Raw genomic sequence first — 144,179 nt, 5'->3', positions numbered from 1 at the left:
GAATTGATAGTCTATAAGTTTCATTCGCAAACAACATGTTAGACTTCACGAATGACGAATATGCGGATATGCATTTAATTTACGACCGAGCGAATGGTAATGGATGGCTAGCACAAAGAATATACCAATAGCAATATCCAAATAGGCGTTGTCCACACCACAGCACATTTGCAAATATTAATAGACGGTTGCGGGAGACAGGATCCTTCAAAATAACGAGGCCAAATGCAGGGCTCGAACGCCTCAGTGGCGCAAAGTACCTTGTTTTCTTGCAGCACGTCCTTCCGTATTTACTGCAGGAAATACCGGCCATTGCACCCCAGAACATGTGGTTAATGCATGGTGGTACACCATCGCATTTTTTGAATTCTGTGCGTAACTAACTAGATGATACATATCCTGGGACATGGATTGGACGTCGCGAACCTGTTGATTGTCTTCCAAGTTCCTCGGACCTTAATCCTTTGGATTTCTTCTTTTGGGCCATATAAAATATCTTGTTTATCAGACACCTTTGGATACATTGAAAGATCTCGTAGCACGGATTGTCGTCGCTGCTGGAGAAATCACAAGCACACCTGCTATGTTTGAGTGCGTCTGGTGTTCCTTTAAACGTCGGTGTCGATTGTGTAATGACCTTCGCGGCCGTAACATTGAGCAATTTTTATAAAAGTTTCTCATCGTCTCCTTTCTTATGTTAAAATGTCTGTGCTGTAAATGTATGCTGCATCTGTATTCCAGCAAATAAATTTTCACCGCCGTTTGCGAGTTTATATTTCTTTGAAAATTCTTATTGCCTTGATGCCTACTATTACTCCTCAGAATTTTTCAATAGAATTTTGCAACACCTTCTGTAAATATTAGTGCCGATGTTGCAGCGATGTTTCCCGGCAAACATTTTAGTTTTTCTTGAATATCTTAAAACCTCCTCAGTTTTCACACTACAAACTTGTATCAAATTTAAGAGTATGAAATTCCTTATATTTTCAAGCTTTTATTTTTCTTAAAGTTTTAATATTTTTGCAGATAAGGGTTCTAAACTATTTTTTCGTTTTCAATAATTTACGACCCCCTGGTAATCGGCATGTTACTCACATGAAAAATTGCCTTTAAAAATGTGCTTTTACTTAAAAAAAATTCATAGTTGAAACACCTTTTGTTATTTTTTTATTAATTTTTTACAGTTTTCAGAAGTTCGCCGACTCCTTATATTTTTGCGATTTTCACCCCCTAAACGTCGTTTGGGATTCCATATTGTATGGTGATTCTTTATCCTCTTGATGCCTACTATCACCCCTCTGAATTTGTCGGTCGAATTCGGCAACACCCTGTGTGTATATATATATATATATATATATATATACTTATAATAAAGCTCAATGTGTGTGTGTGTGTGTGTGTGTGTGTGTGTGTGTGTGTGTGTGTGTGTGTGTGTGTGTGTGTGTGTGTGTGTGTGTGTGTGTGTGTGTGTGTGTGTGTGTGTGTGTGTGTTGGCGCTCTACAGGCCAGGTCATTTGACATACAGCTATCAAATTTGGTACATGTATACCTTAGAGGTCGGGAATGTGCACCTGGGGTCCCTTTTTTGAAATTTTAATTAAAATTTTAATTATTAATTAAAAGCTAACTTTCCCGCCAAAAAAATCTTCCATTTTCCCAACCGCCAACTTTTCCGCCAAAAAGATCTTTCATTTTCGTCACCGCCAAATGAGTAAGGCTTCCGGGTTTTTTTTCTCCCAACAGTAATGAGGCTAGGGTTAGTATTTTTCGGCGGATTATTTCAAACGATTCTGTTTATTTTCTTAATGTTTGATGCATTTAAAATTAAACATTGTTAATTAATCGATCCTTCAGATTCATTCTGAAGTACTTTTGAATTAAAATAAAACAGAATAAAGGAAATTAAAAATTTCTAATCCGCATAGCGTTACCCCAACTGGCGTAGAAAAAAAAATCACGTATTTGCGTTACGTAACTGGCGTTGAAAAGTCACGCATGCGCTTAGTGTTCTGAATTCCGCATTGTGTTGACAAATTATTATCAACGGATGCGGACTGGATTTAAAATTTTTTTAGGTTCGTTGCATGCTTTTGTTATTAAAATGTATTTATGTTAGTTATATATTTTTTGTATATGCTTATAGTTTTAAGTGCATCGTTTTTTAAGTAGTTTTTTTAAAACCTGTTTTAAACCGTCTATTTTAAACGATTGGTTTCATTTTCTTAGTGTTTGATGCATTTAAAAGTAAACATTGTTAATGAATCGATCTGCTCATGATGAATCTAAGAAAATTTTGTTGACAAATTCTTGAGATAATACGTAAATTGAAAAAGATATTCTTTAGTGCCCATAAAGTTTAAACGCTGAGTGACTCTATTTTCATTAATCAGATTATAAAAAATTCTTTGTTTCTGTAAAAAATATTATTATATTAATTGCAGATTCATTCTTTCCACTTTAATTTAAAGCATAAATTCTACGGGTGCTAACAGAAAATGAGAGAGATACATATTACGTTATGACTGAAGGCCTTTATAATATTATGAGTGAATTATATGCTTATCAAAATTTGAAGTTTTAAAATATTTTGATGAAGAAGCTATTAAAGTAGGAATTGCATAAAATATTTAAATATAAAAATTTTAACGAACATTAAGATTGGCGAACCGGCTGGTCGACAAATTCTTGAGATATTACATAAATTAAGAAAGATATTTTTTAGTTCCCATAAGGTTTAAATGCTCAGTGACTCTGTTTTCGTTAATCATGTTATTAAAAAAATTAACATTTATTGACGAACACGAACACGCTGATATTCACCGTTACTCTGATTATATGTTATAAAATCTGAATAGATAAACATAAACGTGTAAACAGCTGTGCGCCGGTTTCCATGGCAACACAGCTGGAAAGGGAGAAGAAGTTTCTAAGCAGAACATCTGCTTTACACAATTTTATAGAATAACTTTTCCCCTTTTTCGTTTCATTTTTTAAAAAAATTACTTACTTAATAAGAACACCTGCTTTACCCAATTTTTAGAATAGTTTTTTTCCCCTCTTCGCTTCCTTTAAAAAAAGATCTATACTTATATATAAAGTTCAATGTGTGTGTGTGTGTGTGTGTGTGTGTGTGTGTGTGTGTGTGTGTGTGTATGTGTGTGTGTGTGTGTGTGTGTGTGTGTGTGTGTGTGTGTGTTGGCGCTCCACAGAAAAGACCATTTGACCTACAGCTACCAAATTTGGTACATGTATACCTTAGAGGTCGGGAATGTGCACCTGGGGTCCCTTTTTTTGAATTTTTAATTAGAATTTTAATTATTAATTAAAAGCTAACTTTCTCGACAAAAAATTATTCATTTTCCCTACCACCAAATGAGTAAGAGTTCAGTTTTTTTTCCCCAACAGTAATGAGGCTAGGCTTAAGATTTTTCGGCTGATTATTTCAAAGGATTCTGTTTATTTTCGCAATGTTTGATGCATTTAAAATTAAACATTGTTAATTAATCGATCTTTCAGATTAATTCTGAAATACTTTTGAATTAAAATAAAATAAAGGAAATAAAAATAATACAGAATAAAGGAAATAAAAATGTCTAATCTGCATAGCGTTACCCAACTGGTTTAGAAAAACTCACGCATTTGCGTTACCGTAACTAGCGTTGTAAATTCACGCATGCGGATTGTGTTCTGATTGTTGACATGACAACCAATATCAACGGACGATTTAAATTATTTTTAGATTAGTTGCATGCTTTTGTAATTAAAGTGTATTTATGTTAGTTATATATTTTTTGTGTATGCTTATAGTTTTAAGACCATCGTCTTTTAAGTAGTTTTTTTTTAACCTGTTTTCAACCGATTATTTTAAACGATTCGTTTTATTTTTATTTTTTTAGTATTAGATGCATTTAAAATTAAACATTGTTAATTAATCAATCTGGTCATGATGAATCTGAGAAAATTTTGTTGACAAATTTTTGAAATATTACATAAATTAAGAAACATATTCTTTAGTGCACATAAAGTTTAAACACTCAGTGACTGTTTTCAATAATCATATTACAAAAAAAAAAAAAACTTTGTTTCAGTAAAAAATATTATTATATTAATTGCAGATTAATCCTTTCCACTTTAATTTAAAGTATAAATTCTATGGGAGCCAACAGAAAATGAGAGAGATACATATTGCGTTATGACTGAAGGCGTTTATAATATTATGAGTGAATTATATGCCTATCAAAATTTGAAGTTTTAAAATATTTTGATGAAGAAGCTATTAAAGTAGGAATTGCATAAAATATTTAATTATGAAAATTTTAACGAACATTAAGATTGGCGAACCGCCTGGTCGCCAAAGGCGGCTAGTATATATATATATATAGCTACAGAAAAAATCAGCATGCTGCAACATAGCAAAATGTTGTCAGAAAGCCAGTGAATGTGGTCTCCTCAAAATTTTTCTCGCATATTCTGCAATGCACTTATCATCCCAGAAGAGGTCTTAAATGATACTGGCATACATTAGGCATGAAATATTAATTGTTGGCTTGAATTTAGCATTTTTACGGAATCCATCGTGTCACCCTGGACGAGTTGTTTAAAAAACAAATTTATGTTTTAGACATGTTTTTCTCAACAGATTGAAAAATAATATTTGACACAAAACTGCACTTGTGGTTATAAATTCCTATACCAAATTGGATATATTTAAGTCTTGTTTTTCTATTATCGCGTTTTCTTATTTCTGAAAATACAGACCGATTGATAATCAAACTGTAGTTGGATTTGGCTTAAAATTTGAGAGTTGTATACACTTTAGATATTTAATTTGTGCAACAATTTTTATATATCTACTTTCTGTAATAATCTTGTTAACTTATATTCCAACAATCGAACAGACAGACCTCCTCTGAATAGATATTACTCAGAATTTGACAAAAATCTGCAAAGTTGGTGTAAAGACCGAATACAAAATTTCGAACTTATATTTCAAATCGATTATGAATTATCTTTGTCACAGACAGATAGACGGACGGATATTTTACATAAATGCGGTTTTCGAACATTGAGGTCTAAAATGTGGAGAATCGTCAAAATCTCGAGTTCGAATTTTTTGACGATTACTATGCTTTCTGTATACTACGTATACCATACAGTAAAAATTCGTTTTATTTCTGTAAATTTGTTTCACTTGAATATTCAATACGTCGAATGTATTTCAATGTAATATGTATTAATGGTGCAACATACAAATGATTAAAATTTAATGTATATAAATGGACGTATTAAACATGATTTGACTTGACGGAGCAATTTGGAATTCATTAAAAATGTATTTTTTGGTAAAATTAAATTTTACTCTTGGCGACCACACCTGTAATTACTTTCGTAGACGTAATATCTTTCTATATCTTTATTGGGACGTATGTGTAATTTTTCGACTGTAAAATTTTACACATGTATACCTTGGAGATCGGTAATGTGCACCTCTGCGTTATATTTTAAAAATTTTCATTAGAATGTTAATTAATAAAAAATTAAGCAAAATTTCGTGTCTTTTTCGCATTAACTTCTAAAAATATTATCCGATAAACAGGACTTTTACATCAAGCTCAAAAAATTATCTTTTTAATGATACCGATGTTTTATCCTATAAATTAAGTTTCTATTTTAAATGAAATTTTTGAAAAATATTTTAACTATATTTTTCAACAGTTTATATCGCATAAAATAAAAATTAAATTTTACCTGCACAAGAACGGTTTGCGTACAGGGGAAACATCTGCCTTTATCGTGTTGCCAACACACTGATAAAAGTTCAAATTAAAAAATGTTTACTGTTACTGGAAAATAAGGACTAGGAAAGCGTAATTTTCAGCAAGGATCTCTACGAAATGAAATAAATATGAAATATAATATTTTCTAAAAAATAAATGCAAGAAAAAGTTTTCGATGATTTTTTTACAATATCTATATTATTAAATCAATAAATCAGTTTTATTTAAGGCGAATGTGGTTTAATACATACTCTAGAATATTTACTCTAATCAGAGTCCTAATAGCTATTTTGTAAACCTTAAATAATGGATGTATATCTGCTAATAAATCTGTTTATAAATGAAGTAAATAATTATATTTTATGCAGCTTGAATCAATAAATGTTCTGATGAACTATGAATTCAAATTTTTGCATAGATCCTCTGCCATGTAAATCATATTTAACAAAGTATTTTGAGATACTAATATTTTAAATAAAAAGAATTGCACTCCAGTCAACTAAATCAATCACTAAAACTGATTGATTTATAAAAATTTGTATATCATTGTTCTATAAAAACGCAAAATTTCAGATCTTTTTATCCACTATCTTAAAGAAAATACGCCAATTAGCACCCGCAACTTCTCCAAGGTTGATGATTAGATGTATGTGTATTAGATGCATGTGTACATGTGTGTGCGTGTGTATTTGTTGGCGCTGCACATGCCAGACCGCATGACCAAGGGCTATTACACAAGGCCAATATATACTGTTACGAAATTTCCCGGGGTTCGTTTAGATAGTGGGAGTTATATGGTGTGGAGTACGCTCAATAAGCAGGCGGCAGTAGGAACGGAAACAACGACGTTTATTTACACGAAGACACACATGACAGCACAAAGACGACAACTATATACAGCACACAATTATCTTCAGACGAGACTTCCAGACAACAGCACACAACAGACTCTACTGCAGATAGTAGCGCACAGCTTAATTCAGCACTAGCTTGACTCCGTTGCTGCTCCGCTAATCCCTGGAAGACCAGTTCTTCACCGTCGAATCCGACTATTCTTCGACTCCACTGGTCCACGATTCCCCAGCAGCTGCGGCTGCTTTCTTTTATAGGTCTCAGGAGGCGGGGCTAGAAGCCTCTCAACTAATCAGGAACGCTCGAGGCGTATCTCGGTTCCTACTGGACGGATCGGGAAAATTCTCGATGTTTCGGAAATAATCTATTTTGGCGCCAAAGTCGCCAAATTCGTTGCCAAATGGTCGCCAAGCTCTGAGACCTCCCATGGAACCAACTATGCTGGGAAGCCGCATCACAGATTCGTAACAATACTTTGGAAAATGAAAATGTGCACTTCTTAGTAATGCGATTTTTTAAAAATTTTAATTAGAATTTTATTTAATTAAAAATGAAGAAGTATATCAAATATAAATAAATAAAATGATATCTAATATTATAATATAAAATTATCTAAATTAAACAAATAATTGTATTGAATGCAGTTTTGAATTAATAAATGTTCAGATGAATTGTGAATTTTAATTTTTTATACAGATCCTCCGTTCTGTGAGTCATATTGAATAAAATTTTCTTGGGATACTAATATTTTAAAGGAGGATAATTCAATTATTTTGCAATTAAAACTTTTTGTATTATGAAAATGTGTGTTTTAGAAATATCTCTAATTGTATAAAAATTATTCAATAAATTAGTACTACACGCAATTATATCAATTGAGTGAAACTAAAATTGTATGAAAAGAAAATGCGTAAATGAATATTAAATATCTTTGAAACTGAACAGATTTTATTCAACGTGACGTTTGCAGTAATAAATTTCCAAATTCATTATTACATTTTGGAAAATATTATATTGTTTATAATTCTGGTGAGAAAATCGCATTACTTATTAAATAGAATGTATATAAAGGTTTCGCATTTTTGATTGTTATCGTTTGGCAATAACTGATCGTTAAAATCATATCGCACACAATGCAGGTGCAGTAACTGACGAACATTAATTCAGTCAACATTTCATTCTGTGGTAATGAAAAATTCTTTGAAGCCAACAGTTTTATTGACTGCAGTCAGCGCACTAATCATTAACACAGGTAAAATATCGGGTAATATCTTTCTTTATTATGAACAAGAGCAAAATCAATTCAAACAAGACAAAAAAATTTAGTTCATAAAATTTCATTTTTTTTTACATTAATTATATATTTCTGCATTTTTTTCTTGTGTATTTATTATACTTCTTTACAAATATTATGAAAAATATTTCTTTTAAATGCGCTCTTTATATTTAAAATTTAATAGTGTAACGTTTATAAAAAATATTTTACTTTTTTTTAAGGAAGTGTTCTCTTCAAATACTAAAAGTGAATAAAATTTTATTATAATTTTTCTTGTGTTAAAATGTAGTTACTGGATTATCTAAACTTTTTTTAATAGAAAATTAAAAACTTATAATAACATTCCATACAAATCATAAATGACAAAATCAGGATAAGATATTTATATAGAAATATTCTTTAAAATATATCTGCAAATAAATGATAGCATCTGTGTATTGTGATTTGGACGCAGTGATATCTTTACATTGATATCACTGTACGCAACATATATTTGTATAGTATAACAGTATACAAATGTTCCTTGGAATAAAAAGTTATGAAAAGTTTCTAGAAGTTTTAGATTTAATTTTTTTCAAAAAAAATAATTTTTCTTTATTTGCTTTATTTGTTTTTATTTTTGTGAGAGAGCTTTTATAATATGCAGTATTCCAGAAAAAAGACTAGATAAAATAACAATAGAACAAACAATTTGCATTTGTTTCCCTTAAACATTAGAGTCTATGCATATGACGTTTTTGCTGTTATTTTGTATTTAATTTATTTTTCTATTTTTATACTACATAAATTGAATTACTATACTATATTTTGTTACAGCTAGAGAATTCAGTTTTGCATAAATATTTTCTTTGATTGAGTTAATATTCTTTTTAAATAGATGTTTCTTGATAAAAAAAAAGAGAGAGAGAGAGAGAGAGAGAGATTTTTAGGGGGGTGGGGTTAAGTATTTGATACGAACGGGAAAATAATATTATTTATACTTTTGTTTAGTATAAGTATGTAGCAAGTAGTATATAACAAGTACAGTAATATATATATATATATATATATATATATATATATATATATATATATATATATATATATATATATATATATATATATATATATAATGATATTTTAATATCTAATTTAATCCAAATTAATTTCCTAAATTTTTGCCTTGTCGGGGTCATTCTAACGTGTTCTCTTGTTTTCTGATCCCATTCCACTGTTGAAGCTTTGTAAAAATGATGCGCCATCAGTTCCAGGTGTCTGGTGAAAATTATCCCTCCATTGCCCTTGTCAAAGGTCAAAACGTGTATTCAATCGACACGTGGCGAAAATCCCATGTTATATAAGACTAGTGATTATTTATTTCGTCCCCTTTCTTACTTTTGCTTTTGTTGCGCGCTGTTGTGGATGTGCTCTGTCCGCGCCTGCTTATAAATGAATTGCCTTCCCGGGATGGATTAAAATGAAGTTTGAAATGTAAAATGTCTTCTGTGTCTTCGAACCTGCATTCTGCTTCAACCAAAATAAGCTTCTATATATATATATATATATATATATATATATATATATATATATATATATATATATATATATATATATATATATATAAATAAATAATATATATATACAAAAGTATTAGAAACAAATTAATAGGAAAAACAAAAAATCAAATAAAAATTAAACCAAAAAAATTATTAAAAATATAAAAAAAGAATCCGGCCTGAAAAAAAGGGTCACCCTCAGGCAGGGATTCAAAGAAAGGGATTTTTTCTGTGAGGAAATACAGACATTGTCTAATAATGATTCCTCGTGACCCGAAAATCCCCTGAAATTATGCTCAATAGATATATCATTTTAACAGAAAGGAAATATAAAACAATAAATAAGAAGAAATTAACCACAACAAAGTAAAAAAACAATAACAAAAATAACAATAAAAACAAAAAAATAGCACTAAAATTAAAAATTAAAAACGAAAAGGCCAGTACATACCATCAACAGTCAAGGAAACTTTAAACTATTGATTGTGATTCCCTGTTTTTAAAAAACTAGCGGTAAATTATGTAAACAGATGTAGGCTAGTTTTTTAAAAACAGGGAATCACACACACACACACACACACATATATATAAATATATATATATATATATATATATATATATATATATATATATATATATATATATATATATATATATATATATATATATATATATATATATATATATATATATATATATATATATATATATATATATATATATATATATATATATATATATATATATATATTTATATATATATACATATATATATATATATATATATATATAAAGTAGAATAGTATAAAACAAGCCTATGGAACTAAAATCAATTACAATTTTTTTATTTATTCACTTAAGAAGCTAGACCTTTTTAGAGTCCATATACTTGTTCCAAATTTCTTGTTTTTCAAATAAGAAAGTGAATAAATTTGCAAATACTTTTGAATGTCAGTATGTACGGCTCTCTTGAAACCTTTATTAACAATAATTGCTTCAAAAATAATTTCATGGATATGGTCAGGGCCATCCAAAACATTATTCATCTTTTGCTCAATAATTATCAATTGTTCCTTTTTGTAACTGTGTTAATTGAAGTTCCAATAATTCTTAAATCTTGTGAATGTCACTATATTAGACATTATTGAAATCATAATTAACTTTACAATAATTACTTCAAGAATGATTTTGTGGACATGACAAGGGCAAAACATCAACAGTTTAATTTTTTGCTCAATAAAGAGACGTGCTCCTTTTCATAACCTTGTATTAATTGAAATTGTTTCAAAACTTAAAAACTTTTATTTATTCAATAATTTGCCAGGATTCTACAATTAAGCAGTACGTAGTTATTGATTCTCCTGTTCCTGATGGATTTTTTAGTATTGAAAGTGATTAGACTATGCCTCTTCCTGATACAACGATTGTTAGATGATCAACACTTTTACTATCTACGATGTCTCCTAAAGTTTATTGTCAAAGCATGTCTTCTTAAGTAAAGTATGCATTCTAAAGTAAAGTATATATTCTAAAGATGTCTTCTAAAGTTTATCTAAAGTGCATAATCAAAAGGAGATTAATTGAGAATTTTTTTTTTTTTTTTTAATCTTCAGCCCAATTCATTTTTCTGATTTTCAATCTCCGATGCCGTATAAGCGATTTGTTCACATTGTATACCAACCAATCACATCCTACCCATTTAAATATAGTTGTCAAAACAATGGTTGTTTTTTATCACATATCTTTGCTGTAGACGGGCATTATTGTTCAGAATATTGTTTCACTTTTTTTCTTGCGGGATTGATTATATGATGAGCTTTGAAATTCTTTATTCGAACAACAATTATCACTTTCATACGAGAGTTACTGTTCTTTTCATATTCATATGAAATTATTGGTATCTGTTCAAATGCCGATTTCTTATTTTCTTCTTCATATTTTTTTTCTTTCATTTTATCAAAATGAATTCTTTTTTTCAATAAACTTTATTTCCTCCTTAAAAATTCTTTATCTACATTTCCTATTTCAATAGCCATTCTTTTTATGTTTGAAGAAATATGAAATCTTTACCTTCTTATATTTTGATCATATTAAAGACTTTAGCGTGAGAAATACTAAAGAGATCTTGTACAGGCATGTTCCAATCTTCTATTTTCTTTTTCCAAGCCTTCTGAATGTTTGACTTGAATGTCCTCGTTTCTTTTAAGTTTTTATAATTCTTTAATAAGTCCTTCAATTTATTTGTTGAAACAATTGATAGATTTAACATGCTAATGACAGTATTACCCAGAAATTACGGCTTATATATAAAACAGAATAAAATAACTTAAACTCAATGACAGATTGGACTGTATTGATGAATGCGGTGAGAGTAAAATGATGAAAACAATGATGTCATTTAAAAAGTGGCTTATTGTATTGCAAGAAAAAACATTGAATTTCTCCACTATTAGCAGTATAAATCGCTTTCCGTTTCAAATCTAAATTTTTCGAATAAAGATCTGCGTAGTACAAAAAGTGTAAACTTAGTTCCGGTACACATCAGCTTGGCGGTTTAGCAATGAAGTATTTGACATTATTTACTACACGGAATTTTAAAACTAGTAGGAATCATAATCTTTTTCCAATTAAAAAGAACATCATTTACAGTATAATGAGATAAATCTCGAATAATTAAATGTAATTCATTTTTATAATGGGAAAAATAATGAGCATTTCTCTTTCCGATGGCAATATTGCTTTACTCAGTGACGTAGACGTTTGACCGACAAATCAAATGTGTTTCGATTTTCTTGTTAAATAAAGGGGTTGATTATATGATGGCATTAGTGAAATAATATTACAAACTAAAATATTAATGTCACTTTTATAATACAATTTCAGACTATAGGGCTGAAGAATTACAGCACGTCATCTAATCCCTAAAACTATTCCAGAACTTCAGAGAGTAATTTGAAAAACTACGACGGCCTGCTGCAAGAACAGCTCAGCGTTCAATGTTCAGCATGTCTAGACATTGTGCATTTATCTATATAAATATCTATCTCTCTTTCTTCCCACAGCTAGATATATTTTAATAATAAAATTCATATATTCTTGATTTTCTAAACCGAACAAGTGTTCTTAGTATTCTCGAGCAAATGATTACCTTATTTTACTGTGAATTAGGCGACCAGGTGGTTTTCTAGGAATACTGGCTGTATTTCATTATAAATAGTCATTTAGATATAACTTCATGCCCATGATTAGTTCGTATTGTCAGACATTAATCGCCTTATTTCCTTCTATTTATTTTGTAAATGAACCTTTCTACTGGGGACTATTCCATAGCATCAAAGCTCTGTTATAAATGTAGATATTTGATTCGTCTATCTTCGAAATTTCGTAGTATTGTAATTATAATTTCAATTAATTATTCATTTTGCAAGTATCAAAGAGATTCCTTCTTCTTTATCTTTCACCAAAGAATAAAAATCTCGCAATCGTTATAAATATTTGATGAAACAATAAAACAGTTTGAATTTCAGGCAAACAGAAGATAATGTCCCAAAATTAAAGCAAGATTTGAATTTGTCGCAATTTATACAGTGAAGTGTTGGCAATCCTAAAATAAACTACTTCACAGCTGATAGTTTATGATTAATTAAAGTAGAACAACGCATCGGTTAGTACATAATAGAACAACGAGTTAGCGCAAGATTTGAATTGAATAATAAACATAGTTTTTTTCTTTAAATTGTTATATTTTTATTGAATTTTAAAGTACACAGGATAGTGTTACATATGGAATAACACATAGAGCCTGCATGATTTGCTGGCACATACGCACTCTTTTTTTGAAATTTTCTATGACCATTTTGTATAAAATTGGCTGACTTTCGTTGATGCTACGTTGAATTTCTTTTTTTAGTACACATGTGCTTGTGGGCTTGTTGGCATAGATCTTTAATTTCAAATATCCCAGAAAAAAAAATCCAATGGTGTTAAACCACATGATCTTGAAGGTCAGTTCTCAAATTTTCGAGCAATGGCCACCAGACTAATATTTTAGACTTTTTAAATATTATTCAACAATAAAAACGCATTGTTTTATCGTGTAAGGTTCCATTTTTACTAATCTTAAACTATCCGTTGTCATATGTTTTTATAATAGCGATGTCAACGCTTTATTACACGAATGGTGGCAAACTCAAATCTTGTATTAATTTTGGTACACCATATACATTGTTGAAAGTTAGACAAAAATAAAGCATTTTTTTAAAAATTGCCGAAATTCAGAAAAAAATTCGAATGACCTATAAATTGATATCATTAAGAAGACAATTTTTTAAATTTTAAAGCAATGTAAAATTTATTTTTATACAATAGATTATTCGAAAGGTATCAAGGAAAGTCCTCGAAATGTGTATAAATTTTTAATTAATTAAAATTTTAATTGAAATTTCAAAAAAATTGTGCCTAAATGACCGTTTTTACCCTGTAAAATATGTATGGAGTCAGTGTATTGGTAGTTCTAAGTCGAATGGTCTGGCCTGTAGAGAGCCAACATAAACAAATACTTTCATAGTAGATATAGATATAGAGACACAGATAGAGATATAGGTATAGGTATAGGCAGAGGTCGAGATAAAAGTAAAGGTAGAGGTAGAGATATATTACGAATCTAATTGACTGGTGAAGCCTTTCAATCCAGTTTCCTTGACCTTTAACAATAACATCGGGAAAAGTTCCGTAGGATGCTTTCAATCTCAGCATTTGCATGCAGTTAATAAGTAATCCAAAGTTTCAAAAACTAGACAAGAAATCCATTACAGCGGTCCGAAACTGAGCTCTCAAGTTCATGTTATTCTCGTCCGTCATGAATTTCTAAATGTTCTAGATTTCTAGATGTATTTTTTATTTGTTTCCACCATCTTTTTAGACAGTGCATGGTAGATTTTCTATAGAATTAAACATAATAAAGAAACAGATGATAATTTTATCAATTTTTTAATGCAAATAGCTCATTCCTCAGTAAAACAGTTTCTCTCATTATATTTAATTCCTTAAATGTGCAATTTTTAGGGGAGATGCGCTTATCAAAATTTTTTTTTATTTCAGTGTATAGTAAATGTATTATTATTCTATTTCCAGATGCTATTTTTGATCACTCGATTATTGGAGTTGGAGCTGATTACGTATTGGAAGCTCTTATAGAATTTCCGATACAGATATTGATTCCGCCGTCAAACATGGACGGTTCCATTATGTATCGTTTATATACGCCAAGCAATAAGAATGAGCCTTGTCTTATACAGCCCAATGTCAGACAGTTCGATAAGTGTTTATTTAATGCAACTTACGAGACAAAATTTTTGATCCATGGAGTTGCCGTGTTCCTGACACCTGGAAATTTGTTTGATGTAAGATACAATTTAATTTAAATCATTTTTAGTATTCCAATAGTACTAGAATTTTATACTATAACAGCTTAATATCTACTACTAAATAATGTCAGTGTGTGAATTAATGTGAAACAATGGAATTGCGAAATGATTTTCCCACCAAGGTATGTACATATATGTTAAATTTGGTTGGTCTGTTCAGCGCCAATACATACACATACACAGAGGGGACACAGGCAGACACATATCTTTATTATTGCTAGAGATGATATGTGCGTGCGCCCTCTACAGGCCCATGGTTGCATTTTTGATGCCTGAAAATCTGCTCAATGTAAGATATTATTTTATGTAAACCATAATATTCTAATTATAAAAAAAGATTAGGGATTTACATATAGCGCGTCCCTAAAACTAATATAGGGATTCCGTAAAACTAAGTTTCACAAGATACGATAAAAAAAATTGTAGCCTGTTATTTTACAGTTTGTATAACTAGTAGGATAAACTAAATATTTTAATAAGTTTTTTAGTTCTTTTTTTATCCATAAACAATCAAATGTATACATCTATTTGTTATTTATATATAATAAATAATGATGATAGTTCAAATTATCAGGATTGATCTTTTTAAACTTTTTTACATTTTCCTTAATACAGTTGTAACTTTTTTGTCCATGCACGGACCTTGGGCAAGAATGAGTGATCAGACATTAAGTGCATTCGGAATTAGAGACCAAGATGGACAACTTAATTGGAGTATATTTCCCCTTTTTTCTAGCCTTCGCATGTAATGACATTCTTCATATGAGGCTTTTGCAGTATTGAGAAGAAAACTGAACATGCATTTTTGATGCCTTCTTCCTATCGATTGAAGCAAAAATTAGCTGATTTCATTTTTCTTTTAGTTTCAAAGTTTAATTTAATTTTCTAACCGAAATAGTTCAAAGAAAAAATATCTGCATCAAAACAATTAACCTTGTTGTTGTTTCTTATGGCCCTTGCCACGGAGAAGCCCGCTGTTACGACGACACCGATTTAAGCCGGATGGGAAGCGTCTCTGGTTTTTATAGTAGCGCCAACAAGGGCCAAAAGTACGACTTTGCTACTCACGCATCACTCATTCGCTTGCACAACCCCTTTTTACAGGAGGGTACATTCATACATCTCACAGATAGAACAACGGTAGAGCAACTATGACCAAATCGGGACTCGAACCCGCGACGCCCAGATTACGGGGAAGCCGCGCTACCCCTATGCCAGGACGCCTGCAATTAACCTGCTAAAAAAGAAGAAGAGATAAAGTCCGTATTAAACTTTGTAAAGCAAAGAAGTTTAATTTCCTTTTTCTAATTGAAAAGGTGCAAAGGAAAAGAAATGTGAATCATAGTAATTACGAAAATGTACATAAACTAAAAATCCGTAATTACAAAATAAATCAGAAAAAGGTTCCGTTCTTTATAATATTATATAATTATCGATTATATCTGGTACAAGCAAATATTTCTCTGAAAAAATTGTTGAAATGAGATGAAAATCATGTCATTTAATGTTTGAAGCATTTAAGTTAAGAAATACAGTTTTATACAATGTATAATCACTTCCAGCTGTTGGTAAGTCAAAAACGTGTTTTAAGATTTTAAAAAAATTCATATTGCATTAAAGAAAGCAAAATTTGTCATTTTATTTTTAATTTTTATAATTTGTAATCTTTAGAACAAACAAAATCCTCACCTAAAAATATTTACAAAATGGAATAAAATTAACTTCATAAATTAAATCACAAATAATGCATCAAATCGTTCCGCAATTATTAATACGAACAAAAAAATTGCTTCAAACGAAATTAATAATTTAACACCATTTGAAAACAATTAAATGTCATATTTTTATTACAGTAAAGTTGTCGCAAATCCCGTGAAAAATATTTAAAAAAATGTTCTTCAAATTACTTTTAAAATTATAAATATCTAATGTTGAGATCATTTAAAAAAATAATTCTTTTTTTTTTTTTAATTCTAAGATGGTGACCATCATTTTTGAAAATATTTTGATATGTGAAGCAATTATTTAAAATGTGTCACTTTCCGAATAGTATACGAAAGATGCTATTTTTAAATATGGTATATAACGTTGTTATAATCGATTGAAATTGTATCCAATGTAATGCATAACTGCATCCAATCAAAAATTAAAATCCTTGCCAATATTTTTGAAAATATTTTGATATGTGAAATAATTATTTAAAATGAGTCACTTTCCGAATAGGATTTGAAAGATGCTATTTTAAAATATAGTAACTGCAACGTTATTCATCGTTATATAATAACGTTGTATTATCATTTTTGAAATATTTTGATATATAAAGCAATTATAGCATACCAAAAGGATCTCAAAAAGGCTATTTTCAAATATCTTAACTGCAACGCTATCATAGTCTACTAGAACTGTACCCGATGTATTGCATAACTATTGTAATCAGCGATTCAAAACCGTGCCATCATTTTTGAAAATATTTTGATATATATATGAAGTAATTATCTAAAATGAACTTTCTGGACAGAATTTGAAAGATACTATTTTAAAATATGGTAACTACAATGTTATAATACTCAATAACGTTATAATGCAATTGGAACTGTATCCAATATATTGCATAGCTGTACCCAATGTATTTCATTCAGAAATTAAAAGTCTTGATATCCTCTTTGAAAATATTTTTTGATATGTGAAGTAATTATCTAAAATGAGAAACTATCCGAATTGGATCTTAAAGAAAGATGCTATTTTAAAATATGGTAACTACAATGTTATAATACTCAACAACTTTATAATACAATTGGAACTGTATCCAATATATTGCATAGCTGTACCCAATGTATTTAATTCAGAAATTAAAAACCTTGATATCCTCTTTGAAAATATTTTTTTGATATGTGAAGTAATTATCTAAAATGAGAAACTATCCGAATAGGATCTTAAAGATGCTCTTTTAAAATATGGCAACTACAATGTTATCATAGTCGATTGGACTCTTTACAACAATATACCTTTCCGGTTGGCGTACAGGGATGCAAGACTCGTTGGCGAGAAAGTGGGAGAGATGATGAAGTTTATTGAGGTGAGTGCAAAAATAACTTGCTTCAAGTCAAATATCTTAACTATTCAAGTAATATGACCTACTGAATAAACTTTATACCAGTCTTTTTGAAATTAATGTTTTGCATTATTGTGTATAAAAATGCTGCAGAATTTTTAAAAAGGGAGCAGAGTTTTTCGGAATAAAATCGGAAATTCCTTTAATTAGGGAAACTGCTCATTATAATTGGCGAAAAAAGGATTACAGAAGAGAGAGAGTTAAAAAAGGGGTGTACTTATAACTCCACTCGATTGCTACCTCTATTAAACTATTTAGTTTAGTTTAATTATATTAACGCCCCGGTTTAAAGCAACACTAAGGCTGTTTTGGCACGGACCTCATAATTTTGAACCACGGTCAGATGATGAGCACGATACCTGGGCTGACAACTCCCTCTTCAAACTTCCGTACCACACCACCATAAACTGTTTTATCACATTATGTGTGTCGCATAATGTGATAAAACAGTTAAAACATTATGTGTGTCGCATAATGTGATAAACATTCCAATTCGCAAGCAGATACATACGATCGATTAATTTTTAGAAATTTATCAATATGTAGTTGTATTGTCGTTGTCTGCTTATGCAATGTAAACGCATTAGGTACAGGCAAAGACTTGCAGTGATGACAAGTTTGTCTTATTAACACAGATTTGAATCACACTTCCTATCATAGTCATTTTTTGAGATTAAAATCAGAATAATCTTTAAGTGTCTTTAAGTTTGTAAAGGTTGTTTTTCAATGCACTTAGGCAAGAATTTTAGAGTATGTAATAAAAATAATCTCGTGTCACTAACCTCCATGTAACTATTCTGACTCGGCAGTCAAAAGAAATGAATTGAAAAGAGAGTGAACAATTGAGCTTAAAAGACAGGTGTTTTTATCGATGAATTTGTGTGCATTGGTAGGAGCTTTAGGGGCAACTCCAAGAAATGAGTTTTAAGTGTGAATTTCATAGTACATATGTAAACAATCTATATTTAATCGAAAAAATACAATAAAGTCGTATTTTTATGCAAAGTGTCATCACTTGTATCAAAGTCAGCGACGCACACCAATTTCAGAATTCCTGTAATGACGGGAGAGAAATGACTGTTTAGTTGAGTGTACATGAACAAAGTTACAAAATTTGCTTGCGATGATTTTCGTTCTATCTTGCAATTGTAATATCGTCTAGTAAACAGTGATCAATGCAGTTTTTTTTTATTGTTTTGTCGAACAATTATTGTTCCGATAGGGCTGTCTAAAAAGTATCCGAAATTACTTACATGTCGAAATTGGGACCCTAATCCCCGTCAAAGTAAGCCTATTGAGCCTTCACACACTTTACTTACTGCCGAAAACACTCCTGAAAGGCTTCTTTTGGAATGGTGTTCCTTTTTGCTGTAGCATTCTTCGTTTCCTTACTCTCAAAACGGGATTCTTTCAACGGCATTTCAATTTTGGAAACAATTAGAAGTCGCAAGGAACCATATCTGGAGAGTAGGGAGTTTGGGAGACGACTGGAATTCCGTGTTTCTCCAAGAAAGTCTAGATCAGTCGTCTTGAGAGAAATAAAAAAATACTTATAAAGCACATTACTCAACGGCCAGCAGGCAGCGGCTGACATACTGGAATACGGAGAAAAAAAAATTCAGACATGCGCATTCAGTTGTATTCTACCACTGTGCACGGTGGCGCCGCTCTAGCAACATTACCGGTTGCAGGAAAATTCAAGGCCAGATGTTTTTTAGACAACCCTCGTACACTAGTTGATAGTATAGTCTCTTACTTGATCCAATAACAGAAAATTAATTAGATCTTCAGAATCGAATAATTAAAAATTGCATGTACGTACCCGGTCTTAAAAGAACGGGCATGCGTTACACTTGAAGCAAAATGACCAGTGATTACATATATTACCTATTACGGTAAATATCAAGCTGCGATAACGCTGTTAGTAATTGCTAACATGGATGAAGTTAAGAATAGCACACATTTGGGATAAAATCTGATTGCGTTAAAGTTCTTTTAGCTAACAAACAATGTAATTTATTCACTTCGAGACAGATAAGAAATCTTTCAGTCTTTAATTTTTATCCTTTAAGTACCTAATTAAATAAGGTTTTATCCTTTAAGTAAGGAATTTTTAACCTTTACTCTTCTTTTATATTTTCTTACGAAGTAAAGAAGAGTAAATAACAGGCACATTTCATGAATTCGAAAAAATCACAAGCAAAATTTTAACTATCAAAGATTTTGGTGTAATCTTAATCTTTTCTCACTAACCACGCCAATTTCATTCCTTATTTGGAATGGATTTTATAAAAAGTTGGCAATCAACCATGTCATTTCATAGTGTTCACGATGGAAAAACCCCAATCGTATTTTGCTTATCACGTTAAAATAAAATTTTCTTCTGGTCTTCCAGCTAACAAAAAAAAATGTATTCACATCTTTTACCAAGAACAATACCTTTAATAAAATCTCAGTAAAAATATTTTTTTTAAGTGTTATCCAAATCTCAGAAAATAAAATAACTAAATTGGCACTAATTTGGCACTAAATTGGCGTGAGAATTATTTTTGCTAATTATATTTTTAGAAATTATCACGAAAAGTCACCAAAATCTCATTTAATTTTAAAGAAATTAAAATTCTCATAAAAACTTACAAAATTATTATGAACTGCATATTTCTACACTTCCAACCTTATAAGTTATTTATAACAAATTTGGTAACTCCAAATCAAACGATAAGCATGCAGAGTGCCAAATCGCAGATTTTCCCTCAGTGACTAAATTATTATGATTACCCTCTAAATTTAAAATGTTGGACTGCCTTTTACCCATAATACTGCATGGTTTCTTCTTGGCATGGACGTTATGAGATGCTAGTAAGTGGTAGGCATAATTTCAGATCATATCTGATGAATTGCACTTTCTAGTTCCTTAAGATTTAATGGTACTGGATCCAGCTGCTTGATGACCTGCTTGATCTCATCCCACAGATTCTCAAGTGGATTGAGATATGGTGATTGTTCAGGTTAACTTAAATAGGTAAAGTCTCTATCATACTCTTCGAACCATCTAACGACAATGCCATCCTTATGATAGGATCATTCTCCTTCTGGAAGTTTCTATCCACAGCAGGGTACTTCATTTAATATATCAGGATATACTTGATTTGCGATCGCACTTAATTATACTTGGGCATTCAGACGTTTTTCCAAAGTAATCAAAGGACAATACAATACCAAGAAAACATCCCTCAAATCTTAATGTTGCCTCTACCAGCTTAACATGTTGCGTCAACGCTCTTGGATGCATGTTTTCGTGCTACTTTCTCCATATTCGCACCCTACCATCTACATGGTGTAGTTGAAAACGCGATTCATCGGACCACATGATCTCTTCCCAGCATCTCTTATCTAATCTTTGCTCTCGTTTTCAATCTGGAGACATCTTTCTTGTTTAAACAGGCAGCTGAGGCTTTCCAATAGGCCGTTGGTTTCCACAGCCTATACAGTATAACGTGTGGCGAACAGTTTTTTCAGATACCTTGGCGGTTGCTCCTTGCTTAAGATTTTATTGATGGACAATTTCTTCTGTTGTACTGGACAACTCGGTAAATCCTCTTTCAGGACGAGCATTCAGTAGCCTGTGACCACCACAAGCCTGACGTTGAGACCGAGTTTTCTGCTTAGCAGTCCATTCTCTGTAAACATTATTAGCTACTGCTTTTGATCTCACAAGAGCAGCAATTTCGCTGATACCGTTTCCGACGCTTCGAGCGAGTGCAAACGTCCTGCGTCCATACTCAGTTAAATTACGTTTTATGCCTATTTTTTCGCAATTAACAAAATGTAATTGATGCTACACTTGTCCTGCATTCTCTTTTCATAGTTGTCTCGCCATCCAGTAGAAACAACATGAAATTATGGTCGATTTGCGCATAAGTGTTAAGTGGTAATAATAATTTGGCAACTCAGTATATAATATCCTTAATCGTTAGTACAGAAAAACTCCTGTTCAAATTAAAAGTTGAGCAAACATCTTTTTAATTCCGAAAAAGAATGACTTTCGTGGTCCATACCTGGACAATTTGAGATGTATCAGCCTCCTACCAACTATTGGAGAATGTCTTTCTTGAAAAGTTAACATGATTTCCTGGTTTTTGCACAGTACATAAACTGTTGAACGACACCCAGTTTGGTTTCACTCCGCAAAAGTGCTGTGAAGATGCTCTCCTTCACCTGAAAGACGTAGTTGATAGAGGCAAGAAGAAGAATCTGCTTACAATTTTAGTTTTTCTTGACATCAAAAGAGCTTTTGATCATGCTTGGTTGGCCGGGTATTCTCGTTTTGCTCAAAGATTTTGCTATTCCAACATGTTTCATCTGGTCAGAGATTTCTTGAATGATAGGTCTGCCTAGCTTATGCTCGGTCGTATTTCAGTTTTCCGTTCCTTGCAAAGGGGCTGTCCCCAAGGCTCCGTCTCTGGTCCACTTTTTTGGAATTGAATTATGAACAGCCTTCTTGCTAGGCTTTCGAAGCTTTCCGGATGTGATACTATAGCCTTCGCGGGCGATCTGCTCATCTGCTTTCAGGGAAAATGTCTTGATGATATTTTTGAACTTGCTAAAAGCACATTGAATGATATTTTAAATTTTTCAAGAGATAAAAAAAATGGAATTCAATCCGTATAAATCGAAGGTTATGGCAATTAAGAAAAAGAGCGTGGACTTTTCCAGCAAGCAACTCTTTTTTGATAACATACGGCTTGAAATGGTGAATGAAATCAAATATCTCCAAAAAATGTGAAAGCATTCTTAAAGGACTAAATCGTGTCTCTTGCAATACCTTTGGATTGCAATCCAATATTATTGGTATGATTTATAAACAGGGAATTGTACCCTTTGTCTGCTATGCTTCTAGAGTTTCGGGCAGTGCTTTGAAAAAAAAGATCAACTGCCGAAATCTACGTAGAGTTCAAAGAAGAAATTTACTCAGAATTATATGTGGCTACAGAACTATAAATTACGAAGCCTGCTTTGTCATTGCGGGGTTTCCCCCAATTGACCTTTTCGTCCTGCAAAATAAAGATTTCAAAGATCATGTTGTAAATATTACCCAAGATTCCAAAGTGTTTTTTTTTTTCCTAATCTTCCACATCCTGCTGAACGTGTTCCTATCGAAATTATCGATTATGAGGACAATGTTCTATCGAAATTATCGATTATGAGGACAATGTTCTTAGCCATTTTCCTGTAGCGTGTTTTTCTGATGGCAGTAAACTCAGCCACCGTGTTGAATTTGCTTTTGCTGTGTTTCAGGACGCCGCCGAAATGGAATACTTTATGTTTAGAATTCCTGATGAGTGTAGTGTGTTCCAAGCAGAATTTCTGTGCCTCAGTAACTCGCTCAAATGGATCGTGAACCACTGTACTCTGTCATCCAAGTTTCATATTTGTATTGATTCTTTTTCATCCTTATTTTTGCTTAGCAATATTTCTTCCTGCTACAAAATTGTAGTGAATGTTCAAATCACTCTTTACGAGCTTAAAGCTAGAGGAATTAGTGTCTGTTTTTCACATGTCCGAGATCATTCTGGCATTTTAGGGAATGAAAAAGCCGATTGGCTTGCAAATCTAGCTACAAAGCTGAACATCATTGATCCTGTGAGCATCCCCAAATCTCACATTCGCAATGATAATCACAAAAAGACCATTCTCCAATGGAATGAACTATATCAGAATTCATCAACTGCCTTTTTAGCTAAACTAATTTTCTCCACAATTTCTCAAAGGTAAAATAACAAGCATTTCTTCAGTGATTTTCACTTAACCAAATTTCTTACTGGCCACGGTAATTAAAATTACTATCTCAAGAAATTTGAATTATAGGACACTGATCTCTACTCTTGCAGCGTAGGTGGAGTTCAAAATGTCGAACACTTGCTTTTTGACTGCTCCAAACTTACTGAAAGGAGAAGGGATTTTACTGTGGATCTCGATGCCTGTAATATTAAGTTTCCACCTCCGCTTCATGTTTCGGTCGGCACAAAATAGCTTTTTTCTCATTCTGTAAATTTATTGCCTTTGCTGCTTCAATTTTTAATTAGTCTTGTTTTTTTTTTTTTTTTTTTTTTTTTTGCTCCTGTTGTTTTTATCCTTATTTTTATCTGCTTTTATCTATGTATGTAGTTGTTTGTACTTACTTCTGTAAGACTTGTGCTGTAATTTGTGGTGCACAAGGATTGCCTTATTACTAACTAGCCGCCTTTGGCGAACAGCCGGTTCGCCAGTATTACCGCTCGCTACAATTTTCAATTAAATATTTTAAGTAACTGGTCTCTTAATAGGTTCTCAAACAAAACATTTTTAATCTTCAAATTTTGATAGTCATACCAAACTTGTACTGTTGTTTAGATCGTTTCGTTCAATTTATTATATATATTTTCCTAATGTGTTGTCATTTCCGATAAAACTTCAACTTTAATTTAAAGTGGAAATGCTGAAATTGCAATTAGTATAAAGATATTTTTTAATAAAACCAAGCTTTTTAATTTATTAATCTATTTTATTGTTATTTTTTTATTATTATTATTATCGAATATGAGTATTGCAAACAGAATCGCTCGGTATTTAAGTCTTATGTAAACTACAAAATATTTTTCATAATTTATGTAATATCTCAAACAATAATTCAACAAAAATTTCTCAGATTGAGCATAAAATTCAGTTTTTAGTTTTGCTTTCAAAAGGATTGAAATGAAATCAATAATAATATTTTGTTCCGGCCTATAAATATATTTCAAAAATTATGAAGTCTAAATTTAATGCAGTAAGGTATCAGATTCTGAGAAATATTCTGGACACACCAAATTTTAAATAAATGAATGAATGTTTCTATTTTCCACGATCAACTAAGACTTATTTATGAAGTTTTGAATGTTAAAAATTTAGAAAAACTCAACATTTTCATAATTTTAGGCCAATTAATCTTGAGAAACCTGCGAGCTGATTGGCGTATTTTCTTTGAAACGATCGATGGAAAATCTAAAATTATCCTTTTTTTATTGAATAGTGATATTCAAATTTTCATAAATCAGTCAGTTTAAGTGATTAATTTAGTTAATTGGAAATTAACTCTTTTTATTTAAAATATTAGTGTTTCAAGAAAATTTTGTTATTCGTGATTTCCACAGCAGAAGCTTTATGTAAAATCAAAAATTCGTTATTTATTAGAGCATTTATTGAATCAAGTTACATAAAATATAATCATTTTCCATTTAGACCATTTTAGCAGATTTGTGTCTTACTAAAGGTTTACAAATTAGCAGTGTGGCCCTGATTTGAATGGATATCCTGTTCATATTAAACAAAACTTGCCTTAAAATAAAACTGATTTATTGGATTAATAATATAGAGAGTGTAAAAGATCATAAAATAATTTTTCTTGAATTTATTTTTTTTAAAAAAATAATATTTCATATTTGTTTTATTTCCTACAGACACGTCCCGGAAATTATATTTTTTTGCAGATTTCATTTCCAAAAAGATTTAATTTATTTTTAGTTGGAGCTTTAATCAATGTGATGGCAACACTTTGAAAAAAGCTAATTTTTCCCCATGAATGCGAAACGTGCTCGTGCAGCTTAAATTTTATTTTTATTTTGTACGAAAATAATTGTTGAAAAATATAGTTAAAATATTTATTTAAAAATTCATTAAAAATAGAAATTTAATTTTAAGGTTAAAACATTGGTATCATTTAAAAGATAAATTTTTGATCTTTAACTTCATGTAAAGATCTTTTTTTTGCGGTAATATTTTCGGAAGTTATAGCAGAAACACGCCAAAATTTCGCTTTTTTTAAATAAATAAAATTCTAATTAAAAATTCGAAAAAATAACCCCCAGGTGCACATTCCCGGCCTCAAAGGTATACACGTGCCAAAAAGGTATACACGTGCCACGTGGTCTGGCCTGTTGAGCGCCAACACACACACACACACACACACATTGAGCTTTATTATAAGTATAGATAAAAAAATATTAACAGTTGAACAATTAAAAAAAATGTGTATGAAATTTTTTTCTGATTTTTCAGGCTTATAAAAAAGTATCTTTAAAGACTTTTCACTGCATTGGCCATAGCTTAGGCTCCCATATATGCGGCGTAACAGGAAGAAAAGTTCGTGCATTAGTAAGAATAACTGGTTAGTTTCTAAAAAATCTTAATAAATTTGACTTTTTTCATGTTTGTAATAATGAAAATTTGTAATCAGTTTTTCATTCATTTTTTTTTTTTTTTGTTGTTTATTTATGCTTTGATCTGCTTGCTCTCTTTCGATGATAACGCGCTATTTTAGTATTTTCAAAACTTACTATAAATTAATTATATATAATAAATTAAGAAGAAATCGATATTATTTGATATCCTTATAAAGGCCTTCTGGAATGTTACCTCCTGCAATAAATGCTACTTGGTGTTGCAATTGCATAAACTGATTTCAAGATTCAATAATATTTCTAGTAATACAGGTGTCCAAAAAAAATGTATACACATTTTAGCAGCTGATAACTAAGTTATTTCTTCTTTCTCTACGAACTGAACCCATTGAACCGAGTGATAGCAGACAGACTTGAATTTGAAGAAAGGAAATTTATTCTAAAAAGCTACTGGAAGTATGAAAATGCAGTAGAAGTGCAAAGACAATTTAAGAGGGAGTTTAACAAAGAACCACCTACACGAGTTACCATCACTCGAATTAGAGATAAGTTTGAAGCTGATGGAACTGTTCAGGACGTCCATAAACCTGCAACAGTTGTTCAATTGAGGGCACCATTGAACATGAATGTACGAATATCCCAAGGGAATTATTCCATCATGTGCTATTCCATCGCTTCGCGTTGTCAGCAGTGTCTGGAGCAGAACGGACGTCAGTTTGAGAACATGCGATAACAAGACAATAGAATGATATTTGAAGAATCTTTTATATGTTGAAAATTATTCGAATTATAATAAACCCCAAATTTACAATTATTTAAAGTGTGTATACATTTTTTTGGGACACCCTGTACATTGTGACTGAAAAGTAGAAAAAAAATTACAATATTTTTTTTTTTGCACAGTAATCTTGTGCAATAACTTTTTTTTGGGGAAATAAGAAAATCCAAATTGATTTTTGATAATATTTATAAGAAATGTTTATGTTAATTTTATTATATTACCTTAAGTACTCGCCTTCTGATCAATAATTTTGTTTGCTATTTTCCTTCGCTTCATTTTCTTATGGATTTCCGCATTTTTCTATAAAGAAATTCAAAATTTTTCTGCAAAAAATTGCTAACAAAGCGGTTACCGTATGCGCTTTTTAGTATCTTCTCGAAAGAATCTTAGAACCAAACTGAATTATATTAATTAAATCTAATTAATTTAAGATTCTTTGATTAATCCATTTAATTCAAAAATATTTAATTAACTAGACAGGGAGAACACAGTTCAACAGATTTTGATATGAATTTACCAATCCCAAAATAAGATTTTTGATCTCAGGGAGCTAGAATATGGAGATCCGTTCGAAATGTTGAACCGGAATCTTTTGACGATTACTGTACTTTCTCTTTGTTTCTTCGTATACAATAAAGTAACCAGCAGAGGTTGTCACCTTGAAACTTTCTTGTATATTTTCCAATAAAGGACCTGTCTTCTCTGTCCTCTCTTCTGTATAAAATTGGGAGCTTGGAATAGCATTGATGTGGTTCATTTGCACAATGCCGTGTAAAGCATTTGTGGCTTTACCCAAGCATTATGCATACCATTGGCAAGCACCAAGAAAGAAGCATAAGCCTTTCGTGTCGATCTAGCGTTTTTACTAAAATCTAGAGCACGAATATTATTTTGTCTTTTTTTTTCCTGACTGATTGAAAACAAAATTTGACGTAAGATTACGTACAAAACTTCATTAATTGAATTAAGTACATGGGTTATTGCATGCGAAGGTACAGACCGATAAACCTATTCTTCTACAGATTTGGTTCTATTTTGATAAGAATCTGCAATTTAAATGTTAAATCCGTGCACCAAACGTTATCTATATAGTTGCTTTTTTATGCTTTATAGTCATAGAGTTCACTTTTGCTCGCACAGAAAGGCAGACAGGTTTACTTTGAATGATTTCGTTTAAAATTTGAACTAAATCTACAAATTTAACTTGTATACTACGTACGGCATTTCATTCATCTAGCTCAAAGAGCTTTTGAGATATTTTATTCACACACAAACGAATATAATTTTCAAAGTTTATGTTTATGGCTCAAGAAACTCTGGAGATCCTATAAGATCCTCTGAGAATTTTTTCACGATTGCTGTATTTTTTCTTGGTAAAAAAAAAAAAAAAAAAAAAAAAAAAAAAAAAAACTTTAACAAAAAGTAAAAGAATCTTTTGAATTCGTCGGAAAGTGTGTGAATATAGATCTAGTATTTAAAACAATGTCAATTGTTGTCAATTATATTTAAAAAGTGTTTTAGATTTTTAAATAAAATATAAAAATCGTAATGGAAATAAAATTAGTATCAGTAAAAACTGAATGTTTTTTTTAATGTAAATAATAAAAAATATTTCTACAATTATATACTTCTATTTTAATGATGAAAATATTAAGATTCTGATTCATTTTAAGATGTCGAATTATTTGAAATCTAATTATATTTCTGAAAAACTTTTCTTCGTGAACAACTTTTTTGATGAAGTACTTACAAGCTAATTTTGTACTTTTGCAAATTTGACATTAAATCTATCATTAGAACTTATTAAAAAGCATTTTAATCATGAGTGTTGAAATTTATAGATAGTAAACCATTCTTTAAAATTACCATTCTAATATTTTTAATGTCATTCTTAGGTTTGGATCCAGGTGGGGTTTCATTAAAAGAATCCTTGAAACCAAACATAGGCCTTAGATACACAGATGCAGATTTTGTTGATATAATTCATACCAGTGGCATATCCTCAGGTAAGATTCTTATTGTTTGTATAATAATACTTACCAAGATAAACACAAATTTTTATAAATGCTTCTTTTTATCTTTAAATGAACTTACTATTTCGTCACCCTGGGAAAAAAAACTTGTGAATAAGGCTGAAGGTCACCTTCTGGCAGATTTATAGAGCAACAGTTTCTAAGCCCATGTCCACCATTAAATATACCAAGAGCAAAATAATCTAATAGACAAAATGGACTGCTGTCTATGGGTTTAATAAGATGTGGCAAACATAGATCTTGATTCCTTTTGTGATTTTTTCAGGGTAAATTAATTCGGTGCTTTCATTTGATTTATAAGGGCCATACAACCGAATTTGTTCAAATCAAAATCATATATTTTTTTAACTAGTCGCTTTTGGAGACTGGCTTGCTCGCCAAGATTTTTTTAGGTTATTAAACGATTAATATGGGATGCATCTTGTAAAATTTCAGTTTATTTGATACGACTTGAAAATAGGACTTAAACTGAATCATCCTGCAGGAAATTATTGAGGACACAAATTAAAAGTGTATACATTAGGAAATACAAACGAAAGTAAAAAATCCTATTTCGAAATGAATGACAATGAAAGTAATTTTTTTAACTTCATTTTAACATTATCAAAAGCACGTGGTTGAATATTTTTATAGAGAAGTTGAGTTTCATAACTTTAAAAAATGCGGATGAAGTGAGTATTAATCTTAAAAACTTTTTCAAACCAAATTAAACAGAACCAAACCTAACATCAAAGGCATTGTAATATTGTAAATTAAACTTCAATAATTTATTAAAAGTAAAGAAACTATATAGAAATGAAATCAATTGCATTAAAGAGATAATTTTTTGAACTTAAGATAATGTAAAAACCTTTCTGGAAATTAATGGTTTTGGAAGTCATCTATTTCCATTAGGTAAGTCAGCGTATGATTAAGCCTATTTTCGCTCTCGATTATTAAACTTTCCGATTAAAGTTTATTTCTTAAATTTTTTTTTTACATCTTCTGACTGAATAAGGTGTTTGACACGGCTAGCGGTATTTATAATATAATAATTTTATTTATTTAGCTAAGTGTTGAATTAAATGCAATCATAAAAACTGAATAAAGCAATCTACTGAGTTTTTCAGACATCGAAATGTTTACATTTCATCCCTGCCATTCCGTAATAAGGAATAAGAACTATTTCTGTGTCATTACGTTAACATTTTACATATGTATAGTTTCAAAATATCATTCGCTTGCAGATTAGCGTGATCCAAATTTTTGATTTTACCTCATTAACACTTCAGTCAAACTGATAGTCTAAGAGTCGTGAAACTGCATTAGAAAAGAGGCAATTTTTTTACCACTTTTTTAAAGCTATATTTTCCTTTTATAAATTTAATAGGAATTAGTATTATATTTTTATATAAGAAATGAAAATTTATGTATATTTATATTTTTATATGCGAAATACTATTCTTAAGAATTATCAACAATTAAATGTTTCGTTCTGTTAATTTGTTGTAACATTTTCTTTTAATAGCTTATATCTGTATCAACAATGAGAATAGTATATTATACTAGTCACTGTAGGCAACCAGCTGGCTGGCATTAAATATTGGTTACACTTGATTTCAGATAAATCGTTTAGATATAGCTTCATGTCCATAGTTCCGCAAAATTATCTGACATTAAATCTGGGATTTCTTAATTGACTTATTTAACTTCTGTTTATTGTGCACGTGGACATTTCAAACTAAGACAATCCCATAATATCATAGCCTTATTAAAAATATAAATAAATGTACAGTTAATCTATCTTCTATATTTCAAGATAATTTGAGATCACTTTTTTATCTGTCTTGTAAACTAAGCAAATATTAAATAGAATTCTCTTAGATAGATTCCAATAGAAAGACTACTTATTGCAATGGTTCTCATGACAAGATTTCCAGAAAATTTCTTCAGTTCTTCACTGATCCACCTAGAACCTAAAAATTACCCTTTGTTTAAAAGTTTATATAGACAAGGTGATCTTGATCAATTTGACAAGCGAAGGAGAGCAACAGATGAGACCATTCGGATCATAAATCACTAAAGCGACACTGTCCAGCGTCCAATCGCTTACAAGTTATGGCAAATAAACTGATTTTGCTCAAAATCGTGAAAAATCCAAATAAAAAAAATATTCGGCGGCGCATCCTCAAGCAAAATAAGCACATATTCTCAAAAAGCAGCTAAAATGGTTTAAAATGAAACGAGTTTCATGAAAATACATGGAATTACAGCCGAATAATACGCGCTGAAACGTTGGTGAAATTCAAAATCCAAATCTCGCCAAAATTTTTAATTCTGAATTAAGAAAAAATTGTACAAGCTAGAATTTGTAAAATTTACCAAAAACTTGTGCATACCATCGGCTTTCGAATAAGACACCATAAACCATATTTTTGTTTTGCAAAATTTGTTTCTTTGCCTAATTTGCAACTGTTGGATTTGGGACAGGGCTGCTATAGTAATTTATGATCTACCCTCTTTCGTTTGTTAGAATTGATTAAATTCACCCTGTATATATCAAAGAACAGCACTCATGGGAACTTTTTAAAAAGAGAACAAATCTTCAAAACAGAGTAAAGGATTCAAAACAATAATGGAAACTGAGAATGCACAGCTAGAGAGCTAGTTCCATGATCAACGCACAAAGACGAGATTTGACTTCAACACTTATGAGGCTGCTTTGCCCGTCATAGCTTCCCAACAAGATATAAAATTTTCTAGAAGAATCTTAGTATCTCGCCTCCTAATAGTGATATCTTACTCCTACTAAGCAAAATAAAGATATCGCTATCATTCTTATATTTTCTAGAATTTTCATTTTTTTTTCCCCAAAATCGTGAAATTTTATCTTCAAGTTGTTGAAAGTTCGCTAAGGCTCACCTGATTCTATTAAAAAATGTCTATGAATCTGTAATCCTTATTATATGACAAACTGCACTAAGAAACAATATTACAGATTCGAAATAATTTATACGATTATTTAAACCTAATAGGATTTTGATCTATGTACATTTTATGCATCGATAGCAGGAAACAGTGTGTCAAACTAACCTGTGAGGTCTTTTCAGATAGTGGGCTGGGATTTTTTCAACCAGTTGGGCATCACGACTACTACCCTAATGGTGGTGTGAAGCAACCTCGTTGTGTTCTAGGAAATTCGTACAAGGTATTTAAAGGGAAAACTCTTATAGGTAAGGAAATTATTGCATTAAATATACTTTTATTTCGAGATTCTGATTAAATAGTCTTTGAAGTTTTGAACTGGTATAACTATAAAATATAATTTTCTTAATGTTCCATCTTTTTATATTTGTTAATATTCAGTTAATGCCCACTTATGTATTTTAACAAATCGGAATCTTATTTCATTATTTTAATTAAAGATTATTTATTCACACCTCACATCTAATTTTTTATATTGTTTTACAGTTTGGACAAATCTAGACAGGATTTTATGCCTTCACTTCATCGCTATTGAGTATTTCACCAATTCCCTCAAGCCCAACTGCAAATTCTTTGCCACTGAGTGCGAAAATTATTCAGATTTTGAAAAGGGGCAATGCCAGTCACGAACCAAAACAGAAATGGGATTTCGTGCCAAGAAAATAGAAGGGATTAAACCCTTGACCAAGTTTTATCTGGAAACGCTGGAATTTCCTCCTTATTGTATGGGATAGAATAGCCATATATTTTATGCATAAGACATTCCATTTGGTTTTAATGTTTAGTATCATCATAGTTATGCATTTTACAGCATATTACACAGTTTACAGCCTAAAGCATGCCAATTATAAATAGGGTATATCTTACGAAAACTATGTATTACGGAAGCATTTTGGAATGAAGAAAGCTACAATAATGAAACTTATCTCCACCAAAATTAAACTGATAACATAAAATCGTCTCACTTCACAAAGAACAGTGCCATCTAGAGGCTATTCTTGGAGTTTGTAAACTTAATTTAAAAAAAAAAAAACTTGAAAGATGAAGAATGCGACTGCTGTAAAAATGTAGATTCTTGCACATGGTATTAAATAATTTAACCCTTTAAAAGGCCATTTCTTTCTAGTCAGGCTATATTAAAATATTTTTAGGATCGAAATTATAGTAAAAGAAGTAATTCATTTAGCTAATTAGATAAATTTATTTTGATTTATTAATTAATTTGGTTAATTAATAATTAAGTAACAAATCAAGACACATCATTTTGCGTGAGATAAGAAACTGAAGCTTTTAAGATATTGTCTTATTGAAAAATTCATGAGAACTTATGCCAATCAACATAATTTCATTCAAAGATTGATGAACTTGGTGGGAAGCATACTTCCCATGGTCTTAGAAAGGGTTAAATACACTGAGATACTGATTGCTTTGTCCAGTGATCAATACTACACCATTGCGAGTAAAAGTTTATCTTATTTTTAATATCTCGTTCAAGAAAAAGTATGTAAGAGTTTTAAGAATATCCAATTTAATTCATGAAATCAACATTTTGCTAAAACATTTTGGCAACAATTAGATGTTATGAAAAAACCCACGAAACTGTGATATTGAATCCTTTTAATACTATATTTGCTATAATAAGTGCTCAATGATATTTTAAAGTTTTTAATTGACATTTTTCTTTTTCTATCCGAATTTTCATTCCTGAAACCCTTTTGTCGTAAGATTGTCAACCAGTGGCATTGCGATTCATTTCAGATAAAAACAAATGGTTATTTCGATTTAAATAAACATTCCTTTCACAATCAATCACAATTCCAAATCAATTTCGGTGAATCAGAGCAAATCGAAGCAATTACACATGGAAATTAAAATTTTTAAAGCTGAAATTTAGGACAGATAACTATTTAGTGCAAACAATTTTGTAATCGAGAATCAATTTTAAATTGCATATTTTGAGAAAAAATATTGTTTCGCTAAGAACTATAAAAATTTTATTTCGGCGTTTTTTTCTCCTGCCTACATTCCACTTTGCAATAGAAGGCAAAATGGAATGTAGGCAGATGCACTCTTCTTAGACGGCTAGTAAAAAGGAAATCCATAATGAGCTAATTTGTTTTCTTTCAGAATTGTTCCAATGGAAAATAATATCATAGAGTGAAAAACTGTTAGAAATGCTTTCTTACCCTAAAACTTTACTTGGCTACAAATTAGTAAATTGTAAATATTAGTAAAATAAAACTTTCTATAACTTCACTGACAAATGAAGGAAATTTGATTACAATAATATTCTAATATTCTACGACTACAATAATATTCTTTTATTTGATTCTGTTTATAAGCTAAACAGTGATTATTGCTATGGTGCCCTCGTCGATTTCTACTACTTACAAAGTTTGCTGAAAATTCCTCCTGTGCTGATCGCCATTCAGCAACGTCAACTAATACTGCGAATTAAGGTGTCCCTGATCGCAATGCAGCACTACAATTGGCCAAAGCTCAGTCCTCGCTCGTAACTTCAGAATAATCAGATGTCCGAATCAATAAAACATGAACACTACCTAAAAACCTTGTGGATCTTCAAGTAAATTCGTTGGTCTTCCTATAATTTTTCAAAAACAAATATTTTTAATGATATTTAAAGAAAATTGTTTATTTCTAAAAGGGGGATTGGTATATAAATTTAAAATTTCTGGAAACCTATACAACAATAAGGTGGATTTTAAAGGCTTAACATTTTCAGGACAGTGAAATTTTTTTCTCTTTTGTTTTAGTTCACACACAAACGTAAATTTTACAATGCGTGACCGGAAAGAAGGGACTTTTGAAATTTTAACTTCGATTTATTTCATCCCGGGAGGCATCATTTGTACAAGAAACAAACGATTACAAAAGATACGCCAGTCTACATTGCGACACAAGAGCAGAGATTTTTCCAATTAGTAATTTTACTATGAAATTTCAATTGGGGTTTCTTTGGCACGTGTCAACTTAAGAAAAGGAATATTAGGTATCTTTAAATGAATGTTATAGCATTAGGGATTTTTATCCATTCACTTCGAACGTGAGAAAATAATGAAAATCAGAACTTTTATAGATTTCGAGTAGAATTAATTAATTAAATAAAGTGGAATTGGATTCGAAAATAAGAGACTATATTGGAATGATGTTAATGTTGGCTAAATTAAGATAAAAATTAGGAAATTAATTAGTATTTAAATTAGATTAAGAGATATTATTATTATATATATTTGGGAGAGAAGATATATATATATTTGGGAAGATGCATTGTTTTTGTGTTTCAGTTATTACTATGTTGGCTTGTTGATTTATTAGCTTGAAAAGCACGTTTTTTTCCCTTCAGTTTAATAAACGGATGCAATTATATAAACGCAGCGAATTATTTCTGACTAGCAGGACATATTGTTTTCCACTTTTAAATTGAAATTGATAAGTTCAATATTATCTAAATATAATATTGTGTGTTTGTTTATTATTGATTATCTAGTTATAAATCAATTACTTGGCTGAAGTGATGGTTGGATTTGAATGTAACGATATTGTTTCCTTTACGCTAATCTGAAATTTTGAGACCGTTTATATTCCAAATCCGTAGAGTTAATTTACAAAGTTTTAATCACAACACAAACACCATCCAGTATTTTCAGACTATTGAGATATTTCCTGTTTTCCTCTACCACGTTTTCTATAGTTTTTACTGAGATTTGCATTTTTAAATGAGATACTGGTGTTAGAGAAAAATGTCGAACTGCAGATAATCATTTGTAACTCTAAGTTTATCTATTTCATGGATTGCTTTATGTTATATGTGAGTTTGCATTTGCAATACATTTTGATCGAGAGATTATCTGCTTGTCGACCGGAAACCAGTAACAGTGTTTGATCAAACAATAATATATTTATAATCAGAAAAATTATTTTTTTTTTCTGCGAACATAGTTGTATTTTATTTCAAATGTATAATCTATACAAATGTAAGAGAACAGTTAACTATTAGACATTTTCCTTCTCCCTTTATTGCTTTTGAATGTATACAAATTAATTAAAAAATTTCAAGTTTTTATTAATAAACTGTAAGTAAGCAGAAATGTTATAGCTAATTTAAAGCAAGATGATATCAGTGAAATGATTTTGATTTATCTAGATGAATTAATAACTGAAAAAATTTAGATATATATGAAAATCTTTCATCATGAAATTAATTTCTAAAAAAAATTGCTGCTAGACTCATGGTTTCGTGCTTTTTGAGTCCACCACTGTTTTAAACAAGTTTCTAAAATCCAAAATAACTCCTCAGAAAGTAGCAATTTGCCAGATTAGGACCAGTGCCAAGACTACCAAAATTGCTAATATTTAGAGTCAGATATGTGTGATTTTCTTTGGAATAATTTGGCCAGTTAAGATAAGCACCTGGATTCCTGAAATAAAAAAATAATAAAATTAGAGTTCGGTTTCTCTGAAAATTGACTTTAATAATAATAAAAAAGCATGTTATTAGTGAAACTAGATTTAAAACTAATTTTTTATAGCATCTTGCAAAAATCCGCAAGTTTGGTTAATTGGGTGTTTAAAATGTATTGGATATAAGAATTTAAATATTAAAAACATAATATGTTTAATTAAAAAAATCGAAAATTAACTGAAAAAGATTTTTTTCTTTCGTTGAAAACATTCAGTTAACATATTATTATGTGAGAACATAACGTGTTTTGATTTAAGGTTTTTGTAGCCTCAAAATGAGTATGTAAAAAGTATGCAAAAAAGTATGCGACAATTTTTCTAGCTGGCAAACAAAGTTTTGGAAAGGCTTTTCTAAATAGCGAAGCATACGTAATCTGAAAGTCTCGTGATTGTTTCAAACCGGCTTAAACTGGTAAATGACTTAAATTAATTAAGGCAAGTAATGACTTAAATATTTTGGTTGGGGGGTTGAAGTTCGTAATCGAGTAGGCAATGAATAAAGCATAAATGGGGCGCCCTAAGCTTTCTCCCAATAAATCCCTGCAAAGAAAAAAAGAAAGAGAACGAAAGAGCAAACAGAGGCCGGAAGCTAAAGAAAGAATTCGATTAGAACAACAAAAATTCAGAGCTTTGTAACGGCAAAACCTTCAATCAACAAAAACGAATGATGAAAATTTAAAATTAGAAGCAGGTCGAATTAAACATGAACGTAAAATAGTTTTACAATGGGAATTGAGAAAGCAATTTTACGCTCAAATTAACGTATTAACGTATGCAGCGTGTTGCAGATTCTCAATCGCAACATTCAACTTCAAACACAGAACGTGTCCATTTGGATTGTGAATTGCAACCGTCAACGTTCAACGCAAAACGACTGCAATTCGATTCTGAGTTTCAAATAAGGCTTTCTAGCTCTAAGCAATTCATCAAAAAAAATGTTCTCACATGATAATTAGAAATTTGAGATAGCAGATTTCATTTTTTTTTTTAACTACTCTTCTCAAATGTACAAAGGAAACAAAAGTTTGAAAGCTAATTATTCCGTAACTAGATATATGAATTTCCTCACGAGGCCAAAGACATGGTGTTAAAAAGACTCCATGGTTCTGTTTTGTTTTTTTTTTCCCTATTGTAAACAGCATTGGAATTTATTTTCGGAACACAAAACATTCTGGAAATCATGTAATTACCAAAAATGTTAATATTAAAAAAGTTAAATGCTATAATATTAAATGTTGGAAAGATAATGTTATAAGGAAAACCTAAACAATCTTTTAATGTGTATTTACTTCATTCAAATATTATGAAATTACACTGAAGTTAATAACTGTTAGAATTTAACAAACAAAAACGGAGAATACAATATTTTAAAATATTATTTTAAAAATATTTCTTTATTCTTTTTGCATTATTCAAATTTAAAAGCCGCAATGTAAAACAGTAGACACACAAAGTCGCGTAATTCATTACACTGTATCTGAATAACGCACATCTGACTTCTCTTGATCTCTATATTTTTGCCTAATTGCAGTAAATGTAAGATCTGTATATTTTACAATCATAAGCAACATGTCTGTGGAGAAAATGTGGGTCCAGGTTTCATTTTCAGTCAGATATACCATTTGAAAATTAGGGCGAATTCTGGGAAGCTTCAAAACAATAGTGTGCCTGAGGCGCCATCGAATGTGTACTCACTAATGGCTACTTGTACCACTAAATTATAATTTTTCCTTACCCATAGAAATAATTTTACATGTCAACCATGTCGAACTTCCTCTTCTTCTGAATTTACGCCCAAATTTTCCTCACTTTCTTGATCACTTTTTTTTTTTTTTTTTTTTTTTCATGATCGCGTAATCGTTTCTGCGTCGCTAATATCAGAATCATCTTCCGGCATTTCGTATTCTTCGAACCATTGCATTATACAGGGTGTTCATTAATTATTGTTGGGGTTTCCGTACCTCATAACTTTCGAATAAAAAATATTACGCAAAACCCGATTACGTATTCGTAAATTACAACTCAAAGAATTTTATTAATGATATTAAAGGGTAAAGCTTGCACAATTTGCACTTTGTAGGCATTCAGCTGAAGGCGATTATGTATTCGTAAATTCTCTGAACAAATTTTGACTCGAATTGAGGACGATGAAAATTACCTTCGGAAATGGTTCTTCAGTGACGAATCCACTTTTCATGTGTCAGAAAAAGTGAATAAACATAACTGTAGAATATGCGGCTCGGGGAACCCGCACGATTTCAAAAGTCAAAATTTGTTCAGCGAATTTACGAATACATAATCGCCTTCAGCTGAATGCCTACAAAGTGCAAATTGTGCAAACTTTACACTTTAATATCATTAATAAAATTCTTTGAGTTGTAATTTACGAATACGTAATCGGTTTTTGCGTAATATTTTTTATTCGAAAGTTATGAGGTACGGAAACCCCGACAATAATTAATGAGCACCCTATAGTTTTATTTAATCTCGACCACATGGTTGAATTTTTTTCCTTGGAAGGGCCATGTTGAATATTATTCATTTCTTTTTAAACAACAGTATGCTATTTTAGACAAAGGAAGCGAATTGCAGTGCGAAAGACGTAGAAAATAATTGGTGCGTCATAAATTTTTTCAATGACAGGTCCACAATGACGTGGATAGTGACTCCATAAATAATAACAAAAACTTGAAAAAGAATAAAACGGTTATACGCACTTGTTCATACTTAGACTTTTGGCAATATACTGCTAAAAAAACTTATTGAAAGTACAAAGGTTATTGCATTCAAGGGTAAAATACCACGTGATAATCAGAGCTAATAAACAAAGAGAAGTTATTTTGACTTCTCTTCTTTAATAAATGAAATCACGAGTGTTCACTCACATTCTTGTTAAAGTTTTTATCATTAGTTAAATAGTGTCATATAAGTTTTAATGATGTGTCACTAATATTCACAAAGATTGGACTACACGCAAAAAAGGCTTCATTACGATACGTTTAATGCAAATTGCCTTTAAATAATATTTTTCGTGCTGAGGATTTTATAATCCAAAAGAGGAATTGTAATTTCTCATCGTCAGTAAATACTTCTGTGCCCCCCCCCTTTTTTTTTTTTTTTTTTGATATCAAGTATAATATATTTTTTCTTTGCTCTCAAAATATTGCGAAATTTAATTTCAAACTTATAAAAGATTGATTTTCAATGTCACTTACCCATTTTTTGAGAAGTTTCCCCATATTTTCATTATTTGGCTACTTAACCAAATTTCCTTTGCAGTGTAATCCTTAGGTACCCGTACGGGTCGACCAAAAACGAACTGCACGTCTTCAAAATGCACAACGCCCATCCATTCTGCCCAAGGTGTATTGGATGGACGATGGGTGAAGAAATAAAAATATACATGTTGTTTCCTTTCGGCATAGCTTTCTGAAAAAAAGACCGCAGGACATAAAAGGGTGGTATCTCCGATTGCAGTGTAGACTTGCCTTCTGATCAGATCATAATCATCATCAGGTACGTCTTTCAGGTAGAAATCGATGTACTTTTGTGGATCTGTGTAATTGCTGAAGATACTTTGAAGCAGAGTTGTAGCGTATGTCTTGTTAACCTGCGGATCTTTCTTGCCGAAAAAGCCGAACTCAATGTGATGACCTGTGGCAAGAAAGAAAGAACCTTCGTCTCTAAGAACTCCGGAGAGGATGGGCACTTTATGGAAGTTGCCATTTCTGATGTCGCTTAGGGCATTATGTGGAAGAAGAGAGTCGCCGTACTGAGGATAGAAAGACGCCGTTGAAAATGGAGCAAATGACGATAAAGTCCTCGTCAAATATGTGGCATTTCGATCTAAAAACATAAAAGTAATTTTTAAAATAAGCTAAGTAGTAATTAAAATACTTGTACAAAGCGTGTTGTGAATACCTCGTATTTCCATAACAACAAAATTTAGGTCGATATCTGCATTATGTATAAAATTTCAAAATTTAATTTTAACATTAGAAAGTCACAGTTTTATTACCTCATAATTCCGAAAGGAATAGATCTCGATTAATGAAACTTTGTTTTAGGATATAATGTTTTATGTAGATTTAAAATTTAATGGAAAAAAATGGGTGTTGCTTTTGGAAGTTTTAATGTTTGTTCTTATTTCAATATATATAAAGGTCCCTTATGAATTTTTTTATTCAAAGGTCTTTAAAAGTGCATTCATTTGTTTTGAATGATACCTTTTTTTTACAGTTACACAATAGACGATGCCAAAATAAAACTGGGTTCTCTTTATCCCTGTGACTGTACGTGTATTAGAATTTTTAAATATACAGCGTTTTCAAAGCCAATGCTATTTTTTATAGTTGCTTTGTATTTAGTCAAGGCTATTAGTTGCGTAAAGAATTCGTGATAACGAGAGAGAGAGAAAAAAAGTGTGGCAACTTATGTAGGTTAAAGAGACTTTGGTGCACAGATTTGTCGAGTAAGGAGAAAACTAGTCTTTGCTGTAAAATAAAGCTGCGTTTTCTTCCAGGAGAAGTTTTAGGGGAAATTAATACACATGAGTGTTTCACAGAGAAGAAAAAAAAGCCGGTTGTATTGTAAGGGTGACGTTACTAAAACAAGCAGCTTTTGAATGACTCTAAATGAGAGCATAAATTCTGGACAGAATGCACCATCGTCTTCCAGCGATTTATAGTCCTTAGTTATATTATATAGCAATGGTTGTTATATTATAGAGTTAAGATACATTATTTATAATATATTAGGAATATATACTAATGTTATACTATAGAGCTAAGTCAATGGTTGCATGAAATTAGGCAAAACTTGTTAGTATCATTCTGAAATTCTGTTTTTTTAAACATCAATAACCAAGCCATTCGATGCAGTGACATTTTTTGCATGACTTCAACTTATTGTAATTGACTGTCATTGAAAATGAAAGTTTGGGAAGTGGTTTCCCCAAACCTTTCACGTATACTCTCTGATAAAGGTGTCATCCCTTGAGAGGCATTGGTAAACACTAGTTATGAAATATTAATCTTTTACTGCATACAGTATTTTTACTGAATCTATCATCTGACCCTTGGCGAAGTTATTTGCCGATTATTCTTTGGCTTGTGCTTAATAGTATCCAAAAATCGAACATGTGCTTTAGACGGATTTTTCCAACCGATTAAAACAAAACTTTGACACAAAACTACAATTATACTCACAAAATCCCATAACAAATTTGATATATTTAAGGCATTGCGTCTTAGGAGTTGTCGCATTTATATGTTTCTACAAGTACAGACCGACAGCTTGTCAATCCCTTGCTGGATTTAGTTCAAAATTTGAAAGGTGTCTGGTCTATAGATACTAATTTTGTACACCGAATTTTATCGAACCAGCTCTCTTCATTTTGTAGTTATCATGCTAAATTATATTCCAATAGCAGGACAGATCCTCTGAGCATATTTGGTCAAAATTTGATAAATTTAATATAAAGGCCGTATACCAAACTTCATTCGTCTAAATCAAAGCATTTTTGAGTTATGTGTCCCAGACAAACGGACAATTTCGAAAAACGTTTATTTTTTTCCCCGAACTTAAGACGTGGTCAAAACGAGGTTTCGAGGTCAAAAACGTGGAGATTCGGGAAAATCTCGAGTATTTTCTCTGTACTAAGTATAGGAGAACGCAAAAAAGCACTTTTTTTTTCGAACATATATGTTTTAAAACTATTCCACACTCTGAAAGCTAAAAACGTAAGAACAGGCTATAAGTTTATTTCTTACTTCTCAGACATTGAACGACGTCCGTTGGGTGATCATAGATTGTAAAATTGTCAGTTGCACAGTTGACGGCTACTGCAAGACGCTGCGTAAGATTCAGGTTATAATCCAACTCGTTATTCTTACGATTAATGATGGACGAGCTTTGAAGGATGGCTCGGCTGAACAGGCCTTTGGTCAGAGGAGAAACACATAGTATGCTGACGATCGAGGATCCACCACTTTCCCCACTAATAGTGATCCGGTCCTTGTCGCCTCCAAAATATTCGATATTATCGTTTACCCACTGGAGCGCCATCACTACGTCGTACAAAGCTGGTAAAATAAGACAAAGCATTAGAAAGTTTAGGATTTTAGTTTCTGGAGCACATGATGATTGTTATTAAACTGAGTGTTCCAAACAGAATGCATTTCTTTATTTCAAGCGACCATAACCAGGCTCTTCTTAAAAGAAGACAGTACACACTATCAACGCCAAAGAGTTGACATCACAAATGGAAACCAATTCGCTTTTATTTGCGCTTCTTTAATTATTCCTAGATGTTCATGTCTACCATAACGTTTTATATACATTGTTTAAGTTTATGTGTTTGAATTAATAAAGTGATATTTTCTTCATACCCAGGCTCTTCCCAAAAGAGGATAGTACAAACTAGTAGAATGCGCACTATTCCAAGAATATGGGGAAAGATATGAAGGTTTTGTATTGATAATAATAAAGTGATATTTTCTTCATACCCAGGCTCTTCCCAAAAGAGGATAGTACAAACTAGTAGAATGCGCACTATTCCAAGAATATGGGGAAAGATATGAAGGTTTTGTATTGACTACTGACATTACACCAAATCTCTATTTGGGAGATAGATAAAATGTTATCTATTTATTTAATAATTCTAAAATTTTAACTTTTTATTATTAATTATTGACTCTATTCTACTTACCCACATTTCCCGGCGCATCGCTTGTGTTTGATGTAAGGAAACCAAACAGTCCCAAACGATAGTTGATTGTTACCACAATCACACCTTCCTTCTTTGCCAAAACTCTTCCGTCATACACGTCCAAGCGATTAGATCCCAGAGTGTATCCTCCACCATACACCCAGAAAAGCACAGGAAGCTTACTTCCTTTAGAAGCATAGAAAGGCGTGTAAATATCTAAATAAAGACAATCCTCGCTTTTACCAGTCATATTATCATACCATGGGAAGGGTCCTTCTGTATACTGCATGCATGCAGGAGGCTGTTTATTCGCCTTAAGGGTACCACTCCAAGCTTCCACAGGTTCTGTTTTTAAAAATCGCAGACTTCCAACGGGAGGTTTGGCAAAAGGTATTCCAAGGTACTCTTTCACTGGTACAAGATCAAATATAGAATAAATTCCTTCAATCTCACCCAACGGAGTCTTTACTGATGGTTGGAAAAAGAATCCAGTTGCAGGCCACAATGCGGACATCAAATATACTAATATTAAGATTATCATTTCTTAATGATGAACTTGTACCCCGTGAAACAAAGTATAAAAAGGATGGGAAAACTGATTTACCTGGGGAAAAAAAGAAAATCTAATTAGTTTGAAAAACAAATTACAAAATTAATAATTCTTGATAGATGCTTCTCCTAGATTTTACCATTTTTGGTTCTAGAATTTGTAGATGTCTAAGAAGGGAGGTTTGGCAAAAGGTTTTTCCAAGGTAAAACTGGATGGTGTATAGGAAGATACACCACTGGTTAAGAGGATGGTTGTATGCTACCCATTTCTGACATTCCTTTGATTTTAATCAAGAGAGTCTTTATAATTGTTGGAGTTTCCAAGGATGACAGATTATTGTGATAAAATATGACAGTGTCCCATTCTTCACTGAGATGCTAAATTACTTGTTAAATACCAAACACATGATGTTTGGATTTAAACTTTGTAGATTTTTAAGAAGGGCATTAAAAAGGGCGTCACAGTTTTGAGCCGTGGCAACAACACCTGAATTGGCACCCCTCCCCAGACTTCCACACCACACCAGCAGGAGGCCGATTGCCCCCGACGGATTTGACGTGTACTGGATCCACTCACACGACGGTTTTTCGGTGGAATCGGGTCTCGAGCCTGAAACACTCCATCTTCGAAGCCGAGACTATACTACCAGGCAACCACGGCCCATAACACAATTCAAGATAAATTTTGCAAGCTGTAATATGTTACCACTCATCCCGAGATTTCATTCAACCTATCTCATCACATAGTTGTTGACATTTTTGTTGATTAACAAAAAAAAAAAAATTGCGAACAATAAAACAAATACCCTTTTGGAACCTAATACACAGACAAAATAAATAAATAAAATATGTTGAAAAAGTAAATTAATTTATATGAAATCAAATTTTATTGTATTTTTCATTCCTTAATTACTAGCAAAAATGGAACATGTTTTCACAACCTCTCGCTATCCATTTCGGTTGGGGACTAACTAAGCTTGTTATATTTATCAAAAATTTTGATCAAAAAATTGCAAAAATATCTGCAAAAAGTATGTGTTAGAATTTACCTTTATTACAACTGTCCCCAACTCTCCTATCTTAATTGTTTTTACAGATCTTCTTAATGTCAAGAAACATAGCAAAATGAACAGTCATTGTAAAGGAAAATTTGAAATTTAAGCTTAAAATATTGAAAAAGAAATTTAAAACTTACGTGTTATTAGATCTGCAGCATCTTGCTATGAGATATTAAAACAATTGAATGAATATATATACACCACAAATGGAGTTATTTGTTCTCATTTATGAGTTAGAATTTCCTTGTTTTTATGCAGTGTCATTTATTTAAATTTAAAATTTCACTAATTTTGAGGAACTAAGAAAATAATCCAAGGTTTGTTTTCCTCCTTTGAATTTGGAATATCACTTCATTATTATATTAAATGAATATTTAAAGTAATTTCAATAAAATAATGGCTTAAAAAATGTGGGGAGCTTTATTAACCCGTTAAGGCTCAATAATCTTATTTGAAGACTATTAATAAAATGCTGTTACTCTGTGACATTTTTTAAATTACAAAGAAATGTTTATGTTTAATTCTGCTATTATTTATAACATTGTTATTTTGACCAACAACATATTCATTAATGAGAATTACTCTTGATTCTATTTTTAATTTCCAACTACTATTCTCAACACCAAAACAAAGATTAGAATTTCGCCTATTTGGACATTGAAACAAGAAAATCGCCAAATCACATTTACTAGTGGATTTCTAGATGGATAAAAAAAATAGTTCTGACGCAGTGATTTATAATTTATTATAACTAATAAAATGTCGTTTTTTTTTTTTTTAAATACTAAAAAGAAGGAGAATTTTAAATGGAAATTAAAAATAAATAAAATGAAAATGAAATAAAATAATTCTTTTAAAAGGAGTTAACAGAAAAATGGTTCAGATGGGATATTTGTGATCTCTGCATTATTATTTCTACATTCTACAGTCTTTTTTTTTTTTTTTTTTTTTTTTCCCATTCAAGTAAACGGATATGTTTTGAAATTTGTTTTACATTATTATGCAAATATAGAAAATGAATTTTTGAATTCGGAAGGAGATTCATAATTGTTGATATCAATAACTACGAATTAATTTTTATATGTTCATGTAATTCAATTAAGTTAATGTAGATGACGGAAATGCATGATCTTGGGCAAAGTCAGTAGTAGTAGTAGTCAGTAGTATTTAGGCGAGGAGTGGGAGCGATAAAATTTTTATAAGGAAATATGTGAGGAAGCACTGGGAAAGCCCCTCTCACTAGTTTCCTACACTTTCTCGTATACAATGTACTGAAAAAGTATTGTATTCATAAAAAAAAATCGAACTTGTAACTTTAAAGAATTTTTACATTTTAGACCTCCCCAAGTTAAAAAACAACAACACATTTTTGACATTTTTGACTGTCTGTTTGTTTATCTGCTGTGGCAAAGTTAACTTAGACTAGTTTGAGCTATACAAATGAAATCTGGTATATAGTCTTTACACCAAATTTGTAGATTCCTATCAAATTTCTGCTCAAAATGCATTCGGAGGAAGTTTGTCTGTCTGTCCGACTATTCGAATATACATTAATACAAAAACTGCTCAGGACGAAAACTAAAATAAGTAAAATTCAGTACACAGATTTAAAATCTATAGAGTAGATACCTATTAAATTTTGAGTCAAATCAAACTAGCGTCTGGTTGTCTTTCAGTCTGTATTTTCAAAAGCATGTATTGGCGACAACTCAAACATGCTACGACTTAAATATATCAAATTTGATATGTGATTTTATAAATACGGTTATAGTTTTGTTTCGTGTTTTGGTTTTATTCGGTTATGAAAAATGCGCCTAAAGCACAATTTTGGGATATTATTAAACGCATGTCAGGGATTGATCTTCGTAAAACTCGCCAAGATTAACACAAAAGATTCAATAAATGTTTTAAATTCACGCCAAAGACTAATATTTCGTAACTATTTTAAGCCAATGCCCTGTAAGGCATTCTCTATTTTATCCAAGATCCGTGACTTTTTACCCAAGGGGGGGGGAAGACATCTTTCTTGAGAATATGCGAAAATTTTTGGAGAAATCTTTGTCTCTGAGTTTTGGAAGTTTTGCTTAATTAATACTTTATTTAATGGAGAAAAATTAATTAGTTACTATTTGGATTTACTTTTGATTAAATTAATTAAAATTATAAATAAATTAGTTTTAAAATAATTAAAATAGTTTCATATGTATATAATTAAAATAGTTTTATGTATTTTGTAAATGAATTTCGGTGCTTATTTGGTGACGGATGCATCCAGAAAAAGGTTCTTTGTATTTAATAGAATTGTTCCAGTATCATGTCTTTTAGATTGTTATGCCTCATATTTATTTACTAATTATTAACGTGTATATTAAATACCATTAAATACCCCCATGTCTGAAATCATTATGATTATTTAACGGGTGAATAAGTTTGAAAACGACACCCCTAATAAGGGTCATAAACAAAAAAATTACAAATTTGTTTATTATATATTGTAGGAAATGCGTATGAAAAGAAAATACTTGAGTGACCTACATGATGCCAGTTTGCACTGGAACAAAACAAAAAAATATACGACTTGCGAAATACAATGAGAAAAGCAATTTCTAATCGTGCCGTTTGTTTTTTATACTGAAAATAGAGCAATTAAAAAAATAAGAAAGAAAATATTATTTTAAACATTTAAATAAAAAAATAATTAAGATAAAAATATAAAGAATAATAATAAAACATAACTAAGAAAGCTAGAGATTAGATAAAAACAAAAAGAAAAATAATAAAATTTATTCACACACACACACACATATATATATACATTAAGGAAAGAAGCTTAAATGATTTAAATCTTTTTAATGTAACATTAAAGGACATAACACACGAAAAACAATAATAGGACAAATACAAATATTTAAGGAAAAATACAATTCTCGGGGTTAAACATCATGCTTAATCCATGACTCCAGAGCACAGACTGAAGTTTTATTGAGCGGCCGCTAGGTGGCAAGCTGTAAAAGTTGTCTGGTTACAGACTCCCCCTCTGGCTCGCACGACGTCTCGGCAGAGAGTCAGTTCCGAATTTCTTTGGTCTGCCACGTCTCTGGAGGGGTGCTACAATTCCACTTTCTCTAGCAAACTGGGAGTTCATATGTTCGGAACGCTGAGCTGTGGTAAGTCCTAAGGACTTCGTCTGGCTTTCCTGGGTCAGCAATGTCATACGTAGTGGGTGAACGATTAGTAACCAACCACTAAATAAGGTCCTTCTCGCTTGGGCATAAATTTGCGACTTTTCTTATTTTGTGACTTGCTAACAGGATGTAATGTCACCCATACTAGATCACCTGGCTTGTAGAAAACTTGTCGTCGTCGACGATCATAATAAGCTATACGCTTGTCTTGCTTTTGCTCGACGTGGTCTTTAATCTCTGCAGTCAAACGAGCAAACCGCTTGAGTTATCGGGTTATCTCAGCTACAAAGTTATCATTGTCAATCAGTGCTCTTAAGTCGTGTGTGACATCATCTGTTGTTCTTAACTCTCTACCAAATTGTATATAAGCTGCTGTGCGATTTTTGATTTCACACTTGGCGAATCATTGGTAATTTTTCATCCCAAGTGTCGTGTTCATCTCTGACTAGTATGGCTAGTCGGGGTTTGAGATCTCTATTTTTAAGTTCGGATGGATTAGATTGGGGATGATACACAGGAATAAGTTCCTGCTTAATGCCAAAAAAATTGAAAGTTTTTTGTATTACAGCACTGACAAATTGTGAACCATTATCACTGATGAGTCTGCGTGGGAATCCATATCTTAAGAAGACTTCTTCGACTAAAGTTTTGGCGCAATTTACAGATGTTGCTTCTTCAAGGTCAAATAACTCCACCCATTTTGCACTGGTATCTTCTACGAGAAAAATCCACTTCTTACCAGATGAGGTATCTGGAAGAGGTCCAAACAAATCAATAGCGAGAGTTTCAAGGCTGGAGTTCTCAGAAGACCTGTTGTCTTTTGATTACTCGGTTTATAAACGATTACAGCCCGGCAATTTTTGACATATTCCGCAATATATTTCCGCATTCCTGGAAAATAGCATCTGCAAGTGACTTTATTGTAAGTCCCTTCAGACCCTTAGTGGACCCAGACCCAGCTGTTTGAACATCATGGTACCAGCTGTTGGAACAATACTCTCTCTCTCTTTCCTGGACACTAACTACGAATTGTGCTTCGTCTGTTTCTACTACGGATGAGTAACTATACAGAATACCTTGATTCATTAAATAACCTCAGCTTGTCCAGTTTGCAAAATTCTCATCTTTTGAATTGTTTTCAAAACAGTCAATTATCTTTTTTAGTCCTTCGTCCTTCAACTGTTCTTCTCGAATGTTTCTAGGCCTTCTCCCTGGAAAAATCAACTGATATAGCAAATACGTCACAAGCGACATCTTCAATTAAATTGGTAGGCCTAGACAACATGTCTGCAAGGACATTGGACTTATCAGGCGTATATTCGATTTTAGGATTAAAAGATTGGTTCTGAGGAGCCCATATTGCTAAACGACCTGATGGCGACTTGATGCTCATAAACAATTTCAAAGGTTGGTAGTCAGATGCTATAATAATTTCTTGGTTTTCGACATAACCTCGAAATTTCTCAAGAGCCCAAACTACTCCTTGTGCTTCTCTTTCTGTAGTTGAGTAATTCTGTTCCGCTGAGATAAGCGGATGACTGGCATATTCAATAACGTGCTCCTCTGGACCTTCTCCTTGGGTAAGGACGAATCCAAAAGCATAACTGCTTGCATCTGTTCAGATACGAAATAGCTTTGGTCCATTTGGTTGCTTTAATACTGGAGGTGTTATCAGAGCCTGACTAAGGCAGGGGCATACGGGACAGTTGCCCCGGGCTCCCACATCAGAGGGGGGCACCAAATCGAATAGAAAGTTTATTTTACGTATCCTTCTTTAATGAACGTTCTTCATTACTAAAGTAGTGAAGCAGAGGGGGTGGAAAAGAAGTTTTTGTCCCTGGCCCGAATTAGGCTAAGTCGGGCCTTGGGTGTTATTAATCTTTTCCTCAAGGTTTCAAAGGCTTCTTGTTGTTCAGGACCACAAATCCATTGTACATTCTTTATAGTAAGATTACTAAGAGGCCTCGTAATATACGCGAAATTTGGAACATGTCTTTTAAACCATGGGCAAGTTTGCAAGAAGGGCTGAACTTCTTTCACATTAGTTGGCACAGGAAATTTTTGAATAGCGTTTAATTTCTAATGGTCAGCTTCTATTCCATTTGAGGTTATCCAGTGACCTAAATATTTTACACGGTCACAAACAAAATGGCCTTTTGCTCTGTTAGCATGGAGTTTAAACAAAGAAAGTCTTTCAAAAACAGCTTGTAAATCACTTAGATGTTTATCAAAAGTCTCTGATAAAATAATAATGTCGTCTAAACAAGATACAGCAAAAACCTTCTTTAGGCCTGCTATATATTTGTCAATCAGGCTTTGAAAAGTTGCAGGTGCATTTCGTAGTCCAAAAGGCATGCGCAAATATCTGTACGTTCCAAATGTGCAAATGAAAGCTGTTTTATCTTGATCAACTTCATTTACTTTTATCTGATGATATCCTGATTTGATATCTATGGTTGACATATAGGCTGTTGACTTAGCTTCTGTAAGCAAATCGTCCATACGAGGTAGGGGATACGTGTCTGCAACAGTAGTAGTGTTAAGTTTGCGAATGTCGACACAAAGTCTCATGCTACCATTAAATTTAGGTACCAATACAAGAGGGGGTCATAAGGAGATTCACATTCTTCAATTATGCCAAGAGAGTCTCCACCTCTTTTTTTTAGCAGTTCCTTTTTTGCAGGATTCATTCGATAAAGTGGTTCTGCAATCGGTGGACTATTTCCAGTATTAATGCGGCGTTCACTAAATGGTGTTGGTTCTCCCCCTGGTTCGAAGCAACTCTTGAACTCTTGTAGTAGGCTATTTAATTGATTACGTTGTTCTTTAATTAGATGCTTACCCTCGTCACTTCGAAGATTTATGGTAGATGACGTTTTAGGAATTTGAATAGAACTGGACGTTTCTGCAATCTTTTCTTTTGAGTCAGCAACTTAGCAGTTTTCATTATTAGAAGGTACCTTGTAGAAAAGTACTGAATCTGAGGTTTTTCACAGAAATGAGATTTTCCATTGGGAGTATCGAGAACAATTCCAGCAGACTGGAGAAAACAGAACTCTCTAAAAAAATTCTGTTTCCCTTTGCTTCCGGTAAAACAATTAGTTTTGTTGGTATCACTTTACCTTCGACCTCAAAATTTACAACCGTAGTCAAGACAGCTACGTTAATATGTGTTCCATCAGCGAGTATCAAAGAAAAAGTCTTGGATTCAAATTTTACTTTTTTGCTCTGTAGCATATGGAATAACTTTACTCCAGCAATAGAGTGAGATGCATCGGTATCGGCACATACAGCAGATTCCACTCCACAAATTTTGAGAATAATTAAATTCTTAGGAGATGTCAGAGATTCAAATGTAAATAAATTGATGCTGTTTACAGACGCTTTAAATTCTCCTTTAGATACCGAGCAGGTAGGACATTTAGATTGTATATATCCTGGTGTTCCACATCCATAACATTGGATAATTCTTCTTTCAGGGATAGCGTTTGTCTTCTTGGAGAATATATTTCTTGCTGTCTTTTGTTGTTTATCTTGATGTCACAGTGGACTTAGACCTTCTCTCGGTTGTTGCGAAATCACTTCTAAAATTTTGTTTGTTATTTGGAGTTGAGTGCTTCTTAGAACCTTGACGGTTATTTTCACAGGCATCCAATTTCTCTGCTAATTCTAAAGGCTGATGATTCCATTCTGCCCATGAATCAATAAAATGTTCCTTAAGATCAGGTGGTGTTTTTTTTTTTTTTTTCTAAATTTGGTCGCTAATAATTAGACTTTTAAGCTGTTCAAAATCTTTAATGTTAAGCTCTGTTATTCAGCCTTCAAAATATGATGCTATTTCAAAGCAGAAATCTCTCCAAGTTGTATTTGAGCTGTTCTTGTGTTGCGAAAATAACTGTCTGAAACGATCCGCAGTTAATCTGTATCGCTTAAGAAGCATTTCTTTAACTTTACGGTAATCTTGCGAATCTTTCTTATCTTCTCTCGCAATAAGTTGTACTATCTCAGTAGGCAATGAACTTATCAAATAAGGAATCCATTCTGATTCTGGAATGCTTAAGAATTTTAGTTGATGTTCAAATATTGTCAAATAGAGTCCTATTTCATTTTCTTTCGGGTTAAATCTTGAGACAACTTTTGTAATATCCATTCTGATATAGTTTCCTGAACTGTCTCCTTTTGAGAAATTTTTTGCATTTCAAGCTGAATCTTCAATTTTTCTAACTCAAAAGCGCGTTCTTTTTCAACGCGTTTAACTTCGACGGCCTTTTTCTCCTCTGCTTTCTTTTGTATAAAAGATCAAGATGAGTTTTACAGAAGTTAGCATCATATGATGCACTTTTAGTGATGAAGTCTTTGATAATTAAAAACGCCATATCGCTTGTCACTTCAATTCCGAGATCCATAGCCAGAGCCTTTAGATCATCAATTGTGCTTTGAGCAAGGAAGGCCATGTCTAAATGAATCAAAGTGGAACTAGAGAGGGAGTATAAATGAGTGTTTATCTTGAGGCACCAAATGTTAAATTATTATAAGAGTTCTTTTACGGGGCAGTCAATTGTAAAGTTATAATTGATAATCAGAAATGTATATATTTACTCTATATTTACTCCTTATATAAAAATGTATTTACACTTAACCCCATGTCATTTCATATTGCGAATCAATTGCAAGAAGGAAATGATGCCAAATACATCATAGAATCAAGGAATATGCATTCACTAGTTGACAAGACAAAATTTAAATACAAGCTTTCACTGAATATCAATAAATTAGTTATGACTTCAACTTTACTGCAATAAAATAAGAATGCAATCTCAAATTTTATTATTAGAAAGTAATGAAATTTCCCTTTATTTAAGTAAGATTTCAATTAAATTTCATATTTCTTTGCACTAAAATTATAGATGTGATAATAATACCATTCAGAAATAGAAATATTTAAAACACTATATTTATGCATTAAAATACAACAGTAGAATATTTTTTTAATTGCAAAGAAATAAAATTCTTCTTTTCAAAACGTTAGAAAACCATCTGAAAAAACACATAAACAAGCAAAAATAAAATTTCACAATAACTGAATATGCATTCGCACTTTTTCTTCTAAAAACAAAAACTCAACAGCAGTTATTGAATATAAATGATTAGTTTCAATTTAATATGACTGATTACTCAATTCTCAAATGAAAAGAATCCTTTTCATTTCCGGTGAACACTTTCAGAGTTTTATTTTATACTAGCCGCCTTTGGCGACATGCCGGTTCGACAATCTTAATGCTCGTTAAAATTTTAATAATTAAATATTTTAAATAATTCCTACTTTAATAGCGTCATCATTAAAATATTTTAAAACTTCAAATTTCAATTCACTCATAATATTATTAAGACCTTCAGTCATAACGTAATCTGTATCTCTCTAATTTTCTGTTAGTTCCCGTAGAATTTATGCTTTAAATTAAAATGGAAATGAGTAAACTGCAATTAATATAATAATATTTTTTACTGAAACAAAGCATTTTTTTTTGTAATATAATTACTGAAAATAGAGTCACTGAGCATTTAAACCTTATGGGATATTCTTTAAATATCTTTTTTAATTTATGTAATATCTCAAGAATTTGTCAACAAAATTTTCTCAGACTGATCATGAGCAGATCAATTGATTAACAATGTTTAATTTTAAATGCATCAAACATTAAAAAAATAAACAGAATCGTTTAAAATAATTGGTCGAAAACAGGTAAAAAAAATTACTTAAAAAATAATGAACTTAAACTAACAATTTAATTATAAAAGCACACAACTAACCTAAAAATAATTTAAATCGAGTCGAGTGAAAATAAATGTAAACAATCAGAATACAATGCGCATTCGTGAATTTTCAACGCCAGTTACGGTAACGCAAATGCGTGAATTTTTCTACGCCAGTTGGGGTAACGCTATGCAGATTAGAAATTTTTAATTTTCTTTATTCTGTTTTATTTTTAATTAAAAAGTACTTCAGAATGAATCTGAAAGATCTATTAATTAACAATGTTTAATTTTAAATGCATAAAACATTAAGGAAATAAACAGAATCGTTTGAAATAATCGGCTGCAAAGTGTTAACCCTAGCCTCATTACTGTTGGGAAAAAAAATTGAAGCCTTGCTCATTTGGTGATGGGGAAAATGAATGTTTTTTGGCGGGAAAGTTAGTTTTCAATTAATAATTAAAATTCCAATTAAAAATTCAAAAAAAGGGACACCAGGTGCACATTCCCGACCTCTAAGATACACATGTACCAAATTTGGTAGCTGTAGGTCAAATGGCCTGGCCTGTAGAGCGCCAACACACACACACACATTGAGCTTTATATAAGTATAGATAACTTTAGTCAATAAATGCTCCGATGAATCAGGAATTTTAAATTTTTACATAGGTTCTCTGCCCTTTGAATCATATTTAACAAAATATTCTTGAGACACTAATATTTTAAATAAAAATTGTGGAACTCCAACCAACTAAATCAATCACTAAAACTGACTGATTTAATTATAAAACTGACTGATTTATTTATTAAATATTTTACGCAATTCCTACTTTTGTAGTTTTTTAATCAAAATATTTTAAAACTTCAAATTTTGATAGTCATATAATTCACTCATAATATTATAAAGGCCTTCAGTCATAACGTAATAGGTATCTCTCAAATTTTCTGTTAGCTCCCATAGAATTTATGCTTTAAATTAAAGTGAAAAGAATTAATCTGCAATTAATATAATATTTTTTACTGAAACAAAGCATTTTTTTATAATATGATTACTGATAACAGAGTCAATGAGCGGTTAAACTTTATGGGCACTAAAGAATCTTTCTTAATTTATGTAATATCTCAAGAATTTGTCAACAAAATTTTCTCAGATTCATCATAAACAGATCGATTAATTAACAATGTTTCATTTTAAATGCATCAAACACTAAGAAAATAAAATGAATCGTTTAAAATAATCGGTCGAAAACAGGTTAAAAAAAACTACTTAAAAAACGATGTACTTAAAACTATAAGTATATACATAAAAATATATAACTAACATAAATACAATTTAATTACAAAAGCATGCAACTAACCTAAAAATAATTTAAATCAAGAATTATCCGTTGATAATATTGTCAACAATCAGAAAACAATGCGCATGCTTGAATTTTCAACGCCAGTTACGGTAACGCAAATGCGTGAATTTTTCTACGTCAGTTGGGTTAACGCTATGCAGATTAGACATTTTTAATTTCCTTTATTATGTGTTATTTTAATTCAAAAGTACTTCAATTAAATCAATGTTTAATTTTAAATGCATCAAACATTAAGAAAATAAACAGAATCGTTTGAAATAATCGGCCGAAAAATATTAAGCCTAAGCCTTTATTAGCGTGGAAAAAAATTCTGAAGCCTTACTCATTTGGCGGTGGGGAAATGAAGATTTTTTTTGGCGGGAAAGTTATTTTTTAATTAATAATTAAAATTCTAATTAAAATTTTAAAAACAGGACCCCAGGTGCACATTCACGACCTTCTATGTATACACGTGCCATATTTGGTAGCTGTAGGTCAAATGACCTGGCCTGTAGAGCGCCAACACACACACACACACACACACATTGAGCTCTATATAAGTATAGATTAAAACAAATTCATTTGCTCGAGAAAGAAAAAATAAGTAGACATAAAAGAGAAATAATTTAACCTGCCACTTCCGTTCAGAAAAATTTAATGGAAACCTTGGTTCTTTCTATTTTTATAAATACTTAATGAATGAAAAATTACATAAAGCATCAATACTATCAATACTACTGCTTGCTGTAGTAAATGGCAATGTAAAGAAAAGTATAAACACAATTAGTATATTTAGAAATAACTCATTATAATTATTATTTAGTATGCATTGCAATATGTCTTATGCGTTATTTACATCTCTTTCATTCAAAATCAAATCCCGTAACAAACAAATTTCTTGGATTAGGTTTTCACCAACATCTGTGTTATAAAACTTTATGAAGTTTTGGAACATTTCTGTAATTGAAATTTTTCTAAAGTTGTTATATCAGTGATAAATTTGAAATCAGAAATACTATTTGATATACTTTTAAACCCATCTTCTATTTATACAATACTAGTATCAATTACAGTGTTAAAAAAATAACATCTAAATTCCTCTACCGGTTTTTTTTTTTTTTTTTTTTTTTATATATATGTATAACTTTGGAACCTAATATTTTCCTTTTTCGAATTCGTTTTTCAGGAAAATGTTCAAATTATGTGCCAGAACTTCTGCTTCGTCGAAAAATGTGTTAAAGTTTGTTCTTAAATTTTGTATTTTAGTTTTAATTTTATTAACTAAATTGAAAGCCGAGTCAAGAACAACTGTTTTTGCTTGAAATAGTTTATTGATAATGTTAATTTTGGAAAATATTGCAAACAATACTATTAAACATAAAATAAATGACATTTCTTGCCTCTAATAAACTTTAAGCTTCGGATCAAAATACTCGTCTCGACGTCCTCTATCCGAATCTGTAAATATTAGATGCTGCATACGTTGTGGGATATCCTGCATATTAGGTTTCTTAAGTTATTTATTTCATATATATATGAATTATTAATTTGATTACTTGAAATTCAATTTTAACTGATTTTATTTCAAATAGTAAGAAATTTATCATCTGTTAAATTTATTGACTTATGTATTATTAATTAGCTGAAATGTACATTTAACTGAACCATTTATCTCAAAGCATTTGGAATTGTCTATAATAGTAGTAGTTAAGTTCAGGTGTGGTTTTTTAGAATAGAATTTCGCTGTTTTAGATTTTTTATTTAAGTTTATTTATTTTTATTTGAGAACTATATTTGACATACTTGGACTGTGAATGAATAATTCAGAGAGTTGATATGATTTGCAAACGTTTTTGATATATTTAGTCGAATATTTTAAACTTTTCACCTTTTGCGACCAATTAATTAGCTGGGAATAAGGGTTGGGGAAAATTTCAATTGTTTGCACAACAAATCATTCTTAAAACCCATATATATATATATATATATATATATATATATATATATATATATATATATATATATATATATATATATATATATATATATATATATATATATATATATATATATAATGTAATATAATATGCTTTACACTGTTTTTAGCTTTACTTTGCTTTTCATTGGACATTTTTTTTTTCAATCTACATTTTATGCACATATTTATTTTTTCAATTTTATCACAATTGAAAGCAGCAACATTTTAAATTCTGAAGTTAAATTTTATTCGTAAATACGGAAAATAACAAAAAATGTATTACAAGCTTACTTAATATTGAAACCTACTCATCATGAAAAAATAAACCTTATCTTCATTCCTGGTCACAAAGATAGGAAAAAAAAAAAAAAAAAAAAGAAACCAAAATGAAATATTCGTGCAATCAGTTTTTTTTTTAGTTTCTTTTTAACAATAAAATATATTGTTACAAAAGAAATTTAAAATATTTGAAAAATGTATTAAATATAGAAAGAAAAATTATATAGTAAAAATTTTATATCATTAAAAAGATAATTTTTTGAATTTTAAGATGCTGTAAAAATTCTTTTCAACTATAAAATTTCTTAATGTTATCACGAAAATTATAATATTTCTCTTAACTAAAATTCTAATTAAAAATTGCTCCGAAAATAACTTTTCTACTCTCCAAAGTACATATTTGCCACATTTGATAGGCATACATCAGACGGTCTGGTTTATACAAAGGCAGCACATACACACAGAAACAAACAAACAGAAGCTTTTTCCTTTAAACATCAAAATTTAGTTGAAATACAATACATTTTCTCGCCAATTACTCTTGCTAACAGATAACATGTTTTTTGCAAACATGTTATCTGTTACAGGCTATATAACTTTTATAGCCGACACGGATGAGTCCCCCTACCGTATAATCAAAGTCATTATCTAGCAGGAAAATAACAGAAAGACAGCTTCTAGGGAAACCACCAAAGGTTGTGTATTTATGCTTACATTAGATTGGAAAAAATTTGAATTGAACATATTTTTTTTTATTTTAAAGTAAAAGTTTAGGAAGAAAATATTTATTAGATTTGGTTTTTTAGAAAATTCGTCGAGAAATTCTATTTTCCAAATCTTTTCTCCAACGTACAATATAATCTTCGATTTAAGCGGAAAAAAGAGAGCGAGCGAGAGAAAATTCCTTCGTCTGATCAATTTATTATTATTATTATTTTCTAAACCGGAAGAAAATATTTTAATTGCTGTGTGATGTCCTCATAGACCAACAGAATTGGAGCGAGAGAAAAAAATTATAAATTTATCAGTTGTTAAGTGTATTTCCAGTTCTGCAATTTTTTTTAAAAAAATAAATTGTATATTGCTCTTTAAATTCAGAAATTTTTAATGGAATGTATTTTTAACTGGAAATAATGCTTATAGCAACGAATATTTTTGAGATGAATAATGGTTGTGTTAGTGAAACTATTCAGTAGCATGAAATTACTAATGATTCGGTTAATTAATAAGATTGCGGTATTGTGTTGAAATTAGCATATAATTATATTGAGTATATCACTGTTCCTAAGAAAAAAATGTACAGTTCAAGGAAATAAATTTACATTTAAATATTAATAAATGAGAATAGAATAAGTAATATTTTTTAGTCTCTTACTTCAATTTGGTTTCTTTTTATCAATTTTTTTCCTTAATTATTAGCATAATTTCGTACATAACTTTTTTTTTCTTTATATATTTCACTTATCAATTTATTTCCATTATTCATTTCATAATTTCATTGTATGAAAAGAAAAGCATTAAAGTAAATCCTACATGAGAAATGTCCTTCCACCTTGGTTTATTTTAATTGATTAATTTGTCATACATTATTTCTTATTCTTAGTTTTTTTTTGCGATGTATTTTTAATGTCCCCTAGTTCGAGAGTTATTTTTTAAAACGGAAGCGAAAAAAATCGTCTGCTTGCCCGTACTGCATACAAACAAATTCGCGTCATCCCTTGGCGATGCCCTTAAAGCCGTAACAATTGCATGTATCTATACGCCATAAAAAATACGTTACTGCGCATACCGCTCCACGCAGGACGCTCTCTCAGTTTTTACCAGAGAGAGCCGTGCGGAGATTAGCAGCAGTTAGATTTGGCGATAGGAAAGGTAAGAAAATCCAAAGTAAGGTAACAATTGTAACCTTACTTCATGTTGTGCTGAGTTTTAAAACTAAATTTAGATTTAGATAAATTTTTCATTTGTGTATAATTTTATTCCATTTTTCACATGTATGTATACCATAGTGTTCCTCTTATTATATTATTTTTTAATTTTCAGTTTGATTATTGTGATTCTTTGCTTTGATTTCGTTTTCATGCAATATCTTTATGATAATTTGGTTTTGATGTCCTTGCTTTATAGATATAATATTATGATACATTTATTAAGTAAAATGGCATTTTACCTTTTTGTTCATCGTATATTTTTTAAAAATATATTATTACTGTATCTAAAGAATTCGTTGATTATTTTTATATGTTTTTAGTTTATGTCACAGAAGGAATGAGATGACATACCTGTGTCTTGTTATATGTCATTGTTGTTGTTGTCATATGTCATGATATATTCTGAAGGATATATCAATAAAGAGAATATATTCTTTAATTAGAAGAATTAATTAATATTAGAAGAATTGCATCTGATCCAAAGCTCAGAAAGGATTGCTAACTATTAATAAAGCAAAGACACTAAAATACTTTTATGAAATTTTTTTAACGGTAGTAAAAAAAAAACAACTTGATTTTAATAATAAATATTATCCACATTATAACCATGCAGCTTGAAAACAAATAAAACTAATCTATGTATAATAAATATAACCACTGCTTTTACAAATCCAGTATGACTTCCAAAAAATTATATCAATAATATGCTATGTTGCCATTATATCAATTTATGTTACTTTTGAAATAAAAGTCCATATTCGAATCTTAAATGCAGGACAAATGTTAGAAACTAAGATAGTTCAATTATTTTAAATATAATATTATGCACAATATATGAAAAAGTAGTTTTCTATAATTAGATTATAATTTTGTATTCTCCTAAAAAAATATTTTTAATGTAAGTAGAGTCTATGAAATTATAATTTTAGAAATTAATTTATATAATATATATATATATATAAATTAGCAAAAATATGAGCATTTCCATGCTTTATATATGCATGCGACCAAAAATTCAATCCCTATATTTAGTTTATTTCCCCCAAATCATTCATCCTATACAAGAGGTATAAAATAATAAGAGTCATAACATTAAATTTTTTTATCTCATTTCTTGTGAGGTATAAAAAGAGTTTCATTACATAGTGACAGATACAAATTGGCCAAATGCACTTAAATATCAAGATAATTTTATAAATTTTGTAAGATGAAGAAAAATCCTGAAGTTCAATGCTTAGTAGTACCTTCTTTTAATTCTTATACTATTGGTAATCTCACTGGGACACTTCAAAAAAAGAGGATGAGAGAAATTCTGGTATGGTGGTTGATTCATTCTATTTTGGTATGTACAGAAATGATGGGTTAACTATTCCCTACCAATAGCAGGGGTTATTCCATGGTTGGTTATGGCCCTAAGGATTTAACCATAGTTCTTGGCAATGCTGCCATTTCTGGTTATTCATATTTATCTGAATGCAATGACATGGTATATTGAATCCTCTTGTAGTAATACTATTAATAGGATTTTTTACTCATACCCTCATATATTGGTAATTGTAATATATTAGATTAATTATTAAAATCTGAATAACTAGAAATATATAACTACTTGTTTAGATGAAAAATTATCAGATATTCCAGAAAATTAAACCAAAATTTGCACAATATAGATAATTGTTGGAAGCTGATAGATGGTCATGAACAATGCAAAAAAGGAGGAGGAAGAAGCATTCAATATTAGATGAATTTTATTTTTGAAAAAAAAAAAAAGCTTATATAACTTTATTAGAATGCAGCATATCAATTTCTAGTTGTATGAAATTATTCATCTGAATTTAAAGCTATGATTTTTCATCATTTTTCTAAATTCTAGAATTAGTTTACACTTTGCATCACATTAAATGTAAATGGAAAGCATTTACTTTATTGTTTTTTTAAGTAATTTTTATTAAAAATATATTTATTTTTGTTATATAAAAGATAATTTAGTTCAAATATTTTTTAATATTTAGAACCAATCTCTTGAATACTGATGAAGTGATAATCATTCATATAAATTTTAGCTAGCTTTGCTTTAATTTTTGCAAGTTTTCCTTTTTAAGTTAAAGTTTTATTAACTGTTTCTTTATAGAATTTTGTTGATCTCAAGAATTGCTTTCATCTTCTCAGACTTTTTCTTATCTACCGAAAATAAAGATGAATGGCATGTATTCATGTTCTTCAGGTCAGGTTATTTGACCTAGATTTACAAAACTTAGCATACGTATTCTTTGAAGCATGAAAATGTGCATCTCAGAGCAATTTTATTAAAATTTCAATTAATTAAATAAATTAAATGAAAATTTCAATTTTTCTAAAATTTCCAGTAATATTTCACCTGAAAAAGAGCTCATAAATCTCAAAAAATTATGTTTTGAAACATTTTCTGCTGTATAATTTTTTTCAAAATTTTTAATTTAATTTTTTAAAAATGTTTTGAGCACACTTTATAATAATGTTGCTAAAATGAAACTCATAAACATTTTTTTTATTCCTGATAATTTTTCATCTTGCTCTTTTGACCCTCTTTTTTCCTTCTTGCTGATCAAGATCTTAAAATTTGGTTTGTTTTTTCATGTTAAAAAAGTTTCATTATAAGGTATGTTTTTAAAAAATTTTTGAAACTTTATTATAGTCAAAATTGAGCTTTAAACTGAGAATCAAGAAATGATACATTTTTTAATTCACTCATGTTTTAATATAGATGATCTTTTCAGTTATATAATAATTGTATAAAGGTGTACACAGAATATTAGCATCAAGTAAAATGAACAGAAAGTGTAATGTCCTTTAAATAATACATATTAAATATCTGCAAAATTTGTAGTTTAAAAAATAATTTACTGAAAACGTCATTACGACAGAATTTTCATAAAATATATAATTGAAATTTTTAATGACCATTAATTCTGATGAGCCAACAAGTCACCGAATTTAGTTAGTTAATAATTATGTACGTTATTTCATTTATTATGTAAATGATAAGAATTGATGTTTGCCTTAATATATAAAAACTATTATTTAGTCTGTCTACCTTATCTTAATTCAATACCATTCTAAACTTTTTTTAAAAATTAATTTTCATTTTTAAGTAATCTACTGTTTTTTGTATTTTTTGTCATGCTTTTTTAAACATTATGAAATATAAATTGAATTATAAAAACATGCAGTCATTCACCTGATTTTGGAAGTTTTCATTTATTTGTCAGGTTTTTAGTCTTAGAAGATCTTAGAATTTTTAATATTTTTATGGCTATCTATGCTAGTAAATATTTGATTTTACTTTTAAAACTGCTGAAACAAATCTGTAAACTGAAGAAAACATGCTGGAATGCCATATCAAATAGAATGCAGGGACAATTAGATCTTACCATGTTAAACTGAAAAATAGGGGTAAAACTATTAATTATCCAATTTCACTGTTTCTGTAAAGAATTAAACTATTTATATTTTAAATAATCACTTGCAATTGAATTTTACAGCCCATGTTTTTAATTGATTTTTATTTTTAATATTTTTTAATGCAAGAGATGGTTTGATCTTCCTATATCCTCTACTATTTAAATACTGTATTTAAGGGAAATAATAATCACAAATTAATAAAGCTAGTTCTCTTAATGAATCATCTATGTTCATTTTTTCTTGTTTTGTGATGATATACTAACAGGGGAGGAAATCCATGATCAATTAATAAGGATTATACCTGAGCTAACACTTTATTTTCTAAACATTTTAATTCTTAATGTGATAAATGTATATTTGGCAAATATTTAATATAACAAATATACATTTGAGGGAAAAAGTGCAGTTTTAAATTATAAAATGCACATAGTCCATGCTACAATATTTACATCCAATTATAGAACCTTTTTTCTTTCTTTTTTTTTAGAAACTTATGTTTATTTTTTATAGTATTATATTTTACAGTTTAAGAAATGAAAGAAAGAAAAAAAAAGAAATTTTATAAGGTTTTATTTTTAATAATTTCAATAGAAAGGGTATCAGTAAAACTTCAGGACATATGGTGTTAATTAACTAGCTTTTTTTTCCACTGGCACATTTTATTTCTTCATGATTTTGCTTAAAAGTAGACTGCTTCTTCCATGAAAGTTTTATTTTCTTATAAATAATACAGTTAGATGCTGCTAACATTCATAAAAAACAATTGATCGTTTAATGTAATATAGGTAATTTGAATGTTTTAACTTCTCTACTAAACATGAAAAGTAACAAGCTAATGAAAATGAATGAGGCAAAGACCATTTTCTTTTATCAATTCATTTTATTTGTTAAATGCCCTTCAGTTGTAGCACAGAGTGTCATATTTAAGAAAGATAATGCTTTTTTTAGTAGTTTTCATATATTTTATAAGCATTTTTAAACATTTTATCAATGTATTGAAATACTTATAAATGTAATGACTTGTATTCCACTGTACTGACATTGGAACATGATAATTTGACAGAAAACTGAACATTTTGTGTTAACATTTTAAATGTATAGTTTGCACATTGTTTACATTTCTTTGACTTATACACAACCTAGTTAATATTAAGCTGTTTTTTCTCCATTGTTAAATAAATTCGTTGGAGACTTCTCAGATTATGATAAATGTCTTCTATTATAATACGAAATTTGAATTTCTAAGCTTATCTTATTTTCTTTTTATCATTATCATTACTTTAAGTGCCTTTGATGAAATTTTAATTATTATGGGTTATGAATTTTGGAATGTTTATTGCTGTCATTACTTTATATGATATCGTTGAAATTTAATGCTATATAAGTTTCAAATTACTGTGCCAAAGGAATAAATGCTGCTTTATGTTCTGAAATATCAAAACCTAATACGATTAGAGGTTTATCAATTTAAAAAGTAGAATTCCTTAATTTAAACTGTCATTTAAAAATGGTTACTTAAATTATATTTCAAAATAATTTGTGTAATTGCATCTGCAACAGACTAGCTTTGTCTAATCTTTTGAGATTCAATAAAATATTTCCTTGATAAGGTAATGAAAAAAAATATTATTGTAAGTACAATACATAAATTGAACAAATATTCATGAAATTATTTTGTTTTTATGTCTAACATTGTAATTCAAAGAAAATTGAAATATCTGGAACACACATAAGCACAGAGCTGAGAATTCTTTTGAAAAATATACAAGAATGTGCACTTGAATTGTGCTTCTCAAATTAATGTATTATGTTACTAACACTATATTCTTCAAAGCCTAAGCCATTGCTGGAAATAGAAATAAAAATATTATTCATCATGACTAAGAAAAATTTCTGTATTATTGAAGATCTCTTAACATCCTGCAGATATTGCTTATTAAATAAATAAGTAAAGGATACTTTTGATTTGGCTTTGAATTTTTCTGTTTTATTTTGAAGGAATTTTCTTTGTTTGCTTATAACTTTGCTAGCTGGTGCTTCAGATTCCTTAGGTAAAGCATTTTGCAAATATAAAGAATTTTTTAAGGCAGTGTAAATATTAAAATGCATAAATAATCTTGAATATTTTAGAAGAAATTATGGAAGAATTCTTGAAACAAATGTCTTGATATGTTTGAGTGAATTTACTTATAAAATTTGTTTAGAAATAGAGTATAAATATTTGTTCTGTATACTTCTTAATTACCTTTAAAAACTTATTAATTTAGTACTGCTGAATCAGCAACAATTTTGGTAATTTTTATGTTATTATTTTTTCCAGATCTGTTACTCATTGATGGATTACAAAAATGTTTGCATTTAAAAGCTTTATGTGAAAGAAGCATCTGCCATATCATTTGTTGAGTAAGTTATATTCTTTATCAACTTTAAGTTATTTTCAGCTGTATTATTGAAATAAATTTATATTTTATATAAATAAAACCTTTTCTTTAAAGTGAATTCATAATAAAAAATATTTTTAATGAATTTACATTCATTTTATGTGTGATTGATGTATTAAATATTTCATGCATGATTGATTTGCTTTTGAGTTAATGATAAGAGTTAGTTACCAGAAGGCAAAATGATTAAGAAGTAATGAAAGTAAAAGAAATTTTGACAACAATCTGCTATTAATCTTTATTATCACATTTAAATATTTGCTGTAGTTTAAATATAATTTTTAATACATCCAGTTTTCATATATTGAAATACACAGGTTGACAGAGTCTGACAAATTGTCAACCCATTCATCGATTTTTGCTGAAAAATTGAAATCTTAATTGTAATGATAAAAAGGAATCATTTTTTAATTTCATCTGCATAATTCTGCATTTTAGAACAGTCTTGTTATCATTACCATGGGCAAATGGACATATTTTCATAGGCAAATTTTCACCAAAATATGGAAATTCACCAATAGATGGATTAAAATATAATTGAAAGCATTTTAGTGAAGTAATATTAGTGGAATGCAATGATGTGCAATCTTATCTGAATGATTAGGGTTCAGTTCTTTCAAAGCAGAGCTGGATGAAGCAGGTAAAACATGTGGACTGGTTAGCATTACATAATTTAGGGAAACAATTTATTCTTAGCTTTAAGTTGTTAGAATTAAAAAAAAAAATCCCAAATAGATCTGGAAAAATTTAATGCATTTTTTTAAACCTGATTTTAAGTCCTGGTTAGTTGAACCTTTTAGATTATTATTATTATTTTCAATTCAAACTAATTTTCACATCATTAACGGAACAAGTCAAAAAATTTTATGGATAATACCAACTAGCTGGTGTTTTCACCACAAAACTTTTTTGCACAGTTTTCAATAAAAGTGCTGTACCATAGAAAGCCTTGCATAGTTATGAAATATAAACCTTTGGTATAAATTTAGTATTTTTGGCAGAATATATCATATCATCCTTAGAGGGTGCTTTGGCAATAAATGCTTGGCATGACATTAATAGTATCCAAAAATTAAATTTGTGCTTTAGACATATTTTTACCAAACGATCAAAGCAAAAAATTTGATACAAAGCTACAGTTGTAATCTCAAAATTACATCACAGTTTTGATATATTTTGATGTGCAATGACTTTACTCATTGCATTTTCAATTATTGTGTTTACATGTTTCTGAAAATACTGACTGACTGACAGCAAAACTCTTAATTCGGTTAGGCTCAAAATTTGATAGATGTCTGCACCGTCGATGTTAAATCTATGCACCAAATTTTATCTGTCTAACTCTCTCTGTGTTGTAATTCGATGTAAATACCTTAGTGACGAGGAGACACTATGACACTAGATTGGTCAGTATCAGTTTGTGTTGATCGCTTATTTGAAGGGGACATATATGTTTACATGGAGGAGGTTTTGGCCAGATAGTGTTGTCAAATGCGACTCTGAGACGTTCGAGCACGTGCTTGAGAAGCCTTAATAGATGAAATTTTGTATCTGGTAAGATTATGGGGTTAGAGGTGGTTAGCAATGACATCGATGAGCTGATGAAATTATCGAAGAACTAAAAGAGGTGCATTCTGTTTCACAGCAAAAATCTCAGAGGAGATTTGGTTTGAAGATGAGGGAATAATAGATTCAACAGGGCAACAACCTTCCAGTGAAATAAGGGAAATGTTAAAAGCAAGGGAAATTTATAGCATCATAATAGAAGCATCATCCTATTACGGCCGCAGCTTACTGGGTTACAAATTCATTTAATGATAATGCCATACCTCATTTTACTAAATTTTGAAGAATAAGGGAAGAAAACTTTTCTTAAAACAGTTTTCTTGTAAAAAAAAAAAAAAAGACATGCATCATAAATAATAAATTACATTACTATAGATTTTATTTTTCAGAATGGAACGCATTGTTCTATTTTATACTAGCCGCCTTTGGCGACCAGCCGGTTCGCCAATCTTAATGTTCGCTAAAATATTAATAATTAAATATTTTATGCAATTCCTACTTTAATAGCTTCTTCATCAAAATATTTTAAACTTCAAATTTTGATAGTCATATAATTCACTCAAAATATTATAAAGGCCTACAGTCATAACGTAATATTTATCTCTCTAATTTTCTGTTAGCCCCCGTAGATTTTATACTTTAAATTAAAGTGGAAAGGATTCTTCTGCAATTAATATAATAATATTTTTCACTGAAACAAAGTATTTTTTTGTAATATGATTACTGAAAACAGTCACTGAGCGTTTAAACTTTTTGGGCACTAAAGATTATCTTTCTTAATTTATCTAATATCTCAAGAATTTATCAACAAAATTTTCTCAGATTCATCATGACCAGATCGATTAATTAACAATGTTTAATTTTAAATGCATCAAACACTAAGGAAATAAAACGAATCGTTTAAAATAATCGGTTGAAAACAGTTAAAAAAAACTATTTAAAAAACGATGTACTTAAAACTATAAGCATATAAAAAAAATGTATAACTAACTTAAATACAATTTAATTACAAAAGCATGCAACTAACCTAAAAATAATTTAAATCAAGTCCGCAATCAGAACACAATGCGCATGCGTGAATTTTCAACGCCAGTTACGGTAACGCAAATGCGTGAATTTTTCTATGCCAGTTGGGGTGACGCTATGCAGATTAGAAATTTTTAATTTCCTTTATTCTGTTTTATTTTAATTCAAATGTACTTCAGAATGAATCTGAAAGGTCGATTAATTAACAATGTTTAATTTTAAATGCATCAAACATTAAGAAAATCAACGGAATCGTTTGAAATAATCGGCCGAAAAATCTTAAGCCTAGCCTCATTAGTGTGGGAAAAAAAACTGAAGCCTTTCTCATTTGGCGGTGGGGAAAAATTAAAATTTTTTTCGCGGGAAAGTTAGTTTTTAATTAATAACTAAAATTCTAATAAAAAATTCAAAAACAGGACCCAGGTGCACATTCTCGACCTCCAAGGTATACATGTACCAAATTTGGTAGCTGTAGGTCAAACGGTCTGGCCTATAGAGCGCCAACACACACACACATTGAGCTTTATATAAGTATAGATAGATTCGCATGGAAAAAAATTGTTTCATTTAACGGGTGTGTCGCATTACGAGTAAGATTCAAGAACGAATTACGCTCGTTTGGCGAGGTTTTAGTGTAATTTATTTTGTAAATTTCTGTTGATATTCCTAAATCAAACCGAATAGCCATGTGCTGCTACAATTTTTTTTTATAATTAAACAAATAACTAGATAATTAATAAAATAAATAAATACCAAATATTTTATTGTTTTTTGCCGTTGTCAGTAGCTCTGAACGTAACACTGCATAACTTCTTTTTTTTTTTTTAGTTTCCAAGATTGTGTTGTCACGAACCTAATGGCATGCTAATGAGTAAAGCTAATAAATCATCACATCTCTCGGAATAAAAGCGGCAACAATAAGAGAGGTTTGACTTATCAAAGACCTACAGTCTCAACTTGCAATATACAACATATCTTGATGGAATTCAGAACCATGAAATAAAAAATACATCTGTTTAGACATTTTTAATAATGCTATAATTTTTATTATCTATTAGTGCATATGTGTGAGTATTGTTGCTCACATACAAAAAGAGGAAATTTATTCTTATTACCCATGTTATAAAACATTCAAAGTTTACCCTTTTGATTCACTTAATAATAATAATAACCTTCATTTTTGCCATATATGATTAAAGGCTTGTAAATTTTATTCCTCCCGAAAGTTTTATTGGCAAGCTGAAATGAAAAGAGATATCTCTTGCTCATGACATGCAGAAAGAAGTGCTTTAAAAACGCAATTTTCTCTTTTTCCACTTAATGGAGAAACCATATGCTTGCAAAGTTTGTAATATTTTCACAACTTCCGAATTGAAAAAAACGTTTTTTGGTCCATACTAAAGAGAAACCACAATTGTAAATCAATATTCATTTAATGTCTCATACGAATACAGAATCCTACGCTTGCAACTTTTGCAACAAAGTCTTTTCTGTGATTTCCACTTTCAAAACACATTTACGAACGCATACACAAAAGAAACTGTTTACATGCGAGTTTTGCAAAAAACCTTTTTCCAATAGCGGGCATTTAATGGTACATTTGCGTATGCATACGGGAGAGAAACCGTATACATGTGAATTTTGTAACAAAACCTTCTCGTATAAGGGGAGTTTCAAAGGACATTTACGTACGCATACTGGTGAGAAACCATATGCCTGTGAAATTTGTAACAAAGCCTTTTCAGATTGTGGGAGTTGTAAACAGCATTTACTGACGCATACGCAAGAGAAACCCTATGCATGTGAAATTTGTAACAAACCCTTTTCGAATAAGAGGAGTGTGTTTAGACATTTAAGGACGCATACGGGTGAGAAAAAGTATATATGTGAATTTTGTAAAATGCCCTTTGCATATAAGGGTGATCTCACAAGACATTTACGTACGCATACGGGAGAGAAACCATTTGCGTGTGAATTTTGTAAGAAGCTCTTTTTGGATATGAGGCATTTGAAAACTCATTTACGAACGCATACGAAAGAAAAATCATATGCATGCGACGTTTGTTATACAGCTTTTTCTCATAGTGCGAGTTTGAAAAGGCATTTACAGACGCATACGGGCGAGAAACCGCATGTGTGTGAATTTTGTAAGAAACCCTTTTCGGATAAGATGTATTTGAAAATTCATTTACGGACGCATACGGGAGAGAAACCATTTGCGTGTGAATTTTGTAAGAAGCCCTTTTCGGATAAGAGGCATTTGAAAACTCATTTACGGACGCATACGAAATAAAAATCGTATACATGCAACGTTTGTTATACAGCTTTTTCTCATAATGCAAGTTTGAAAAGGCATTTATTTACGCATACGGGGGAGAAACCGAATGCCTGTGAATTTTGTAATAAATCCTTTTCACATGAGGGGAATTTCAAAATACATTTAAGATCGCACACGAAAGAGAAACCGCATGCATGTGACATTTGTGGTATAAGATATTCTCATTCTCTTTCTTTAAAGAGGCATTTGTCAAAGCATATCATAAGAAAATGGAACAATTATATGCCTCCGATGTTCAATAATGCGCTTGCTCGTGGGTGAAGTTAAAGAGAAAGGCTTATGATAATGATTTTTTAGTAAGTTAATGTTTCAAGAAGCAAGGACCAAAAAGGCTTATTATTTTACTAAAATATGTTGAAATAATCTTATAAACATCAGTTGATAGTGGGCTAATAAACACTTGCAATTTCTTGTAATGCCAGATGAGTTTTTTAATGTGAATATATTTTATTCACATGCGTTAAAATGTTTCCAATAAAAATTTGTGTTTTATTGAAAAGTATTATAAAGTAAATTACTTCCCTTTTACTATTGTGTGTGCCTATAACTTGTGTAATTTTTCTTCTGTAACATTTTGTACCTCGTGAAAGTTTCTAATATGCAGAAGTATAATTTTGTACGAATGTGTTTCAATTATGGAATTTATATAGTATGGTTTTCTGCTTCAAATCTGCATCTTGTATTAAACCATTTTACATCGAATTCTTTTTGTAAATTTTTCCTTACATTTCGAATATAAAGTTTAAAATTTAGGCGATGATATGTTTTGTGTTTCATTGTGTATTTGATTTTTGATAGTGTTATTATATAATTGTAGAAAGGTTTAATTTAACGTTCTTTAAGATGATTTCTGGAAAATAATGAATATTTTACTCTCGACATTTTACCGCAGAAGTATTACATAAAAATATTAGATATAAGGTTTTAAAATATATATATATTTTTAATTTAGAGTCTATTAAATTTTTTTTATCATGTGAGAACATGATGTTTTCGTTACAGGGTTTTGAATAATTGAAGGCAACGAATAATTAAAGCTTGAAATCGCGTAGTAAATGAATAAAGCATAAATGGTAATATTCATCTTCACCTGCTTTTACCAGTATTGCGTTATTATTATATATGCTTCTTCGAAAGCAGATGCGTTTTTAAAAGGTGGCCTGCTGTTAGAGACATGAGGTTTTCACCATAGAATCCTACGAGACTCCCCCCCCCCATGGAGTCATCTACTGCGCATGCGCAGATGCTTTTCGTTATATCTCGTAAACTACATATGCTAGAGACAATGGGTTTTTACCATAGTAATCCTACGAGACTATAGAAGACCCTCCTTCCCATGGAGTCATGTATTCCGCATGCGCAAATAGTTTTCGTTATATCTCGTAAACTACATATGTTAGAGGCATGGGGTTTTCACCATAGTAATCCTACGGGGTTATAGAAGACCCCCCCCCCATGGATTAATCTACTGCGCATGCATAGATGGTTTTTGTTATATCTCTTAAACTATATATGTCAAGAGACATTGGTTTTTCACTTAGAAGTACCCTCTGGGGTCCTCTAAGCTCCCCAAAATTTTGGATCTATTGCACATGTGCAGTACAGATTTTGCCTAATATTTTTCAAATCAATGTCGGATCGGTACCATAGAGTTCCTAGGTTCTTGGGATGTCGAAGACGTCAACTTCGACGAGTAGAGTCGAATGACATTTTTACCGAAACTCTGGTCTCGATTCCCGAGATCGAGACCCGAAATTTACTAATTCGAGTTACATTGCACTTGCTCGTATCGTTGGATAGTACTTGCTGAAATGCACGTAACGATATGAGTTTGACGTTGCTACTCCGAGTGATTTGCGAGTTACGCTCTCTCAAAGTTGCAAAAATTTGGATTTTCGAGCGAGGTTTTTGACCTCGTTTTTGCAAAAACTGTGTTTACGACTGTCATCGATACACTCTACTCGATGTTCTCTATCGACGTTATTCTATCATCGATGCTATTACGTTATTAGGAGCCGAGAAATAGAAAAAAAACATGATGTTTTGGTTAGGGGGGGGGTGAAGATCGAAATAACGTAGGCAATGAATAAATCATAAATGGGGCTTCCTAAGTTTTCTCCCGGTGAAACCTTGCAAAGAAAAAAGAAGGAGACGAAAGAGCAAACAGATGCCGGAACAAAACCTTCAACCAACAAAAACGAATGATGAAAATTTAAAATTAGAAGCTGATCGAATTAAACATGAACCTAAAATATTTTTACAACGGGAACGAAAAAAGCGTAAACCTATGCAGTGTGTTGCAGACTCTCAATCGCAACGATTAACGTGTCCATTTAAATTCTGAATCACAGCGTTCAACGCAAAACGTCTCCGTTTCGATTCTGAGTTTCAAATATCGTTTTCTAACTCTAAGCAATTCTTAGAAGGAAAAAAAAAAAATGTTCTGACATAACTCGAAATTTGCAAACAAATTTCAATTTTTTAGAAAATTATTTAAATCTTATTTTGTGTATTTATTACCATTCTCAATTGATTGCAAAATTATTTTTTCTCTAATTTTTTTGTGCATGTGTTCATTCTCGGATTTGGAAACCCTCCCTATTTTTGCGCATGCGTCAGTACGGAAAGTTTATATTGGATTAACTTTGTACTCTCTGTTTCATATAGAGTGAATCCAAAATTCGTCTTAATATTTTCAATTCCAATTTATTTAAAATAATGATATGCATTAAAATCGCAAATTAATTTATACAAATATAAAAATTTTGTAAACTAAAGAAAATAGCCGATATAGTCATAATTATTATTCAATTATTCTGATAATATCAATCAATGGAATTATGAATGGCATTGATTTTATAACTTGTGAGACTTCGTTTCTGCTGTTCTTTCAATTGTATAAACGGAAACCTATCATTCTGAGATTAACTTTCACAGTTTAGAGAAAACCCAGTTCTTTTCTTCAATTATAACAATGTGACTATCATTTTTAAAAAAATAATTTTTATATAGTTTAAAATAAAGACTGTAAAAAATACAATCAGCTATCGGAAATTTTAAGTTATCGGGTGAAAACATTAATTGTTTAAAATCATGTGGCATCAATCCTGTTAGATATTTTAAAATTATTAGGGTTTTTTTTTTTTTTTTTTTGTTTTTTTTTTTCCAATCCCATGCCATAATCTCACTAATTTGCATACTATCAGTGCATGTTTCGTAAATCTTCGTTGGCAACACTGAGTGAAAGGAAAACGTGTTTTTGTTTGTGAAAATTTTTTACTTTTTCCTTTATAAATGCTCTAAGAAGTGAGTTACGTTTTATCTGGCAGAGTAATGAATTCGTGTTTTTAAGAAACACTGCCTCTTCATTTTCAAGCTTGGTCGACAACAAGGTTACGGGCCCAGGACACGCCCACTTTAAAAGGTTAGCAATGAAATTCTCCTGAATCACGCAGTATCTCATCTCCAGCGAGAAAGATAATCTAGTATAAATTATTTGCGATAATGGCAGTTGGAACAATATTTGCAGTTGTACCTCAAGGATCTAAACTAGGGCCAACTTTATTTTCCTTGTTTATTAATGATTTAACATTATGCTTTGCTACACTTTGTTATTTAACACTATGTTGTGCATGTACGCTGATGACACTGCAATACTAGCTAGAAACAAAAATCAAAATTGCATTACCATAGCTTTAAACCGACATATTAAATCTCTTGACGACTGGTTCGTCGAATGGAAAATTGAAATAAATGCTAGTAAAATTGAAGCTATAGTTTTTAATAAAAATAACTGTAAAAAGAATTTCTCCCCAGTTAAAATTAAAAATCAAATTGTCCCGTGGTCTAAGGAATGCAAATATTTAGGCGTTATTCTAGACAGTAAATTAATTTGGAAACCGCACTTTATTTACCCAGCTAAAAAGTTTCGAGACCTAACTCGTAAATTTTATCCCTTAATTTCTCGAAACTCCAAAATGAGTAGACAAAATAAAATGCTTATTTACTCTGCCTACTTGCGTCCAATATTAACTTATGCCTGCCCTGTGTGGCGATATGCTGCCAAGACTAATCTTAGGCTTATAGAACGCCAGCAAAATAACTTAATTAGAAATTTCTGCAATATGAAATACTACATGCCCAATACAAATATGTGCTTTTGCCTAGACTATCCCCCTCTTAAAAATCCATTAAAAAACTAGCCACTAACTTCATTAAAAACATGGATAAGAATGAAAATGAAGCAATAGCTAAAATCCCTAAATATAAACCATCTACAAACTCTATAAGACCCTGTAATATACTACTTTAATTTATCTCAGCCCTTTAGTTTTTCTTCCTAACTTTTATTATTTCAAACTCAAATTAAACAGTATCTCAATAGCCAATTCTAGCGCACAAGCAGTAAAAACTTACTAAGCCCAACGGCAGCGTACCCCCTCACCCTTACCCTAATATCAAACAATCACAATGAGTCCTGACACTCGCCATCTCCAAATCCAGAGGCGGCGATAGCAGGGGGGCAATTGCCCCCCTGTCGGCAGCGTCTTGCCCCCCCCCCCCCATCGGCGAGAGATTCAGAGTTCCGTCGGTAAAAGTGTTTACCACTTCAGGATGGTTGTAGAGAGATGCGCATTATCGAATATGATTATTTAAAAACTGCCTTGAAGTTAATATATTGTAAACAGTCGAAATATCCAAATAACGATTAAAGTGTTTTGACTATATTTGGCAAAATAATCGATAGAGTGGTAGGTCAATAATATGACTTATTTTGCGGACAATTTTTGATAGACCCACTAAGAACTGAATGCAATGGATGTCGAAGATGTTAAGTTCACACATTTTCAGACATCTGGTTCAAATGTCGTTCCTTCAGCTTATAATTTGTACTACTTTTGACATATAACCGAAAATATAACAAGTGAAAAAGGGATCGACAAGGTGATAAGCTCATTTTGTTAGTAATTTTTAATCGGCTGACTATGGACTCAATGCGGTGAGTGTTGAAGACGTTAAGTCGGCAGATTTTCAGGCATTTGATTGAAATGTCGTCCATTTAACTTATAATTTGCACTAATTTTGGTAATATATTCGACTGAATAAGATATCGCATTCTGCCGACAATTTTAACGCGGCCGACTGTGTGAATGTCGAAGACTATACCTGCATATTTTCAGACATTTGATTCAAATGTCGTTCATCAAGCTTTTAATTTTCACTACTTTTGGCAATATATAACCGACAAGGTGTCATGTGAATAGGACATAAAATATGTCGCATTTTGCCAAAAAATTTTGATTGGTCGACTAAGTTTTCAATGTGATGAATGTCGACGATATTAAATCCAAATTCTAAGTTATCTGATTTAAATGTTATAAGGTTCATTCAGCATATACTTTATATTATATTTAGCAGAATAATCAATAAGCTGGTAAGTGAATAAGATGTCACATTTTTCTCGACTAATCTTTTTCTCTTCGGCTCATAGATTATGGAGAAAAAATTATTTTCATCGAACACTTCGATTATTTGCCAGTGGAATTATTAGAGAAAGAATGGAATGGAAAGTGGAATTATTTATTTATATTATAATGAATAGGATGATAGAGTTGTTTTCCATAATTCATCATTCAAATTCAAGTTCTAAAGTTAATCATCGTCTTATTCATCTGATTGTTACTTCCTCGATTACGAAGTGGTAAATTTATTTTATTCATTTCACTATGAGAATTGTTGACTAAAATATAGTTAATGGTTAAACTAAATTTTTTTTGACACGATTGTGCATATACATGCTAAAAAAAAGTTACTTTACTGTAGCGAAATTATGTGGCTTCATTATAAATTACTGAAGTAAGTAAATTGTAATTGTAAGCAAATAATGTTTATTTACAGTAAAATATCTGTTTTCATTCGCAATCTAATTTATCAAGCTACAATCATTACACTTAAGAGGTATTACCGACTACGACTGACGACAAAAAAAATATTTGTGGCATGGTAGCTTTATAGCTACACTAAAAGAATTTAACCAAGTATGCATTAAATTTGTTAAATAAATTACTTCCTAAATTATTCAAATTCTGCATTCACTATTATGACTATGTAATAGGGGAACGTATCGTTTTTATTATTATTTTTTTCTTTTTTCAATTACTATTCGCAGCAAAAACTGTATGATTTCAGATGTTTCTAAATTTTTAATACAGTTTATATAAAGATGCCTTGATAAAAGGATGATTGAAATTGTTATTCATAGAATATTCATAAATAACACATTAACCCCTTGATATACAAATTTACTTAACTTCCTAATTAGATGGCAGATATTATTTGGGAAAATTATTGTTATTTTAATCCCTAGAATAATATAAGGGCATTTGAGGTAATGATGCATTTTCAAGTGATTTTTGCATTTTAAATTACTTACTACTTTCTATTAATTGCAGATTTAAAGTTAAAAATTTAGTAATTCCATAGCGAATATTGTATACGAAAAACCAATGCATGCAATTGAGGGGATAAAACTCACTTTTTTGGAGGAATATTAGCTTGCATTATCTTTAAAATAAAAAAGTACTTAACCATAAGACCGCATGCCTAAAAATGAAGATAGGGGAATTCATATTCAAGATCTAATTGTTTCTTAGTAAAATTCACTGGTTTTTTTTAAGCCTAAATATATTTTGAAAAATAAATGCAAGGGGGCAGCAGTCCATTTTTCATAAGAATATTTTTTCATATCTTACATAAAATAGTAAGTTTGTACATATATTTACAAAATATTTTCTCCAGCATTCTTAAGAAACGACATTATATCTTTTCCGCATTTTATATTGATCATGTCAGAACTGCAGTAATTTTTTTGTTATATTAAATGTAATTTGTTGTATTTTTGTTGCGCACTTATTATCCTCGGATTCGAAACACATCTGAATTCCTGCTCGTTGCTGCAATCCTGATTTAACAAATATTTTAGTTAGGGGAAACTACGCTGAATTTTTCGATTTTCGGTGGAAACATCGAATATTTTTTATTTATTATTTTAGATTTCTGAAAAGTTTCTTTTATGAAACTTTTTATTTGAAATTTATATATATATATATATATATATATATATATATATATATATATATATATATATATATATATATATATATATATAGCTTCTGATATAAAATAAGAGTATCATTTGTTCATTTAGCATGACAGTTCATTCTGGTGCAATCTGTGTTTCTATCTGTATTCAGCAATCTAGAAAGGAATATAACATATTTTTTCTAATTTTAGACCTCAGAGAAATTAAACCTCAACAGGCTCATAAAGAAATAGACTCAAATATTGAGAATTTTTTTGATGGCCATTAAAAAAAAACTTTTTTTTTTGCAAATTCCTTTGTAAAGTTTTAACAAGGAAAGGAAGGATCAGGATCTGAATAAAAAAGAAGCTAAATAATACTTGATTTTCTTTAATTAAATATAAAATTAATTATTATGAATTATTTTGAAGCCAAATGAGAGATATTGTGCTTGCCCCCCTGTCGGTTTTGGCTTGCCTCCCCGTCGGCAAATCTCTGCCGCCGCGTCTGTCCAAATCTCGTTGAAGACGGCCACGGCAAAGTATAGACAGCAAAGCACTGTGAATTCTCTCCTCACCGGGGATAAGCCCCTACCGGGGCTAGGCGCTACGTCAACCCAACCATCAGTCGGAACAAAAATCAAGTTTTACAGACGGAGGTGGGTAGTGCAATTCCAGTTTTAACGCAGTCTAACCGGAGTACTTGGAAGCGTGATGTACAAATCATTTTTATGCATTTTGGATGCTGGGAATTTATTATTAAGACTGAACCAGTGGAGTTAAGGACATATAAGGAGAAGTACTAGTACCAGCTCAGAAAATACAGAACTTATGTTCTGATTTATGCGAATGCAAGTCCTGAGCTCAGAAGTTTGATTGCTGACACATTAGATAGTGCAACAGCGTAGAAGATCCTGAAAGACCACTTTGAGCATGACTAGAGCAAGAACTATCCTATTATTATACGCATTCTTCGGCGCTAAATATCTCCCAGTAGAAGATGTTGGAATCTTCATATCTCGTGTAAAGGTTTTTAGTAAGCAAAATAAAAGTGTAAAACGGTCTTATAATAAAATATGCCCATTTTTTCCTGTGTAAAAAGTATGGTCATTTAAAGATAAATTGTAAAGATATGAACCCTCGTGTAATGTCTCCTAACGAAATTTTTAATACAGTTAATGTTAACCTAAAGTTTAGTGATGCAGAATACAGCTTAATAAAATTAAATGTTCCACCAGAATCTAGTTGTAATTTATCTCAAGATAGTCTAGATAAAGGGGTTTGGTTAACTGAAACGGCTGTAGCAACTCATTTTTGCAATGATAAAAATTTATTTTTGGACTGTTTAGAGATATGCAAATTTGTTAGCCATTGTTGATAAAGATTGTACGGTAGAAGCCAAAAGTTTTTAAATTAAAGTTAGATTCCTTTAATGAAATAACATTGGCTGATGTTTTATATAATCCTAAGTTGAGGAGAAATTTGTTATTCGGTTCTAAGTTAGAGAAACGAGGTGCACACTTCTTGGGTTCTAAATGTAAAATCCAAGTTTATAATAAAGATTGGAATAAATTGTTCTACGCCGTGATAACTTCTATTTTTTTAGACTTACCAAATATATTACCCCAAAGCCTAAAGAGATTAATTCTGCTAGTAATGTAACCTGTACTATAAAGAGTGAGTCACTGGGAATTTGGCATGAACGATTTTGTCGCATTAATAACGAATATATTGTTAAAAGTAGCAGAAATAATAGTGTCAGAGGTCTTCCTGGTTTATCAGATAACACGTCTCATTATATTCCATGTAAGTTAGCGAAATGTAGAAGAATATTATTTAACATCATTTAAAAGACGGGGACCGTCAGATAAGCGGCCATTGGAATTGGTACATATGGATCTTTGTGGTACAATGCCTACATTAAGCCAAGGGGTTAATAAATATTTCTTTACAATAGTAGACGATTATTCTAGAAAGGTCACTGTTTTCCAATTAGTAAAAAGTCGGGACTTTTTCCAGGCGTTCTTAAGATTTCAAAGACGTGCTGAACGCTTTTTACGTAAGAAAATAATCTCAATCGGGACTGATGGGGGACTAGAATTTTAAAATAAAGAGCTTCATGACTTTTTAGAACAATTGGGAATAAATCACGAGTAAACTAACCCGTACACACCGAGCAGAATGGTGTCACAGAAAGCTATAATTTAACAGCTTTAGATGGAATTAAAGCATTACTGAAATCGAGTGGTGTGGAACAAAAGTTTTGGAACGAAGCTTTACTTTGCTTTACGTACACTTGGAATCGTGTATGTCATAAAAATGGAAATAAAACTCCTTTAGAAAAATATTCCGGTAAAAAGTCATCAGTATCGCATCCTTAAACCATTTCGTTGTGTGGCATATGATTGTGTACGCAAACAAATTAGAAATAAATTAGATATGCGAGCCAAATTAGGTATGATGATGGGTTATGCGTTGCATACAAAGGGTTATCGGGTATGGTTGAAGGATGAAAATAAATTAATAGAAATCATAAATGTACATTTCGATGAGAAAATTAGAGCAATTGACATGATTCAAAGTTCTGAACGGTACCCTAAGTTGAATTTTGATGATAAGAACAATTTTGATGCGGTTAGTGATTCATTAGCTAGTCGTCTAATTCCAGAGGCGAGCACGCACTCCTCAACATCACACGAACAACCTGATACATATACTTATACTAGCTTAATCCCATGCTCAGAGATTAAGTGGATTCGAAAAATGGGGAGAAGGGACAATGGTGCGAACATCTATCATGGTATCGAAGGCACAGCAAGGCGTTGAAGGTCGTTTAACGAAATTGAACGGTACTGCCATAAACATAAAATTACTTTTGATGAGAATTTGTTTGGTTTTAGGGGGGTAATACAAATTTAGTATAAACACCAATTTCAACTGAAGATTAGCAGGAAGCTAATTCAGTGGAAATAAGAATTCCCTCTTATCAACAGACAATTGGATGCAAAGAAGAGAAGATGTGATGCAATGGATAGGTAAATCAATGTAATGAACCAGCGTAAGGCTTGGGTTTTGGTTTATTTTCCAGGGAACTCAAATTATTAGGAAACCGTTGGGTTTGTACAGTTAAACGAGATGAAAATAACAAAACAGTTAGATACAAAGCCCCTTTCGTTGCACAGGGTAATATACAATTAAAAGGTGAATCTATTTTGAAGAGGTGTTTAGTCCTGTTGATGATTTCTCCATTGTAAGATTATTTTTCATTATCTGTATATGTTTGTGGAAATGGACTAATATTCATATGGATATAAATAATGCTTATTTATATGCTAAATTAGATACAATGTTATATATAAAATAACCGAAAAGTATGAAACTGAAAGTATAAAGTTTGTCTATTACAAAAGGCAATATACGGTCTTCATCCAAGTGGCCATAAATGGTTTTTAGAATTAGAAAATATCTTGATTAAATTGAACTTAAACAAGTTAGTTTGGTGTAACTGTGTATATTCTTTGAAAAATAATATAATTCTTTTGTTTTATGTTGTTGTTTATAATGGCACTTGCCATGGACAAGCTCGCTGACGAAGTCAGCGATTTTCAGCCAAGGGAGCGTCTCTTGTTTTAGTAGCGCCAACTAGGGCCCAGAGTACGTCTTAGTTACTCACGCATGACATTCGCTTGCACAACCCCTTTTTACATTCACGCATCTCCCAGATAGAACAGATGAAGAACAACAATGCCCGAACCGGGACTAGAACCCAGGTCACAGGGAAGATGTGCTACCCGTATGCCAGGACACCGGCTTTGTTTTATGTGGATGATATAATTATTTTTGGTAAAATAAATATCATCTCGATAATAAGAAATAAATGCCATATTTTGGAATATAAATACCATCTTGATAATAAGAAACTCATTTATCAGTTAATATACATTAATATATACTTAATAATGTATATAATCACTTATCAACTAATAAACACAAATTTATAATGAATATAATCACTTAGTAAACATTAATACATAATTAAGAAACGATTTCATTTGATAAACATTACTCAAATGATATTTCAAATATAACCAAAACTGCTGAATGAAAATTTATAACAAACACTAGAAAAAGTTATATTCATGTAACTAATCCTATTTCAAATAGTTTTGCACATTATACTCTTACCCAAACTTGCGAATACCAATTATTCAACATATTAAGAAAATGATAATAATAATAATAAAAAACATTAAGACAAATATACATAAATATCAAGCACAAATTATTATTATTTTATAGTCATTAATTCCATATTGATATATAAAACAGAAAAATGATATTAGTACTAAAAAAAATGTTTTTCAGTCTATTTTGGTAATAAACAGAGCATCAGCATGCGGCATTTTAGAACTAGGGCAATGTTTTAATATTATGTTGAATCTCTGCAAGGCAAATACCCACCTTTGTAGTCGAGATGACTGAGGAGCGCACTTGGTCAGATAAGGAAGGGGGTTATGATCGGTAAAAATGTGGATCTCTTATCCAAACACAAGGATTTCAAACGTTTTCAAGCTCCAAACTATAGCAAATGCTTCCCGTTCGACCAAGATTGTTGGCTTTTGTTTAATTTTTGACTTGCATAAGCGATAGGGCACATTTTTCCATCAACAGTCTGTGATAAACACGGGCCAATCCCAATTGACGAGGCATCACAATGAATCAGAAAGGGTTTGCTCATATTCGGGGTGTGTAGAGTAGGAGCGTGTAACAATACTGATTTTAATTTTTCAAAAGCAACACTATGCATTTCACACCACGGCAACACATCAGGGCTTCTTTTCTTTGTTAGTTCCATTAATGGAAAGGCAATCTCGGTGAAATTTGCAATATAATCACGATAATAGTTGAACAGGCCAAGAGCACTACGTAGTTGTTTCTTGGTTTCAGGTACGGGCAAACGAGAGATCGTTTCTAACATAGCTGGATCAGCTTGATGCTTTCCTGAGCCAATTATATGTCCCAGGTATGAAATTTCAGATTTCGCGAAAACACACTTTGAAAGATTAACAGTGAATTGCAGCTCTTCCAATCTGCACCAAATGAAGGTGTTTCGAGAGGGAATATCATAGGAAAATATAGCAATGTCATCGATATAAGCACGGCAAAATTCTCTGTATGGCGACAATGCTTTGTTCATTTCCCTTTGAAAAGTTGCAGCTGCATTTTTCAGCCCCAAAGGCATTACCTTAAAACGTTATTCTGCTCTATGGGTCTTAAAAGATGTATAATCCCTCGAATCTTCTTCCATGGGAAGCGAATATAGTACCCCTTCAAAAGATCTAACACACTAATCACATTTGCCTGCCCTATGGAATATATTAATTCCGTTGCGTCTTCCATGGGAAAATCATCGGTTTTAGTCGCTGCATTCAAAGCTCGATAATCTACGCACATCCTGATAGATCCATCCTTCTTGTTTACACAGACTATAGGATAAGCAATGTCAGCTGAGCTCTCTTCGATTAGATCTAGTTTTAGGAGTTCTTCGGTTTGGGAGTCTATTTGAGGTTTCAACGCTTCAGGAATCCTGTACACGTAAGGTTTTTTCCTTTCTTTATCGTCCTCTAATTTTATCTTGTGATGACCAACCTTTGCAACTCTAACTTGTCCGGTAAATATTGAAAAATGATTCCGCAATAAGTTCAGGATTTGACATTTCACTTCCTCAGAAAGATGTCGCAAATCTACTTGATCAAATATCTCTTTCCAGTAACATACATTTTTATAACTGGGGGATTAATAAACTTCTCCAAAGTCTGCATCATCTTCAAAGATCATGCCTACAGCATTAATTCTTGGATAGTATTTCCGGATTTTATTTGCATGACAATGCCGAATTTTTCCATCGCTAAGTTTTACTTTATATGAATGTGGAGGGCAATGCTCGATAACTTCTCCAGGACCAGTCCAACGGGCATACAATTTGTTCGATGAATCAGGTATTAATAAATAAACTTGGTCACCTGGCTTAAATTCCTTAGAAGCGGTTCGGCGGTTAAAATATTCTGCATATGCCTGCTGTTTACCAGAAGCGATGAGAGATGCTTCCTCTGCAGCTCTTTCTAAGTTTATTTTTTGCTCCTGTAAATAATCCACAACTGATTTCTCCATGTTTAACGGAATGGCAATATCACCACACCAGCTCGATTTTAGAACACTGAGAGGTCCTCGTGCTTCACGTCCATACATCAACCTGAATGGCGAAACACCCGTCGTACAGTTAGGAACTTCCCTGTACGCAAAAAGTATATACGGAATGTATTTATCCCAATTACTCGGATCAGTTCTGATAATGTGATGGAGTGAATTTTTGGACACCCTATTATATATTTCTATAAGGCCATTCCCAGCTGGATGGTTAGGCGTCGTAAATCTGGGAGCACAACCTAATCTTTTCGTGAATTCCTGGGGTAACTTAGAAATAAAGTTCGTTTCATTATCACTTGCAATAACATTGGGTATTCCAGTCCGCATGAATACCTCCAATAAAGCATCACACGTAGCTTTAGCCGTTAACGAACGAAGAGGGATAGCCTCCGGCCATCGAGAATGTAGTCCATTAGACATAATACATACTTATGCCGACGAGCAGAAGGGAGTTCAATGGGTCCTATTAGGTCTATATTTACTATCTCAAATGGCAATTCCGGACGGAGAACAGGAGTAATAGGAATTTTATCAATCATTTTTTCCGGACTCCTCAACTGGCATTCTTTACAGGATTTACAAAAGTTTTTAATATCATCTGTCATATTTGGCCAATAAAAACTGTATTTAATTCTTTCACTAGTCTTTTTTAATCCCATATGGCATCCGAAAATTGATTTATGTGCTAATTTAAGAACTTGCTGTCTCTTATTTTTGGACAAAACCAACTGACTCACTTTTTTGCCTAATATTTTATCCCGGTGGAATATTAATTCATCATTCATAAAAAAGTTTCCTTTTCCAAGCGATACATTTTTTCTTACTGACTGCAAAGTATCACATTTTCTTTGTTCTTCTTTCAATGCATTAATTTTGCTTTTCTTATCCAAAGAATCGCTTTCATTTCCGCTCGGTTGTTCTTCGCTCTAACTCGACTAACTCCACAACAAATTATAAATTCATCAAAGCTTTCTTCCATCGGCGCTTTTAATTCAGACGAGTTTTGGGTTCGGCTGTGGTTTATGCTTTCTCCCAATAAGTTTAATACAGAGGGGGGGGGGGGAGGATGAACTGCTCTTGAATTCTATCCGTGATAGCTGCAACTATCTCAATAGGCCTGGAAAATCCTTCGTTGTTTTTATATTTTAATGATATTTGAAAACTCGAAAGAGTAGCGTTAATCCTTTCTCCAAATGCACTTTTTAAAATGATTTTTCCTTTTTCTTTTTGTTCACTTGACACATATTTAGAATTTAAAACTGGTATCATAGCACCTGAGTCAACTAGGGTTTTCAGTTCTCTATTGTCCACACAAATATCAACGTATTGTAAAGGGTTGATATTTAAGCTTTTTTCACCATTAATTAATTCCGACTGAATTTCCGCGGTTAAAATGTCTTCCCGCTTCTTTTCTGCCTCAGATTCTCTCAACTGCGATTTTTTATGTCTATTTGGGCAGTCTCTAGCAAAATGCGACAAACCACAAACGTAACAATCTCTTGTTACTTTTCTTGAATTCGTAGTTTCGTTTTTATGAAAGTTTTTGTTTCTGAATTCTCGTTGAGGCTGGGGTACATATTTCCCTTCCGAAAAATGTCTCTCTTCTCTTTCGTCGTAGGTTTGATGTTTAGAACAGTTATTCTCTTGATATAGTTCTTTCTTTTTCCTCACACTGTTTGATCGCATATTTTCATAATCATCTAATTTGCTTGCAGTTTCGTTTGGATTCGTGAATTGTGACCAAACATCAATAAAATGTTCTTTAATCACCGTAGGTACTTTTCGCTTTATCTGTTCTGTTATGATTAAACCCGACAAACTTTCAAAAGTAGTTATTTCCAATCCTTGAATCCATTGCTCAAAATAATTTTTAAGTTCGTAAGTAAAATCGCACCAGGTAGTCTCCGGTCTTTTAAAATGAGTCATAAACTTTTGCCTGAATTTTTCCGGGCTGAGTTTAAATCGTTTCACTATTAAATTCTTGATGTGGCCACTAATAAACTCTTGATGTTAACTTTCTCGATTGGCTCTCTAGCGATGAGTTGGGTTATATCCGTTGGCAATAATCCTAATAGATGCGACACGTAATCTTCTCGTTTTATTTGAGCCCACTCAGCTTGCCTCTCGAACAACAGCAAATATAAACTGATATCACTGTTCTTTTCATCGAATTTCTGCATCACGTGCCTGAGTTCTGTCTTGGGAGTTGGTAATTCGACATCCACGGATACACTGGAATATTGCAGCTTCAGTTTCTCAAGTTCGAATTCTCGTTCTTCTTGTGCCTTTTTCTCCTGCAATTCCCGCTCTTCTTTAATTTTTCTTTCTTCAAATTCTCGTTCTTCTTGCTTTCGTTTTTGATCTTCTTTCTCTCTTTTCTATCTTCTATGATAACTATCATTTGTTTCTTCACAAACTCTTCCTCGTAATTTTTACTTCCAGTGATTAATTTTTTTAAGTCCACAATTTTCATCTCTAATGAAATAGTTTCACCCAGCTCTTCCGCCAACAACTTTAAATCTTCCTTTTTCGCACTGCCAAGGAAGGCCATATCGATACCAAAAGCACACCTTTATCGAATAAAGTTCGATTTCAAGTTTGTCAAAAATAGCACTCGTTTCTCAATCCTGTCGTCTGCGCCAAATGTCGTGGCTTGTTCGTGAGTGCTTTGAATAAATAGACAAATAGAAAACTTAACAACAAATTTATTGCAGATTCGTTCGAGTTACTCTGCTCAGTAACTCCCTCTTCTCCAAGAGCCAACATTCGAATGACCTAACTCTTTTAATTACACTTGCGCTAGTTGTTTAGCGCCATCTATGAACGTTTATTTCCTAACGCTTCAAAATCCAATCACTACACTTTTATTAAATGAAAGTATAAAATTAAACAACTTTCTACAAATATTAAAAATTTTCAAGACCTGAGGGTCTCCTTTGCAAGTGCCAATAACTTTGCCTACTCAATAATCCTGCCCTTCCACCCCACACCCTGATTAGAATTATTCAAATAATATCTTTAGACTGATAATATTACATCCCCCTTATTGTAGATTCAAATTTCTTGAAAATTTAATTATTTTTATTAGAAATGGCTTTAAGGACAAGTTTCGATATGCCATTCATTCGGACATTCTTAAACAATTTGTTTTCATGAAAACCATGTGCATGTTGCAGACATTTTGCTATTAAAAAAGTCTGGTTATTTCACAATGAGCCCATAGTTTGCAGAAGTCCATCGAGATTAATATAAGATTTCAAGAGCAAATGAATTTAGAACATTAGTTTCTTTACTAAAAGAAATAAAGTCGGATTTCTGTTATTGTATTGCAGGAGAAACTCTTGCTGTAACATTAAAGAAGTTTTTAAAGAGATGTTTTATTTCCTCATAAGGATATCAGTAAACATTCATTTTTATTTCTATAATTAACTTTACGCTATACTATGCTTAAAATTAAACGCGCATCATTCATTCAAAAATTATAGCGTAAAATTTTCAGTACTTAATTTAAAAATTTTAATTCACAGAATAAGATTTTCCTCCAAGAATAAAAGTGAATGTATATATATATATATATGCATCCATCAGTCTGGTTTACAGGATAGACCACTGTATTGGTTTATCCGTCTTTTATTCATTCATTTTATTGGTTTATCCGTCTTCATTTTGCGTGTTTTAAATCTATTGAAAAATATATGTATAAGTCTAAGATAGCATGTGTGTTTTATTGTCAAGATTTTACGTTTATATTTACGTATGCAAAGATAAAGTTTTTATGTAAACATGAATACTAGATTTTTAAATATGAGATATGATGTATTTTTATAACTATATTAGGTTTGCTAGGTTATTTATTTCATATGTATATGAATTATTTATTTGATTACCGAAATTTCGATGAACAGGTTTAATTCCAAATAGTAAGAAATTTATCATTTGTTAAATTCTCTTATTGACTTATGTATTATTAATTAGATGAAATGTACATTTAACTTAACAATTTACTTCAAAATATTTGGAGTCGTCTATGATGGTAGTAGTTAAGTTCAAGTATATTTTCATAGAATAGAATTTCGCTATTTTTGATTCTTTTTTAAATGTTATTTATTTTAATTTTAGAATATTTGGCATACTTTGACTGTGAATGAATAATTCAGAGAATTGATATAATTTGCAAACGTTTTTGATATATTTAGTCGAATATTTTAAACTTCTCACCTTTTGCGACCAATTAATTAGCTATGAAATGGGTTGGTGAAAATTTCAATTGTTTCCACAGCAAATCATTCTTAAAACCCAAATATATATATATATATATAATATAATATAATATAATATGCGTTACACTGTTTTTAGCTTTACTTCGCTTTTCATTGGACATTTTTTTCTATCTACATTTTACGCATATATTTATTTTTTCAATTATATCACAAATGAAAGCAGCAACATTTTAAAATGGTGGCATTTAAAAAAATTTCAACATTGCTTCATTCTGAAGTTAAATTTTATTCGTAAATACGGAAAATATCAAAAAATGTATCACAAACTTACTAAATATTGAAACCTACTCATCATGAAAAAATAAACCTTATCTTCATTCCTGGTCACAAAGATAGTAGGGAAAAAAAAAGAAAAAAAAGAAACCAAGATAAAATATTCGTGCGATCAGTTTTTTTGAGTTTCTTTTTAACAGTAAAATATATTGCTACAAAATAAATTTAAAATATTTGAAAAATGTATTAAATATAGAAAGAAAAATTATATGGTAAAAATTTTATATCATTAAAAAGATAATTTTTTGAATTTTAAGATGCTGTAGAAATGATTTTTCAACTGTAAAATTTCTTAATGTTATCCTGAAAAATTAAATATTTCTCTTAATTAATATTCTAATTAAAAATTGCTCCGAAAATAACTTTTCTACGCTCCAAAGTACATATTTACCACATTTGATAGGCATAAATCAGACGACGGTGTTTTTTATACAGATGCAGCACATATACACAGAGACAAACAGACAGAAGCTTTTTCCTTTAAACATCAAAATTTAGTTAAAATACCAATACATTTTTTCGCCAAATACTCTTGCCAACATATAACATGTATTTTCAGCAAACCTAGACTAAGCACTCCTTACTCACTTTTTTTTTTTAAGAGCTACGCTTGATTTATTTGACTTTTATAGATAAATAGTATACTGCATTATCTTTCATTGTTTTTTCGAGACAGAATTATGAAATGATTTTCTTAAAGAAAAAGCGCTTTAAATTCAGAAATTTTTAATGGAATGCATCTTTAACTGGAAATAATGGCTATAATAACGAATATTTTTATGAATAATAGTTATGTTAGGGAGCATTCAGTAGCATGAAATTACTAATGATTCTATTAATTAGTAAGATTACAGTATTGTGTTCAAATTAGCATATAATTATATAGAATATTTCATGATAAATAAGAAAAAAAAAGTACAGTTAAAGGAAATAAATCTACATTTAAATATTAAAAAAAAAAATAATAATAAAGAGTGAATAAAATTTTTTAATCTCTTACTTTAATTTGGTTTCTTTTTATCAATTCTTTTCCTTAATTAGTAGCATAATTTCGTACATAACTTTTTTTCTTTATATATTTTAATTATCAACCAAGAAAAGAATGCATTAAAGTAAATCCTGCATGAGAAATGCCCTTCCACCTTGGTTTATTATAATTGATTAATTTGTCATACATTATTTCTTGTTCCTGGGTTTTTTTTTTTTTCCAAGCTTATTTTTAATGCCACCACAGCCCGAGAGTTAGTTTTAGAAACGGGATCGAAAAAAATCGTCAGCTTTTCCGTACTGCATAGAAACAAAGTGGCAACATGCCTTGGCGGTACACTTAAAGCCATAACAAATGCATGTATCGGTACGCCATAAAAAAATACGTTACTGCGCATACTGCTTACGCAGGACGCTCTGTCAGGGTTTACAAGAGAGAGCTGTGCACAGAGTAGCAGAAATTTGATTTGGCGATACGAAATGTAAACAAATAGCGACATCCCGTTGTTGAACGCTGGGATGACAGACAGCCTTTGTAGCTAAAAATCCCTAAATCCCCCTTATTCAAACAAACAAATAACGACATCCTGACCATCCATAGTAAGGTAAGAACCGGCGGGATGAATTGTAACCTTATTATATGCTGTGCTGAGTTTTAAAGCTATATTTAGATTTAGATAAATTTTTCATATTTATTTTGTATAATTTTATTCCATTTTTCACATGAATGTGTACCATAGTGTTCCTTTCATTATATTAGTTTTTTCATTTTGATTGTGGTGATTGTTTGTTTTGATTTCGTTTTCATGCAATATCTTTGATATTTTGGTTTTGATATCCTTGATTTATTGATATAAATATATACGATACATTTATTAGGTAAAATGGCTCATTTTAATCTTTGTTGGATAATTTTTTTTCTACATTGTATATTTTTTAAAAATATATTGTTACTGTAATTAAAGAATTCGTTAATTATTTATAAATGTTTTTAGTATATGTCACAGAAGGAATGAGATGACACTTCTGTGTCATGTTATAAGTCATTGTTGCCATGATATATTCTTAAGAATATAGCCATAAAGGGGGTATACTCTTAAAATTAAATTTTTATGTTAATATTAGAAGAATTACATCTCATCCAAAGCTTAGAAAGAATTACTAACTATTAATAAAGCAAAACACTAAGATACTTTTATGAAATTTTTTAAATGGTAGTAAAAAAAATTGATTTTAATAATAGATTTTATCCAAATTATAACCGTACAGCTTGCAAACAAATAAAACTAATATATGTATATTAAATATAACCACTACTTTTACAAATCCAGTATAACTTCCAAAATGATATACAATTCTGACTATACTGAAGTCAAATTTTTTTTTAAAAAAATCATTTAATAATATGACAGAGATATATTAGTAATATGTCTAAGCATAAATATTCAATATTTACAAAAATTATATCAATAATATGCTATGTTGCCATTATATCAATTTATGCTACTTCTCAAATATAAACCAAATTTGTATCTGACATGCAGGACAAATGTTGAAAACTAAGGTAGTTCAATAATTTTTAACGTAATATTATGCACAATGTATGAGAAAGTAGTTTTATTATAAAATATATTTACTCCCAAATGACAATTTGTTAAATTCATTAAATTATTTTTCATTAGTTAGATTATAATTTTTTATTCTCCTAAAAAAACATTTTTAATGTAAGTAGAGTTTATGAAATTATAATTTTAAATTAATTTATATATAAATTAGTAAAAATATGAGAATTTCTTTGCTTTATATATGCATCTGACCAAAGATTCAATCCCTACATTTAGTTTATTTCCCCCAAATCATTTATCCTATACAAGAGGTATAAAATAATAATTGTAAGAGTCATAACATTAAAATTGTTTATTTCATTTATTGTGAGGTAGAAAAAGAGTTTCATTACATAGTGACAGATACAAAATGGCCAAATGCACTTAAATATTAAGATAATTTTATAAAATTTAGAAGATGAAGAAAAATCCTGAAGTTCAATGCATAGTAGTGCCTTTTTTTAATTCTTATACTATTGGTTATCTCACTGGGACAGTTAAAAAAAAAAGAGGATAGAGAAATTCTGGTATGGTGGTTGGTTCATTCCATCTTGGTGGGTACAGAAATGATGTTCAGATAACTACTCCTTACCAATAGCAGGGATTATTTCGTGGTTGGTTATGGCCCTAAGGATTGAACCATAGCTCTTGCCAATGCTGCCATAGCATTCTGGTTATTCATATTTATCTGAATGCAATAAGATGGTATAGAGAATCTTATTGTAGTAATACTATGAATAGAATTTTTTACTCATATCCTCATATATTGGTAATTATAATATATTAGCTTAATTATTAAAATCTGAATAACTAGAAATATACAACTACTTATTTAGATGAAAAATTATCGGATATTCCAGAAAATTAAACCAAAATTTGCACAATGTCGATAATTGTTGGAAGTTGATAGGTGGTATGAACAGTGCAGAACGGAGGTGAAAAAAGCATTCAATGTTTAAGAAATTTTATTTTTGAAATTGAAAGAAAAAGAATGAGAATGTAATACATCATATTTTTATTACTCCTCCCCAAGAAAAAGTCAACATAATCTCATTAGAATACAGTATATCAATTTCTAGTTGTATGAAATTATTAACCTGAATTTCAAGCTATGACTTTTCATCATTTTTCTAAATAATACATTGTAGAATTAGTGTACAATTTGCATCACACTAAATGTAAACATGAAATCATATACTTCGTTGTCTTTTCATGGTAATTTTATCACAATATATATTGAATCTTTTGTTAGATAAAATAAAATTTGGCTCAAATATTCTTCAATATTTAGAACTGATATCATGGGTACTAATAAAGTAATAATCTCATAAAAATGTAAGCTATTTTTGCTTTTTGAGTGAAGGTTTTATTAAAAATGTCTTTATAGAACTTTTTTGAGCCCAAGAATTGCTTTCTTTTTTTTATTTAATCTGCAAATATAATATATATATATATTTATAAATATAATTTTTGAAGCAGAATCATGGCAAAGAGAAAGATGACACTTTGAATTTTTAACTTTGTTTTTTTGCATCCCGATAGTAAGGTTTATGTACAAGAGGCGTGGACAAGGCACATCCATTCACAGCGTGTTACAAGAACAAATTAGCATAAAAGAGTAGGAGAATAATTTTCCTATTCATTATGTGTATTGAGATTCTGATAGGGATTTCTTTCACGTGTTGACCACAGGCAATGGAATCGTAGGGATCTTTCAGAAGAATTTGCTTGGCTGTCAATTTTTTATCCCATTTCTCGGAGCATGGGAACTGCTGATGAAAGCATTTTTACAGAGATTTCTATTGCATTAATTAAATAGAAAATGTGGAAAGGGATCAGGAACTAAGAGAATATTTTAGAATGAAGTTAATATATGCTGAGATGAGCTAAAAAATTAGGAATATAATTAAGTTAAAATTAGATTTTAAAGTATCATCACACACACACATATATATATATATATAAAATAAAGGGGGGAAAAGTAATCCTTTTAAATACATATAAGTTCCATAAATTATAAAATTAGAACATCTTAACCTAGGTTTTAAATAGATAATTCTTCTTCTCGACTTCATTTCTCATCTTCCAAAAATAAAGATGAATAGCATGTATTGATGTTCTTCAGGGCAGGTTATTTTACCTAGATCTACAAAACTTAGCATATCTATACTTTGGTGCATGAAAATGTGCATCTCAGAGCAATTTTATTAAAATTTCATTGAATTAAAAATTAAATGAAATTTTAGCATTTTTCTAAAATTTTCAGTAATATTTCAGTTGAAAAAAGAGCTCATAAATCTCAAAAAATTATGTTTCGAAAGAATATCTGCTGCATGATTTTTTAAAATTTTTAATCCTGTTTTTAAAAAATATTTTCAGCATACTTTATACATTATATTGAAAATATTTTGAGCATACATTATAAAGCATGCTTTAAAAAAATTTTGTTTGGATTTTTATTGTTAAAATTGAGCTTAAACTGGGAATCAAGAAATGGTAATTTTATTAATTTGCCCAATTCCTTTATTTTTGAATATAGCTGATATTTTCAGTTATATAATAACTTTAATAAAGGTGTAGACAGAAAATTAGAATCAAGTAAAATGAACACAAAGTGTAAAGTCCTTTAAATAATGCATGTTAAATATCTGAAAAATCTGAAGTTTAAAAATATTTTGTTGAAGATGTCATTGTGATAGAGTTTACATAAAATACAGAATTGAAATTTTTAATGACCATGATTCCTGATGAGCTAACAGGCCACCAAATGTAGTTATTTAATAATTATTTCGTTTATTATGTAAATGATAAGAATTGATGTTTGCCTTAATAATATATAAAAGTTTTAATTAGTCTACCTTATCTTAATTCAGTACCATTCTAAACTTTGAATAAAATTATTCATTTTTAAATCCAGGGGTTTTACTGTTTTGGTATTTTTTGTCATACTATTTTATACATTTTGAAATTTAAATTGAATTATATAAACATGCAATCATTCGCCCAGTTTTGGAAGTTTTCATTTATTTGTCAAGTTTTTGTCTTAGAATTTTTAATATTTTTTTGGTTATCTATGCTAGTAAATATTTGACTTTCCTTTTAAAATTGCTAAAACAAATCTGTAAACTGAAGAAAACATGTTGGAATGCTATGTCAAAAGTCTAAGAAATGAAATGGAATGCAGCAAAATTTAGTCTTCTTTAAACTACATAAATTTCAAGTTGCTCTTTTTTTGTGTGTGTGTGTTCGGCATTATGATTTTTATTTTACTAGAAAATGGGGCCATTGTGTATCATCTTGTTCACAAAACTTTCACCAACAATCAGATCTTACCATGTTAAACCTAAAAGTACGGGTAAAACAATTCCAATTTTCACTGTTTTTGTAAAGACTTAAACTATTTATTTTTATCGTAACTACTTGCAATTTAATTTTAAGACCTATTCCATGCTTTTAATTGATTTTTATTTTCAATATTTTTTAATGCAAGAGATGTTTTGATCTTTCTATATCCTCTGCTTTTAAATACTATATTCAAGGGAAATAATATCACAAATTAATAAAGCCAGTTCTCTTAATGAATCATCTGTATTCATTTTTTTTCCTCTTTTGTAATGATATACTAAGGAAAAAAAATCCATGACCAAATAACAAGGATTGTACCTGAGCTACCACTTTATTTTCTAAACATTTTAATTCTTAATGTGATAAATGTCTATGTGGCAGATACTTAATATAAACAATGTACATTTGTAAAAAAGAAAAATGCAGTTTTAAATTATAAAATGTATATTGTCATTGCTGCAATATTTATATCTCATGATAAAAATAATTTTTCTTTATGAAAGCTATGTTTATTTTTTTTATTACAGTATTATATTCTTCAGTTAAAAAAAAAAGAGGAATATTTTAAAGTTTTAGTGTTAATAATTTGTATTTAAAAGGTATCAATAAAATTTCGGTGCATATGTTGTTAATTGACTAGTTTTTTTCTTCTATGGCACATTTATATCTTCAAGATTTTATTTAAAAGTAGATTGCTTCTTTCATGAAAGCTTTATTTTCATAATACAGATTATGCTTAGTTCATTTTTAAAAAAAACTGTTCATTGTTTAATACAATATAAGTAACTTGAATTTATCGTCTCTAAGAAACATGAAAAGTAACATGTTAATGAAAATGAATGAAGCAAAGAACTTTTGCTTTTATGAATTGTATTTTGTTTTTAAATGTCCTTAAGATGTAGCACAGATCTTTAAGAAAGATAAGAATTTTTCAATAGTCTTTTCATATGTTACATTATAAATTCATAAATATCTTTAAACATTTCATCAATGTATTGAACTTAAGTTGTAAATATAAAAATTATGCTGTATGCTCTCATATATTGCTGTGTATAACCTCATACTGCTTCTTTATTCAGCACACGTTATGTAAATAGCTTTATCTATGGAGATGTGTAATTGCGATCTCTTGATTTTGTTTCTTCTTTCAGTGAGTAACATTATATACAGGCCAGCTGCTAGGAGTGGGTATCTTACAGAATCTTTTAAATATATGTGGGTGTGATGGGTTTTAATGCATCAGTCCACTTGAATTAGCTTAATCTTTTTATTCTTGATTAACAAATGATGATTCAGATAGTTTTTACAAATGGAATTCAATGATGAAGAAGGAATTTATATTACATGAAGATGGACAGTTGATGTCGTTCAAAGGATCTTTCCCACCTACGCGTGGTGCACTGGCATTTGCAGAGGAATCCTTCAACGCAAGAATTCCAGTTTCGGCCCTTTCTCAGAGTATCTCGGTTTCCGGTCGCACCCTTCTCGGCGGACGTCCGTTCCCTCCCCTCGTCTAGTGAACTCCGAACTCTGCCCTCCGAGTGCTGGCTATCACCGGAAGAACGCAGAGCACCCTCTCGTGAAGTTAATTTACCACATATATTAGATGAATTTCATATTTATTAAAGCCATTTTTATTTCATACCAGTTGTTTATTAGTGAAATATTCAGCTGTTTTATTTTTTTTATACAATTTAATTTTTGAAAATTGTTTATTTTATTCATATTGCATCAATTATTTTGTACTAACATTGTATGTCCTGTTATCATTATTTAATTTTTGTTCAACAAGAGAGATGATTAAAGTTTTGATCTCAGAAAAACTAGTACTATATTAATAGTTACTAATAAAAAGATGAGAACTCTGCTGCTTTCAGTTGCATTCTTTAAATCTACTCTGTTATAACGCAAATTGAATTCACTAACTTAATGTCAAGCAATACTTACTATTAAAAAGAGGTTTTGAAAAAAATTAATACATGTAGGTAGAAAATAAAGTTAGTATTTCATAATATCAAAAAGTTGGAACTTTGTTAATAATTAAATATAACAAAATAGTTCAGGTACTTATTAATTAATGGTGAAGGATTGGTAATTAGTTGAAGAAAATACAATTTCCTTCATGTAAACTTTGTATAAATATTGTATGTTTGATGCTAGTTTTCCTCGTGCAAGTTAGAAGTGTTCTGATAGGTTGGTGCGTTTTGATGTTATATTTCACGAGTTTTCGCTCTTCCACTATTATTTATTAAATACCATCATTTATTGGAGTAGATTGATCGAAAATTGGATATATTGATTGAAGAGTAGAAATTTTGCAAATATATTATTAGACATTAAGATTGACAAATTATTGTTGGATTTGGGAATAAAAAACATATATCTGTGCGGGGTTTTGTGTGTGTGTGTGTGTGTGTGTAAATTAGATAAATATATAAAAATCTTTAGAAATTAAAGAATAAAATAATCTTAAAAGGATTTTACTGATTACTTTTATTTGTAGTAAAATAACTATTTTGTACATTAAGTCATTAAATCATTCCATGCAGCTGCTTTCAGTTGTAATAATAAAAAAGGAATATATTGACTGCTAGCAGATATTTTATTAGGTACTAGTAGTACAGTAGATTTTATATGAAGTTTTGAAAATTTAATTCAATCAGTTCATTTCTTAGTACATACATAAAGTAAACAGCTATAGATTTAATTGATAAATTTGAATATTTATAATTTCATGTCATGAATTATTAATATTAAATTGAATCATTCATTAATCCAACAGTGCACAAATTATTTATACTAAATCATTTCTTGTATTGGTGATCAAAACATGGACTAATGCATGAGTTATAAAAAAGTTGTCATTTACTGTCATAATCTTTTAATGAAACTAAAATAGTATTTTAAACTTAATCAAAATCTAATATGATTAGACATATATAAATTTTAAACTGTAAAATTCCTTAATTTAAATTGTAAATTCCTTAAATTATATTTCAAAATAATTTGTGTAATTACATCCACAGCAGACCAGCTTTATCTAATCTTTCAAGATTAAATAAAAAAAATTTCATGATAAGAAAATGAAAAGCAAATATTAATGAAAGTATAATACAGTAATTGAACAAATATTCATGAAATGATTTTGTTTTTATGTCTAATGTCATGTTTTTATGTCAAAAGAAACTTAAATATCTGGAACAACATAAGCACTCTGCTGAGAATTCTTTAGAAGAATATGCACATGGCTTCTCAAATTAGAGGAATATATTATCTTAACAACAATATATTCTTGAAAGCCTAAGCCATTGCTGGAAATAGAAATCAAGAATGATAGTATTCATCATGTCTAAGAAAAAATTCTGTATAACTGAAGATGTCATAAAAATCCTGCAGATCTTGCTCATTAAGGAAATAAGCAAAGGATTCTTTTAATTATTTATTTGACTTTGAATTTTTCTATTTTATTTTGAATGAATTTTCATTGTTCGCTTATAACTTTGCTAGCTGGTGCTTTAGATTCTTTAGGTAAAGCATTTTGTAAATTTTAAGAATTTTTTAAGGCTGTGTAAATATTAAAATGAATAAATAATCTCGAATATTTTAGAAGAAATTATGGAATAATTCTTGAAACAAATTTCTTGATATGTTTGAGTGAATCTACATATAAAATTTGTTTGCAAATAAAGTATAAATATTTGTTCTCTATACTTCTCCTTAAATATCCTCTAATACTTGTTTATTAGTTTAGTACTGCTGAATTTGACAAATCATGTCGCTGTTGGGTTTTTACTAAATGAGTAAAATTATCATTTTTGAGTAAGCTGTATTCTTTATCAAATGTGAATTATTTTCAGCTATATTATTATTATTATATAAATTTTCGTACATCCAATTTTCATATATGCAAATACACAGGTTGACAGACTGTCAACCCATTCATCGATTTTTGCTGAAAAATTGAAATCTTGATTGTAATGAGAAAAAAAAAGGAATCATTTTTTAATTTCATCCACTTAATGCTGCATTTAGGAATAGTCTTGTTATCATTAACGTGAGCAGATGGGTAGACTTTCCAAAAAAACTGTTTTGCCAAAATATGATTGAAATCAATACTTAGTATGTTTCAATGCCACATATTAAATTTTATCTACCTTGCATACAGCACTTTTGAGATATCCAGTTCAGGTAAAGTTAAAACATTCTAAAAAAAAATTTTTGGTTTTAGAAAAATCTGAAAGTTGGAAATTGACTAAATCTTGGAATTGAATTTGTAATCTATACAACTATTATAAATGTGAAAGTTTGGATGGATGGATGGATGGATATTTGTTAGTCAATCACGCCAGAACGGCTGAACGGAATTGGATGAAATTTAGCACAGGGATAGATTATAGTCTGGAATTAGACATAGGCTACTATTTGTTAAAGTTAATTTAGTAGTAAATATTTTATTAATTATAAACTAACTTTCCCTCTAAAAGTCGTCATTTTGTTATCGCCAAATGAGTAGTCCTTCAGTTGTTTTTCTTTCCCACGCTAAAGAGGCTAAGCTTAACATACTTTCGATCGATTATTTCAAATTATTCTGTTTAGTGTTTGATGCATTTAAAATTAAAAACTGTTAATTAATCGATCTTTAGGATTCATTTTGAAGTACTTTAAATTAAAATAAAACAGAATAAAGGAAATAGAAAATTTCTAATCTGCTTTGCGTTACCCTAACTGGCGTGGAAAATTCACGCATGCGTGGTGTGTTCTGATTGTTGACAACTATATTTTCATTTTAATTAAAAGTTTAAAAATTATGTGTATTATACTGTTGTAGACTCAAACTCGATCGATAAATAAAAGACTTAACTCGATTTGAAAGAAATTCGAACTTGATTTTCTATTTTGTTTTATTATATACTTTTAATAAATTTATTTATAGTTTTAAGTATATCGTTTTTTTAGGTTAGTTTTTATTTTTTATTTGTTATTATTTCATACTTTTTTGAAATTCCCAGAAGACGCAAATCTAATCTTTCGAAGAAGAGTAATAAAACTCGGGCTATGAAAGTAGCTTGAAGACTTGTTTGTAATTTTTGTGAGCACTTACGGACTGTCAAACCCCTTCCAGCTGTGGAATACATACAAAGATGCTTTATAAGAAGATATCGTGCATAGGCTGGATGGCACTCAAATGACCTAATCATTAACGGAGCTTGGTATTGATTGAGGATAAAATAAATTTCCATATGTGGAAAATGTCCCTCTGATTTCAGCCTACCCACACCGCAGCGAAGAGGGGAATTATCAAGCGAAGTTGTGAAGGAGCTAAACTACGACAGTGCGGTCTTAGAAGTGCAGTTTAATGAAATGACACTACTATTACTTCCCAAGTAGCATCAAGTCTACGAAACGATTCTGCACCGAGTAATAGTGGGTTGAAGGGATTATTCTTTCTTGACGCATCAGGAGGTACGGGTAAGACATTTGTGCTGAATCTCTGCTAGCTCAACTCCGCAAGGACCGCAATATAGCTCTGGCTGTAGCTTCCTCAGGCATTGCAGCAGCTTTGTTTAACGGTGGTTGGACTGCACATTGCGTTTGCAGTTTTCAAATTGCCGCTTAATCTTTCAAGCGAAAATACCCCGACATGCAACATCACCAAAAACCCCGGCCGGGGAGTTCTTTTGAAGCAGTGCAAGTTAATAGCATTGGACCAGTGCACAATGTCACACAAGCATGCATTAGAGGCGTTAAATCAAAACCTGCAGGACATCCGCGACAACCAGGCGGTGATGGGCGTCGTTGTCATTTTGCGCGCAGGCGATCTTAGACAGACACTGTCAGTTGTTGAGAGGGCCATACCGGCGAATGAAATAAACGCATGTCTCAAGGCGTCACCTCTGTGATCTAGGACTGAAAAGCTCCATCTTACAAGCAGCATTAGCGTGCAACTATACAACGACGATGAATCAAGTATCTTTGCAAATAAGATTGCATATTGGAGAGGGTTGTCTAGAAACGGATGCATATTGGATAATTCTATTTTCAGAAGCATTTTCCTATCCTGTGGCTGCAAAAGATAATTTATCATGCAAGTTTTTTTCCAGTTTGGAGGTTAATATAAATAATGTAGAAGGGTTGTGTGAGAGGCCAGTGCTGTCCCCAAAGAACGAGTGAGTCAATAAAATAAACAAAAAAATGTAGACATGATCGTCGGAAATTCAAAACTATACACATCCATAGAAACTGTGATAGCACTGCCTACCCCGTTGAATTTCTCAACTCCACAGAGTTAACAGGTGTACCTTCGCATAAGCTGGAGCTTAAATTTGGCGTTCCAGCTCTGCTGATGCGAAATCTTGATGCACTGTGCAACGGCACCAGGCTTCGTATAAGAGAGCTTGGCTGTAATATTATAAAAGCTACCATTATTACAGGAGCAGCTAAAGAAGATAGCGTTTTAATTCCCCGCATATCTTTTATTCCAAACATCTTGCCATTTTGTTTCAAGAAGTTGCGATTTCCCTTAAAATTTTCTTTAACAATAACGATCAACAAATTCCAGGACCAAACCAGGGCTTAATGTTGTATACATTATGGTATTAGGATAAAAATGAAATTTTCTCATAGGTCTTTCTCAATCAGTTACAAGTTTTTTGATTATATCATATCAGACTCTGCTTTCGACAGCACTATAATGATACGGTTTGACAACATTTTACATTTTGATCAGACCGTCAGTTCTCATACAAACACATCAAAATTTCCACGCGTACGAAGTCGCGGGTAAAAGCTAGTCTTTTTATAAAATTGAATAATTGTATGTTATATACAAAAATATCTTTCAAAATAATACATACATTTTTTTAAAAATTTCCTTTATGATTTTCTTACTGAAATTTTAAATTTATATTCAGACTAAAAAGCATTAATCTGACAACATAAAGGGCATCATTCCATACACATTTTTATCGGTTTCAAATTTCAATTAAATACATTAAAATTAATTACAATGCGGGATTGCAATATCGGACCAAAATTTCAATACCGGTATTCGTTATTTTTTAGATCTTAATACCGGTATTAAAAATTTTAGGAAAAGAAAGAAAACACAGTTGTTTTATTTGCCAGTTTTATTAGGGAGTGTAAATATCTCAAAAATAATTTGTAACCTATAAATTATAACAGTATACAAAGAATCACAAAAAAGTAAAGGAACATCTTATTTATTTAAATCACAAAAAAGTGCAAATATCACTATTCAGTCTGTGGTACTATTACAAATTTTTGAAAAGTGGTCTTAAAATACATAATGCATCAATTGTACTGCCAATAAGCCTGAAAAGTAATTTTGTGCAAAAATTGCCAGCTGTCGAAAACGCTCTTTCGGCATCTACGCTAGTTGGTGGTACTGTTAGCAATACGCGATATACTTTTTCCAAGTATTTACCTCTAAATCTCTCATCTTCAAATGAATCGATTTCTCGTCAGATGGTTTTGGATCTACTGCTTTCTGTATTATATTTTGGTTCGTTGAAATTTTTTTAATTTATCGCTAATTCTAATTTTTGTTCAAGAGACAATTTCTTGTCACTATCGACATTAATATCATAATAATCTTCGATAACTGAACCGAATTCTTCTGAATGTGGATAGGTTTGTAGGTAAAAAATTTTAAGAAAATTTACTGTAAACTTGATCAGATTTGAATTGGCTATTTTCTTTTCTTCTTTTTCATTTTAATTTTTAAAATCATTATAATTATGTAAATACCGTAAGACATTTTCTATTTCGATATGCCTTTCTTCTGTGCGATTTTTCAATGTAATATATAGTTCTTCAGATAGTGATGTGTGCTGTTCTTTCAGTGCTGCAACATGAAATTTATTGTTGCATTAGCTGTTAATAAATTAGAAGCTCTCTGACATAATGCCTCAATAGTCAGTTTTACTGGAAGTAGAGCTGATACAGTTCTGGATATTAAGTCGAATTCATTATCTGAAAAATTAATTTGCAAGTTTAAGTCGATTATTGCTTTTTGGATTGGATTCGTCAGTTTCAAAAATCGTTCCATCATTAGGAGTAAACTGTTCCAATGTGTTGTAGAATCTCATATTAACATATATTCTGTTTTATTTTCAGTTAGTATATATTTTAGAAATATGCCATTTTTTCTAGGAGAACGTTTAAATATCTTAACAACTTTTCGAACTTTATGAGTTATAGGAAGCAGTTCTTGATGGGTTAATATTTCATCCTCATTAGCAATATCTTCTTCAACAATTACATTGCTATTACCTTCATTGTCAATATCACTCTCACTCTTATTCTTTTGGAAGTCGGAATCCGAAGTTTCGATATCCACAGTATTTGGATTCTTCTGTTCTTTATTTTTTTCGTATAATACATCTATTACTCCTAATTGAATTCCATGAGCATAGCACAATTGCTGATTTGCACCAATCAACTTTCCAACTTTTTTCATAACTATTGCTCTATCAATCGTTATGGATACAATATCTTTGTTCAGGGATAATCCATGTTTTGCTAATTTAAGCCATTAATTAGTTAATTTCGCCCGTTAGGGAGGCATAAAAACAAAAACGTATACTATTTTGCTATGTTGGCGATCCCTGAACATATAGTGGGGACAATTTTAAAAATTTCTAGTAAATCTCGAAAAAACAGTATTTAAACTTGTGAATACCGGTATTACAAAATTGTACAAATGGCTCAAAATATCGGTGTTCAGTATACCTGTATTGCAATCCCTACTTGCATAGTTATGAAATATTAACCTTTGGTGTGAATTTAGCATTTTTGCAGACTTATCATATCATTCTTAGAGGGTGTTTTGGCAATAAATGCCTGGCATTACGTTAATAGTATCCAAAAATCAAATTTGTGCTTGAGACATATTTTTCCCAAACGATGAAAGCAAAAAATTTGACACAAAATTGTAATCTGGAAATTACACCACATTACATTTTCAATTATTGTGTTTACATGATTCTGAAAATACAGACTGACTGACAGCAAAACTCTTAATTCGGTTAGGCTCAAAATTTGATAGATGTCTACGCTGTCGATGTTAAATCTATGTACCAAATTTTATCAGTTTAACTTTCTCTGTGTTGTAATGCGATGTAAATACCTGAGTGACGAGGAGACACTATGACACTAGATTGGTCAGTATCAGTTTGTGTTGATCGCTTATTTGAAGGGAACATATACGTTTACATGGAGGAGGTTTTGGCCAGATAGTGTTGTCAAATGTGACTCCGAAAGGTTCGAGCACGTGCCTGGGAAGCCTTAATAGATGAAATTTTTTTGTCTGGTAAGATTATGGAGTTAGAGGCGGTTAACAATGACATCGATGAGCTGGTGAAAGAACATAGCCAAAATTATCGACGAACCTACAGAGGTGCATTCTGTGTTGCAGCAAAAAAACTCAGAGGAGATTTGGTTTGGAGGTGAGGAAATAATAGATTCAATAGGGCAACAGCCTTCGAGTAAAATTAGGGAAATTTATAGCATCATAATAGAAGCATCATCCTAATACGGCCGCAGCATAGTGCGCCACTCATTCATTTAATGATAATGCTATACCTCATTTTTGCTAAATTTGGAAGAATAAGGGGAGAAAAATTTTCTAGAAACAGTTTTCTTGCAAAAAAGAAACATGTATTATTAATAGTAAATTAAATTAATATCGATTTTTTTTTTTTTTTTCAGAATGGAACGCATTGTTCTCTTTTATATAGATTCGTATGGAAAAAAATTATTTCCTGTAACGGGTGTGTCGCATTACTATTAAGATTCGAGAACGAATTGCTGTCGTTGGGCGAAGTTTCAATGTAATTCATTTCTGAAAACTTCTGTTGATATTCCTGAATCAAACCGAAAAGAATGTGCTTTTACAGATTTTTTTCTACAATTAAGCAAATGATTAGTTAATTGATAAATAAATATCAAATATTTCATTATTTTTTGCCGTTGTCAGTAGCTCTAAACGTAACACTGCGTAGTTATTCTTAGAATATTCATATATAACACATTAACCCCTTGATATACAAATTTACTTAATTTCCTAATTAGATGGCAGATATTATTTGGGACAATTATCGTTATCTTAATCTCCAGAAAAATATATGAGCATTTGAGGTAATGATGCGTTTTCAAGTGATTTTAGCATTTTAAATTACTTAATACTTTCACTTAATTGCACATTTAAAATTAAAAATCAAATAATTCCATATGCGAGTTAGACTCGCCATTGCATATGAAGGGATTAAAAAAAGCCTATGCATGCAACTGAGGGGATAAAACTCACCTTTTGATAGGAATATTAGCTTGTAATAATTTCGAATTAAGAAAGTACTTAATAGTGCATAGAATAGTCAGATGTTTTAACAAAACATCGAATATTTTTAAGTTATTATTCTAGACTTCTAAAACAGTTACTTTTATAAAACTTTTTGTTTCAACATTCATTTTATATAGCTTCTCATATAAAATGGTAAGAATATGCATTTGTCCATTTAACATGACACGTCATTCTAGTACAATCTGTGTTTCTATCTATATACTACAATCTAGAATGAAATATCACTATATTTTTTCTAAAATTAGATCGCAGAGAAATTAAATCTCAAGAGTCTGACAAAAAATAGACTCAAATATTGACAATTTTTTGATGGTTAGTAAAAGAAGCTGAGAACCTGTTTTTTTTTTACAAATACCTTTATAAAGTTTTAACAATGAAAAAAAGGATCAGCATCTGAATAAAAAAGAATTAATTAATGCTTGATTTTCTTTTATGAAATGAAAAATTAATTATTATGAGTTATTTTGAAGCCAAATGAGAGATATTGTGCTTGCCCCCCTGTCGGATTTGTCTCTCCCCCCCCCCACTCCCCGTCGGTAAATCTCTACAGCCACCTCTGGTTTCAGTGTAATTCATTTCTGAAAATTTCTGTTGATATTCCTGAATCAAACCCAAGGCATGTGCTTCTACAGATTTTGTTTCTATAATTCAGCAAATGATTAGTTAATTGATAAATAAATATCAAATATTTCATTATTTTTTTGCCGTTGTCAGTAGCTCTGAACGTAACACTGCATAACTTTTTTTTTTTTTTTTTCAGATTCCAAGATTGTGTTGTCACGAACCTAAAGAGATGTTAATGGGAAAAGCTGATAAATCATCACACCTTTCGGAATAAAAGTGGTAACAATAAGAGTGGTTTGACTTTTCAAAGACCTACAGCCTCAACTTGCAACATATAACATATCTTGATGGAATCGAGAACCAAGAAATAATAAATTGCCCAATACATCAGTTTAGAAATTTTTAATCACGCTATAATTTTTATTATTAGAGAATATGTGTGAGTATTGTTGCTCACATACAAAAAAGAGGAAATTTATTCTTATTACCCATGTTAAAAAACATACAAAGTTTACCTTTTTGATTCAATTATTAAAAAAAAAAGAAACCCTTCATTTAGGTCATATATGGTCCAAGGCCTTTAAATTGTATTCATCCCAAAAATCTTATTGGCAAAGTGAAGTGAAAGAGATATCTCTTGCTCGTGACATGCAGAAAGAAGTGTTTTAAAAACGCAATTTTCTCATTGACCACTTAATGGAGAAACCATATGCTTGCAAATTTTATGATATTCTCTCAACTTCCGAAAGTCAAGAAACGTTTTCAGGTGCATACTAAAGAGAAACCACATACATGTGAAATTTGTAGTAGAGCAATTTTTCAACGGTCGCATTCAAAAAATTCATTTAATGTCTCATACGAATAAGGAATCCTACGCTTGCAACTTTTGCAACAAAGTCTTTTCTGTGATTTCCAGTTTCAAAATTCATTTACGGACGCATGCGAAAGAAAAATCGTATACCTGCGACGTTTGTTATACAACGTTTTCTCGTAAATGGAGTTTGAAAAGGCATTTATGGACGCATACTGGGGAGAAACCGTATGCGTGTGAATTTTGTAACAAAGCCTTTTCGGACAAAAATTGTTTCGAAAGGCATTTATGTACGCATACTGGAGAGAAACCGTATTCTTGTGAAATTTGTAACAAAGCCTTTTCATATAGTGGGTATCTCAAAAATCATTTACGGACGCATACGGGCGAGAAACCGTATACATGTGAATATTGTAATCTTTCCTTTTCATATAATTGGTATTTCACAATACATTTACGGACGCATACGGGAGAGAAACCGTATGCGTGTGAATTGTGTAAGAAACCCTTTTCTGATAAGAGGCATTTGAAAATTCATTTACAGACACATACGAAAGAAAAATCGTTTACATGCGAAGTTTGTTATAAAGCTTTTTCTCATAATGCGAGTTTGAAAAGCCATTTACGGACACACACGCGGGATAAACCGCATGCGTGTGAAATTTGTAACAAACACTTTTCGGATAAGAGGAATTTGAAAATTCATTTACGGTTGCATACGGGGGAGGTACCGTATGCGTGTGAATTTTGTAACAAACCCTTTTCGGATAAGAGGAATTTGAAAATTCATTTACGGACGCATACGAAAGAAAAATCGTATACATGCGATGTTTGTTCTGCAGCTTTTTCTCATAATTCTAGTTTGAAAAGGCATTTACGGACGCATACGGGGGAGAAGCCGTTTGCGTGTGAATTTTGTAACAGACCCTTTTCGGACAAAAAGAGTTTCAAAAGACATTTACGTACGCATACTGGAGAGAAACCGTATGCTTGTGAAATTTGTAACAAATTCTTTGCAGATAGCGGGAGTCTAAAAAATCATTTACGGACGCATACGGGCGAGAAACCGTATACATGTGAATATTGTAATCTTTCCTTTTCAAATAAGTGGGGTTTTACAATACATTTACGGACTCATATGGTGGAGAAACCGTATGCTTGTGAATTGTGTAGCAAACCCTTTTCGGATGAGAGGAATTTGAAAATTCATTTACAGACGCATACGAAAGAAAAATCGTATACATGCGACGTTTGTTATAGAGCTTTTTCTCAAAATGCGAATTTGAAAAGGCATTTACGGACGCATACGGGGGAGAGACCGCATGCATGTGAATTTTGTAACAAATCCTTTTCGGATAAGACGCATTTGAAAAGTCATTTACAGACGCATACGAAAGAAAAATCATATACATGCGACGTTTGTTCTGCAGCTTTTTCTTATAATTCGAGTTTGAAAAGGCATTTACGGACGCATACGGGGGAGAAACCGCATGCATGTAATTTTTGCAACAAATCCTTTTCGGATAAGATGTATTTGAAAAGTCATTTACTGACGCATACGAAAGAAAAATCGTATACATGCGATGTGTGTAATACAGCTTTTTCTCATAATACGAGTTTGAAAAGGCATTTATTTACGCATACGGGGGAGAAACCGCATGCCTGTGAATTTTGTAATAAATCCTTTTCATATAAGGGGAATTTAAAAATACATTTAAGATCGCACACGAAAGAGAAACCGTATGCATGTAACATCTGTGGTATAAGATATTCTCATTCGCATTCTTTAAAGACACATTTGTCAAATCATATCTTAGAAAATGGATGAATTATGCGCCTCCGATGTTCAATAATGCGTTTGCTCGTGGGAGAACGTAACCTCATCTTAAAGAGAAAAGCTTATGATAATGATTTTGTAGTAAGTTAATGTTTCAAGAAACAAGTATCAAAAAGGCTTATTATTTTACTAAAATATGTTGAAATAATCTCTTCTAGTAATTCTATTTGGTATAATACGGCACATAATGCATATTCATTGTTATTATACAGGGTAATTCTTATGCTTAAATGAATATTCCATTTTTGTAGGGCTATTAAAGAAAACAAAACAAAGTGTAATCTGGTTGCTGATCCGAAATTACAAATAGCAGTTGAAAAATTAAACTGTACAATTATAAATGTTCAATAGCAGCACCTCCAAAAATACGAACATTATCCAGACGATACGATAACTCATCCCATACCCTTTCAGTTTCTCCAATATCATGCTTTGAAAGCCTGCAGATATGCATGTTTTAAGTTTATAAACATCAGTTGATAGCGGGCTAATAAACATTTGCAATTTGTTGTAACCCGAGATGCGTATTTTAATGTGAATATGTTTTATACACATGCGTTAAAATGTTTCCAATAAAAATTGGTGTTTTATTGAAAAGTATTATAAATTAATGTACTTCCCTTTTACTATTGTGTGTGCCTATAATTTGTGTAATTTTTCTTCTGTAACATTTTGTACCTCCTGAAAGTTTCTAATATGCAGAAGTATAATTTTGTACGAATGTGTTTCAATTATGGAATTCATTCCTGCTTCAAATCTGCATCTTGTATTAAACCATTTTGCATCGAATTCTTTTTGTAAATTTTTCCTTACATTTCGAATATAAAGTTTAAAATTTAGGCGATGATATGTTTTGTGTTTCATTGTGTAGGTGGTTTTTTTATAGTGTTATTATATAATTGTAGAAAGGTTTAATTTAACGTTCTTTAAGAAGATTTCTGGAAAATAATGAATATTTTACTCTTGGCATTTTACCGAAGAAGTATTACATAAAAATATTAGATATAAGGTTTTAAAATGTTGTTTTTTTTTTAATATAGAGCATATTAATTTTTTTTATCATGTGAGAACATGATGTGTTTTTCGTTACAGAGTTTTGAATAATTGAAGGCAACAAATAATTGAAGCTGGAAATCGCGTAGTAAATGAATAAAATATAAATGGTAATATTCATCTTCACCTGCTTTTACCAGTATTGCATTATTATTATGTATGCTTCTTTGAAAGCAGATGCGTTTTTAAAAGGTTGGCCTGCTGTTAGAGACATTGGGTTTTCACCATTGAATACTACGAGACTCCCTACCCCTCCATGGAGTCATCTATTGCTCATGCACAGATGGTTTTCGTTATATCTCGTAAACTACATATGCTAGTGGCAATGGGTTTTCACCATAGTAATCCTACGTGACTATAGAAGACCCTCCTCTCCTGGAGTCATCTATTGCGCATGTGCAAATGGTTTTCGTTATATCTCGTAAACTACATATGCTAGTGGCAATAGGTTTTCACCATAGTAACCCTACGGGCTATAAATTACCCCCCATAGAGTAATCTACTGCGTATGCATAGATAGTTTTCGTTATATCTCGTAAAATATATATGTTAAGAGACATTGGGTTTTCACATAGAAGTACCCCCTAGGGTCTTCTAAGCCGCCCAAAATTTTGGATCCACTGCACATGTGCAGTACAGATTTTGCTTAATGGTCAAATCAATGTCGGATCGATACCATAGAGCTCCTAGAGTCTCGGGATGTCGAAGACATTAACTTCCTGTCAAACCGGAAGTTGTTATATCACGTCTTGTATACAATGTTGAGCCGATTGTGACCCGTCTAAATACTCGTCTCGATGAATAAAGTTGAATAACAATTTTGCCGAAACTCTGGTCTCGATAGGGACCGAGGTCGAGTTTTGAAATTTACAAATTCAAGTTATATTGCATTTGCTCGTATCGTTGGATAGTACTTGCCGAAATGTACGTAACGATATGAGTTTGACGTTGCTACACCGGGTGAAGTTGAATTTTCGAGCCTGGTTTTTGACCACGTTTTTGCAAAAACTCTCTTTACGAATGTCATCGATACACTCTATTTGATGTCCTCTATCGATCAATACCATATTTACGTCGCTTACGTTATTAGGAGCCGAGAAATAGAAAAAAAAAACATGATGTTTTGGTTAGGGGGGTGAAGCTGGAAATAACGTAGGCAATGAATAAATCATAAATGGGGCTTCCTAAGTTTTCTCCCGATGAAGCCTTGCAAAGAAAAAAGAAGGGGACGAAAGAGCAAACAGATGCTGGAACAAAACCTTCAACCAACAAAAACGAATCATGAAAATTTAAAATTAGAAGCTGATCGAATTAAACATGAACGTAAAATATCTTTACAACGGGAACGAAAAAAGCGTAAACCTATGCCGTGTGTTGCAGACTCTCAATCGCAACGATCAACGTGTCCATTTAAATTCTGAATCACAGCGTTCAACGCAAAACGTCTCCGTTTCGATTCTGAGTTTCAAATATCGTTTTCTAACTCTAAGCAATTCTTAGAAGGAAAAAAAAAATGTTCTGACATGATAACTTGAAATTTGCAAACAAATTTCAATTTTGTAGAAAATTATTTAAATCTTATTTTGTGTATTTATTACCATTCTCAATTGATTGCAAAATTATTTTTTCACTAATTTTTTTGTGTATGTGTTCATTCTCGGATTTGGAAACTCTCCCTATTTTTGCGCATGCGTCAGTGCCGAAAGTTTATATTGGATTAACTTTGGACTCTCTGTTTCATATAGAGTGATTCCAAAATTCGTCTTAATATTTTCAATTCCAATTTATTTAAAATAATAATATGCATTATAATCGTAAATTAATTTATACAAATAGAAAAATTTTGTAAACAAAAGAAAATAGCCGATATGGTCATAATTATTATTTAGTTATTCTGATAATATCAATCAATGGAATTATGAATGGCATTGATTTTATAACTTGAGACTTCGTTTCTGCCGTTCTTTCAATTCTATCCACGGAAACCTATCATTCTGAGATTAACTTTCACAGTTTACAGAAAACCCAGGGCTTCTTTTCAATTATAACAATGTGACTATCATTTTTTAAAAATAATTTTTCGGACTATATATAGTTTAAAATAAAGACTGTAAAAAATAAATTCTGCTGTCGGAAATTTTAAGTTATCGAGTGAAAATATTAATTGTTTAAAATCATGTGGCATCAATCCTGTTAGATATTTTGAAATTATTAGTTTTTTTTGTTTTTTTTTTTAGTTCCATACCATTATCTCACTAGTTGGCATACGATCAGTGCATGCTTTGTAAATCTTCGTTGGCAATACTGCGTGAATGGAAAACGTGTTTTTGTTTGTGAAAAATTTTTACTTTATCCTTTATAAATCTCCAAGAAGTGAGTTACGTTTTATCTGGAAAAGTAATGAATTCGTGTTTTTAAGAAACCCTAGCTATTCATTTTCAAACTTGGTTGACAACAAGGTTACTAGCCAAGGAGACTCCCACTTAAAAGGGTTGGCAATGAAATTCTCCGGAGACATGCAGTATCTCATCTCCAGCGAAAAAGATAATCTAGTATAAGTTATTTGCGATAATGGCATTTGGAACAAAAATCAAGTTTTACAGATGTAGTGCAATTCCAGTTTTAACGCAGTATAACTTGACTACTTGGAAGCGTGATGTACAAATCATTTTTATGCATTTTGGATGCTGGGAATTTATTATTAAGACTAAACCAGTGGAGTTAAGGACATATAAGGAGAAGTACGAGCACAAGTTGAGAAAATACAGAACTTATGTTCTGATTTATGCGAATGCAAGTCCTGAGCTCAGAAGTTTAATTGCTGACACATTAGATAGTGCAACAGCGTAGAAGATCCTGAAAGACCACTTTGAGCATGACTAGAGCAAGAACTATCCTATTATTATACGCATTCTTCGGCGCTAAATATCTCCCAGTAGAAGATGTTGGAATCTTCATATCTCGTGTAAAGGTTTTTAGTAAGCAAAATAAAAGTGTAAAACGGTCTTATAATAAAATATGCCCATTTTTTCCTGTGTAAAAAGTATGGTCATTTAAAGATAAATTGTAAACATATGAAACCTCGTGTAATGTCTCCTAACGAAATTTTTAATACAGTTAATGTTAACCTAAAGTTTAGTGATGCAGAATGCAGCTTAGTAAAATTAATTAATACGGCTGCAGCAACTCATTTTTGCAATGATAAAAGTTTATTTTTGGAGTATTTACAAATATGGAAATGTGTTAGCCATTGTTGATAAAGATTGTACGGTAGAAGCCAAAAGTTTTTTAATTAAAGTTAGATTCCTTTAATGAAATAACACTTTCTGATGTTTTTTTAATCCATAGTCGAGGAGAAATTTGTTATCCGGTTCTAATTTAGAGAAGCGAGGTGCACACTTCTTGGGTTCTAAAGGTAAAATCCAAGTTTATAATAAAGATTGGAATAAATTGTTGTTCGCAGTACGCCGTGATAACTTGTATTTTTTCAAACCTACCAAATATATTTCCCCAAAGCCTAAAGAGATTAATTCTGCCAGTAATGTAACCTGTACGATAACAATGGGAATTTGGCATGAACGATTTTGTCACATTAATAATGAATATATTGTTAAAAGTAGTAGAAATAGTGTCAGAGGTCTTCCTGGTTTATCAGATAACATGTCTTATTGTATTCCATGTAAGTTAGCGAAATGTAGAAGAATATTATTTAATAAGACGGGGACCGTCAGATAAACGGCCATTGGAATTAGTACATATGGATCTTTGTGGACCAGTGAATACATTAAGCCAAGAGGGTAATAAATATTTCTTTACAATAGTAGACGATTGTTCTAGAAAGGATACTGTTTTCCAATTAGTAAAAGGCCGGGTTTTTTTCCAGGCGTTCTTAAGATTTCAAAGCCGTGCTGAATGCTTTTTACGTAAGAAAATAATCTCAATAAGGACTGATGGGGCAGTGGAATTTTAAAATAAAGATCTTCATAACTTTTTAGAACAATTGGGAATAAATCACGTGTAAACGAACTCGTACACACCCGAGCAGAATGGTGTCACAGAAAGCTATAATTTAACAGCTTTAGATGGAATTAAAGCATTACTGAATTCGAGTGGTGTGGAACAAAAGTTTTGGGGCGAAGCTTTACTTTGCTTTACGTACACTTGGAATCATGTATGTCATAAAGATGGAAATAAAACTCCTTTAGAAAAATATTCCGGTAAAAAGTCATTAGTATCGCATCCTTGAACCATTTCGTTGTGTGGCATATGATTGTGCACCCAAACAAATTAGAAATAAATTAGATATGCTAGCCAAATTAGGTATGATAATGGGTTATGCGTTGCATACAAAGGGTTATCGGGTATGGTTGAAGGATGATAATAAATTGATAGAAATCATAAATGTACATTTCGATGAGAAAACTAGAGCAATTGACATGATTCAAAGTTCTGAACGGTACCCTAAGTTGAATTTTATGATGTCAAGTTGTTTTAATGATGAGGACAATTTTGACGCGGATAATGATTCATTAGCTAGTCCTCAACATCACACGAACAACCTGATACATATACTGATACTAGCTTAATCCCATATTCAGGGAATAAGTGGACTCGAAAAATAAGGAGAAGGGACACTGGAACATCAATCATGTTATCGAAGGCACATCAAGACGTTTAAGGTCGTTTAACGAAATGTAACGGTTTTGTGATAAACACAAAATTAGTTTTGATAAGAATTTGTTTGGTTTTAGTGGGGGTAATACAAATTTAGTGCAACCACCAATTTCAACTGAAGATCAGCAGGAAACTAATTTAGGGGAAATAAGAATTCCCTCTTATCAACAGACAATTGGATGCAAAGAAGAGTCTAAATGATGTGATGCAATGGATAGGTAAATCAATGTAATAAACTAGCGTCAACCTTGGATTTTGGTTCATTTTCCAGAGAACTCAAATTATTAGGAAGCCGTTGGGTTTATACAGTTAAACGAGATGAAAGTAACAAAACAGTTAGATACAAAGCCCATTTAGTTGCACAGGGTAATATGCAATTATTAAAAGGTGAATCTTTTGAAGAGGTGTTTCGTCTAGTTGTTGATTTCTCCATTGTAAGATTATTTTTCATTATCTGTATATGTTTGTGGAAATTGACTAATATTCATATGGATATAAATAATGCTTATTTATATGCTAAATTAGATTCAACGTTATATTTAAAACAACCAAAAAGTATGAAACTGAACCTCATAAAGTTTGTCTATTACAAAAGGCAATATACGGTCTACATCCAAGTGGCCATAAATGGTTTTTAGAATTAGAAAATATCTTGATTAAATTGTACTTTAAGAAGTTAGTTTGGTGTAACTGTGTATATTCTTTGAAAAATAATATAATTCTTTTGTTTTATGTTGTTGTTTATAATGGCACTTGCCATGGACAAGCTCGCTGACAAAGTCAGCAATTTTCAGTCAAGGGAGCGTCTCTTGTTTTAGTAGGGCCAAGAGTATGTCTCGGCTAATCATGTATCACATTCGCTTGCACAACCCCTTTTACAGGGGGAGGGGGGTACATCTCCCAGATAGAACAGATGAAGAACAACCATGCCCGAACCGGACTGGAACCCAGGTCACGTTGAAGACGCGTTATCCCTATGCCAGGACGCCGGCTTTGTTTTATATGGATGATATAATTATTTTGGGTAAAGAAACTGAAAATATAGATTTTGTATTAAATTTACTGAAAGCCAATTTTGATCTAAAAGTATTGGGTAGAACGACGAAACTATTAGGTATAAAGTTTGAGGATCAAGGAAATAGTTTATTTATACATCAAATATCTTATATTAAAAGAGTTTGCGAGACTTATGAAAAATATAAATTTCGAATCAGTTCTTTACTCATATCAAAAGGTCAAATTCAGTCTAAATTAGATTCAAATAAGACTAGTGAGGAATAGTTCAATTTTCCTTATAGGAATTTCATAGGGACTTTTGCATTCATGTCATTCCGTATATGGCCAGATATCATGTATGCGGTGAACCATATGTTCATATATTCACCATACATTGGCGCAGCATGGCCATGTTTGGCATTGTGCCATTAAAATCCTACTCCAATCAACCGATCTCAAAACTACTTTTTTGACTTGTAACGTCTACTTATCGTGAGGAAAATAAATATATATTATACTAACGTCTCTCAACATAAGGTGCCTAAAACTCTGTCGAAAGAAACGAAAAACTATTCGAGGTAATATTGGAGATACATAATTCATGATGTTTTGAATAACAAAATTTTTTGCTATTGTTAATTTTAAACATTTTTTCCAAATAATTTAATTTAAAAAGTGATTAAAATAAGTTATTTTAATAAGTGATTTAAATAATTTTTTACTTAAACATTATTAATTAGAATTAATAATTTATAATTAATACTTCATTTATTAATTTAAGTAAAGTAAGATTGACTTAGCTTATTCATTTGAGGTAAAGTTTTAATTCAGACTTTTTTTTTTCAAAACCTATTATTTAATTTATTTCTTGGAGTAAAATATTTTCTGAAAAAAGAGCGAAATAAAAAGTGTCATTTCTTAAAAATTTTTGCTTTAGTTCTATATACGGCGTCTACGGAATGAATACCAATAGGGTCAATTCACGGTCACGTGTCAGGTACCAAACAAACCGCTTCTGTTCAATTTTCAACCGTTCTACGCATGTCGTGATGTCTGCCGATAACGTTGATGAAACTTGTTTAGTAAATATTACGCTAGCCAATCAATTATTAAAAACTTCTGATTTTTTTAAAGATATTTTGATTTTTTCCAAATTTTCTTAGTTATATAATTTTATTTCTTATATTAAAACTTTAATTAGTATTTTCAATGGAATTATTGTTTTTGCATAATTAATTAACATCGTTTTTAATTCGTGCTTTAATTCCGCTTTTTAATTCGTGCCACTTTATTCTTTCCTTTCCCATATCCTCCCCCCCCCTTTTTTTATCCGAAGGATACATTTTGACAAATGACTATGGAAGTGTTTTTCAAAAATTTCATATGTTCTTTTTTACATATTATTTAAATATTATTGAATGTTGAATCTTATGAATATAGTTTCCTCAGTTAGTTCTTTTTAAAAATAATTATTGCTCTTAGATAAGTTAATATTTTAAAGCTTACTAATAAAATTATTAAATTTTTTTTTCGTATGTAATTGCTTTTATAAATATTGAAAATTTGATGTTTTCAGTTTGCTCAGAGGAAAGAACATGAAACTCAAATTAGTATATATTGAATAAATTATTTTTACAATTTCAAATTATGAAATATAAAAGGTATGGATACCTTTTTTTTAAATCTATACAACTTATGAATAAATCATTTTAATTTGTAGAAATCATTAAAGGAAAACAAATAAAATCACTCTTTCATAATTTTTATTTACACATTACAAATATATATATATATATAGATAGATAGATAAAATATATGTGATAATTATTTGAAAAAATATGATCAAATGGATGTTTCAATGTACTCACTAATTCAAAAAAAAAAAAAAAACTATTTACTATTTATCAACATTTATTTTTCTGGACATAGAAATAATATAAACACACTATGACAGGAATGTCAATATAAATGATGAAATCAATTTTATTCAACAGAAACATCCTAGATACTAAACAAAAAAAAAAATTTTTATCACTAATAAAAACATAATATTGAACATTATACTTTTAAAGCAGAACATTTATGAAATTTTTTTTAAATGCTAAAGTTATATTGATAAAAATTACATTGAGTTAATGTCATAAAATAAAACAAAAGCATACAATACATTAAATTTAATAAACAAGAATAAGGTCATGATATATATATATTAGAGACAGAGAGAGAATTTAAATAGGATATAAAGAGGAGTTGAAAGATACACTTTTATGCTTTTACAGAATTTTATAATTCAAAATTGATATGTTAAAGAAATAGAAAAGAAAAGTGAAGCATGCATGTAGCAATGAAGTTGGGAATAAAAATTATATAATAAATGCCGATATGGAAATTGATGTTCAATGAAAAGACCTGTATTTATTAAAATAGAAATCACTGAGATGCACAATGGTATAACATGATATTATGATAACAATCAATTTCAGTTTAGATACAATAAACTATTGACATTTCATTTTTAGCAAAAGAAAAGTTGTTTGATATAAATTCACTTTGAATCCATCACAAATCTGCAAATGTAATTAGAAAACTAATAATATTCACTTGCACCTAAGTTTAGCATTATAGCAGTTGTTAATTTTGCAACAGGAGTTTATTTACTTGCATTAATTAAATTTAGATAAGATTTTGTAAAAAAAAAATGCAATGTAATATTCATGTAAAAATTTTAAAACCTTCTAAGCATATTCAAAATTATCAGATATTTCATCAAATGCGAATAAAGTAAATTAGAAATGCACTCACGTTTTTGAAAATATCGCTTACCGATTTCTTTTTCTTCGAAGAGTTTTTCTAATAAATTACTGGAACAGCTATATTTAATAAATGGGTATACATCGAATGAATTCTTCAAAATGATCGAAGCATATCACCGACTTCAAAGGCTTGAAAAAATCTATAACAAAGTAATCAACCCAAGTCAGGATTGTTGAAAGAAAAATAAGAAAATATTTTATCATGACAGACACTCTTGTGTTTCGCATTAAAGCATGCATCCATCAGCACACCAGTATTTCTTCTTTTAACAAATAATAAGAGGAAAGGAAATGACTCACAAATTATAACTCCAAATGTAAACAAAATATCCGTATCATACTTGGCGGAGAACATTAATAGCAGATTAATCGACGTAAGCGGTGCGGAGGAAACTTAAATGCCATGCGCAAAAGTTCATGACATGTGACTTTTACGTTACATGAATTGACCCCATAGAAGTTCACGTCACAAGCAATTAGAAATTGTCTTCCTATGTTACTGGTATTATCAAGTAAGAAGCCACTGAACTAGCAATGACTTCATACTTACAAACACTTCCTGTGAATACCTCCAATTACAGTAATATGCGGTTGAAAATTATTTTAATTCTGAAATTCTAAGAATAGCTAGCCCGATCACTTTTTAACAGATTTCTCCCTTTTCCTGTTGTTTCTAATGACACTTGTCATAAACAAGCCCACTGACTTTAAAAGTCAGTGATTTACAATCAAGGGTGCGTCTCTTGTTTTTCAGTAGCACCATCTAGGTCCAAGAGTACGACTTAGCTACACACGTAACAATCTTTTTTGCGGGCCGGACTTCATTTATACATTTCATTCACAGATCGTAATTTAGACCTGAATCAGAGAACGATCACCCCTGATCCAATACCTAAGTGATATTTCTCTCGACATGGAGAATTTCGTGACCATGACAGATTTATACGTGCGCCAGCCACCACGCACATGGAGTCTTTGGCCGGTGGGTTTCTAACCTAAGGGACGCGAATCCAACGCTCTACTAACCATACTATCCCGGCTCCTTTATGATCTCAATTAAGGGGATGGAAGAATGGTTGTACGACGTTTCCGTAGCGATCATAAAACTGTCAATCAATGTTATTCTTTACAAGCCAGTTGTGCTACTGATAAGAATCAGTTCAAGAAAAGGTGTTTTTTTTTTTTTTTTTTTTTACATTTTAAACGTTATTTAAAAGTGTCAGATTTGGCGAAAGTTAACATGATGTTTAACGCATTTTCGAGTACTTAATGATATGTTCTTTAATACAATGTCATGCGTTTTAATACTATCTGAATAATTTCCACGTTGTTTTTTATGAAAGATGAATTTAAGTTTGATGAATACTTAAGTTTTTATTATGGTAGCATCAGAGAAAGATAACTGGGAAAAAAATCATCAGTTTAAATTAATAATAAAATGTTTATCAAAAGAAACAAAAATAAAATTTAATAAGATCCCCTCCCCAAATTCTTTGGATTCTTAAAAATAAACAATATTTAGATAAAATTTAACATGACTATATACTCAAAAGGGAATCAATCATGAAATAACTGTATTGATCATGTCTTGCTGAAATAGTTTTCTGTAGTTAGGCAAATAAGATAAAATAGAAAATTTACATCTCTTCACCACCATGATTGATATGCATTTATCAGAAACAAAATTAATCAATAATCCAAGAATAACTATTAACCATTTCATCTTTAAAAAAAAATCTTAACATATGATTTCAACTTTTGTCCATCCAGGACTACTGGTGTAGCTGCCAAGATTTTTCAGCAATTTTTTTTTTTTAATTCAGAGAATTTAATTTGCTATCTCATTTTTTCAGATATATTTAAATAATACAAATATGTTTTTAAAAATTTGATTTCTGAACATTTTAATTTAAATAAAAGTTTCAATTTTTTGCTTGAAATTATGAATTATAAATATTAATAAATTTATATTTCTATAAAAATCTGATAAGATATATTATGTTGCCATTCCAAAATGTTAGTGTTTTTATAGAAAAATTATAAGAGATTTCTTATATCATCATATTCATTTTATTTATTTAAAGCAATAAATATTTTGATATTTTTACTTGATATTTTTCTAAGCTAAATGAAAGAAAAAGTGTACTGAAATGTAAAACTGAATGAGAATAATAAATTAGAAGAATTATAAACAATTTTGAAATTTTTATTACAGATATCAGAACTACAAAATGCATCTGATTAATCTTCACAAAATATAAGATGAATACTGCACTAAGTTATAAATATAAACATTTTTCAAATATCAAAATCACAAAACAAATTTTGAAATTATAAAGTAAATTATTATGAGTATAATTAGAATGAGTAATTATGAGTTATTATTATGAGTATAATATTATTATGAATTACTAATAAATTATTATGAGTATAATTAGAATTATAATAATTATGAGTTAATTTAGAATTTACAAAAGTTTTACAATGTATAGGTAGAAAAGATAAAAATGAAGGTAAGAAAGAAAAAAAAGATTAATTCTCTAAAATATCTGAAAATTACGCAACATAAATATAATTGCCATTGTATACAAATTATAAAAATTGAAAAGCATAACAAATTCTGAATCTTCTGGACTAATTAATAATACAAAAACCCAAACAAAATAATTGAAGAGATTTTGAGGAAAAAAATTGCAGAATAGTAATAGAACTCTAGATTGACAAGATAGAAAGTTCAAAATAAAGTTTACAACCAAATATACATAAAATATTACATTGTGCCATTATTGAAAATCGATGCTATTTTTCATGAAGTAATCAGTAATACAAAAATTCAAACAACAATATAATGAAAATTTAAAATTATATACGTTTAAAAAAATTGCAAAATATCGAGGGTTAAAGCAATACATAAGTGACTTGAAGAGAATCTAAAATAATGTAAAATTTATAAATGAATTTAAAATAAGATATGTAAGATTATTATATTCCTTATGAAACCTTATCATCATATTCCTTGTGTTATAACTGAAAAAAAAAAAATATTGCTATTGGATATGCACTAATCAGAAATATACAAAAATTAATTAACAATGAAAGTGATATATGTAATTGTAAAAGTATGTGATTAATAAAGCATATATTGAAAAATAGTACAGAACCATAAAGAATTTTATATGGCTGAAGCAACATAAACAATTTTAATATAAAGCTTTATATATATATATATAGTAAGATAATATATATGATAAAATAGGAGAAAATGATAATAAAACAAAACATTTTTTTACAAAGCTGATATTTATAATAGTGTAAATTTTTATTTTTAATAATTGCAGTTTCAAAAATTTGATAAAATTAATCACTTATTAATGATTAAAATTCTAATTTAAATGATTGCATAGAATAATTAAATCAAAATTATTTATATGCCTATCTATATATATATATGCATAATTCTAGATAATGACACATTTAAAGTGTTAAATAAAAATTTAAATCAAAGCAAAAAAAGTACAGAATAAATGAAACAAATAGTCTAAAAGTATTTGCATACAATAATAAACTTAAAATAATATTATATCTGATCCAGGTTGCGTAGTGTGAAATACATGCAAAAATTATGCACTTTTAAGCACCTAAGCGAAATGTTATCGATTAGAGCTGTCTGGTGGATATTTCTCCCGAAAAAATTTAACATTACATGATCGTTCTCTCGCTATCCGCTTCTATCAATAAAAAAATACGTTATTGCGCATACTGCTTACGCAGGACGCTCTCTCAGGGTTTAGAAGAGAGAGCTGTGCAGAAAGTAGCAGAAATTTGATTTGGCGACAGGAAATGGAAACAAATTAGCGACATTCTGACCATTCATAGTAAGGTAAGAACCGGGTAGCGTTAGCCGGAGGACGTATTGGAGGATCAAACTAAGTTCCAATTAGTGCCTGTAGACGACGCACACTGTCTACAGCCATCTATAGGCGCTAATAAGAACTATCCCATTTCCTGGATTAGCTATAATAGGGGTTATAAGATTTGGCAAAAAAGCATATTCGTGGCGAATAATGCCAATCTTTTTCATTTTCTATTACACGATTTTGTTTTTTATTTTATTCCGTCAAAACTTTGAATCGTCGAACGGTTTCGTTTCTTTTACTCTTTCTGAAACTTTACTCGTTTCTTTTACACTCTTTCAGAAATTCACCTGATAATTTTTTACTTTAAATTGAATTTGATGTAAATACATTCTTTATTTTATTAAAATGTATTTATTGATTAAGAATTTTTTAAAGTCATTTGCTAAAATTTATTATTTATTAAATAACTTATTAAAAATATAAATGTATTTATTTATTATTTTTTATTTATTTTATTATTGTATAATCATTTTTTTATTTGAAAGAAAACGTCTACAACTGTCAAAAATAATAGAAATATTTTTATACAAAATGTGAATAAATAAATGTTTTTATGTTATTGCGATTCGAAATAACGTTTGGCTGCAAGGACTCTCCGTGTAATATATATATAAATTTTTTACTATATAAAAATTTTTTTCTAATAAAAGAGAACGTGCGTGTGTGTCTGCAGAGAAGAATAAATATGTTTTGGAGTGTGGGAAAGTGTAATGTTTGGTAGAGCAATTTTTTAATTTTTATTATTTATAAACAGCGAAAAAGTTTGATGTTTTTCTAAAATAATTTCCGAAAATGTTTCCAGATTAAAAAAGATTTTAATTCATCTTTAAAATAAAAGTATATTTATACATATATCTTTTTAATTATAAAATCTTATGATATTCCTTCTTTATTCTAACAATTTTTTAAATATTGATTTTCAACGATATCGTAAATGAAAGACAAATCATTTTCTTTGTTCAATCAAAGCTGAACGATTTTCCTTTGTTAAAAAAAAATATGAGATAAAATTATTCATACCTTTAATATAATAAAATTTATAGGCTGGCATAAATTGCTTCTTTCCGGGCGGATTGTTGGACTTAGTGCTTACAAATTTAGCTATTTCTTGGATAGCAATATTAAGAAATAGTGTTTCAAAAATTAAATTAAGATTTTAATAAAAAATTAACAAAATTCCAGCATTTTCTTTAATAACTTCAAAACATATCACTGACCAAAAACATTTTCAATTTTAAAAAATTAGTTTTTCAGTTTTCTTTTCTTTTTTTTTTTTTTTTTAATTCCATTCAATATTTTTCTTCTATGATCTTAGTATTTTTCAAAATACTTTTAAACATATTTTTCAAAAATATTTTTCATTGGTTTAGTAAACTATACTTCTATATGAACACATTGCAATGATATTAAAGACAATTTTATGTGAAAATTATTGTCATTTTAATTTTTTAAAGATAATATAAAACTAAACAATTAAAATCTACAACCTTGGCTTCCTATGTTTTAGATGAAGATGCAAATCTACTTTATTATTTTCATTTCTATTATTTATTTTTTATTTATTTCATTTCATTTATTTTAGGTTAGAATAAAATTAAAAATTAGGTATTACTGAAGCATCGTCTTTTTTTTTTTTCCCCAATAAAATACAGTTAATTTTTTTTTATTTTACCAGTTTTATGGCTTTTTTTAGCATTCAATAAAAGCAATTTTAAAAAATAACTTTCTATTAGCTTTAACATATTCATTTCTTAGCTCAATCATTAAATAAGTCTTCCATCAACTGCAAGATAATTCTTTTCGAAGGTTATTTTAATTATTTATATATTACAGTTTGCTTAAACAGTAATTCTCATAAAAAGCTAAAAAACAGATTTCTCATAATAATTTACAACTATATATAACTTGTTCTTTTATTGCAATTCATGCATTAATTTAACAAAAATTAAATTTATTGCAAATATTTTATAATTAATTGACATAATTAAAGTAAACCTTTATACTGACATAATTAAAGTAAGCAGCTGGTACATCCCGAATTATTTCAATTTCACTACCAAAGTATACGTCTAACAATAATCATCCTTATAATGTAAATGTGTTTTCAATGTGAAACAAAACAGAGTATATCATTGGGGAACGCGGTGTTTATATATTAAATAGTTAGCTAACATTAGAGCTCATGTTTCTTCTTGGGCTATAGCCATGTCATACATGGAATACCTGCTTAATTATGCACCGACTCCTTTTAAAATCAAAAATTAATATTTATTGACTGATTCTCTGTTTAGCATTTATATTCAGCTGCCGGGTATGCGCCTATATTGTTATATTAATGTTGAATATGTAGCATGGACCTTTAATTGTTCTATAAATTTCTACATACCTTTTCTAATCAACTAGTATTCTTTGAATAATCTACATTTATTCTCTGAAAATGTTATGAACTTGTTTGTAGGTTATTTGATGAAAATAGGCTGGAATGTTTAAACTCCTTCAAACCCATAATGGAATTTATGATAGATGATTTTATCAAGTAAATTCTTCCAATCAGACTTCAAATCTTAAGAAATAAAAAATTCAATTAAATTTGCATCAAATACTATTGTTAGGATTATTTCAAACGCTGTCAATAGAAGGATATTGGAAAATGTATCAGGAAAAATGATAGAAAAAAACCATGAAGGAGCCCGAAGTGGAGCAGTTCTCTAAGTTTTCGGAAAGGGGATATCCTACAATGGCATATTTTCAGGCATTGTGTTTTAATTTTATTCAATTAAATCCTATTACTCCTTCCAATGGTTAATCCATTAATCTTATCCGGTATCAATGACATCATGTAATTGATCTTGACCACTTGTTATCTGCTAGGAGAAAACAGATCAAGAAAAAAAATGTCTTTGACGGCAGATCAAAAATATCCTTATATTTTCTATAGACTTGTGGTGGTAACATTATAAGCCAGTTAACAACTTCCGGAGAAGAGTGTACACTTTTGTCTAGTGGCTTTGTTACTCGGCTACGAACCCTAACGTTGCGAGTTCGAACCTCAACCTGCACAGACTACTTATATTCTCTTTTCAAACTTATCACGAAAATTATGCAAAAAATAAATATTAAGGTGATTCGAACCTTTAATTCGAAATATCATAGTAAAATAATATTTTAGGTTTCATTTTAATCTATCTTTATATTATTCTTTTCCCTTAATTACAACAGCAATAAAGTAAATAAAAATGGTGTTTAATATCGACAATACCAAACATATTCTTGAGTATAAGACCAAGAATTAAGCAGGATCAGTCTTTAGTCGATTGTTTCCAATTGGGCGACGTTCATAAAATATCTTTGATATTTCCTGCATACAGGGCTAATTTTTCTTCCGCCTTGCCATGGACCTTAACAAACATAAAAGAATCCTAGTAGTCTTTTTATGAAAGGTATTGTATGTTCGTAACATAAAATTTATAGCTACTTTGTCTATTTAGTAGGGAAAAAAAGGGGCACTAGAAGGGTATTGGGACCGGACATTTCCGTATGGGGTTGTGGTACGAATCAAACATCCAATAAATCATTCTTAGCTCATTGAAAAAAGGGGCTAGGGAGTGATTAGGCTTTGCTAAAAACATATAAGCCTGCTAGCAAAAATGTTTAGTGAGAAAATGTATTGGTATTTTAACTAAATTTTGATACTTAAACATAAGGCACATGTACAACATTGTCTGTACAGCACATGTACAACATTGTCTGTACATGTGCCATGTTTGTACATGTTTGATCATGTCAGCCTTTTTGACATGTATCAATCAAATTTGGCAAACATTTAGTTTGATGTGTAGAAATGTGCTCTTCAGAGCGATTTTTAAAATTTTTTAATTAATTAGAAGTTAAGCGAAATATTGTCCTTTATTCGGGATAACTTTTTGAAAGTTTACAGTAGAAAAATAATTTTTATAGCATTATAAAATTTAAAAAATATATCCTTTTAACGATACCAAATTTTTTTATCATACAATTTTTCTTATAATATTTAATAAATTTCTTGAAATATTTTAAACGTATTTTGCAACAATATATATTTCATTGTTGGGGAAAAAAAAAAAAAAAAAAAAAGCTCAAAACCGTTTTCAATGTTGCTACTAATTTCGCATCGGCTTTTTTTTTTTTTTTTTTTTTCTGTTTCTATCATTGTTACCAGTTTTTGTCTATCATTGTTTCTATCTGATTTTTTTTTTTTTTTTTTTTTTAGAATTTACAATTTAGAAGAATTCGGAAAGTTAAAACTTCAATCAGCAACGGAAATTATTAACTTCTTTTCCACTTAACATACTATTTACTTTTCTAAATGGATCTTTGCCGAAACTTTTCATGAGCAGAAAAAAAAAGTTTCAAGGCATTTCTTTTTTAAAAAATAATTGGAGTTTTATGCATTGGACTCTGGCTCATTATAAAATAGGTGTTTTCTATATAATTTGAATAAAGGAATTTTTAACTAGGAAATGTGATTTTATGAAATTATTATTCTGCACTGAATTTATTCAAAAACAAGATATTTGTTCTTAATTCCAATTTTCCTGTATTCCTAAAGGGTTATTTTTTAAAAATTTTTTTTAACTTTTGCGAACTTAAATACTCACAAAAATAAGTTTTTTTTTTTTTTTTTTTTTTTCATTTTTAAAAACTTTTTTTCTATTATGGTAGATATGGATATTCTATCAACATTTTTCTTTATTAATAACCATTTTAACAAGACGCATTTATCCATATGTCATTAATGAGAACATTTGGAATAATATGGGTTTTTTCTTGAAATAATTTGCTGAAGGGAAAAAAAATCTCATTCCGATTTCTTTTTTACTATAGTAAATATGATGGTTGAAGGCTTTGTGAGAGAATTGAAGAATGCCTTTGAAGATTAAAAAAAAACAAAAAAAAAACATGATAATTTTAGAATTTCTTGCTTGTGATAACAGGTAAGACGCATTTCAAATTTACATGTACGGATTCTCTGGACAATTTCAGTTTCTGGAGCATTTGTAGAAAGAAAGTTTTCCAACTTGAAATTAATTACGATCATTAAATCATTGATTATAAAACATACTTACTATCATTAATTCAGCAAGAACGCTTAAGTTGTTGGACAGTTATATCGATTGGATCTGAAATCAGCCGGATTTCAGATTTATATAAAAAGTTCACAAAAGGAAATAAAAGCAAGAAAAATTGCTCCCTAATAATAAACGGCAATAAATGATCTATGAATTTTCAATTATTTTTAAATATTATAAAAATTATTTATTTCTGAGAATGTTCTTGCATTTCAATTTTCTTTTTGTACCAAATAAAGAATTTTCATAAATCTTTGTTAAGTTACTGAAATAAATAGTATAGTGACCTATTTACTTATTACAGATAGTATACAAATTTTTGTTCATTTGTTGGCTAGCTTATGTGCATTCATGAATTAAAAATTAAAGCATATGTATTTAAGTATATATAAATTTACGAGTATGTTTCGTTTATTTATCAGTGTGAAAAACACGTTTTAATCATTTTCTATTTAATTTCTAATTAATTTCTATTTTTGATTTCCATTCTATTGCTGAATTATATCTATAGCAACATTTTATTTAATACTAGTCACCGGCCAACTGGCTAGCCAAAGTTAATGGCCGCTACTTTACGTAACTGGGTCTTAATAGCTTCTTCAGCAAATTATTTATAAGCTTCAAATTTTGATAGATAGTCTATAATAAATATTATATTAGAAGACTTCTATGATTCTGTTCATTTTACTATGCATTTCCCTTATTTTCTGTCAACGCCACTAACCATCATGGATGCACTTTGATATTTTTAGTCTTTTAACAATGCAATCTAATTTCTAATCTAGAGCAAAACAAAAATTTCTTCATATTAAAAATATTTTAAATGTAAATTTTTTTTTTTTTTTTTTTTTTTTTTTGCAGAATTGTATAATTATATGGCTTACTTTCCTGAAATCAGCTTTGCCAGTAGTAATTTTTGTAAAGGACAGCATAATAATTCGCACTGTTTAATATTTGCTCAGAATTCTTAAGATTTTTGCTGGAAAGTGTGTTTAAAACATTTTTAAAAAATTGATTAAATATGAAAAAAATATTTATACCGCAAAAAATTACAAAAATTTACAAAAAATTTGAAAAAAAATTTCTGAATATATAAAAATAACATTCATACTGTAATATTTTCGAAAGTTATGGAGGGACAAAAATATCAAGAACTTGCTTAATTTTTAATTAATTAAAATTCTAAATGAAATTTTTAAAACATTACTCCGAAGTGCACATTTTATCCGTCCAACATGTTGCGTACTAAGTTTGGGAGCTATATGTCTTACGATTTGATTAATAGAGCGTCAACACCCAGATATACAGACGCACAAACACATATTCATCTTTATTATTAGTAGAGATCGCTCCTGGTGATCAGCTGGTTAGACAAAAGTGTTGATTATATTTAATTCCAAATAAATTATTTAGATATAACTATATATCCATGATACCGCGAAATTTCCAGACATCAAAAAAGTGTTACTTTTATTGTCTTACGCAAATGCTCACAAGCGCACGAAGACACATACATTCATCTTTATTATTAGCATAGATAATGCATTTCATGTTTGTAAAGATGAAGTTTTGTAATGGAATTTTTATTCACTCTCTCAAGTGACAGTTTCAAAATTGCACGGCACGTTTGTATTCTCTATGACTATACATAATTTTGTTAGAAATTAACTTGCCAATTTACTTAATTTTTAATTTCACATGAGTAGTGAAATCCAGTATTGAATATGAGAAAAAAAAAATTATTTTTAAATTACATAATGCATATAATCTACACTAATTATATAGATAAATTTGTGTTTGTATTGGTATTGTACAGGGCAAATCGTTTGATCTATAACAACCAAATTTTGCACATATATTCAGTGCGGAGATTTGAAATTTCGTTGCGCTTTTTTTGAATTTTCAGTTAATTAAAATTTGTGAAATTTTGGCGTTTTTGCAATAATTTCTTAAAATATTATAGCAGAAAAACAATTTGTATAGCATCTAAAAATTCAAAACATTATCTTTTTAATGATGCCAAATTTTTTGCCATATATTTATTTTTTAAAAGTTTTTAAGTTTATTTTAAAACATTGTATTTTATTACTGAGGAGAAACTGAAACCATTTACATTGTTGCTCCTAATACCTCATCTTGGCCTTTTTCCACTGATATGACCAAGATATGATGGTTCGGTTTATTTTCCCATGTTGAGTTGGCTTAAATATGAGGCATGCTTTTAATAATTTTTCCATATATATACATATTGTATTAAATAAAGAAAGGTCGCCCTTTTGTGACCAAAACTCAGTGAGTTATGACAATTTGAATGTCACTGTTTTATAAAAACGCAAAACTCTATTGACCATCTCGAAGATATCCAATCAGTGCCCTGAGTTTCCCCAAGATTCAAGGTATTCAAGGCTTTATAACTCGATCAGGTTTGGCCGCAAAAGATAGAAACGTTATATGGTCAAGATTATTTTACTGAATAGGATTCCTAGGCCTGAAGGACCGTATAAAATTTAGACTTCATAATCGTTTACAGAAGTACTTTTTAATTGAAATAAAATAAAATATTACGTCATTTAAATCCTTTAGAAAGCAAAATTGAAAATAAAATTTTATGATGAGGCCAAAGAAAATATTATTGAATAATGTTTTTATATAATTCATAAATTATTAAAATATTCTGTAATACAAATTAGATATAAATTCTGAACTCATATATATATTTTTAAAGACGTGTTTTGTTTAAAAAAAAATGTATTTATTGAAGTTTTATCAATTCCGACTTCAATTTCAGGTTCATATTTTACGGGAGCTGATAGAAAATTAGAGAAAGGCATCGAAGAACGAACAAAATAAGGTAAGGCTTCTATAATAGTATCGGTGATACGTTTATAAAAATTTGAAGCTTAAAAACATCTTGCTTGAGAATCTATTAAGAGAACAAGTTACATAAAATATTTGATTGAAAAGCAAATGTTAATTCTGGCAAACCATCTAGTTGCCAAAGGGAGATAGTAACAATGATTTAAAAATTTTTTTTTAAATCTACTTTTAATTCACTAATTAGAATATCTTTCAAAAAGTGTTTTTTTACAAAAGTTATTTTATATAACTGGTAAAAATTGTCTAGAAATAAGTATTATAGAAAATAGTTTCAGATTGGGCCTCGCGTCTTCTAAGACCGCCCCTGTAACGAAGGTACTAGACAGTATTATTATAAAATATTCTTTAAAGTATTTTCAGATATTTAATTAAAGTATGAAAAGAAATTGCACAGAAATAAAATTGCTATCACTGAATAATTAATATTTTGAATTTTAAAATGGCGTAACAATGGCTTCTATGCAACAATGCGCTCCGAAGTTATTGAGACAAAGGGTTAAAATGTCAATAAATTTTTAAAGAAAAAAAAAAAAAAAAACCTATTTACAATTTTAAAAACCTTTCTTAGTGAACATCTACTATTGAAATTACGAACCAACTTTCGGTCGAACGGTCTATCCTTCAGAAATCTCGAATATGTTTTTGCATTATAAATGTTCCCTAACTTAATTCAGAGACAGCATCCAGTCTATCAATTTAATCATGTTAAAAATTTTGTAAATAATGCAACATTCTTTTCAGAAAAATTAGACATATCAACCGAATGAAAAATTGAGCCCAATATAAAAAAATATAATTAAACAAAATAAAAGAATAAATAAAAATCGATATTTAAACTTGAATTTATTTTTGCAAATAGCTGCTTTTATTTGAGAAGTTACTTTTAAGCGATTTCTTTCTTTGATGAATACAATACCAAATAAGAAAGAAGAAAATATAAAACTCATGTTATTAAAATTTTTTGGTTAAAAATCTTCATCACTAAGCAGAAGAATAAAAACAATAAAAATTTTGCTATATGCTGCATTCCAAATAGTTCTTCTCGATCTTTTATAATGAATAATAAATCAAAAGAATAACGTTAGACTAAGATGCTGATACCCGTTCGTAATTTCAGTCTTACTGAAGAATAATATAATTGTTAATGTGTTTATCTATACGTAAACACGAGTTACAAGACAGACTGCCGCCCTCAAAGCTTGACATTTAGCAAACGTGATTTAGAGGTTAAAAATGTGTACTTTTAGGCAATTTATAAAAATTTACAACTATAATTTTAATAAATCTCACACACTCTCTCTCTCTCTCTCTCTCTATATATATATATATATATATACTATATATTGAAATAAAACTCATTCGACATGGTTGTATAAAAATGGTTTTGTCCGTTCTTGCTATCAAAACATTAACTATATTAAAATGCAACTCAAAAACTGACTAAAATACATCGCTAAAAAAGTATTAAATAAGAAATAAATTGTAATAATAATTCCAATATTCTTTATCAAGTATTTGTAATATTTATATGCTACAAGGGAAAAATAGATTCAGTTTAATCAACTGTACTTAAAAAACATCCGTTCAAAATGGATATTCACAGACCAATGCGAATGTCAAATACTTTGTTATATCATTTGTGTAAACAAATAGTTGTCTGTTTAATTATTTCTTAATTTGTCTTTTTTTTAATTCTATAAAAATTTATTCATCTGCCTTTATAAAATGAAGGCATTTGTTTGAAGGAAATTAGATCATGAGTTCACCGAATTTTCCCATCTCCAGGCATGGATTATGGTGTAATTATCAAGTTTCGCATCTGGAAAATGTTGATTATGTCATAAAAACGAATCATTATCCATCAATCACTCTCATAAGAATGAGAAATATGCATTCCCTACAGCTTTTCTAACTGTTTACCAAGTTTTCTCTAAAAGATAATTAAATTCCGTTTATTCTGCAACTTCAGCACATATGATACTAGTAGTTACGAGCGCATCTGCTTATGACCACGCGGTGGGTTTGTTGCCGTAGTCAAATTGGGGTAGCTTTTCAAACGCAGCAGAGTAGATGGAAGTGGAGGAATCAATTACAGAACTGTCATACGTATCTATTTTTCTTTCTTTATGCTCATAAAAGCATTGGTTGCTGCCCTATCTAAGAAATACTTCTCCGCAAATAAGCTTTCTTTGAGAAACTACATTTAAGCAATTTTATTTTGATGATTAAAATGCTAAAGAAGAAAGGGGAAAAAATCAAAATAATGTTTATTAAAATTATTTGATAAAAAAACCCCATCAGTTTTAAATAGAATAGTAGATGCATAAAAATTTTACAAGATGCTGCATTCCAGTGTATATCAAATCAAAGAATAACATTAGGTCAACATACAGATATGCAATTGTAATTTCAATCTTACTGAAGAAATATATAGTTGTTCATATATTTATCTATACTTTAACATGAGTTATAAGACAGACTGCCGACTCCAGAAACTGAAAATTTATCAAACATGCTTTAAAGGTTGAAAGCGTGTGCTTTGATGCAATGCATCAAAATTTCCAGTTATAATTTTAACTAAACAAAATGTTGATGCTTTCCTCTTATAATCCCCAAAATATATTATTGTACAAATATGATACTAACACCATTTTCCAAACTTTATATCAAAATCCTTTTATTGATATCAATTTCATTATCATACAATTGTCTTTTTAATATTAATAAACTAAAAAAATATTTTAGAATGTATTTATACAATAATTTTTATTATTGTAATACAATTCATTTCATTCCCAATACTCTATCAAAATTTAACTACTCAAGTAAAGATGAATTTATTCTTTTGTCATTAATTTAAACTTGTTTTTTCTGTCACTCAACATTACACGTTTGTTTGTATGCAATATAGTAATTACAAAAAAAAAAAAAAAAAAAAAAAAAAAAAAGTACGACGGCAATAATATTATTTGATAACAATAATCTTTGAAAAAAAAAATGGAATATTATGTTTGTAGTAGTAGCTGAAAAATCTACAAACGAGGATAACAATTCCTTATGACATCTGGACACAACGCAATTTCTCGTACCCTTCAAGATATTTTATTTGTTTAATCAAAATGCTTAGGTAAATTAACACAGCCATATTCGAAATTTTGTTAAAATACCATTTTATCATTCAGATTTAGTATTTAAAAATTCAAAAAATACATTTGGAAATTATGAAATTTTCTTCTGAAACATTAACAAAAGTTTTCTTTTATTCGCAAAAGAATTATTTTTCTTCAAAAGTAAAATTTTCTTTTAAAAAAATGCTGTAAAGAAATTTAAGTGTGAGTTGATTAGTGATGGTATTCAGGTATCTAATTTTAAGGATAAATATCCAGAATGGATATTTATTTTTCAATTAATTGTATTCATATAAAAAAAAAACTGTATGATCTTGTATGCTAATGTTATAAAGAGGCAGAAAAAGTATAAAGATAAAAGAGAGAAAGGGAGGGAAGCATATGATTTTTTATTTTATAAATTTTTTAAAAAAATTAATAAAAAACAAGTAATAACACATTTTACATTCTTGATTTAAATTCTTTTTAGTTACAATGAACAATAATGAGGTAGACGATTTTTTTAAAAAGTAATTTTAACTAAATAAAAAAAGAAAGATTTTTTTTTAAATTTAAATTATATTGGAAACAAAAGTGAAAGATACTGTTTACAGTTTTTTTCCCTTCCAATTTTCAGGCTGTGGTTTAAGCATTAATAAGGATCATGTTTTAGAGGTAGAATTTGAGTTTTGAGAGGAGTTGCATAGATTATCAGCTTTTATACAATATCTAGTGGAATATATTATATCATATATTCCACTTGTAAATGATTGCGTTTTCTCTTTGTTCATTGAGTTTTTTTTTCTTTTTTCTGTCAAGTTATCTTTATCTTTTTGGAAGTTCCCAATTATATGATACATATCTAAGTTCAACTGCTCTTTCATATGCTAAATTTCTTTTTTCTCCTTTTGTGAATAAAATGGCCCAGGAAGCTCTTTCAGTTGCATTTAAAATGTACAAAACTACTTTGATTTTTAAAATACTGGTTTCATACAAACTCCTTCATCAAAACAATGATCAGAATATATTTTGTGATCCTTCTGATATTTTTCATTCTCTGTTCATCCATTTTTCTGTAATGAATAAAATCTGTCTTCAGTTGATTGCCATCTATTTTCTTTTATTGATCCAATTGATATATGTAAGTTAAACCCCCCAGACAGTTTTAACCTACTTGTGTCATTAGCTTTAAAATTTTTGCTGCAGGTGAATTGATTCAATACTAAATTATTTTTGGAAACTAGCCTTTCTTCACGTTTTTGTAATGGGGGCAATGGAAGTTGTTTTAAAGTCTCCAAGTGACTTAAGTCATATTCCCCAAGTTATTAAATTCCTATTGCACAAATGAATTCACAGATAATTTGATTCAGAGATTATGATTATTTTTATTATTAATTCTAAATTGTAACTAATTTTTTTCAATTTAGCATAAACAGTGTTAAAATTCATTATTCCATTGTAATTATCATTACTTTAAAACAATAAAAATTATTTTCCCATTTCATTTTTCTACATTTTTTTTTCTATATCCTCATTGAAATTGTCTTCTTTAATAATTTAGTCAAAACCTTAATTTTAATAGATAAAGTAGGTATATAAACTATATAAGTTTTATAGGTTTTAAGGATTTTCATCATCCTTTATAGTTTTTTTTACACAATATCTCAGAAATATTCACCACTCGGTATTTATCCACTCATTTGAATTAGTTAAAACAATATTAGTATAGCATTTTTTAAGGTGGAGCAAATGTTTCTTATTTTGTTAATGGTTTGGTTAACCAATATACATTAGTATATTACAATAATAAATGCTTGTGATGTTTGCAAATCACTTTTATTGCATGAATTATTATTGAAAATCAAAATGAAAAGAAATTAAGCTTAAAAAAAAAACTAAGAAAAAAAAAATTCTTCAGAAAATGTAAGTGTTGAATAAAATACGACAAATATTATGCAGAAATTAGCAAATGATATTTTACAATTTAATTGAAAATTCTATAGTCTAATTTAGAATAAACTAATATTATTATATTAAATTAAAAAATAATTTTTATTTTTTGAAATTAAAAATTACATTCCAAATTTTCTTTAAAACTTTTAACTTCTGTGCATTATTATAAAAGTAGAAAATTATAAAAGTAAAAAATTCAACATTTTGAAAAATTTACCCAAGATATTAGAATTTTTAGTACAATTTTTCTTTTAAAATATTATTACAGCAACAGTATAATTAGAAATAATTGATTCTATTACCTTTTCAGATTTAGTTTGGCTACTTTCAATCAAAATTCTGATTTTTAGCATTAAAAAAAGAATTAAATTGCTGTATGTATAAATAAATGTATTAAACTTTTATGAAAAAAAAAACATTAATAAATTAGAATAAGAAATATATGTACTGAAAAAGTACCTTTTAAAATCATGTAATATTAATCTGCTTATGCATATAATTTTTAATTCAATATAAATCTTATTTTAACAAAACAAAAATTAGTTTTCATTAAATAGAAAATATTGAATATTTTGATGATTCCTTTGAGGATTTTTGGTTATTATACTTTCTTAACAGAGAATAAGTCATATTTTATCAAAAACTTAGCTAAAATTATATGTATATAGTGAAAAGAATTCATATATATATCTTTACAATGCATATTTTTACAAGTATGAATTATTCAATTTGAAAACAAATTTTAAAGAGTTTATCATGCACATTATCAACATTAAAAAAAAAAAAAAATGAATGGACGAAACTGCAAGAAAGAGATTACAGATTTTTATTATTGCAATTTTTAGACCACAAAACATAAATTCTTTATTGCTACTACAAATACTAGCAAATAACAAAATCAAAGCATGCCTGCAGTTATAAAAAATGTTTTAAATATTCTATAACACTAATTTATTACTTAATTAGGTAAAAAAAAACATATAATATTTAAAAAGCATCAATTAAAAAAAATTGAGCTGATTTTTTAAAAACATTTAGCTTTGTACATTAAACAAAATGCGAGCATTAAAATTAATAGTATAAAAAAAATTAAAATACTTTCCAATGAATACAGCAACATTGCAAGAAATGAAATTAAAACTACATTGAATTTGTATTCCGAATAAAGCATCATTTTTAGCTTCCGTTAAGAATTTAAATGAAACTTGTAAGTTCATTCCATTACTTTGTGAAAACATTAAATTTCATTTAACAAACCAATAGAAGATAGAATTTAATTCTGAGTTAGCATATTAGTTTCTTGCCATTTAATTAATTATAAATAGAATCCCACCCACAGTCAACATTCATTTCTAGTCAAAAATTAGATTCATAAAACGTAATTATGAGCAAAAATAAATATATTATAACACGGTATTATTCTTTTATTAAGAAAAATCGTGCATAAATAAGATCTGCCTTCATCATAGATCCGACAGACAGTCGTCCACACTCCACTCTATGCATTCCAAACACGCGCTTCCTTCTTGGCGTGTAAACAAATTTTCACCTTTTGGGCGAAAAAAGCTTTTTCGTAAGCAACCATACATCGATTCCCCCATTTCCATCACTACCGGAATGAAACCGTCCTCCAGTGTTGCTTCCCCTCCACTGCTACTAATGCTTCTCCCCCTTTGAACTTCTAATGGGGGGTTCAAGCGTCCTCCGGTTAACGAGTCTCTTCATGTTGTGCCGAGTTTTAAAACTAAATTTAGATTTAGATAAATTTTTTCTTTTTTTAAAATTTTATTCCATTTTTCACATGTATGTATACCTTAAGTGTGCTTCTTATTATAATATTTTTTTTAATTTTCAGTTTGCTTGTTTTGATTATTCTGATTCTTTGCTTTGATTTCGTTTTCATGCAATATCTTTATGATATTTTGTTTTTGATATCCTTGATTTATAGATATAAATATATAGGATACATTTATTAGGTAAAATGGCTCATTTTAATTTTTGTTGGATAAATTTTTTTTGTTTTGTTCATCGTATATTTTTTAAAAATATATTGTTACTGTATTTAAAGAATTCGTTGATTATTTTTAAATGTTTTTAGTATATATTGCAGAAGGAATGGGATGACACTTCTGTGTCATGTTATATGTCATTGTTGCCATGATATATTCTTAAGGATATATCCATAAAGAGGGTATATTCTTAAAATTAAATTCTTCTGTTAATATTAGAAGAATTACATCTCATCCAAAGCTCAGAAAGGATTGCTAACTATTAATAAAGCAAAGACACTAAAATACTTTTATGAAATTTTTTTAACGGCAGTAAAAAAAACTTGATTTTAATAATAAATTTTATGCAAATTATAACCATACAGCTTGCAAACAAATAAAACTAATCTATGTATAATAAATATAACCACTGCTTTTACAAATCCAGTACAACTTCCAAAATGATATCCAATTCTGATTACACAGAAGTCAAATTAAAAAAAAATAAATTCATTTAATAATATGACAGAGATATATTGTTAATATGTCTAAGCATAAATATGCAATATTTACAAAAATTATATCAATAATATGCTATGTTGCCATTATATCAATTTATGCTACTTCTCAAATATAAGCGCATATTCGAATCTTAAATGCAAGACAAATGTTAGAAACTAAGATAGTTCAATAATTTTAAATATAATATATGTACAATATATGAGAAAAGAGTTTTATTATGAAATATATTTACTCCCAAATGACAATTTGTGAAATTCATTAAATTATATTTCTATAATTAGATTATAATTTTTTATTCTAAAACAACATTTTTAATGTAAGTAGAGTCTATGAAATTATAATTTAGAATACGGTATATCAATTTCTAGTTGTATGAAATTATTTACCTGAATTTCAAGCTATGACTTTTCATCATTTTTCTAAATAATACATTGTAGAATTAGTTTACAATTTGCATCACACTAAATGTAAGCATGAAAACATTTACTTAAATGTCTTTTCAAGGTAATTTTATCAAAAAATATATTGATTTTTTTTTGTTAGATAAAAGAAAATTTGGTCGAAATATTCTTCAATATTTAGAACTGATATCATGGGTACTAATAAAGTAATAATCTCATAAAAATGTAAGCTATTTTTGCTTTTTGAGTGAAGGTTTTATTAAAAATGTCTTTATAGAACTTTTTTGAGCCCAAGAATTGCTTTCTTTTTTTTATTTAATCTGCAAATATAATATATATATATATTTATAAATATAATTTTTGAAGCAGAATCATGGCAAAAAGAAGGGTGACACTTTGAATTTTTAACTTTGTTTTATTGCATTCCAATAGGCAGGTTTATGTACTAGAGGCTTGGACAAGACACATCCATTCTCAGCGTGATACAAGAACAAATTAGCATAAAACGGAAGGAGAATAATTTTCCCATTATTTATATACAGTGAGATTCTGATAGGGATTTCTTCCATGTGTTGACCACAAGCAAAAGAATCGTAGGGATATTTCAGAAGAATTTGCTTGGCTGTCAATTTTTTATCCCTTCACTCTGAGCATGGGAACTGCTGATGAAAGCATCTTTACAGAGATTTCTATTGCATTAATTAAATAGAAAATGTGGAAAGGGATTAGGAAAAAAGAGAATATTTTAGAATGAAGTTAATATGCGCGGAATTGAGCTAAAAAAATTAAGAATATAATTAATTATATTAGATTTTAAAATATCATTACACACACACATATATATAAAATAAAGAAACAAAAGTAATCCTTTTAAATACATATAAGTTCCATAATTTAAAAAAATAGAACATCTTCTTAAGCTAGGTTTTAAATAGATAATTCATACTCTTAGACTTCATTTCTTATCTTCCAAAAATAAAGATGAATGGCATGTATTGATGCTCTTCAGGTCGGTTATTTGATCTAGATTTACAGAACTTAACATACATATACTTTGGAGCATGGAAATGTGCATCTCATAGCAATTTTATTAAAATTTCAATTAATTAAAATTTAAATACAATTTTAGCATTTTTCTAAAATTTCCAGAAATATTTCAGCTGAAAAATGAGCTCTTAAAATTCAGATAATTATATTTTCAAAAATAGATTTTCTGCTATATGATTTTTTAAAATTTTTTAATCTAGTTTAAAAAAGTATTTTTAGCATACTTTATAATAATATTGTTGTTAAAATGAAACTCGTATACATTTCCTTTATTCCTGATAGTTTTTCATCTTGCTCACCCTTCTTTTCCCATCTTGTTGATCAAGATCTGAAAATTTCATTTGTTTTTTCATGTGGTGTAGATTTATTATAAGGTATGCTTTTTAAAATTTTTTTGAAATTTTATTATAGTCAAAATTGAGCTTTAAACTGGGAATCAAGAAATGGTAATTTTTTTAATTCACCCATTTTTGAATGTACCAAATCTTTTTAGTTATATAATAACTTGTATAAAGGTGTAGATAGAAAATTAGGATCAAGTAAAATGAACAGAAAGTGTAAGACCCTTTAAATAATGCATGTTAAATATCTGCAAAGTTTGCACTTTAAAAATATTTTGCTGAAAATGTCATTACGATAGAATTTACATAAAATATATAATTGAAATTTTTAATGACCATTCATTCTGATGAGTCTACAGGTCACTAAATGTAGTTAGTTAATAAATATTTATTTCATTTCATTTATTATGTAAATGATAAGAATGATATTTGCCTTAATGTATAAAGCTATTATTTAGTCTACATTATGTTAATTCAATACCATTCTAAACTTTAAACAAAATTACCTTTCAATTTTAAATAAGTGGTTTTTACTGTTTTTGTATTTTTTGTCATGCTTTTTTATGATTTTGAAATTTAAATTGAACTTAAAAACATGCAGTCATTCACCCAATTTTGGAAGTTTTCATTTATTTGTAAGGTTTTTAGTCTTAGAAGATCTTAGAATTTTTAATAATTTTATGGTTATCTATGCTAGTAAATATTTAATTTTACTTTTGAAACAAATCTGTAAACTGAAGAAAATGTGTTGGAATGCTATATCAAATTATAATTACCTATATCAATTATAATTATGGATATTTTCTCTTTAAAAAGATTTTTAATATAAGTAGAGTCTGTGAAATATAATTTCTTATATATATTTCTTATTTTATTTATAATAACAGTTTCTTTATTAAACATTGTTAATCTCAAGAATTGCTTTCTTTTGTTCATCTGCAAATACAAATATATATGTATATATTTGCAATGATATTTTAAAATCTCAATTTAATCCAAATTAATTTCTAAAGCTTTATTTTAATTTAGCCCATAGTAATTTCACTCTCTTATTTCATGATCCAATTCTTCTTTCTCTACTTAATTAATTCAAGAGAAGCTTTATAAAATAGCTGAATCGTCTAAACACCAACACTTTCACATGCTCTGTGTGAAGGGACAAAATACCACTGACTTTACAAATTCTCTAAAAGATCCCTGTGTTTCCCTTGCTTTTTGATTGACATGCAATGGAAATCCCTATTAAACCATCACAGTAGGGATAATTTATTTCTCCCTCTTTTTATGCCACTTCTTGACTAATCTGTTGCTTGTCCGTGGCACTTGTACATAAACTTGCCTGCCTCTCGGGAGAGAAAATAAAGTAAACTTTAAAACTTCAACGAGTCTTTCTATCTTCGAAACTACATTCTGCTTCAATCAAAATAATGCTTACATACAGACATACATACACACACAGGCACACACACACACACACACATACCTTTTAAATACATATTTCATGTTCTCAACTTCATTTCTCATCTTCCAAAAATAAAGATGAATGGCATGTATTGATGTTCTTCAGCTCAGGTTATTTTATCTAGATCTACAACACTTATGTATACTTTGGGCATAAAAATGTGCATTTCAGAGCAATTTTATTAAAATTTCATTTAATTAAAAATTAAATGAAATGCTAGCATTTTCTAAAATTTTCAGTAATAATATTTCAGCTGAAAAAAGAGATTATAAATATCAAAAAATTATGTTTAGAAAGATTTTCTGCTGTATGATTTTTTAAAATTTTTAATCCTGTTTTTAAAAAATATTTTCAGCATACTTTATACATTATATTGAAAATATTTTGAGCATACATTATAAGGCATGCTTAGAAAAAATTTTGTTTGGATTTTTATTTAGTCAAAATTGAGCTTTAAACTGAGAATCAAGAAATGGTGATTTTATTAATTTGCTGAATTCCTTTATTTTGAATATAGCTGATATTTTCAGTTATATAATAACTTTTATAAAGGTGTAGACAGAAAATTAGAATCAAGTAAAATGAACACAAAGTGTAAAGTCCTTTAAATAATGCATGTTAAATATCTGAAAAATCTGAAGTTTAAAAATATTTTGTTGAAGATGTCATTGTGATAGAGTTTACATAAAATACAGAATTGAAATTTTTAATGACCATGATTCCTGATGAGCTAACAGGCCACCAAATGTAGTTATTTAAAAATTATTGCATTTATTATGTAAATGATAAGAATTGATGTTTGCCTTAATAATATATAAAAGTATTATTTAGTCTACCTTATCTTAATTCAGTACCATCTTAAACTTTAAACAAAATTACCTTTCAGTTTTAAATCCAGGAGTTTTACTGTTTTTTTTTGTCATACTTTTTTATACATTTTGAAATTTAAATTGAATTATAAAAACATACAATCATTCGCCCAATTTTGGAAGTTTTCATTTACTTGTCAAGTTTTTAGTCTTAGAAGACATTAGAACATTTAATATTTTTTTGGTTATCTATGCTATTAAATATTTGATTTTACTTTTAAAATTGCTAAAACAAATCTGTAAACTGAAGAAAACATGTTGGAATGCTATATCAAATGTCTAAGACATGAAATGGAATGCAGCAAAATTTAGTCTTCTTCAAACTGCATAAATTTCAAGTTGCTCTTTATTTATTTTTTGTTTTTGTTTGGCACTATGATTTTTATTTTACTAGAAAATGGGGCCATTGTGTACTGTCTTGTTCACAAAACTTTTACCAACAATCAAATCTTACCGTGTTAAACCTAAATATAGGGGTAAAACTATTAATTATCCCATTCTTACTGTTTCTGTAAAGACTTAAACTATTTATTTTTTGTTTAACTACTTGCAATTTAATTTTAAGACCTATTCCATGCTCGTAATAGATTTTTATTTTCAATATTTTTTAATGCAAGAGATGTTTTGATCTTTCTATATCCTATACTTTTAAATACTATATTTAAGGGAAATTATATCGCAAATTAATATAGCCAGTTCTCTTAATGAATCATCTGCATTCATTTTTTTCCTCTTTTGTGATTACTTACTAAGGAAAAAAAAAAATCCATGATCAAATAACAAGGATTGTACCTGATCTACCACTTTATTTTCTAAACATTTTAATTCTTAATGTGATAAATGTCTATGTGGCAGATACTTATTATAAACAATGTACATTTGTAAAAAAGAAAAATGCAGTTTTAAATTATAAAATGTATATTGTCCTTGCTGCAATATTTATATCTCATGATAAAAATAATTTTTCTTTTTTAAAAACTATGTTTATTTTTTTTCTTACAGTATTATATTCTTCAGTTTTAAAAAAAAAAAGGAGGAATATTTTAAAGTTTTAGTGTTAATAATTTGTATTTAAAAGGTATCAATAAAATTTCGGTGCATATGTTGTTAATTGACTAGTTTTTTTCTTCTATGGCACATTTATATCTTCAAGATTTTATTTAAAAGTAGATTGCTTCTTTCATGAAAGCTTTATTTTTATAATACAAATTATGCTTAATTCATTTTTTTAAAAAAACTGTTCATTGTTTAATACAATATAAGTAACTTGAATTTATCATCTCTAAGAAACATGAAAAGTAACATGTTAATGAAAATGAATGAAGCAAAGAACTTTCTTTTATGAATTGTATTTTGTTTTTAAATGTCCTTAAGATGTAGCACAGATCTTTAAGAAAGATAAGAATTTTTCAATAGCCTTTTCATATGTTACATTATAAATTCATAAATATCTTTAAACATTTCATCAATGTATTGAACTTTAGTTGTAAATATAAAAATTCTGCTTTATGCTCTCATATATTGCTGTGTATAACCTCATACTGCTTCTTTATTCAGCACACGTTATGTAAATAGCTTTACCTATGGACATGTGTAATTGCGATCTCTTGATTTTGTTTCTTCTTTCAGTGAGTAACATTATATACAGGCCAGCTGCTAGGAGTGGGTATCTTACAGAATGTTTTAAATATATTAGATGAATTTCATGGGTATTAGCCATTTTTATTTCATACCAGTTGTTTATTAGTGAAATATTCAGCTGTTATATTTTTTTATACAATTTAATTTTTGTAAATTGCTTATTTTATTGATATTGCATCAATTATTTTGTACTGACATTGTATGCCCTGTTATCATTATTGAATTTTTGTTCAGCAAGAGAGATGATTAATGTTTTATCTCAGAAAAACTAGTACTATATTAGTACTTACTAATAAAAAAATGAGAACTCTGCTGCTTTCAGTTTCATTCTTTAAATCTACCCTGTTATAATGCAAACTGTATTCACTGACTTAATGTCAAGCAACACTTGCTATTACAAGGAGGTTTTGAAAAAAATTCATACATATAGGTAGAAAATAAAGTTAGTATTTCATAGCATCAAAAAGTTGGAACTTTGTTAATAATTAAATATATCAAAATAGTTCAGGTATTTATTAATTAATGGTTAAGGATTGGTAATATGATGATGAAAATACAATTTTCTTCCTGTAAACTTTGTTTTAATATTGTATGTTTGATGCTAATTTTGTTCTTGCAAGTTAGAAATGGTTTCATAGATTTGTGCGTTTTGATGTTATATTTCATGAGTTTTCGCCCTTCTTCATTGGTTGAAGTAGATTGATCGAAGATTGTGTATATTGATTGAAGATTAGAAATTTTGCAAATATATTATTAGACATTAAGATTGACAAATTACTGTTGGATTTAAGAATAAAAAAAACATATATCTGTGTTTGTTTTTTTGTGTAAATTAGATAAATATATAAAAGTCTTTAGTGTTTAAAGAATAAAATAATCTTAAAAGGATTTTACTGATCACTTTTATTTGTAGTAAAATAACTATTTTGTACATTAAGTCAATAGCTTATATCTTTCCATGCAGCTACTAGCATATGTTCTATTAGGTACTAGTAGTACAGTTGATTTTATGCGAAGTTTTGAAAATTTTATTCAATCAGTTCATTTCTTATTACATATATAAACTAAACAACTGCAGATTTAATTCATAAGTTTGCATATTTATAAGTTCGTGTCATGAATTATTAATATTAAATTCAATCATTCATTAATCCAACAGAGCACAAATTATTTATACTAAATCTTTTCTTGTATTAGTGATCAAAACATGGACTAATGCACAAATTATAAAAAAGTTGTCATTTACTTTCATAATGTTTTAATGAAATTAAAATATTATTTTTTAAACTTAATCAAAATCTAATATGATTAGACATATATAAATTTTAAAATGTAAAATTCCTTAATTTAAATTGTCAATACCTTAAATTATATTTGGAAATAATTTGCGTAATTACATCTGCAGCAGGTCAGCTTTATCTAATCTTTTAAGATTAAATAAAAAATTATCATAATAAGAAAATTGAAAGAAAATATTAATGAAAGTATAATACATTAATTGAGCAAATATTCATGAAATGATTTTGTTTTTATGTCTAACATTCTAATTCAAAGAAAACTAAAATATCTGGAACACACATAAGCACTCGGCCGAGAATTCTTTAGAAAAATATGCAAGAATATGCACATGGCTTCTCAAATTAGAGGAATATATTATCTTAACAACAATATATTCTTGAAAGCCTAAGCCATTGTTGGAAATAGAAATGAAGAATGATAGTATTCATCATGTCTAAGAAAAAATTCTGTATAACTGAAGATGTCATAAAAATCCTGCAGATCTTGCTCATTAAGGAAATAAGCAAAGGATTCTTTTAATTATTTATTTGACTTTGAATTTTTCTATTTTATTTTGAATGAATTTTCATTGTTTGCTTATAACTTTTCTAGCTGGTGTTTTAGATTTCTTAGGTAAAGTATTTTGCAAATATAAAGAATTTTTTAAGGCTGTGTAAATATTAATCTGGAAAATTTTAGAAGAAATTATGGAAGAATTCTTGAAACAAATTT

The 144,179-nt window shown here is 29.8% G+C and overlaps 5 protein-coding genes across 10 annotated transcripts in view; 4 read left to right on the top strand and 1 right to left on the bottom strand.

Moving 5' to 3' along the window:
* The first annotated feature begins 14,729 nt into the window (after positions 1-14,729).
* LOC129989403 (lipase member I-like) lies at positions 14,730-32,917 on the top strand. The gene is made up of 6 exons (XM_056097920.1): positions 14,730-14,842; positions 17,796-17,942; positions 26,055-26,163; positions 28,853-28,963; positions 32,080-32,202; positions 32,441-32,917. Exons 2-6 carry the CDS (start codon positions 17,925-17,927, stop codon positions 32,686-32,688), a joined length of 609 nt encoding a protein of 202 aa, XP_055953895.1. The 5' UTR covers positions 14,730-14,842; positions 17,796-17,924; the 3' UTR covers positions 32,689-32,917.
* A 3,296-nt stretch (positions 32,918-36,213) lies between these two features.
* LOC129988812 (acetylcholinesterase-1-like) lies at positions 36,214-44,921 on the bottom strand. Its single transcript, XM_056097083.1, has 5 exons — positions 44,890-44,921; positions 43,146-43,749; positions 42,208-42,519; positions 39,652-40,282; positions 36,214-36,393 (listed from the first exon to the last, which is right to left on the bottom strand). Exons 2-5 carry the CDS (start codon positions 43,684-43,686, stop codon positions 36,249-36,251), a joined length of 1,629 nt encoding a protein of 542 aa, XP_055953058.1. The 5' UTR covers positions 43,687-43,749; positions 44,890-44,921; the 3' UTR covers positions 36,214-36,248.
* Positions 44,922-59,111: 14,190 nt separating this feature from the next.
* On the top strand, positions 59,112-108,237 carry LOC129988316 (zinc finger protein 26-like). Of its 4 annotated transcripts, none has more exons than XM_056096520.1 (3): positions 59,112-59,160; positions 64,981-65,063; positions 104,949-108,237. In XM_056096520.1, the coding sequence occupies exon 3, from the start codon at positions 105,601-105,603 to the stop codon at positions 107,389-107,391; it is 1,791 nt and encodes a 596-aa protein (XP_055952495.1). In that variant the 5' UTR covers positions 59,112-59,160; positions 64,981-65,063; positions 104,949-105,600; the 3' UTR covers positions 107,392-108,237. The 4 variants fall into 4 exon arrangements, with proteins under 4 accessions (XP_055952495.1, XP_055952496.1, XP_055952493.1 ...); XM_056096521.1 differs by having other exon boundaries at positions 59,155-59,180; XM_056096518.1 differs by lacking the exon at positions 59,112-59,160 and adding an exon at positions 59,173-59,282.
* On the top strand, positions 69,300-69,986 carry LOC129987655 (zinc finger protein 84-like). The gene has a single exon (XM_056095612.1). It carries the CDS (start codon positions 69,300-69,302, stop codon positions 69,984-69,986), a length of 687 nt encoding a protein of 228 aa, XP_055951587.1.
* Positions 108,238-135,524: 27,287 nt separating the features above from the next.
* LOC129989053 (zinc finger protein 782-like) overlaps positions 135,525-144,179 on the top strand; it is a 16,112-nt gene continuing 7,457 nt past the window's right edge. The window contains exons 1-2 of one of the 3 annotated variants that reach the window (XM_056097368.1): positions 135,525-135,701; positions 138,139-138,230. The gene's annotated coding sequence lies outside the window, so the exon portion shown is untranslated. Of the gene's footprint in view, positions 135,702-138,138; positions 138,231-141,991; positions 142,238-144,179 lie in introns of those variants that run through there. The other 2 variants (XM_056097370.1, XM_056097369.1) reach the window with 2 other exon arrangements.

The sequence above is a fragment of the Argiope bruennichi genome, chromosome 10 (assembly GCF_947563725.1).
Source record: "Argiope bruennichi chromosome 10, qqArgBrue1.1, whole genome shotgun sequence".
Lineage (NCBI taxonomy): Eukaryota > Metazoa > Arthropoda > Arachnida > Araneae > Araneidae > Argiope > Argiope bruennichi.
Note: the sequence above shows the minus strand (reverse complement) of the source record. Positions and strands in the feature narration are given on the sequence as shown.

What these genes read in the sequence shown, in the direction of transcription:
- LOC129987655 (XM_056095612.1), top strand. Translation starts at nt 69,300, where the DNA reads ATGCATACGGGAGAGAAACCGTATACATGTGAATTTTGTAACAAAACC.
- LOC129989403 (XM_056097920.1), top strand. An exon ending in TACCAGTGGCATATCCTCAG is followed by an intron (nt 28,964 to 32,079) that starts GTAAGATTCTTA and finishes AGGTCTTTTCAG; the next exon opens with ATAGTGGGCTGGGATTTTTT. An exon ending in TAAAGGGAAAACTCTTATAG is followed by an intron (nt 32,203 to 32,440) that starts GTAAGGAAATTA and finishes ATTGTTTTACAG; the next exon opens with TTTGGACAAATCTAGACAGG.
- LOC129988812 (XM_056097083.1), bottom strand. Translation starts at nt 43,686, where the DNA reads ATGATAATCTTAATATTAGTATATTTGATGTCCGCATTGTGGCCTGCA. An exon ending in CGATGCGCCGGGAAATGTGG is followed by an intron (nt 42,520 to 43,145) that starts GTAAGTAGAATA and finishes TTATTTTACCAG; the next exon opens with CTTTGTACGACGTAGTGATG. An exon ending in GGAAACTTCTCAAAAAATGG is followed by an intron (nt 36,394 to 39,651) that starts GTAAGTGACATT and finishes TTTTTATTTCAG; the next exon opens with GAATCCAGGTGCTTATCTTA.
- LOC129988316 (XM_056096520.1), top strand. Translation starts at nt 105,601, where the DNA reads ATGTCTCATACGAATAAGGAATCCTACGCTTGCAACTTTTGCAACAAA.